General features: G+C 39.6%; 1 protein-coding gene and 1 non-coding gene across 3 annotated transcripts; one reads left to right on the top strand and one right to left on the bottom strand.

The window, feature by feature from the left end:
• Window positions 1-8,592: 8,592 nt before the first annotated feature.
• Tgfb2 (transforming growth factor beta 2) lies at window positions 8,593-91,571 on the top strand. 2 transcript variants are annotated; one of them, XM_026387990.2, is made up of 8 exons: window positions 8,593-8,938; window positions 23,087-23,170; window positions 59,350-59,513; window positions 82,374-82,506; window positions 82,628-82,738; window positions 84,243-84,420; window positions 85,476-85,629; window positions 89,037-91,571. In XM_026387990.2, exons 1-8 carry the CDS (start codon window positions 8,593-8,595, stop codon window positions 89,193-89,195), a joined length of 1,329 nt encoding a protein of 442 aa, XP_026243775.1. In that variant the 3' UTR covers window positions 89,196-91,571. The 2 variants fall into 2 exon arrangements, with proteins under 2 accessions (XP_026243775.1, XP_026243776.1); XM_026387991.2 differs by lacking the exon at window positions 23,087-23,170.
• Window positions 70,684-70,785, bottom strand: LOC113182204 (U6 spliceosomal RNA). The gene has a single exon (XR_003300694.1). It is a non-coding gene; the product is annotated as a U6 spliceosomal RNA (small nuclear RNA).
• Window positions 91,572-121,372: the final 29,801 nt, after the last annotated feature.

Raw genomic sequence — 121,372 nt, 5'->3', positions numbered from 1 at the left:
CTGTATATACTACCCATCCACTAGTAGCCATCTTGGTTATCAGATTTGACTGTTGTGGTATTGCAGTACTTATATTCAAAACTCTTATTTAATAATGCTCTAACGTGCAGGAGTAGAGATGTTGACAATTTGGATATTGCCAAAAAGAAGCTGTAAAGTGTTTTCTTTAAATAAAAAGGTGAATGTTCTCAAGTTAATAAGAGGAAAAAAAATACTGAGTTGCTAAGATCTGCATAAAATATTTATACTCTCAAAGCATTTTGAGAGCAATCACATTCATATAACATTCCAGTATATTGTTATTCTGTATTTTTATCATTAATGTCTGCCTGATTTATAACAATGAAACTTTATCATAAGTGTATATGGACAGGAATAAACATACTATACAGGGTTGGGTACTGTCCACAGTTTTAGGGGCCTACTCTATTTTTTAAATGTTGCCATAAAAATTTATATCTTAATTATCTAGATATGGCAGAAATGGACCTACTGGTATGACTAGAGTGCTGTCCAATCTTTTGTCTATTGGGAATTTACTGTGTATTGATATTGTTCTTTGTAGTACTAAGATAACAATAAATTGTCCGTGCCCTGTGTTTGTTAGTGGAATTAAATGACTTAAGATGCAAGCGACTGATTTTTTTTTTGCTATTATGAATTTAAATATTCACATTATGCTTTATACATGAGAACTAGATTTTAGCTTAGAAGGTTATTTTCTTGGAGATAATAGATAACCAAAACTTTGTAATTAAGGATGACCTATTGCTTCGGATTTACAATGTTTTCTAAAAATACCTGTTTTACGATATTTATGAAAAATTATAATTTTTATGTGCACTAACAGTAAATCAATAGAATATATTCTTGAGGTGGAGGTGTTATATATGTGACAATTTTTTAAAGGATTTTATAGCAGACAAGTAGTAGGTGATTGTTTAATAAGCTGTGATGAAAATACTAAGTAAATAAGCATGTTGGTTTTCTTGAAATGTAAAATTAAAAAGACATACCACTGTTCTCCTCTAGGTGGCATGGTCTAGACTGTCACTGAAACAACTGATAATTTTTTTTTTCCCCACTATAAACTAGTGGCCAGTTTTTAAACAATTGGTATAATTGTGGTGTTGATCAATTGTTACAACTGGTCAGATAACCATATTGATGTTAGGACAGTCTCTTCTTTAATGATCTTAATTGACTTAAAATTATAAAACAAATACCTTAAAGAAATAAATATTAAACCCAAATCATTTTTCTATGATGCTGGAGTCATTTGGGGTCACAGTGACACTCCCATTTTTTAATTTATTCCTTTAGTTTGTGTAAATATCATGCCATTTGCTAGAAACTATAGGTGCTTTTATACCCAAAAGAACATATAACGATATAACTGAAATAATCTAAAGAGAAACCACAAATGTTAGGAATCTTGATCCCCCCAAATTTTCAGGTTAATAGGAAACAGCCTTTTCAATTACAAGATTGACTTTCCAGGCATCTCTGATTTTGTGAAGGCCGTTACTGTTTATTAATGGAAAAAATCAACATGTAAAAAGTCAGTATTATGTTATCCATCAGCACATAATACTTCTTGTATTTTGTATTGGAACTAAAATAAAAAGGGGCAAAACACCTTCTACTTGTGAGATTCCTTAGTCTCTTATTTGCTTTCCAAAATTTAAAAATTCATTTCTCAGGCTCCACACAGAATACGTGAAACAGCTGTTAATCTGGAATCATCATTTTATTTATCCTCTTCTTCCTTTCTGCATGGCAGATTGGCTTTTATGGGTCTCAAAGAATCTTGACCAAGCACCTGTTGGAGACTTCATTTTTGTGATGGTGCAAGTTATATATCAGTGTTAAATTTGTACAAGTAAGCAATTTCAAAGTGTAGCTGTAGTAAAATTTTAGAATTTGCTGCAGGGGCAAAGCAGAAAGACTTGGAAATATGTAAAATACGGTATCACCATTGTATTAAAAAGAGTGAGAGTCTGACCAGTTTATTCTTACAGGTTCAGATTTTAAAGTGGCTTCATATTATAGTGATTACCTGGGACAGTCTTGTTTTACCCCTGTTGTCTTAATGTATTTATGAAAGGCATCTTCTTCATGCCTACAAGTTCTTATGTTTGTATTATTGCTCTAGTTCTACGGACTTTGTTTCAAACTTTCTTTTATAAGACTTGAAATAATTATCAGCATGTGTGATCAAGAGTGTCAAATTTTACAAAACTGTCCATTTAGCTGTGCTTTTAAATTATTAACAAACTTTTGCTGTTTAGAAATACTTATTTACTAGTTTTTTCTTCTATTATAAAAATTTTATTAAGGTTTTCTTTTCTGTCATCTGGTATTTTTTGCTTTGTTTTCATTTTTAATTTCAGACCAAAGAAGCTGAAAGGCAAAGTTGATTGATACATGGATTTGCTAGTGGAAATTGACACATTTTGGAATTGTGCATAATCTATGAAGCCCACTGAGATGATGACAAAAAAAATTCATCTAAAGATCATACACCTTTAAAAAACATTTCTATTTTATATTAGTCATACTCAATTATGAAAATGCATCTTTTTTTCTCTTTCATATACCTTCTTGTTTCCTTCCTTTTATTTTTATTTTTACTTTTTTGAAATACTTCTCTCCCTGACCCTGCCCTCCACAACCTAGTTCTGGGTTCTTGCTTTTTAAGTGATCCATGAACTGTGAGGTGGTGGGTAAGTGAGGCAGAAGTAGAGATTATGAAAGGGCATGTGTCAAACACTGCCCTAATCTGAAAGAAATTCTGTTGCTGGCTTCCTTTGTCAGCATTAGCATTTATTAAGCATATGTCTGTATTCGTATGCTATCTCCCAACTGTCCCCATTGTTTGATTGCTTTTTCTTAGTCACTAAATGCTGTTTTAGTGGATGGATTTTACCAGGGGCAGAAATTAAAGGCTGCATTCATTTCAGAATATCCTGGAGATGACATAGGCCAGACTGCTGACAATTCGCCTCCTAATGTAAAACTTTCCTCTGGAATTCTCACAGACAACTGAAAATGCAGAGATATGAGTGACCGAAAAGCCACAAGTAGTAATCAATCAGTTAATCATAATCCTAGAGGGTGAGATGATGTTTCCACAGTGGATCATTGAAGTGTGATGCATTTATCTCTTTTAAAGTCTTGCAGCCTACTGGCATCCTCTGCTTTTCTCTCTCCCTGTCTCTTGAATGTATCATTTATCTTTTTACCACCTCTGATCTCTTTAAGCCCTTCTCTTTCCATTTAGCCCTCTGGCTATTGTTGCCTCCTATTTCTTTTTCACCTCTCACTTAGATTAACCCATAGATAAAAAATAGAAATGTACTGGATTACTTTTCATGGGGAAATCACTAATCTTTTAATTTCATTATTCCAAGGTAAAAATGACCCAGAAGAATAATTTATTATTCTGTAGATAATAGTTATTATTCCATAAACTTGTTTGTAAAAAAATGTATGCAGGGCATGAAAAAAATGGACTCCAAACATTGATTTTGGATTTTGGAATCAGATAAAATTACAAGTAAGACTGTAAAAACGTTCAGTGTATTTTTCATATTAAATGATTATTTTGCATTTATCAAGTGTTACTATTTGATGAAAAATGTGATTCATTATGGGGCTAGGGTTATGGCTCAGTGGTAGAGCGCTTGCCTCGCATGTGTGGGGCACCAAGCTCTATCCTCAGTACCACATAAATAAATTTAAGAAAAAAGGTATTATGTCCATCTACAACTAAAAAAAATTTTTTTAAAATATGATTCATTATAGTAGTTTCCTATATTTGTCCTCTGTACCTCCTGGTTTTAATGCCAGAAACTTTTGAGGAAAGCTTTTAAAACTTAGAAATGAAGTTACCCTTTGATGAGAATTAGGACTTATTAGATCAGATGCTCTTGCATGGCCCATAGGGGTGAAACTGCAGGTCAGGGATGAGTTTTGTTCAATCTCTTGTAGGAATTGCACATGACTGAAATGAGTAGACCCATTAATGAACAGAGAAGAGCTACTAGCTGAATAGCTGCACCCTGTCCTCTGTTCTGGAAACAAACAAAAAAACCATTTTAGGGCATTAATTAATAAGAGAACTTAATGTTGAATGCTTAACCACTCTTTGGTAGTCATTTAGCCTTCTATTTGCCAAGTGTGTTTTCTTGTCCTTTTACAGTAACTGGGTAAAAAATACTTTAATGTACATATGATATTTATGATAATTAAATAATGATCATGTGCCCCCAAGAAACTGCTAGGAGGAACAACCATGAAGTAAATTCTTATTGAGTTATTTCCTGCCCTTTTCATTCTATTTATGTTTGCTAAAGAGTGGAGGCCAGATGTATTTTACTACAAATTCCCTGACAATTGAAGAAGGAATAGGATAAGGTAATTGTAAGTAACCTTTAATGAGCACATACTAAGTCCCAGATATTTTCATAAGTACTTTCTCTACCTTGTGTAATTTAATCCTCACAGTAATGTTATGTGGTGCATACTCTGTAAATACTCACATAGCTAACAGTATCCAAGTAATTGGTCAAAATTACAAAGCCAAAAAGGGACAGGAATTTGAACCCAAGAAATTTTGTCTCTGGAGCCTACCCTTTTGAACATTGTGCTCCTCTGCCTCCTTGAGGTAATCAAGACAGTGTATATAGTTTACTCTTTTAGAGTCCCTAGCACACAGAATCATAGAAAAATTAGTGAATGATTTGCTTTTTGAATACAGAGATGAAAAGGCCTTGAGTTATTTAATAGATGAAGGATTCCTTTATGATAACCAGAGAGAAAGCTCTTGCAGTCATGCCTGTTCCACCCTGAATAAACTGCTCACCTAAGAGATAGAAAGGGGGGTCTCTTCCTCTCCTACACGGGGGACACTCTGCCCATTCCCCTCACCAGAAGAATTTACCACTCCCTTTCTGTCTCACCCTCCTGGACTTTGGGGAAATTAAACCAGCCTCTTATAAATAGGTCAGAGGTCTTAGGTCTAAGGGGCATTAAGTAAGCAATATGTGTTCAACAAACTAAGCATTATGAACCAAGTGTGGATGTTTATGTTGGGAAGGGGGTGGTTATCAGAAGAACTTATGGCTTATGTTGTTTTCCAGAAGTATGGATGGGCTTTTGCTGCTCTACCCACACTCTGATCACAGTCCATGAAAACACAGGTGCATCTGTGTAAATACCACAAAGGTAGTCTCTAAATACAGTGAGAGTGCTCACTGACTTGACGGGAAGCTGAACCCACATCCTCGACGGAATATGCTGACAGCTAACTCAGGAAGCCAACCATATTCCAAAGTGACATCGTACTCCGCAGCTCTTTTGTAGTTCCTGCTGTTTGTTCTATAATTGCTCCAGCCATAAGAATCTTCACTTTTTGTCTTCTGTATAGCTTGATTACTGCAGCTCTCAGACTGAAAGGAATGACTTCACTTAAAGTGAAGGAATGGCTTCACTATGAACCTCCATCTTCAAGTTAAGTTTTCTGCACAATTTTCAGAGTTTCTTATTGTAATAATGAGAATTATGATTCTCTAAAAGGGCAAGAGAGTATCCTATATCTCCCCAACTTTTTGACCATAGAATTCTTGTTTGTCAGAAAGTATTCTGGGATTGGGGTTTCTTAAAAGTACACAATGCATAAGGATGTAGTGGATTCTGATGCAAAATCCAGCTCTACTACTTACTGTGGTTTTTTTTTTTTTTTAATTTGTTTTGTTTTTTGGTTGGTACTGGGGATTGAATCCAGGAGCAATTTGCCACTGAGCTACATCCCCAACCCTTTTATTATTTATTTTGAGACAGGGCCTTGGTATGTTGCCAAGGCTGGTCTTGAACTTGCTATCTTTCCTGCCTCAACCTCCTGAGTCTCTGGGATTACTGGTGTACATCACATGCCTGACTTAATGTGATATCAAACAACATATTTAACTTCTCTGTGCCTCAGTCTCTTCATCTACAAAATGTGGATAATAATATCCTACATTACTATGTGTGATGTATGTTAGCTGTTATTGTTATTATTCAGTCCTCTACTGATATAGACCCCATACACATCTAAAGTTTAAATCCCAAAAGCTTTAAATCACAAGGAATTTTCTGAAACGTTTGAACTAGGGAATATCTGGACTAGGGAGTAATCTAGAGGTCTTGAATTTGGGGGAAAACTCAACAGAGTTTCCAGTTTAAATCATCTGTCTAGTCAGTATGGCCACAGAGTCATGCTAAAATTAAAATGTTGACTTTGAGCAACTAAAGGTAAAATAAAAAGGGAAAATTGAACAGTGGCAAGAATTATGCTTGTATTCATTAATTTGGACAAGGTCGAAGTAGAAAATGTCAAGTTATGAGTAGTGTAAAACAGTAGACATCAAACGCTTAAAATTCCAGTTTCCTGGATATAAACCGTGGAAAGAATGAAGTTGGTTGATAATGTCTAGTCTAGGAAGAAGAAGAGAAAGCCATACAAGAAATGGTCTAGGCAGCAAATTAAGAAGATGATATCCATGCCTTCAAAACAGTGAAACAAACATAACATCCTTTAGGTTAAAAAAAAAAAAAAGATGGATCTCTGTTTTCCAACCATCTCACAATCAAACGGAGGATTAGGTTGTAAACAACAATCTAATAATTTTTTAAAAGGCTTCAGAATAACAGCCAGTTATGGAATCCATAAAATTAAGGATAGGTCAAGAATCAGACTGGAAGGCATGTTTTCAGGGCTAGCCTAGCCCTCAGTGCACTGTTGCTTCCTCCTGTGTGTGTGTGTGTGTGTGTGTGTGTGTGTACACGCGTGCACAAAATACAGAAGAGAAAACTTAATTCCAGAGTCAGCTATTCAATCTAGGAGGCTGCGAATGAACCACACTAAATAAAAACGGAATGCTTGATAGACGTCCTTCAATAGACACAGCCAAAATGCCTATGGACAGTAAATAACCGTAAATCACTGTTGTCAAGGCGCACGCTCCACTCTCTCCCTCCCTTCGCAACAACCGTCCTCATTTCCACACCCCCCTCACAGTTCGGGAGAGCTCGTGGTCTAAGTAACGAGAGGACTTCTGACTGTAATCCTAGCACGTCACTTTGTTGAAGGCAAACACGTGGTTCGGAGAGAACTTATAAATCTCTCCTCCCGGCAAGATCCTGATGTTATCTGCTGGCAGCAGAAGGTTCGCCCCGAGCGGAGCTCCAGAAGCTCCCGACCAGAGAGAGAGAGAGAGGACTGGAGGCGAGAGAGCGAGCCAGGGAGCAGAGCAAGGGCTCAAATGAAAGAAGCATGAGAGAGGGATGGAGAACATTAGTATAACGGTCTAGGGAGCCATTCTGGGATAAAGTGAGGTGCTGGCCGGCTGAAGAAAGGAGGAAAAAGAAAGAAAGTGTATTTCAGGGCGGCAAGTGCCTATCTAACCTTAGAAAGTCCAAGCGGGATAGAAGCCAGGAGCAGTTGGGGAAGGGTGGGAGTCCAAGGGAACCCCTACGCAACTCCCTTAGGAATAAAGCTCCGCAGCCAGCGCGTCCCTGGGGCTGCTGTTGCAGTCCGTAGCGGGTGAAAGCGACCGGGGCGGTTGATCGTCAGTTGCCGGGTTGGCCTTTGGAGCGAGAGGAGAAGGAGGAGCAGAAGGAGGGAGCTGGAGGCTGGACGCGTTTGCAGGAGGCGGCGGCGGCGCGGCAGCAGCAGCAGCAGCAGCAACGTGGAGTAACCGAGCGGGTCGGCGCGCGAGGGCCCGGGTGTAGGCCACAGCGCGCCGCTCCGGGAGCACTAATTTGCGGCCTCGGCAGCCTCTGCTGGCCCTGCGGCACCGGAGCAAGTCCCCAACGCGCAGTGCTAAGCGCATCTGCCTCCCCACGGCGCTCCAGGCTCGCCTGCAGCGCGTGCACGCACACGCGCCCGCGCGGACACACACACACACACACACACACACGTGCGCTCCTCTGCTCCGGAGCTGCTGCTGCTCTTGCTCTCAGCGCTGCAGTGGAAGGCACGGCCGAATCTCTCCTTCTTTAAATATATTAATTACAGCCCGGGTCAGCATCGGCGGCCCGCTCACAACGCTCCCGACGCCCCTCCCGACAGTTCGCCAGCTGCCAGCCCCGGGAACTTTTCATCTCTTCCCTTTTGGCTGGAGGAGCCGAGTTCAGATCCGCCACTCGGCACCCGAGACTGACACACTGAACTCCATTTCCTCCTCTTAAATTTATTTCTGCTTAATAGCCACTAGACTCTTTTTTTCCCTCATCTCGTCGCTCCAAGAAAACTTTTTCTTACTCCGTAAAGTCAGGGTTCCATTGCCCACCCCATATTAATATTTCCACTTTTGGAACAACTTGCATTTTCTTTTTTTAAAGGAATTCAGGCAAGATACATTTTTCTACTCAGCATTGACTCGATTGTTTGCAAAAGTTTCGTATTAAAAACAAACAATTCTACCCAATCTATGCTTTGAGAATTATTGGCTTCTATTTCTTTTTTTTTCCTTCTTTTTTTAATCTAAAAAACAAAACAAAACACTTTTTTTCCACCTTTTTTTTTTTTTTTACAAAAAAAAAAAAATGCACTACTGTCTGCTGAGCGCTTTTCTGATCCTGCATCTGGTCACGGTCGCGCTCAGCCTGTCTACCTGCAGCACACTCGATATGGACCAGTTCATGCGCAAGAGGATCGAGGCGATCCGCGGGCAGATCCTGAGCAAGCTGAAGCTCACCAGCCCTCCTGAAGACTACCCTGAGCCCGAGGAGGTCCCCCCGGAGGTGATTTCCATCTACAACAGCACTAGGGACTTGCTCCAGGAGAAAGCGAGCCGAAGGGCGGCCGCCTGCGAGCGCGAGAGAAGCGACGAGGAGTACTACGCCAAGGAGGTTTACAAAATAGACATGCCGTCCTTCTTCCCCTCCGAAAGTAAGTACTGTTTTTCGCTTCCCCAAGGCTTAACGCTGGCCCGGAGCTCTCAGAACCGCAGCAGCTCTGGGAATCGCCCTTCCCTCTCTGGGTCCCGGTTTGCTCTTTTCCGGTTCTGTCCTTCGTCCCATTCACCTCCCATCCAGTCGTGTGCTGGAGACCCTCAGGCTTTAAAACGTTCACTGTCTGCCGTGTTTTTTCTCCACCTCTCCCTTCCCCCAACGCCTCGGTCCTTTTTAAGGAGTTATTCTCCTTTGCTCTTCCCTGACATCCTCAACTCGGCCACCAGTTAGGAAGCAACCTTCTTCTGTCAAACTGTTGGCGTTCCCCGGAGTAGGAGTTAAACTCAGAGGATCTTAGTCGCTTGTTTTCTTTGCCCCATTGGCGTGGGGCGCGCCAAACTGGAGCACGAAGGGTTAAAAAAAGTGGCTCCAAACTATCCTCTCCGGAAGGCGCCCCCTTTCCGAGCCGACCTATCAGCTGGTTCCCCGGAGCCACCTCTATTGTCTCTCACTCCCTTAAAAATGTCAGCATCGCCAAAACAAAACCCGATTTGGAGACTCCTCGAAAAACCCTTCAGTGCTTGAGGTATCTATTGCAAGCTCTAGGTGTTTATATTCCCCCTAGGCAAACCCTTGTAATCACGTCCCCTTTTGACTTCACCTGGAGCGGTAGAAAGAACACCTTCGTTTCTGAGGTTTTTTAAGAAGGTTTTACTTCACTTTGTTTTTTCAGAATTCACCAACCATGCCTTCTTAAAATCGCTGGGTAGCAGGTCATTTTTCTTAGGGGTCTATCGTTGATCATTTTAAACCTTGAGCTCTGTACTCCTGCCCTTTCATAAGTTTTCTGCAGTGCCTTTGGTGCATTCCTAAATCTAAGAAAAGACAGCTAATTTTAAAATAATAATAATGTTTATTATTATTATTATTATTATTATTATTATTATTATGCTTCCCTGAAAGCAGTGTCCTCAAAACTGGCTGGCACACAGTAGCACTGAGAGTGAAATGATTTATTGTGGAGTTCTTTGGGGAGGAGAGTAGTATAGAATTATCTCAGATTTCTTTAAAGAAAGAGCAACAACAGCAGCAGCAGCAGCAGCCAGTGATACCTGAAAGGGTTAAATACCAGGAAGAACTAGAAGAAAAAAGTGAAATACACTTCAGCATTTGAGTATTCCAAATCCTAAGTCATAAACTTTTCATTGGTTGCCCATTTCTCTCCTCCCCTTTCCATGCCCTATATACTTGCTGGCTGCCTTTGGGAAGTCTCCGCGTCTTGCCTAAATAGATAATACAGCCATCTTGGTAATTTTATCACCGAAATTCTAATTACTGGGTGGTGCTTTTCTTTTTTAATATTTATATTTTTATTTTGACAAGTCTCAACGATGTGACTTGCCATGTCTTGTATTAATGGCCTTGGAATGTCTGCCCATATGTCTAACCCCAGTCTTTCTGGACACCTTTCTTTTGCTGCAGTTGTCTTCTCTTGTTATTCAATGGCAGAAAGAGATACAGGGAATCCTGGCAAGCAGGATAATTTTATTATCGTAATTATGGCACTGTCCACAACATCAATGACAAAATACACTCCACCCTGGTTATTCCCCTTGGGAAGCAAAACTCTCTATCTGGGATGGAGCCAAGGAGATATTAGGAAAGAAAGTTCATTGTACTTAGTCCAAAACCATTGAGACTGAACAAAGAGTTGAGTCAGTTTGCTCTCTCTAGCACATGCACTGGTTCTACTGGTATTTGGGGAGACAAGCAAATGTTATGTAGGACCTGGATAACTCATCCTTCAGTGTGTACATGCAAAAGCTCAAATGAACTGCCATGTGTTACAACACTGAGAGGTCTGATCTCACCATTCTATGGATGTGGAAAGAGCAAGTTATCCAAGAAGGCATTCATTCTGAGTTCTCTCAAGCATTCTTAAGTCTGAGAGATGAAGATGAGCTGAGACAGTCCAATCCAGGATCATGGTCATCAACAGATTGGAAAAATTCCTGGATTATTAGGAGGATTTCAGAATATGGCATCTAAGACCAGTGTGTGGGTTCTCCTTTCCATTCTGCCCTCAGCTTCCAGACAAATTAAAACCTCTGATGAGATCAGGATAAGAAATAGACTATCGGTGTTCAATAAACAAATACAGGCTGTAAGAAGCCTGTGGACTGTATGGAAGTTTAGGAGCAGAAAACCATATTAATAGCAGAGTTGATACTACTGTGCAAGAACTGTGGATCATTTTATAGAAAGTAGGTTAACTGATTTTCCAGCACTTTCTAGTTATTCTGGAATACAGTGAACTCTTCCAAAAAAAAAAAAAAAAAGGAAGAAAAGAAAAAAAATTACTCCACCATATTTTTAAAAGCAAGTTAAAACAACAGCGTTGGCTTTTATACCAACTTTCCCTCTTGAAGACTTTTCTGCCTAGCTTTTAACTGAATTGCTGCAGGGAGGGTGTGCGCCTGTCATTTCTTGCAGTGGATCCGGTGAGGGTCACAAGTCTCAGAGATGAAGGCATGGGAAAGATCACTGGTTCATTTTTTTACCACCGACTTATTAGTGTTCAGGGAGTGACTTCAGCTCAAGTATTACAAATATGCTCTAATTATACTCAATGAGCTATATATCACTACAGATTGCTGATAGCCCTTTGTGGGACATTTTATGAAGTTCAGACTAAATATTTTTAGCAATGTGGAGATTTAAAAGTAAAAATATAAGAGATATTGTATATGCCCTCAGGCATATTTTGTCTTAAATATTATCCTTGGCTAAGTGTACTATATAAATACAGTAAATATGAATAGAACTGGTCAGGTGCCAAGCTCCTAGTATGAATTTTAGTCAAGAATGTATTTATGGGATATAAATAATACTGTGTCAACATTTAAAGAAGGGGTCTGATTAGTTTTGAATTTATTCATATTGATCTTTTCACATGCTGTTAGTTTAAGACTCAAAGTGGAGTTAGGCTAAGGTTTACCGATGGTTTGCCCAGTGGGAATTAAGTGAACTTTGAATAGTTTGACAATCCATTTGAAGTCAATTCAAAAGACACTGCACAAGATTTTAGAAATTTAGAGAGTGACTGTTGAATCAAAGTAGCATCTGTAGAGGCTTGGACATTCAGAAAGAAAAAAAGAAAGGAAGAGACAGGTTTTCAGTTTCTTTCTCTCTTCTATTTTCATTGTAACAAATCAGGTAATGTTCCAACTATGGAAACCCTCACCTTCCCACCCCCACCATCTCTGCAGGGACAGTTGGCAATGTCTGAAGACATTTTTTGGTTGTCATGACTAGGGGTGGAGTAGTACTACTGGTATTCATTGGGTAGAAGCCAAGGATGTTTCTAACCTTCCTATAAAGCACAGGACTGCTCCTCCTTCCTCCATATATCAAGAATTATCTGGCCCCAAATTTCAGTATTGCCCATGGTTAGGAGTTCTGGAACCCTGGTATTTATCTTGGCCCACTGAATTCTGTTAGTAGTACCATTTTAGAAGTAATAACAAAAGTAAAAGATCTTTGTGACTAAATAATATTAAAATCAAAGCATTGAATATGACAATCAGAAAGTTATCTAATTAAATAGAATATTAATTAGACCATTTTGTATGGTGTATACTTGAATATTGTGATCTTAACATCACCTACATTAGGGACATCGACATTTTCCTTTTATTTAGTTAAGAAATGGTGTTGACCCTTCCATGAGTAGCCTCACTCAGCAACAGTATGATGTTAGTCAGAACACAACAAAAAAAGAAGTGAGGAATTACCTTGGATTTTCCTTTCAAGTAAAATAAGCTGTTTTGTGTTAATGAAGAGTGGAATCGCCAACCTAGGGAACTGGAGAAAATAATCATTTTTGTTTATTCTGTCATACTAATTTAGATAAACTAAAATATTCAGCTTAAAAAAATCACAATGAGGTTACCTTTGTAATTGTTTCACACAAATGCTAAACATTTAATACCAAGCAATCTGTTTTTCTATTTTCCTGTAATTTTCCTAGTGAAATTTTGGAATATAAAATGAATACCAATGACACTGGTTTTGGGGAATGTGACTTAGTCTTCTCTTCATGAATATGTCTCTCTCTATACAAATGGCTGGTCTGTTGGCCAACTGCCCAATGAAGGAAAATGTTTGCAATTGCTGGAATACAGTAGCATATTTGGTTTATGTAGTATTTTTATTTTATTTTTTTAAGGTTTTCTCATTGTGTTTGTGTGTGTGTGTGTGTATGTGTGTGTGTGTGTGAGAGAGAGAGAGAGAGAGAGAAATATGAGATCAAAGAACAGACATGAACTCTTTGACTTCCAGAAAGATTTATTTATGTGCAACAGACCAAACTTTAATTCCTTCTCTTTTATTGCATCATTGCTTGTACTAACTCTGGTACCTAATTGTGGTTACATTTAAGTTAGGCCACATTCTCCTCTTTCAGGATTTCCTCTTTTTTACTTTTCAGACTAGAAAGAAAAAAGTCCTCAGTTTTTAACCGAAACAGTTAGATAGTCTTTGTTGCCGACGTAGGCCAGCCGGCCTTATGCTTCTCCTGAGGAGACCCTGCTGGATAGAGGCTGGCCTTCAGAGAAGCTTGAGGGGTGTCCCAGGACTACTTGACCTCTTAGAAGGAACCCTGGGGTCCTCTCTGTCTCCACAGCGACCCCTGTGGACTACCCAAGGAGCTGCACTTTTTGAATTACAGTTTCTCCCTGGTGAAAAGATGATGATGTAACCTAGTCACAGCATCTTCCATATAAAGATATGAAAGAATGACAGATCATTTTTCCTAGAGGAAACGGGAATGTGAGAAAAAGGCTAATGACTCACTGTTGAACCCACATCAAATCTGGGTTAGAACTGAGGAGTTCATTGACTCCTAGGCCTTTGCCCAGAGATTACAACACACTTCAGGCTGCAATTTTATAAGGTTCCGGAAGATAGACTGGAGGAGCCTACCTCTGGAAGAGGTGTGCAGGTCACCACTTGGGTGCGACTCCGGCCTGACTTCTACCCCACTGCCACCCCTACCCTTCTTTGGAGGTTCAGGAGTAAGGTGAACTGCAACCAGGAGAATGTGCTGAAGATAGCCCTTGCTGCTCTCTTGATGGAGAATTTCCGGTCCTGAGGGGATCCTGCAGAGATCCCTTGGATCTGCCAGATGTGCTTTCCCTGCTTCGGCAGCCCTTCTGCTTTAGGGTGTATTCCATTTTGCAGATTCTGAACAGCTTGATGAAACATGGCCCTGGCTGAGATAAACAAATATTTCCATTGTCATTTTGAAAGCACATGGTGTGCTTTTGGTTTTTCGAGTGTCCTTTAAACAAAAATAGTTTTTAACCTAGGAATTCGATGTTCTCCAAGTATTTTACCTTAAGTTTGATAATACATTAGGGATTCTTTGATGGGCTTGTTTAGACTGAAAGGCTTGCTTCTGTCATTTGTTTACATGAAATCTGCATCAGGCTCCAACCACTAGCTACTTCTGTTCCTCATTCATTTTGTTTCTTTTCTGATGTCTGATCTCCAGAAATGGGTGTTTGACTGCGCTTCTCCAGCACCTTGCTGCCTGGATTGGCTGGGTGGCCTTAACTCAGCACAGGGCTTGCTCCTAACCTCTTCCTCCCAACCTGTGATTTGTCTTCTTGCTCTTTTCTATGATGTGCATGAAAGTCTACTGCTTATACATCATGTCCCTGTTCCACACTCGGCTGAGTCTCTGGGAGACAGAAGCCACTTCACTTTAGTGGGCCATAGTTTCTTCACTGGGCCACCTGCTTCCTGGAGGTGCAGAGGATTGAGATGATGTTTACCAGGAAACACCTGGCACAGCTGTGTTGGACATGCAGCAGGGCTGTGCAGGGCAGCTCTTATTCACTGAATGGCAAACACCATTGACTTTAAGATACACTGTTGTTTTATGTGCCACTGAGAAAGAAGTATCACTCCAGTTAATGCTAAGATGGCATTGATGATAAAAGAAAATCTGGACTTTAGAGATACTAAAATGTGATTTAAAAAAAAACGACGCCTGGAAACTGCTTCCACTTCAGACTTCCATTCCCTTTTTTTCTTTGTAAGTTCCAATCGGTGAATCTAGTTTCCTGGTTCACTCTAGTTTCCTGGTTCTTTAGGTGACCTTTGCTATTTATGGTCAGGGCACATAGAATGGCAGGGCTGGTAATCTACTATATGAGAAGGCCTTGAGAGTTTAGGCTTCTTCGGTTCTGCTTTCTTAGATGACATCCAAGACCTTTCAAGGTCTGGCCCCACCTTTGCTCAGCCCCTTCTCTTACTAAAGTCTGACATGAAAATTACATTCCCACTATATCACCTTCTTTGGTTTACACAAACGAGCCATTTATTTTTATGCTCCTGAGCCATTGTTGTTGCTGTTTCTTCCACTGGGAGTATTTCTTCTTTTTTTGCATCACTGGGAATTGAACTCAGGGGTGCTCTACCACTGATGACATCCCAGCCCTTATGTATGCATGTATGTATGTATTTAAAGTCAGGGTCTCACAAAGTTGCCCAGGCTGACCTTGCACTTGGGATCCTCCTGCCTTGACTTCCCAAGTAACTGGGATTATAGGTGAGTGCCACTGTGCCCAGGTGAGACCTGTCTTTTATCACTTATTTAGTAAGATGTCACCTCCTTAAGAGGCCTTCTTTGATTTCCTAGTCTTGCTGAATTGGCTCTCATACCGCACCATCACCATCTTAAGTTTTATCTCCATCTCTGCCTCTTTTGTTCTTCGTAATTTCTCACCGTGCTCTGGGCTGTCTTCTTTATTGGTTTGTAAATGTTCTCGGAATAGGAACTGAGCAGTCTAACTTCTCTGCACTCTTACAGAACCTCGCCTAGTGTCTTTGTTCAATAAATATTTAACAGATGAATGAGCACTAAGATTGAACCACCAGAGGATCTGAGTTCAAAGAGTCTGGACCAGGTGACACGGAACTGAAATCTGCTCACCTTCAATTTCAGGGAAGACATACTTAATGGGTATCACGGGCTAAGAGGCAGCCTAGGGCTTCATGTGACCTTACATTTCCTGTTGCCCATTTTTCAGACCATAATGAAAATGATGGTGATGATAATGGTGAAAGCTAACCTTTATTGATACGTCCTCTGCAGAGATTTAAATACTTTATGTGTATGTTCTAGTTTCTTCATCTTCACAAGCACCCCTTTGAGGTTAGCACTGATTTTTTTTTCCCTTTAATATCTGAGGACATGGATATTTCTATTTCTAGCAGTGATGTGTTATAGAAGTAAGGCTTTCGGTCACCACAGATAGAAGAAACCATAATGCAGAATAGAAGCCCTAATACAGAACCCAGAAAATGGAGAACATGACTTTTCTTGACCTCTTGAAAAATAATGCAGTGCATCTGGGAGAGCATGGTGACTCTCCTAGCAAGAATTAAATTTACATGAGTTTGGCTCTATTTTCCCTACCTCTAACATATTCAGCTTTTATCTCTGTATTTGATTGATCCCCAAATTGGAGATTTATCAATTGATAAATTTTTGATCTTTCCCTGTAACTTTTTTTCCCCCATAAATTTTTGACAGATTTGATTGATAGGACATTCCTCTAGTCTCTTTCAGAGAGTTGTGTTTGGGAAAGCAGGATGGTGCCATACATGAGCATGGGCTTCAAAGCTGGACAGATCCAATAAGTAAAGAAGGAAGAAGAACAAACAAGGGAATTGCACCAAAGGAATCTCAGAGGTTAAAAGGGAAACATCAAAGCCGAGAAGTCCTACTCTAGAATGGGTGTGAGGGTGCACACCTGTGATCTTAGCTACTCAGGAGGCTGAGGCAGAACGATCACAGATTGGAGGTCAGCCTGGACAATTTAGTGAGACCCTGTCTCAAATAAAAGTTTTAAAAAGGCTGGAGATATAGTTCCATGTTAGAGTGCCTGCTTAGCATGTGCATGGCCCTGAGTTCAATCTTCAGTACAAAAAAAAAAAAAAAAAAGTCCTACCATAGTCACAATGGTTGAAAAGTGGTCCTGTTTTGGTTACAGATGGGCTCTCTCCTTGAGAGTTATCAGAACTGTCTCATTGACATTCAAGTTGCTTCCTGCGGAGTTCAGATCTGGGCTCTGCCTTTGTTGGCCTAGTAGCTGGGGTTGGAGCCCCTTCACTTGACCTGGCTCAGTTTCTTCACTGGGTGAAGATGGCGGTTATAAAGTCTTGGTGAGGAGGCGTGTGAGGAAGCACCTAATGCAGCTGCTCCTGGCCCTTCCAGTCCCACCCCTCCTCACAGGTTCCTTTTCTTCCTTCTTCCTTTGGCGAGAGTCTCTGTGGAGGAAGAAGCCAGGACATTTGGAGCCAAGACTGAGCCTGGTTTGGCAGCTGTGGCTAGACTTGGATAGACCTCATTTCACCTTCATTACCTAGCATTAGCCACAGCAGTTTCTGAGCTATCAGGTGAAAAGGGCCTTAGCAATGGAGTGACATTAGGAGAAGAGGCATGAAGGAAAGTGGAGGGACTGTTCAGGAGAAATGAAAACCTGGGTGCTGGTATCAGAGAGCAAAGCCACCCTAAAACCTCAGAGTGTTGTTGGCAGGGCAAGGTGTTCACTGAGAACTGAGTTAGCTTCTGGCTTTGCTGGGGCTACCCAGGAACACCACTTCACTGATGTGAGAAAGCATTGCTGTCTGACAGGAATTGAATTGCTTGGATTTTGTGTCTCTTACAAGAAGGGAAAGCCTTGTGGTGCTGAGAAAGAGATCTCTGTGGACTGGGACCATCCCTTCCTCTGTTCTCTCAAAAATGAGCACTTGGATTTGTTATGCCTGATAAGTAAGAAATGTTTGGCTTAGATGTTCCTTTAACCACAGCAACTGAGAAACAGAAGGCAAACGGAAAATGCTTTTTGGATGTTGTGAAGCCCAAATTTTCTGAAAATAGTTTGAACACATTTCCAAGCCTCCACAGGCAGCTGTTTTCTTTCACACTAGCATGTTCCACACATCTCTGTTCCCTGGGAGAGGGTCCTTGTTGCCTCAGGACTTCCTGGGTCCTTGTGTGTTGGTAATGGGGGAGCAAGTTGTTCCCAAAGAAGTGACGCTGTGTTCTTGAAAGAAAAATCATGGAGCAGCTATTTGAGAAAAGGAGTTGCTTTTTTGGAGTTGTTGTTTGTTTCAGGAAATACTACAGCATCTTTCTGGTTTCATGAAAGCAAACGAAAGATGCTGGGACTTCAACCTTGGCTTTGGCCACCTGGTTTTCCCTGTTACCACCCTGACGAATACCACATCTGTCTTGACAAATTAGTTCACAGATAATCACTCATTCCTGACTTTAGGCTATTCTAGCCATCTTTGTTACCTCATCTTGTGAACAAGAATGCAGAGTTTGGTTGTGAGAAGGACACTGAAATGACCACAGGGTCCACTGACCTTTGCAAAAATTTATCTGAAATAAAAAGATCATTGTAATTTTGTAGTGTATTTTATGAGTACTGAAATATTTCCTGTTGCCAGAATATAAATGGGAATATTCTGGAAAGTATAATTTAATTTTTAAATTTCGGATTCGTTTCAGTATTGGTTATTTCAGTCCTTCTTAGAACAAGTGTATCAGAGATGATTCTGTCTACACCATTGTAGCTGTAACTTGGCATTCCTTCCATTGGGGGGATTCTTTCTCATAGGGTCATTAGTTTCTTTCTGTTGACTTAGTCACATTTTCACTTCTGCTTTGACATCTTCATGGCAATCTCACTGGAGTCATTTTTATTTGTTTTATAATGAACTCTTATAATTAAGCTGCTGGCTCATACAGCCCATAAGAAAGAAAGGTCAATGACTTATTCTGATTTTATATTATTATTATTATTATTCCAGAGGCATTTCACCACTGAGCCACATCCCAGCCCTTTCTTTTATTTTTTATTTTGAGACTTGGTCTTGCTAAGTTGCTTAGGACCTAGCTAAGTTGCTAAGGCTGGCATTAAACTTGTGATCCTCCTGCTGCAGCCTCCTGAGCCACTGGGATTACAGGCATGCCCACTGCATCCAGCTTGATTCTGCTTTAGGAGGAGGAAAAAACAATCATAGACAGAGGACATTTCATTTCTTTGCAGAGGATGGATGATTTAGTGAAGGAACTGTCTCCTTGGATGTCTCTCTTTCAGGACTTTTTGGGCAAATCTTTCCACATCCAGGTGAATCATCCCTTGGTACTTTTGGCTCTGAAATTTGGGAAGGATGAAGAAAGGAGTGCTTCTGAGCTCCCAACTTCTACCTGCAAGTGGCAAGGCAGAACCAGAGCTGAATTATAGCCATCCTTTTAGGCTGCCTGTCCATCAAACTCCATCACCATAGGTTGCTGGCACTGTCTACACCCTGTTTTATATCTGAGACACCTTGAGGCATTTTTTTAAAAAAAAACTTACCTATTTGAAAAGTAATTTTGTCACTCATTTGGTCCTCTGTAGTATTAAACCTTCAGTTGTTAAATGTGTGGGCCATAGCCATGAACTAAGGTCTGACTTACCACTGTTTTACCAACTAGACTTGAGTTTCTTTCTCCATGGAATGAGGTGACTGGTGCTCATTTGTCTTGGAGAGTGGTACGTTTCAGAATTCCACTGTCAGAAAATATCACCACCAATAATGAAACTATGCATGTAGAGTCATGTCAAATGTCATTAGTTCTTATTCTAAAATAGGGTCTCAAACCAAGTTGACCCCAAATCATTGTATATTTGGAACAGTTTTCCCTTTCTCAGTAATACTTGCTGGAAATTCTCTAAAAAAAAAAAAGAGTTTAGTGTCAGGAGGAAAGATAGCATCCATGTTTAGAATTGTTAAAATTACAAGAGATGCATTGTGTTGCTGGAGGGGTTGGGAGGACTAGAGCAGGAGCTAATTTGACATAAAATTTATTGAAGCAATTTTAATGGGATTGAAGCATTTTAAGGAAGTTTTTAATTCTGAGACAGGATCTCACTAAATTGCTGAGGCTGGCCTTGAACTTGTGATACTCCTGCCTCAGCCTCTTGAGTAGCTGGGATTACAGGATTGCACCACCACCACTGACTGCATTGAAGCATTTTTAATTCTGCTTAAGATATTATAGCAAGAATGGCTTTATTTCTAGCTAATAGACATTTTCACATTATATAAAACTGTTGCTTACTCAGACATATATAAACCTTATGAGGAGATACTTTTTCCTTGACCCACCTAGATGGATTGCTTTGAGGTCAAATGATGTTTTATAAATGGCCTTTCTAACCTATAAGTCACAAAGACCTGGACGAATGGTTCTCAAATTTACCATGCGAAAAATCAAGCATGGTGCTTATTAGTAAATGTAAACTCCTAAGCCCTTGTCTCCCACCCCATCTCCAAATTATTATTCAGTGGTTTGAAGTTAAGCTTCAGCAACCTGCATCTTGACAAGCAGGCCAGGTGATTCTCAAATGATTCAGAAACACACTCTGGAAACATTGTTGCTTTGTTGTTTTATTTCTGAGCTGTGTTGTCACAGGCAAAACTGAACCCCAACACTTACAATTCATATCAGAATCATTTAGTTATTTTGTAAATCACCTATACCAAATTTTAATTCTGGGACTCCTATTTTATAACTTGTATAACCCATAGTTGCCCATTTATTAATTATGAGTGCCCAGAGTCTTCTGAAAAGCACTGTCTCTAAGACTATAAATGTCTCAGATGTTTATAGTGTTTCACGTTTTACAAACCATTTCGCATATATCTAGAGCTTCACTGATCTTAAAAAATATATATCCATACCCCAATACTGCTTCAGTCATGTAGATGACTGAAAATTGATAGCTTAAAAACTAAGGACTGCTTTCTGAGGCCTGAGTAGTCACTATTCGCATCTTTATGTCTTCATCCAATTCATGACCTTTTTTTAAAATATTTTTTTTAGTTGTGGATGGACATCGTATCTTTATTTTATTTATTTTTATGCAGTGCTGAGGCTTGAACCCAGTGCCTCACATGCAAGGCAAGCACTCTACCACTGAGCACAACCCAGCCCCAATTCATGATCTTAATTGCTAAGGCTCTGCTTGAAAATAAAACAGAAAAAAAGTAAGGAAAGAAATAATTTTAAGACTGCAACTTCATAGCAGAATGAAAGTAAACCAAAGGGGCATGTTTAAGTCGGGCATGCTGGAAATTGTAAATGACAATAGTCACGTCACCTTGTTCCTACCTGTGACCTGGGTGACCTAGGGCAGTGTCAGGGATCTGAATCCCATGGATAGAACTGTCCCTCTTCTGTACCACGACATCCAGTGGCCTGAAGAAGGTGCTGTTTCCCAGGAAAAGGATTGAAATCCCCCCAAGAAATGCATAGGGCCATAGTTTGGAGAAAAAGTATTACTAACCAAGCGACTCACTTTGCATCTTCTACCTTCCTTTGGTTATTTTCTTGTGGATTTTTATTTAGGATAACTTTCAGCATCTCTTTTTAAAGACCAACTTTGAATGAGAAATCTTTGATTGCTAATCTTGTGACAAACAGTTTATACCCAGTGTAGCTTCCTGTCTTTGCTGACTGGTTATTTGAGGGAATATTCTCCCTATCAGGCTGTGCAGAAAGCTCTTAAAATAAACAGCATGGTTGCTTCTTGGTAGGAACATATGGGAACAGATGTCAGCTGGAAGCAGCATATGGTGGCATCAGGGTAGCAGAATGTGTTTCTAACAGCCCAGATGCTAGGCCTTCATTTCCATGCCACACTGGCCACAGAGAACCCCCATCTCAATGAAAGAGTGTGTTGGCTAGACCGCATAATCCATGTATGTGTGAAAAAGTGTCACTGGGGTCTTTGTAGGAGGCTGAATGTTGAAGATGGTAAGTTGCAGAGTATGGGAAAGGCTGACACTATCCATGTTAAAATTGAGTGATAAAAGGCACAGATCTGGCAAAAAAAAAAAAAAAAAAGAGAGAGAGAGAGGATTCCATGAAGCCTTTGTTTTTTTATCCAAAGAAGGGTTCAGTTCAGGGAAGGATTCAATTCAGGTCTGAATAGTGACAGTATTACTTGCAGAAGATATGCCCTGCATATATAAAAGATGAATAGTTTCTATCTATGCAAGGAGCCAGGACAGAATTATATCATGCCAGGCCTAGGAGGGCTCAGTTATATAGCTAATATGATTGCATTCCTTAATCACTTTTATTTGCCAGTCTTTTTTAAAATATAACATCTCATTCCCATCTTATAAAAACTCTTGGAGATAGCAGTATGTCTGCCTCAACTTGTAGGCACTGAAGTTCAGGTAAACTCCAGGGCTTATCCAAAGATTCATGGGAAATCAATGATAGAATGGGGATTTTTAGCCCATATCTTCTCATCCAAAGCTCCTACTATAGGCAGGAAAGCCTTTGAACACTCAAGAATGTTTTTTTTTTTCTTCATTTGAGACATTTTTTTTTTTTTGGTGTAGTTTTGTCTCTAAGAATCAGGTGGGAAATATCCAAATTGCTTTTATTTTAAGGAAAGTGAAGCTCAGAATTTCTGGATTTCATACTCTGAGGGGAGAAATGTTTAATCCATTTCAAAGAGCTCCAGTTTTCGAAACTGTAGCTAAGCAGCTACAACCAATATGCCCTTATACTTTTGACTCATTTCAAGTCAGAGTTTTCATATGCCAGTTAAAAATAATGACAGGTGGTTTTAAGAACTCTAAAAATCTAGGCCAGCCAAAGAAACACCAGGTATTATTCTTAATGAGTAGGCTGTTTTTTGTCAAAGAGGGTCAAGACCCTTCTTATTCATCTTTAGTATAACTCAAGGTATTTATTTTACTATTTTAGTTTATAAATTGTACATTGTCATTTCAATGTTAGAGTGTGTTAAGGGGAAAACAGAATCCAGGAGTCTGATAGCTGGTTAAGGGAGTCCAGGAGATCTGCGACACCAGAATCCAGAATCCTCTATAGATCTTTGTGTGTGATCTCCTGACCCTGGGTTGCAGGGACCTTATACATCTGGGTGGGGGCAATAAGAACATTCAGTGAGTCCCTCTTCTACTTTGAGTCTTTGTATAGTTCTGTGTCGGGCCTCTCTTCAGTAAAATAGCTAATGACTGTGCTTTTTAAAACTCCTAGCTGTCTGCCCAGTTGTTACAACACCCTCTGGCTCAGTGGGCAGCTTGTGCGCCAGACAGTCCCAGGTGCTCTGTGGGTACCTTGGTGAGTACACTCGTCTGCTTTATTCCTCGTTTGACGTGGTGATATCAAGTCCGTCTTTGGTTTCTGTCTCCTGTGGGGTGTACATTAGAGGCTATATAGGATTCTGAAATGCAGCCTCGTAGCTGAGTTTATCACAAAGGTGCCTGACATTTTCTAGTCAGAGTTTACATGAGAAGAGCTGATGAACAGCTTGGTAGATGTGCCGTGACTTGACTGTAGCTTGTGAAAGTATTACTTGGGGGTAATGAAATATGTGTTCCAAGGGACACAGAGGGATTGGAAATATTGATCTCCTGATCCCCAGGGAGGCTTCTCTGGAGAGTTGAACAGTATAGCCTGAATGTCAAAGGAAGGTTGTTTTTTTCATATCTTGTTTATGTGTGTGTTGCTATTCCCGACACATAGTAGTTGCTTAATTACTGTTTTTGTTCTGAACTAAAGGGGGAAAAGGAGATTTTTCTCTCCTTTGAGGTTTTTGCAGGAGGCCTAAGGGAGAGTTATGCTGATGCCATTATTTGTGACTTTCATATTGACATGTCTGAGTTGCATGAGAAAATGGACTGACAGGGGTCCATCCTCAGCTAATTGGACTTGAGCTTGCTGCTTGCTTGAACTATTTATCCCTGACCCTCACACAAAGTGCAGGCTTCTCAGAGCCAGTGCAATGGGTTAGGAAAAGGAGCACCAAAGCCAGAGGTCTCTACCTCTTTCTGATTTGGGACATTATTGTATTGCCACCAGCATTTATTGAATGCCTTCTGTATGCTGGGCAATGAGTCTGGACCTAAGAATAGAGCTTGAGTGATCCTAGCATTCAATAAATTCAGTGGCTTGAGTTGTCCCCAAATCCTGCTTAGGAAAACAAGAAATAGACTCACAATCCTGGCATTAGTTAACCACCTGTATTTGAGGCCCTGAGAAGGTTTTGATTATGTTGATTGTAAATGTGGGAGGGCGGTGACCTGGATAGAGACAAAGGAAATGTTTCTATTTTTCTGATAGAAGCCTGGTTCCCTGGATATCCTATTCTGTAACTTACCGTGCTTTATGTTTCTTCTTAGGAATCAATATAGTTTATTCACAGTGGCCTATGCTGGGATTTCCTCAAAGGGGGAAAAATGAAAGAAAAAAACCCAACAAAACCCTGATTCTGTTGAGAGTACATATTTATTTTACTACAGAAAGCCTAAGAGTGGCTAGAAGCTGCTATATGAATGAAGAGTGAAAGATTTAATGCATGCTTTTAAAGCCCCCTTTTACCAGTTTGGTGGTTCATGTCTATAGTCCCTGCAATGGGTTGGAAAGAGGTAGGGAGGCTGAGGCAGGAGGTTTGCAAGTCAGAAGCCCCAGTAATTTAAAGAGGCCCTAAGCAACCTATTGAGAACTTGCTTCAAATTAAAAAAATAAAAATAAAAAGTTTTGAAAGGCTGGGAATATAAAAGGAAGGAGGGAGGGAGAGAGAAAATTTGAAAGAAAGAAAGAAAATTCAAACTCAATAAAGAAAGATAATTAAAAATCCCTTTTGTGAGAAAAACTATATTTGAATTTGAATTTTATTTCACTCCTTAAACCCAAAAGTGGAATGTCCAGTTTTTTCCCTACCCACTGACTGGCTTGTTGGAAGGAAGAGAAGGGGAAAGAAGGAAGGAAAAATTTGTTGGAGAACCCCATGTTGCTAGTCCTCATCCTGATTCTTCTCATGTTGGTTGGGCAGGGAAGGCCAGGAGGGCAATCCCCAATCTTCAGGAAGTTGGGGTTTGGAGAGCTAAATGCCTCGTCCTTGGTCACAGATCTAGATGCTGTCACCCATTCATTAGGTCCCTTTCTTCCCTCCTGCTTTGGACTGATTTCCTTTTCATCCCTCCCTCTGGTAGTAAAGAGGTCTTCCTTGGTTCTTCCGTTGGTTTTTCTTCTTAGAGTCTCCTTCTTATTTGGGGTGATTTTTTTTAACACCTTTATTTACTTGTTTATTTTTATGTGGTGCTGAGGATCGAACCCAGGGTCTCGCACTTGCGAGGGGAGCGCTCTACCGCTGAGCCACAACCCCAGTCCTTGGTGTTAATTTTTTATCACTTGTTTGTTTCAAACTTCCCTTTTCCTTTGGGGAAAAACACGGGAAGCCCACCTGCCCTGAAAAGACCCATCATTTCTCCAAGGGTGTGGCCAGGTAGGTGAGGCACGGCTCCACGTGGATTCCCATGAGTGGGAGGCTCTTCTACTTTCCCAGCCCCCAGCTGACCCTTCTCAGACCTTTATGCAAGATAGTGGGGCTCTGCATATCTTGTCTTGTCTTTCTTTCTTCCTTTCTTTCTTTTTCTTTCTTTTTTTTTTTTTTTGTCTCTGTTCTTAGAAATAGTAATTGAGTAAAAATGTAAGTGAGTGTATGCCAGGGGGCAAGCATCCAGGGTCAGGTTGAATTTCTCCATGCTGAGTGTGATTCTGAACACTCGTTAAGTGGAGTGGGCCCATGCCAAGCAGCTCGAGGGCCATCCCTGTCACCTTGTGTGACCGCCTCTCGGTTCCAAGGAGATGCTGGGCGTGGCTGGAGGCATTGTGGAGCCTGTGGCGCCTCTTTCTTTCCTCCCTCTGTAACCTAAGTGTGGTTGATCACTGCATGTCAGACACTGATGCTGATGGTGGGGGCTCTGGGGCTCCATTGCCTTGAAATAAGAACAACAGGGAAGATGAAATGGACCACATCCTCACAGACCATGTGGTTGCACAATCACTTTTCTCTTTCTAAATTCATTACCCCCAATAATATTGGTGGAGGTTAGGATGACCTGCCTAAAGTTTCCTAATAAGATAGAGGAATCCAGGGCTGGGGTTGTGGCTCAGCCATAGAGTGCTTGCCTCACATGTGCAATGCCCTGGGTTCGATCCTCAGCACCACCTAAACATAAAAAGCAAATAAAATAAAAAAGATATTGTGCTCAACTGCAACTAATAAATAAATAAATAAATGTTTTTTTTAAAAAAGATAGAAGAATCCAGAGGACAAGCAATAGAGACAGTGTCTCTACATGAATGAATGGATGTACAATCATGAAGGTGCATTCCACTTTTTAAGTACTTACTGAGTAAGAGGCTTTTAAGTAACTCAGTTAAGATGTAAAGATGTTGTTGTTCAAAGCGTGGCTTGTATTTGTATCTCCTGAGGCATCTTAAAAGGAGATTCCTTGGCCCTGTCTCAGAGTCAGAACGGCTGGCTGGGTGGGCGGAGCTGGGGACTTTGCATAGTCCAAACAGGCAGTGCAGGTGCTTCTGGCCTTGAGGATGTTTGCAGCTGTGTGAGGCAGCAGATGCAGGCCTGTTTACTTGTAGACATCCTGCTGGGAGGATGCAGATCAGTGAGGCCTCTGTTTGATCAGCTGGCCCTGCAAGCATGGGACCCTGAATCTACAGCCCTAGTGGAGTTTTTGCTAGGTGCTTTTCCTTTTCCTAAGTTCATCCAAGAACTGAGGTAGTCCTGTTGCTAATAGTATCACATAAATCCCTGGCTCACTGTTCATCACAGAGGGGGGACACTGACTGTGCAAGGAAGTAAAAAGGGTCATGTAGAGAGGGTGGCAGATGCCCAGTTTGGAGATTATGCAGGGGAGTGAATTCTTTCACCCAAGAGCCTTTCACTCCAGGCAATCATGGAGTGGGAAGGGGATTTTTGAAGTGAATATTTAATGCATATGTGACACATACTCTATAATGTATAAGTTAATGTATAATTCCCTGGGGTAGTGTTTGGTCAAAGCACTGCCATCCTCTTTACGGCCAGAATCCCGTTCTGACACATTCCATGGGGTTAGGATCTAGCCAACAATGGAATGTAAACTCTATTATCTCAGCCAAACTCAGTTTCAGTGAACTACAGTTTTCTCAATCCAAATGGTGTTTTCTTCAAGCAGAAGTATTAGAGCAGGTGGGAATCTGACCAAGCTATTAATAAGTAAAGTTAATGATAAATGACTTGGTATTTGATTTGTGCAACCCTGGGCCTCCTGGTATTCTGCTGTGATTTTTGAACCACCCAGTATTTTGAATTCAACCATGCAGTATGAATATTATGATTTTGGTAGTATGTGTGTGTGTGTGTGTGTGTGTGTGTGTGTGTGTGTTTTGTCATCCTACCATTTAATGAAATATCTCGTTCTCCTAGGTGGTCTGCATCATTTAAAGCCTATGTGGCTATTAAAATAGGAGAAAAAATAACTTTCCAACACGTCTTCAACCAAAAGATCTCTCTATATTATTTAAAAATAGAGATAGGGTTCTAAAATAAATGTCCAGTGCATGCAGAGATCTTTGGCAGGTAAAAGAGGACATCCTTTTGATATACTAATTTATTCAGTGGTATTTATTGTGTGTCTACTTGTATCAGGCACTCATGGATGATAGGCATGGATGATACCACCAGTGAGTAAAACAATAAAAATCCTTGCCTCTGTTGAGCTTATGTTCTGTAGAAGAGGGAAGAAAATTAATAATAGAGGTTAAATAAGAGTGATAGCATTTGATGAATGTTATGGGGGAACGAGTAGAACAAGTTTAGGATAGAGAAGTGAATTACGATTTTAAATAAGCAGGCCGTAGAAGAGTTAAGGCAGCATTTAAACAGACTTGAAGGAGATCAGAAAGTTATGTGGGGAAGAGCGTTTTTGGCAGAGGGAACTGCTAGGCTATTTCTGGCCTGTTCTAGGATTATCAGAAGTGTCCTCAAAGATGAGATTAGAAAGATCATGAGTGACAATTCATGTGGGACCTCGTAGGCCATTCTAAGGTCTGTGACTTTTTTTTTCTCTGAATAAGATGGGGAGAACGGTGGTTTTCGCCAAGGGCCCACTATGGCTACTAGATTGGGAGTGGAACTTAGGGTGGCTAGGGTAGAAGTGGTAAGTACATGAGCGGCCTTGGTAATGCACTGGCTGGAACTTGGTGACTGCAATTCTAGGTAAAACCACACAGGAATCTCAGACATTCCTTGTGCCGAGTTCTTTCTTCAGCAGATAGTTTGAGAGGTTCTTTATGTAGATTCTGTTTTTTTGTCTGTTTGGTGGTTTTTAATAGTCCTGAGTTATTGGCAACTCACCTCCTTCCTTTCTGGCAAGGAGTTGGCGCTGTGTGAAAATAGTCCTGTAGGTCTCCCATCTTGTGCTGACCAGCGGGCTGTGGCAGCTGTTGGAGTTTATACTTGCTGTAATGCCTGGTAATAGGCCCCCTGGACTCCGTAGCCAGGGACACCTGGCACTAAACTCATAGGTGACCATGCTTTAGCCTTCAAGAATGACAAACTACCTTTCCAAGTCAGACTTGGAAGGATTTTTGGATCTGTCCAGCTGTGCCTAGTGCAGGAAATGGAAGTGCCCTTGCCTAAATGTTGAAATGGGGTCATAAGCCAGGGAATTTGTAAAACTATGTCTCTTATCAGTCAAAAAGCATTTCTTTTGGAGCAGAATTTGCTTTCTAATTCTTAAGTGTTGCATGGCAAGAATTACACTGGGATTCATCCATCTGTATAAGAAATATCGATTGAATCTCCTGGGTGCCACATGAAGCGTAGATCCTGTCCTTGGGGAGCCTACAACTTAGTGAGGAAGTCAGGCAGCCCAAACCAACCAAACCAAAATGCCAACTCTGTGTGGTTGATCACAAGTGAGACATCTGAGAAGCCAGAAGAAGAATTGTTTAACTTGGCCCAGAAAGGTGAAGGAAGTCTTCTTGTGGGAGATGATATTTGCCTCCTGAAAGATGACCTTTCAGATTGTAGTTTGGCCATCAAGCAGCAATAGGAAGCTGTTTTATGTTTTCTGGAAGGAGAATGTGTTAGTCAGCTTTTCATCTCTGTGACAAAATACCTGAGAAAAACAACTTAAAGAAGGAAAGATTTATTTTGGCTTATGGTTTCAGAGTTTTTAGTCCAAGGTCAGCTGGCTCCATTGCTTTGGGCTTGAGGTGAGGCAGAACATCATGGTGGAAGGGTGTTGTGGAAGAAAGCATTGGCTCCTGAGGGCCAGGAAGCAGAGAGAGAAAGAACAAGGAAGATGTCAGGGACAAGATGTATACTTTTAGGGCACATTTCTAGTGGTCCCAGCTCCTACAGTTCCCACCTCCTTCTGAAAATGTTATCAAATTATAAATCTATCTATAGATTCATTTACTAATGAGGGTAGAGCCCTTATGATCCATTCGCCTTCCCTAGAGTCCCACTGCTGAAAACTGTTTCACTGGGGACTAAACCTTCATTCAACACGTGAGCCTTTGGGCAACATTCAAGATCCAAACCATAACAAAGAAGGTTTGTCCTTGCATATCGCTTCTTCCTATGTGAGCTTGCATAACCCCTATCTTGATGAATCATGAAACTGCAAGAAAGCTTAGTGTGGTCTTTGGAAAAATTGATTTATTTTTTTAAGGGAATCTTGAAATGCTGGGTCTGGAGAATAGTCCAATATGTTTATGTCAAGTATTTATTATTCAAAGCGAATATGTTCAGAAGACATACTTGGCCTGTTGTATATGAGCATCCATGTAACGATGTGCTGTGGTATAGTGGGACTCTGGGGAATAAAGCACTGTTTTACAACTTCAAGGTCACTTTCTAGGGCTTTCCGCTCAGTCTCAGTTGTATACAATAAAAAAAATTCTCTCTTAGGCATAGATTTTTCATTCATTCAACTTTGTGCGTTGGCTAAGCTTTGCTTATGAAATCTCCATTCTGGGACCCAGGCCAAGGGAACAGGCCCCCTAACCTGAGCATGCTTATCCCATGGCAGAGCCATAAGATATGGTTGTTGCCCCAAATCATGTTCACTGGCTAAAGCAAGTCAAGTGTTCATGCCTGATTGTTGTTGTTGTTGTTGTTGTTGTTGTTCATGCACAAGGGAGAGGTAACATGGGGATTGACCTAGAGAAAAGGGATAGCCAAAATTTTGAACAAATGATAGTTTACTATAGATAGTAGAGGAGATGGGAAAGAAGATTTCACCCCTGTTAAAAACTTGATATTGTGAGAAGGACATGATCAGAGCCACACTGTTGCTGTACTGGTGAAATTATGGGAAGCTTAATAATAGATATTTACTAAATACTTAGTAGGTTGATTTTATAAGGTCAATATAAATGTTAATTCCCTCCATTTTTATAAATGACTGGCCCCTCCAATATAGAGCAAGTTTATCTACATAAAAAGCACAGTTGGAAGGACCAGGTTTCTGAAGCAAGTCCTGATGTGTTATGTGAAGTTTATGTATGTCAGGGAAAGTGAAACTCAGGCTCACCTCCAAAACATGTAGTGACATCCCTTAGCCTTAGGGTCTTAGATTGCCACCCTGGTTCTGACATGCCCAGCAGTATCTGGAAGATGTTGTCCACGGTAAGGATTCAGGCTAAGTTTCCATGAGAGTATAAGTCTGGAGATGTTTAACTGTTTGCTAGAGGGAGCATGATTTTCCTGCCTCTTATCTCTCTTGTGTGAGTCCCATGCCAACTTACACATCATGTACCGTGTCAGTCCCTAGAATGCTGTCTAGCCTGAATCTTGGTCCCCTGAAAGGGACCCAACAGGTAGATTGTTTGTCACACTCCTACCTGTTGTATCCAGTGAGCAAACTGAAAAGTAACCTTGTCTAGCATGAGGCATTTACTGTGTGGACCCCAACACAGTTACAGCTCTCTTCTCTGACAGCCCCTGACTGTGCAAGGTAGCTTGATGCTTGCAAGTTCGTAAATAATTATCTCCACAGCCTATTCTTAGTAGCAACAGATGCTAAGCTTTTCCAGCCTGCTCTCAGGGTCAGTGGTGGGAAAGAGGAGAAAAAAAAAATGAAAGCATTGTTTTGCACATGGCTGGACATCTGTATTTCTGAATTGCCCTGTAGTGGGTATGATGCAACTGCTGGAGCTGTTTTGCTGAATGTGAACTTTGTCCACCAACTGGAGTCTAAATTGGTTTTGGATCCTTCTGAAATCTAAATGGCCAGACCATATTTTTCTAATATTCAGTTGGATTGTATCTTTGCTCTGAAGTGGAGCTGACTTCTAATGTGTTCACATGAGCAGCAGGGGTTGCTTCTCTGTTTTCCTGGTCTGTGTACTTGTTTTCTCAAGACTGCTACTTACTTCTTCCATTATCCATATTTGGGAGACCAGGAAAGTAGTTCCCTGTGGAACCCAGGCCACTGGGACTTCGAGGATGGTTAATTCTAGTGCTATTGTTAGCCAGAAAACAGATTGCTTTTCAGAAGTTAAACAGGTGAATCACCTAGGACAGCTAATCTATCAGGTATCAGGTATGCTGGTAGCATGGCAGACTTGGACTTGGGCTTTATATTTCAAAGTGTTTGGGTTCTAGGTTGGAAACTCCCAACTGTCAAGGCTGTGGTTTGTCTTTAGTGACTCTAGTGAAGAAGTAGTTGACTTCACTATGCACCAAAATCACCTGGTGAGCATTGAATGTATTACATATCTTATTTACCTCCAGAAATTCTGTCTCAGTTGGTTCACCTTTTTAGCTTTAAAAACCTCTCCAGGTGATTCTAATGCACAACCAGATCTGGAAACTTCTCTTTTGGGGATGTACATAGCTTTTCATAAAACTGTGTGGCTCTGTCTAGCTATCCATGTTTTATTTTGCATGAATTTCTGCATCAAACCAGCATCTATTTAAGTAGGGCTATTGATGGATGGGGAGCATGGATTCTGTCTTCAATAATAATATTACCGGTAACAATGCTAAACATCAGTTACTGCATAGTCATATTAGACACTGGGTTAATCTCTGTATTAGCACTCTACATAAACTCCACTATCACTGTCAATTTTATGGATAAGGAAGTTGAAGCTTACAGACATTGTATTTAATTTCCCCAAGTTATACAACTGATAAATGATAGAGTCAGACCTTGAACTTGATCTGTCTGAATCTACAGCACATCCTATTAATCACTCACTTAGGAGGATAAACTAAATTTAAATATTTTTTTGAAAGAATGAAATATCAAAAGAGGAGTATCCACCAAGTGAAAACCATAGTCATATCTGCATGTGTTAAGGAATCATTCTTTTCTAACAAATAAAAAGAGATGTGTTTGGATGTGTTTCTTTCCTTCTTATTATTTTTTTTTTCTTTTGCAAACAATATTTTTCTCCTAAAAACATGTGGAACTTAAAGGCAGGCAGCAGATCCCGTGGGTTCGAATGCTGGTATTAGAATTAAGCAGTGGCCTCTGAGCTTAACTCAGGCACATTCTTCGTATTCCCCATTTGAAGAATGGAAATAGTTTCTTCTGATATGAATTTATATGGAGGATAAGTGCATCCCTGCAGTTATTCTCTTGCCCAGGCTGGGTAATAATTAGAGTATGCAATATAAAATCCTGGTGTTTTTCATTTGGTTCCCTGGATAGAACAACTGTTTTTTGTTTTGTTTTGTTTGTAAATCTGAGGAATTACTTTTGACTTAGATGACTGCATTGATTCTCTGATGCCTATTAAAAGATTAGAATAGTACCAGCACCTATCATTGGGCAGGACTCTAGAAATTCCATAACCAGTTCCTGGAAGACCTGTCAGTCCCCATACATAGGAAGGAATGTTGCAGATTGAGCCATCCAATAAATATTTGTTAAGCAAAGGACTGAACAGATTTTGCAAATATGGGTCACAATAAAAGTAGCATCCTGCACGTTGCTAAGGACTTCTTGGGAGATGAGGGAGGTCTTAGTGGATTGTCATGCTCCCGCTTTCTTCATGGGGGTCCCATGGCCAACTCTTAATTGCCTACCTGGAGGGACTCTGTATAAACCAAGCATAGCAATATTAATAGGCTTTAAAAAGAATCTCGTCATCACTAGCCTCTGTTTATATCTTTCAGCCTTGATGAAAGAATACTGACTTTTTCTTCCCCTAAGTAGTATTTTTCATATTAGAAGTTAGAAAAAGTTCAGTGTCCCCAGGGCACAGAAGGAGCAGGAGAAAAACAGCTTGCCAGCTCATGTGAAAGATGAGAAGTCCGACTTCAGTGCCTTTGTATCCCCTGCTATGGGGACACCTGGATGAGCCCCTGCTCCCTCTGTGAGTTCAAACTTCTGTCACTGGTGCTATAAAGGGACATTTAGGCCTGTGTTTGTGGGTCTGTAGCCAGACAGCACAAGTATTTTTAGGGCTCTTTTTGTCTCAATTTGATTTCTGCTTGAAACTTTAACACATACAGGCTGCACCAAATGACTTTTAAAGTACTCTCCGGGTAGTGTAGGAGGTTTGGATTAATACTACAGCCTTTAAACAGTTTCTTTCTTTCTTTTTTCCTTTCTTTCCTTCTTTTTATTGCTAAATATCCAACAGGCTGAACGGAGGAAATTCAAGTCTAACCCTGGAGGGACCCCTGTTTAGTCATCTGTCTAGACAGACGGAGTTCATATAATAGGCCTCTCTGTTTCTTTTGCTTTGTATGACAGACGGTGGTCCCTTTCTTTCAACTTAGTGAAGATGTCAACCTTTGTTTTGTTGATCCCAACCTGCTGTTGATAAGCCAAGAAAGTGACTCAGCCATGAGCCAACAATGACTCTTGAGTGTGACACGCTGTGATCTCATAGAAGACAAATACAGGTTTTGCATTAAAGGCGACTTGGGCAAAATCCTGACTGTGTTACAGGAGGACAGTCAGTTACCCTTTGTGTACTTCATTTTTCTTTTCTTCAAAATGAGGATTAATTTATAAAAAGAAAACCCTGCTCTTCATCGTTCTTTAAAGATAGAAGTGATCTGATATATAAAGATAGCTTGCACATAGTAGGGGCTGAATAAATTTTCATTCATTCATTTGTCACTCATCATTTCAAGCCTTTAGCTTTCTTGCTTTCCTATTCTGAGAACCTATTGAAAAAATAGGAATTCTAGCTCATGTTTTTAATATCAAGATGACATACTTTGAGGACAGCAAGTGATATTTTTTCAAAGTTTAAAAATATTAAAAAGTCATACCAGTTTCCGTGACAGGAAAATAATACTGGGGATATTGTTTAAAAATGTGAGGCATCTAAAAAATAGTACAGTTCATAAAACCAAAGAGAGGAATGGAAGTTGGCAGAGGCTGGGGTAGGGAACAGGGAATTACTAATCAATAGGTATAAAGTATCAATTAAGCTAGATGAATAAGTGCTACAGCTCTGTTATACAGTGTATCTCTAGTAGACAATAATATATTGCACATTTAAAATTTTGTTGAAAAAGTAGATATCATATTGTTTTTAACAAAAACAATAAAAATGGCTAGAGTAAGGCAGAATTGAATTCTTTGTCATCTTAGGAGGGATGGAAACTCTCGAACTTGCCTAGAAGGACTGTACATATTAGTAACTTTTTTTTATACCTAAGTGGCATGTTAGTCATCTCACTTTCTAGTCATTTCACTTTTAAGTTCCATGTGCATTGACCCTAAAAACAAGGATCTAAAAAATGTTTAATTTTGTTTAAATCACTAACATTCACTGAGCAAATACTGTGGCAAGAACTCGGTGCCTCAACTAAAAAGATGAATTAAAAAAAAAAAAAAGAAGCTGGGGTTGTGGCTCAGTGGTAGAGTACTTGCCTAGCACATATGAGGCTCTGGGTTCAAGCCTTAGCACCACAATAAGAGTAAATAAATAAAGGTACTATGTCCATCTACAACTAAAAGAAATAAAAATAAAAACAACAAAAAAATTAAAAATGAGATAAGAAGGATTGAAGCTCTCCTAAAACAAGGATTTCAGACTTCCCAATGGGAAGATGCTAAGATCGCAGGATCAAGGTTTAAGTGGAGGTACTGCTGCTTCTAGAGACATAACTTTGGGCAAGTTCCCTTTTTAAGCCTCAGTTTCTTTTCTCCTATTCAAATGGGGTAATTTGGGTGAGTATAAGATAAAGGACATACTCCCAATAACTAGTAGCCTTGCTTTTGGTATTGCTGTTCCTTGTTATTCTATTATCCCTGTCTTCCCATAGATTAGAGCCTATTTGTGGAGACAAATTTGTAAACCAACAATCCTACAAAAAGAAAAAAAAAATTAAATGCCAAATGGTGTTTACAATCAAAATGCAATGGGAACACACAGGAAGGGGAGGGGGGTGGTTAATGAAACCAGCTTGTAAGGGAAGCTACCCCTGATGTCCACAGAACCACATGTCTGTTTGAGCCATGAATAGCCCCAGTCTTTACATGAAAAAGGATATAGAAAATGCAGCCTGTTTGTCAGCTGTTGGAGGGCAGAAGCAAATGTGGATGGTAAAACTTCTCACATTAATGTATGGTTCAGGACATCTTCCTACACTGAAATTCCAATAGGATCCAGGGCTTTACGTGGCTTGTGGCTTTGGATATGGTACGTCTGAGTCATGTCTCTTTCAATACAACTGTAATCAATAAAAATCCCTTTGTGGTTAACCACAGGGCATCCCTCCGCACCAACCCCACCCCCACATCAGCGCTATGATTCAATTTAGTGCTCCTCCCCCTAATAGACTTCACATCGGGAGGCACTTGGCGCCTCTCCAAGTACAAAGAACAGACGTCCTACTCTTGCTGACCCCTGTTACTCTGATGTCAGACTTCACTCAACCTGGACCCTGGGAAGATCAGTCCAGCCCGATACCCCGGGTGGGGAGAAGCCCCCCAATTTCATGGGAACACAGGAGAGACACTTCCCAAGGATGTAGTCTGAGGTCCCAGGGAGGCATCCCCAAGTCCAAAAGTCTTTTCTTCTAACTCATGTAACTCTGGCCTCTTCTTATATCCTCTTTAAAGTGAAGGATGAGACGAGGGTCCTCATCGGCCACCACCTCCTTAGCTGTGATTCGTTCTGTATGTCGTCCTGTGTTTTGTTTCTTTTTCTTACCTGGAAGTGACCTGAGGCACAACATGAGTGGTTGGTGCACAGGGAGAATGGGAGGAGAGGAGGCATGGAAAGGCCTAGAAGGGAGCCTCCAGCTCCCAGGGTCTGTGGCCAGCACCCATCTGGCACAGCACTTCCTGAGCCAACTGAGCTGAGAAGGGTGCCTGCCAGCAGAGTCCAGTTGTCACCCAGCAGTCCTTGAAGCATGACTTCTGCCACCTACAGAGGACAGCTGGCTTCTCTGTTAACCTTTCATAGCAAAAGCCCACTGAAAGAATGTGGTGTGTTTAACCTTATGAAAACGCTGCTTCTCTCTCTGTTCCTCCCTAAAGCACAAAGTTAGCATTCCCATGTTTTTTTCAAGGTTGTCGCTTGGGAGGAGATTTCATTTAAAAGTTCTGAGGTTAAATATCTGGAAGGGAAAAGGAAGCTGATTGAAATGGTCTCCTTTTTCTGTTCACACATCTGAGAGAGATGTTCTCTGAGTTTTGACATCGGAAGAGGGAGGCTGAAGCTCTAATCTCCTTTTACCATTGACCTTCACTTGCTTTGGTTGTTGACAAGAGATGGATCTAGAAATGTCCAGTTGTGATCCACTTCTAGAATTTACTTAATGAGTCAGTTTACTCTTTGTTAAGTACCTATTTCCTGCCTCTTTTCTCCATACCTGTATTTGGTCAATAACAACAACAGTAATAATAACAAGCATACTGCTTCTTGTCTGCAAAGTACTCTTCTGTGCATATTAGAGACTGATTCATTGGATCCCGGCAGGATTATCATTTTCTACATTTCACATATTAGGAAACCAGAGGGGAGAGAGATTAATAACTTGATGGAAGCATTAAATGGCAGACCAGTGACACCCCACCTACCACTGTCATCATTACCCACTTCTAATCATGTGACCTAAAGCAGCAGTGTGGTGCATTGGTTAAGGCACAGACTCTGCACTGAAAATGGCCCAGGTCTAAAAGTTTGCAGAAAGACATTCTACTCTAGAAATAGATTCCACCTGATCTAGATCAGTGTACTCTCACACCAACTTAAAAACCTTCATGGTGCACACATATGCCGAACTCCTTAGGGTCTGAAACTGGAAGAGTAACCAGCCTGCCAAGTTCTCTTTAGATGACTTTTTTTCTTTTTAAAGCTAACCCCTTTGATTAGCAAACAGTACAAATGTTTATAGAGTTGGAAGATTTTTAATATCATTATTTGAATTGCACAGAGCGGCCAAATGTAATTTGGCCCCAGGCTGCAGAGTGTATGTGTCTGAGTGCCAAGAAGCAACTGCACTCCGCCTGGAGTGCCACGCATTCCAGACCTGTTACCTTGTAAGTGTAATATTTACCAGATTTTTGCTTCATCTGGAGATGAAGAGCAGAGCTGAATAGAGAGAGTGGGGGGTGGGTCAGGCTGCTGGGAAGGAAGCTCAGCGTTCAGAGGAATCCTTCAATGAGTAGGTAGCTGGGAAGGTGAACGAAGATTTGCCAGAAACAGCCTTTTGGTTGGCAACTCTGGTGTCTGGGAAGAAATCATAGAGGCTGATGTATTAGGGTGCTTGACATGTGTCAGGCACAGTGCTAAATGCACCATCCTTTTTTATCCTCAATTCTATGAAGTAGACACTGCTCTTACCCTTTTTATAGACAGGGCAGGTGCTGCTGTGAGGGGTAAGTGGAGAATACCCAGCATCAATTCTGTGCTGCCTCAAGGTCTCTCTTTACTGTAGTAAAAGGGGTATAGAGCAAGAGTGAATGCATCACCCTGAGCCAGAATGAGCCAGGGCCCTCCCTGCGTCTTCTACCATGTTTCATTCCTTCACCTCCCCAATGGCCCTGAAGGTTAGGTGTTACTGATACCTTCAATATGAGAAAACTGAGGCCTAAAAGGTTAAGACATCTGCCAAGGGCTACACCGTTATGTGGAAGGGACAGAGTATGGTTTCGGGTCTGCTGAATCCTTAAATCGCTTCATGTTAATACCCGGCATCTTTCTTTGGCACCACTGACAAGATCAAGCAAAATAAAACCCTAAAACTCTGGACAAGCTCCTCTCTCTATGATGTTCCTAAAAGAACAGGGGCTTGAGGCAGAGTTCCAGATGGTCTGTTCTGATCCCTGTACATCAGTAAACAGCGCCAGTAAATGAGATCATGTTGGTAGGAGTGGTGTGTGTGTGTGTGTGTGTGTGTGTGTGTGTGTGTGTGTAATGCCCAGGATCAATTCTGTCCTGCCCCAAGGAGTGACTGTATCACACAGGGCACGTGCACACACACACATGCAGAGGGGCATTGAGGGCTAGAGCAGAGAATTATTTTCAAATGGAAGAAATTAGCAGTTGCCAGAGGAGCACATGTGCAGTGTCCTATGTTTTTTTCCCATCATCACTTCCTCTGATGAGTAAAGATTTAAGAAGTGCCTGTGGGTCCGCAAAGGAGGGAGAGTGAATGCTGATTTCTAGTTCTTTCCTGCCTTTACCAGATGGGGGCCTCCATTAGTACCCTTAATGTGCCTGAAAAAAAATTTTTTTTTACGTGTTTGTGTGAAATGAACTGCTGTGTTGAAAAGGACCCCTCCACCCACCCTGGATCCTCCCCCTCTTGCAGTGCCCAAGTCTGTCTTCCAAGGAGGCCAGAATTACAAACACAAGAGACTTCTTGCTCCAAGGCCCCTTGCGAGGGCCCTTATTCAGCTACTGCTCCCTTGGCTTTTGGAGATTATGCTTTGGTTGAATCTCACCCAAGAACCAATATTTTTAGTTGAAGCTGGAAAATTATAAAAGCAAAGGTGTGAAGTGAAGCTGTTTGTGGAAAGACAGTCACCCCCAGTGAGGAGGACATGTGCTCAAGACACAGGCTCAGATTCCAGCAGGACCCCCTCCATCAAGGTGCTCCGTGATGGGAGGCAGATGAAGTGGTAGTCGTAAGCCATGGGTGGTACCTCCACATTAAAGTAGACAAGTTATTTTTTCTGTAGAAAATGGGATTTTCCTCTACTGGCTTTCATGCCACTGTGTCAGGTTTGGACATTAGGACAATGGAAATTATCCAAAGGATAATTTTCCATCATTTGAAATATTAAAGTAGAAGAGAAATGGATTGACATGCTTGTAATGAACAAGCCAGTCTTTGGGTAGAGGAGTTGGGTTTTGGAAGACAACTTGAACTCATCAACTCCTGCTCCCAACCTAATGCATGATCATCTTCAAATGCCACCTCTGGTTTTCTTAAACACTTGAATCTTCAATGGGCATTCATTTATAAGCACTGGTGATATGTGGAGGTATGACATGCTTTTCCTTTTTTGGCTACTTATCTTTGTTTTTGAAAATAAATGTCCATGGGGATGAGGAGGTTGTTATATGACATATGCCTACTGCAAGTTGTTCTGGGAATCTTCTTGAACAAATTAGTTTTGCACATGCCTATATTCCCAGTGGCTCAGGAGGCTAAGGCAGGAGGATTGTGAGTTCAAAGTCAGCTTCAGCAACTTAGTGAGGCCATAAGCAACTCAGGAAGACCCTATCTATAAATAAGGTACAAAAAAGGGCTGGGGATGTAGCTCAGTGATTAAGTTCCCCTGGGTTCAATCCTCAGTACCAAAAAAAAAAAAAAAAAATTCTTAATTGAACACCAGATGAGAAAGAAAATGAGAATAAAAGGAAAAAAGAAAGGCAATTCCCAACTAGGAAGCAAGAAAACTGTATTAGAAGCTCAAATTGTTGGATTCTGTCCCTAGATATTACAGGAAAGCACTAGGATCAGATTTGTGATGAATCAGGGGTTTAATCCGAAGTCTATGAGCATGAATGGACCTACATTGAGGCAGGATCAGGAACTTCTGTTTTGTCAACGTATAATCCTACAGGGATTTGCTAGTGACCTTTAAGAAGATCCAAAAAAACAAAACAGGAAAACATGTCTTTTTTTTTTAATGCATTGACTATTGCAAATATAAACCTTCATTCAGAAAAATACAGCATTTAGAAATACAATAGCAGGTTTGCTAATTTGCCTTTCAGAGGTCCCTTTTCATTTTCTCTTTTGATGGGGAAGTAGTTATAGGAGAAGTAAGAGTATGAGTGGCAGGAGGGTGAGGTGTCACAGGCAATATCACACAGGCCCCTATTGGCTTCAGAGGCAAATAAAAATTCTTACCAAGAACTGGCAGCCCTTGCATAAGTCCTTCATCCTTTATGCTTGGGATGTTTGGGAGTTTTTTTACTGGAGGATTTAATCAACATGTCAGAGGACTCACAAGATTCAGTGACATGTTCCATGAGTCAGAGATTAGAAGCTGCAACAAAATCAACTGCTGGCTTCTGAAGAACTTTCCATGAAAGGCATTTTTCAAGAAAGAAACATCACCTTTGGATTTCCCCATCCCCAAAGGTAGAGAGTAAACACATCCTGACAGAAAGCACCACATTCCCAGAATCATTGTGAAATGACACAAGCATGTTTTCTCTGTCCTTTTCCTTCCTTTTGACATCACAGTTTCTCACTTAGGAAGATTTTCTGGTTGTTGTAGCAGTTCCGTAAAAATGAGATATAGAGAAAGTTGACTGGGTTTGATTAGATTATGTAAAGTAATTCATGGTTTTCCCCTTCTCTTCTACAATATCTTGATTCATTAAAAAGAAAAAAATGGAATTAAATAAATAGCATATCTATTTTGAATATACTGGATGTGTGTCTTATTTTTAGTGTCTGTATCTTGCCACTCATTATTTTATAGGGTTGGAAGTTACAATCTTTTTCCGGTAGATAATTAAAATAGCTATCTATATTGGAATAGAAGTAGAACAACATGAGAATATCGTGACTGAAAAGCATTAGCAGGCACGTGGGATATTGGAAATTCTTAGAAAAACAAATATGTAAAATGCAGTCTATGCTATTAAGTGTTGTAAAACAAGATTTTGTACAATACGCATCTTACTTTTGAAGTGAAGTACTAAAAGTAGTCCATCATAAGTCACTTCTACTCTGGCTCTGCCACTTATTAGCTCTGTGACCTTGGATAATGGTTTAATTCAAGCAGGATGGTGTCCTACAATGAGAATGGACTTTGGAGACAGACAAACCCAATAAGTAAAGGAAGGAAAATAAATAAAAGGGAATTGCACCAAAAGAATCTCAGAGGTTGAAAGAGAAGTGATAGCATCAAAGACAAGAAGTTCTACTCCAGGTCTCTGGCAGTTGTTAAAAAGTGGTCCTGTTTTGGTTAGCAGTTTGGCCCTCTGAGTACAAGTTATCAGAACTGTCTTGCTCTCCTTAGCCTTGGTCTCCTCACCTGTAAATGGAAATAAAAATAAAATCTACCTTAGAGTCCTGATGAAGCATAAACATGAAAATCCAAGTAAGACTCAGCTGTTGTATCGGCTCCTTACATATCGAAAGGTTGGCTTTCCAGGTAGTAGATTTAACAACATTCCTTTGCATCGTATCATCCTTCCTTAGGTTCAGTAATAGTCCACTTACATTCGTAGGGTCTGCTCAGAATAGAACAGAAGGTAAAACTAAAATCCGTTAAGAATGGATGGTCACCATGAACTTGGAACATGACCTGTAGGGAGGATAGGTGAAGCCACAATGTTTCTGACAGATGAAATGAATTGGCTGCAGGTGCTTCAGAGGCTTCCTGAGAGCACATTGCATCCCTATGCAGTAATCATTCATGGGGCTGATGATACGGTGATCTCACATCACCCCCTTGAGAGTGGCCTGGGTCTTATGCATTGAAATCTGAAGGAACCTTTCCCAGTTTGAGCTGAATATGGTGAGTAGGAAACGTGCACATTAGAAGTTAGGACCTGGGTTTGATTCATTTTTCCTCTTGCTTACTCATACTTTTGGTTATTAGCTCTGAACTTCAGTTTCTTTATCTGCAAAATGAGAGATCTCTCTCAAAAGTTGCATGGAATTGGATAAGATCATGCAAGCAAATGCTTGTTACTTTGAATGACCTCTAGGGGAAGTATGGGTTGCAGATTCTTATTCAGTAAGAGTAAGTTTGAGTGCAGTGATGACACTTTGAACTTATTTATCATTACACATTTAGCAATAGTGCTTTCACGTGCATGATTGTATTTGAGTCTGGCCAGCGCCTGTAAAGTGATCCCCAGTTCACAAGGCACCGTGAGGTTATGGACCTTCCCTGAAGTAGCACAACTTGAGAAGCTAGTGGGAAATTCTTCCTAAGAAATGGCAGTCTTTGGTAGAATGCCTTCTTTCCTTTGACAATGTGATTCGGGAGATTTTTACCAAAGGTTTTAATATGACTGCAGGTCAGAACTAAAGCCACAGTCTCTTCACTTAGCTGAAACAGACAACCTTGAATTGGGAGCTAGAAAATGACACACGAAGTATGGCCTGAGCTGGTGACAGGCTGGTGAAAACGTGCAGTCACGTGGACCTTGTAGCATCTCCTTCAGAATCTGAACTATGCTTTTTATAAGCTTGGTCTTTGGACTTTGATTGCTGCTTGGCTCCTTCTCATATTTTTCCTTTAAGGAAAATTGAACATTCAAACTGTTAAACTGGTGGATTTGTTTAATAAACCTCAGTATCACAAGTCATCTAGTTCTGTCACAAGAAGCCAGCTACTCCCAGGGATGTCCTTAGCTCCTTTGTAGCTGGTTGTATGAAAAGGATGACCTGATGGGAAGCTGTTCTGGGGTTTTTCTAATCCTTGGTCTTTGAGTACTATAGAATAAACCTTTATCTGGAGGGGAGGGGCCATGGAACAGTGGAAAGTATGAGTTGGGGTCAGATAGGCTTGGTTTACAATTTTCAGCCACTTTTCTGATTTAGCTGCATGCTATTGTACAAGTAAGTAGAATCTTAGTCTCTCCATTTATACAATAGGAGTGGAAGGGATTGGAAATTCTCTCAATAAGTAGCATTGATGTGAGATAGCCAGATGTCACTAAGGTTGAAAATGAGATTTTGTCCAAGAAAGCACTCTGTAGGTTGTTTTCCAGTATGGGTCCTGCTAATAACAATATTGTTGCAAGTCTCCTTACAGATACCTGGTGTATTAGATAACCCAATGGGTCAGTCTCTCTCATTACTCTATCAGTGCTTTTCTAAGACATGTCCTACTGAATAAGGCTCATGTCTGCCCACAGGTTCCTGATACTAATAGTTATAGGCTGAGGAGCAGAAGCAGAACCAATAGCCATCTTGGTTTGTTGGATCCTATAAGGCAGAGAAGGGATGGTTCTCATCTACAAGGTTTCCAATACCCCTGCTGCCTTGAGTTTTGTGATCTTCTCTGTATTCCTGCTTAAAAGTTTTATGGCATTGAACTCTGAAAGTCGATGTGGTCTTTCCCCTTTTGTTCCCAGCATCCTGCTAATAATGTAAGTTTACAATTATTGAGCATTTCTATTTTATAGTTATTGTCTCATTTAATCTTTAATAGCCATCCCTAGAGGCAACTGCCAACACTATGATTATTGTTTAAAGATACAGAAGTGCACTGTAAGTGCCTCTTCTTCAACTACTCACATCTCTTGGCATAAACACCTAAAGAGGTACCGATGATATACCATATGAAAAAGTGTTGTCAAGACAAAAGGGAGAAATCGATTCTGGCAGTACTTTCAGAAAGAACAACACTTTGCTGGACTTTCAAGGATAAACATAATATGGCAAATAGAGAAGGTTTCTGGGTAAATAACTAACCTAACATGGGTGTGGTGGCCTGTCAGCACTTGGCTTCTAGGATGTCTTTATCTTTAGAAAAGTCATGCCTTACACAATTCACAATAGACAAATTATAAAAACAGCCTAGGTGTTCATGAACAGATGCATGGTAAAGAAAAAGTGATACACACACACACACACACACACACACACAACAGAGTTTTATTCAGCCATAAAGAAAAATGAAACTATGTTATTTGCAGAAAAATAGATGGAACTTGAGACCATTATGCTAAGTGAAGTAAGCCAAACTCAGAAAGACAAGGGTCATATATTTTCTGTTGTATGTAGAAGATAGAATGGGGGGACAAAGGAATGAGAGTAGTGGAGGGAGGGAGAAGTGCTGGAGAGGGATTTTGGTCAAATTATATTATTATCTTGTGTGCACACACTGATATGTAACAATAAATCCCACCATTATGTATAACTAAATACACCAATAAAAATGTGGAGGCTGCATCAGGGTAGAGCTTTTGAATGTGGGACTCCAGGAACCTCAGGGCAGGCAGCGTCTCTCCCAGCCTGAGATGAAAGAGTTTTTTCCAAGTGGATCATTATTTTAGACAGGAGGGGACTGAGGTGGGTGGGGTTGATGATGCCCTTGGTGGGATCTCCAGAGAAATCATACCACCCTATCTTAATACTCGCTTCTGAAAAGCACCTCACATAAAGCATACTTCAAATTCCTTCATGGCCCAGTGGTCACTGTACAAGACCCCTTTGCACCTGACCTTGTAACTTCCTTTTACCTACACTGGACTGGTGGGGAGGGTATTCTGATTGAAGGTTGGCAAATGCAATTGACTCTTTGTTGACTGTCTTTATATATTGAGCTTGTAAAATGCCTTTAGGATTCTAGGATCTTTCTCTGAGATATTTAAAAGGCTTGAACATCTCTGTCTGTATCTCCTCTTCCCTCTTCTCTAGTCTCCACCCTCCAGTATTATACTACATGGAAATCAATGCAAACTGGAAAGTTTATAGAAAGCAACACCACATGTTGGTGTCCTCTGCAGGAATAGAAGCTATAGTTAGTGGACCTGTGCACCCGCAGAGAAATGGGTGTGGAATTAGACATAGTGTATTATTATAGTAGAGCTATGGAATATGCAATAAAAAGAGTAATGTACAGTCAGTTGGCTCCAAAAGAAAAAAGAAGGCAGCGAGGGGATCCGTTGGAATTTTTAAGTCTGTGTTTGGGCCACACCAGTTGCCTCTGTGAGGCATGAGGGAGAAAGGTATGAAGCTTGTCTCTTCACACATAAGGACAATTTTATTTTATTTTTAAAATTTTAACAATAAGGTTTTTAAAATTAATGCATTATAATTATACATAATCATAACATGCAATCAATAATATGTTGTGTATAATCAATAATTATATGTAATTACTATTACATATTCATACGTGCACACAATGTAGCGATATAATTTTAAAAGTACAGTATGATTTTGTCACTGAAACTGATGATCAGATATCATCTCTATTATTAGCACCACTACTGTAGCTGCTTGTTGTCCAGTCTCACCCTCACCCACCATGAAAGAAAGAGCAGACATCTGTAGACATCTCTATTCCCTGCTGAAGTATGGAGACCCTGGCACTCTTTCTCTTTCTCTCTGATTCTCACCTCTAGGTCGTTCCCAAAGTACCAGTTACAGAACAGGTCCATTGTGAGCTTCTGCCTGAACATAAATCACTTTCTCCATCTTGGTCCCTTTCAAGCACTGTCACCCCCACCCCCCAAGCTCCTGTGCATTTAGACACAGATGCTTCTGTACTTGACACTAAAATAGCTATTCACAGTAACAATGAAGAGAAGAGTGCTCTCACCAGAGGATCAGAGCCAGATGAAAAGGCAGCTTGATTTTGAATGTTGTTCTCTTTCTTCAAGTTAGAATATGATGAAGGTCCTTCTCAGCCTACTCCATTTAGATGGCATGTTGTAATGGGCTGTTTTGTTCCCTTGGTTACTTTATTCCTTACAGGGGAGTCTATTCCCAAACTTGATGTCAAAAGACCATCATTGAATTAGCACTTAGAAGTCTAGGGAATGGAGCCTGTGAAGGCACTCACTGTGATCCCAGGGACTTGGGAGGCTGAAACAGGAGGATCACCAATTTGAGGCCAGCCTTAGCAACTTAACCAGATCCTGTCTCAAAATGAAAAAAATAGAAAAAAAAAAAAGACTGAGGATGTAGTTCAGTGGTAGAGCATACTCTAGAGTTGATCTTAGTATTGCAATCAATCATCACTCAATTAATAAAATGTCTAGGGAATCATTTAAATCAAATCATTTTGGGGCATGGTAGCACATACCTGTAATCCCAGCATCTTGGGAGACTAAAGCAGGGGCATCACGAGTTCAAAGACAGCCTTAGCGAAAGTAAGGCGCTAAGCAACTCAATGAGATCCTGTCTTTAAAATAAAATATAAAATAGGGCTGGGGATGTGGCTTAGTGGTCAAGCGCCCCTGAGTTCAATCCCTGATACCAAAAAAAAAAAAAAAAAAAAATCAAGTTATTTAGCCTTTGCATTATGGTTTTCCCAAGGGAAAACTGAGTCTGATACTATGTGATTTGCAGAGTTTTCAGGCTCAAGTAAAATGAAGTTTGTGGAAATGCTTTGTGCAATGTAGATCCTATGATGATCTGAGGGACTGTGATTAATATTCATTGTCATTGCCTAGCTCAACTGTTGGAAAAGGGGTTTAATTGTCTTTGACCTTGTGATATGTATTGAGTACCCATTGGGTATTAAGAGACAATTTTCTGGGCTGGGAATTAGGACACAGCATTGAGAAGATGGTAGATTCAGCCCTTGTGTTGAAGAAACTCACAAAATGTGTTCTCACCTAATATAGAGTTGGCACTCCCAGTACTGCCCCATGAGTGTCCTGGTTTGGAGATCTAAAAAGGAATTCCTGAATGTAGTAAAATAGATATGTGCAGACCTCCTCCTAGCCCTCTATGCCAGAGCTCCAACCAAGCAGTCACACAGCTCACTCACTGTTGAAGAGAATCCTTCATGGAAGAAAAACACTGAAGAGAAGTGGGCGGGGATTTTCAAGGTTCCCTGGTCCAAACTCCTCTGACCAGTCAGTGTACCCAGGCAGTGTAACACAAGTGTTGTGTTGTACAACACAATATGTGATGTGTTGTACAACACACAACACATACAATATGAGTGCAAATCAACTGTATGACAAATATATTTTCTTTATTGGTAGCCTTTCAGCACTTTTACATACAAATACAGAATTAATTTATTCAGATGAGATTATTGACCTGGCTTTATTTCTTTCTTTCTTTCCTTCCTTCTTTCTTTCTGTTATATTAGGAATTAACTTCACTGAGCTATATCCTCAACCCTTTTTCTTCTTTTTTGTCTTGAGGCAGAGTTTCATTACATTGCCAAGGCCAACCTCGAACTCACGATTTTCCTGCCTCAGCTTCCTGAGTTGCTGCAATTACAAGCATGCACCACTGTACCATGCCTAATTTTTTTTCTTTAATTTTTCTGACACAAGGAAATCTTCCAGACAAATTGCCAAGTCTTTAAAAGTAGTATAATGAAACCAGTGCTATATGGCAAGAAATGAACATCATTAGTGATATAACTCATAGGCCCTGCCACAGTAAAATTTATTCCACTGACTTTAGGGTGTACTTATAGCCCTGTGCTGACTTTGTGTGGAATTTTCAGAAATATATCTTTGTTTTATATTTGCTTTATTCTGGTTATATGTGTATGTATGCTCCACTCTGGAACTCTGTGAATTCTATTTGCTTTCACCCTAACACATTTATAAAGCACTGGCCTCATTGAAAGAACTCTTCTTTAAAGAGGACTTAGTAAATGTTATTAAGGTGCATAGGAAGAACATGGGCCTGGGTCTCAATGAAGGCATTTGTGTTTTCTCATCTACCCAGCTGCCTGTCAGAAGAGAGAACAGGGGAAACTTCAGAAACCAGCTGAGTTTTTGACCCCTGATGCAAAGCCATCTTTAAGGCTTCTCAAGAAAACAGAGAGTGCTGTATGACCCATCTAAGTGTCCCCAAATAGAATTACCCTTCCATTCTCAAAATTACAATGCCTCCCAACTTTGCTGAGGTATAAAATAAATCCAGACTAGTTGGAATAACTCTTTGAATGACTCTTTTCAGTCAGCTTCCGCTCACAGTGTCCCTCAGAGCAGATTAAAATTTGGACATTTTATAGCCTCTGTGCTCAAAAATAATGAGATTGAAGCACAACTGTAGGGCTTTCTCTCAACTAGTTCAATTAAGTGAGAATAACACATACTCACACACTTTAAAGGACTTAGCCATAGTCTGGGTTTGCAATGGAGATCCTTAAAGACTGTTTTCCTTCCTCACACAAATGGTGACCCAATGTTGCAGAACAGAAAATTGCCTAGCACCCAAATGAACACGATTTCTTAAAACAAGCATAACACCCCTGGCCCCATTCCAGAACCCATTCATGCCACAGTTCATCTGGATTCCTATAATTCCTGTACGTTCCCATATCTTAATTGCCCATACCTGTGTTGCCAGTACAAACAGGATGAGAGAAGAGTGCACACCCTTAATGAATCCATCTACCAACCCTAAGAAAGCTCCATTACTTGAAATTCTAATATTCTTTGTAAGGCCCTGAATGGCAGTCTACTGAAATGCTATGCTGAATAGTAGATAGTTAAAAATTTCTTCTGAGCAATTCTTAGTTTCTACCATCTTTATATTCCACATAGAGAGCTACCATTTAGCATGAAGGAAAAATCAGATCTTCCATTCAGCTGTTTTTTGAAGGAAGCATATTTGGAAACTCTGATATCACTCTGAGAGTGCTGATTAGGGGAGGATGGGCATTCATGGGTGAGGTGGGTTCCAGAACCTTCCTCAGTCCTGTCTCATGAGCCATTTTCCATGGACACAGCTGACCTGCAATCCACTGTGAAGATGTGCCACTGGGAGAGCCAGAAGCCTCATCATGGTGATAGGATGTGACCACAGATCCTCCAGGGTCACCCTTCTTATAGTCTTAGCTATTCCCCCTGGAGCTGAGCCACACTGTGTCCAGTGCAGGTACAGAGAAAGTGCTCAGAGAAAAGGATCTGGTGTGGATTTAGTTTGTATTCACTCATAAAAGTCCTAGAAACTTTGTGGCCTATGTGTGAATTTGAGGGATTGAAAGAAATAGATACTAAAGATCTTCTTGATCTTACAACTCTGTCTCCTGTAATATCATTTAACAAGTAAATGCATAGATTTACCATATCAGACCTCAGACTCAGCACATTTGGAATGGGGAATCAAATCAAATAAATATACATAAAATAGTGGTATATTGTGAATTTTGCACACACACAAAAAAAGCCTCAGATGATGAAATCTGTAAAAGAGTGAAAAAGATTTGAAATGAATAGAAAAGTTGATATGAACACAAAGGCAAAAGAGGGGGTGCCGGGAGGGGAATAATTGATTGTTAGGGTACATTAATCAAAGTACAAGTTCTACAATGTGGTAGTTGATAGTTCTACTCTATTCTTCCTTAAGAATTATATTCATATTTAAGTGGCCAGTTTTAAGATTAGAGTCAAGAGAAGAACAACCAGAGAAGGTGAATCACTTTCATGAAAACAACGAAAGGAAATAAGGCTTGTTTGCTTAGAAAAGTAAAGAGAAGTGGAAGAGAAGACATGAAAACTGGTTTCAAAATTTCTAAGTAGGATCAAATGGAAAGGGAGTAGATCATCTTGTGTGGGAGTACTAGAACCGTTGTGTGGCCCTTGTAAATAAGCAGCTCAGCTCAGGTGAGGGAAGAACTGTTGTGCAGATGGAACTGTCAGAGGCTGGAGAGGACTGGCTGAGCTCTCAATTCACTGCCCCTAAAAGCCTTCTGGGAAAGACTGTCTTTTATTATTGAGAGAAAATTATTGTAGGAGTTAGGTACCAGTAACAAGGAGAATGCACCTAAATAGGTGCCAGGCAATTCCTCTGGGTGCTCTCATTTCCACTACATTGAAGAGTTGCATGAGAATGAATTTCACTTTATTTGCTTTACTCTCTTAGGCTGGATAATCTAGATCATCTATTCCCCTTTATGTTTGCTCACTCCCAAACCATGAATTTAATATGTTAGTAATAACAGCCCATGCCACTTGGTTAAGTTGGTAAACAGCTTACAATCCTAGCAGGGTGTGCCCTGCCACTTATTAACTTAAGCTTTAGGGCAAAGCAACAAATCAACACAGTGCCTCAAAGTAATTAGACGATTGCATTACAAAAGAGAGAGAAAGAAAAGAAAAGGCCACAAGCAAGAAGCTTACAAAAAATACAAAGAAATGCTCCCAGTAGAAGTCACTTATTGATCATTATGCATCACAGCTATAATTTTGTAAAGATTAGAGAAAGATTTTCAGGCTAATAAGGAGCCACTGTACCCATTAAGTATGCCAAAAATCCACACCAATCGTTGTAGAGCTGCAGGGGAAATGCATTGGATTCTGGACAAGGGAACAACAGAGTTTGTTTGGGATAAGAATACTTTTGGTGCAAGGATGAGCAAGAATGTCCAATGTTGAGCAAGAATGTCAGGGTTTGTGCATTTTAATCCATGGATTGCCGGTGTTTGGTGTAATCCTGGAAAGTTTTGATTCCTGAGTTTCTCAGTCTGTAAAAAGGAAGAAAAATAAAGTATTTCCCAAGTTTAACTCATTCAAGATATCAATGCATGTGGCTTTCCTTTTATTGACCTTGCTTAGAGCCATTGACAAATTCTGGAAAAGTTGTCTGGATAAATGTGTGGTAGGGTGCTTGGCTCTTCAAACACCATTAGTGGAACAAAAACATGACTGTTTTGCCCCCAGGATATCAAAGCACAAGAACATAGATGGAAAGGAAGTAAGAAAATGAGGAGAGAAAGAATATAGAAAGGAAGGAAAGACTTTGAGAAAAATGGAGGGAAATCACTTTATGTGCTTTAAAGAATATGGCAGAGACAAGCTGCTTCAGTCTCTGGTTCCAACTGTGAGGACAGCCTGCCACTGTGAGGCCATTGGGAAGGGATGTTTCACATTCATGGTCCACCTACCCACAAAATGAATCCAGTCATATTCCTTTTATTCTTATTGTCTTTTGAGTCTCCTCTGGCCTCTCAGTAGAAAGAATCAGCCTGCCCTTGAAGCACCCAAAGCTTCACTTGCAAAACCCGGCACACTAACCAGACTGCCTCCACGGCCCTGAGCTTGCTGAGAAATGGGGAGGAGCTAAAATCAAAATAGGTGTCTCCCTGTTAGGTGGGAGTTTATGGGGGTGATGGAAACTTTGGAATAGAAACTAGAAACCCCATGTCTGTCACAGTTCAAGAAAACCAAACACCATGGGCCAGAACCACTGTTATTTTACTTTTTTTGCACCGTGTTAAGAAGGGGCCCAAACACTCATGCTGACAGTGCGCACAGTCTCAAATAGCAGCTCGATGAAGGCCAAGTCACAAAAGTTGATGCTGACACAATTAGGCTCACGATTGCCAGAAGCATGTCAAGTTTGACACCAACCCCCTCTTGGAGACTCCCACTTTAAATCGCAGATGCTCTGGTGCCTTGTTACATTTAATAGGTGGGATGGCCGGAGAGAAAATCAGAAACCACTGCCGATGCGCTGTTTATTTCTCAGTCATTTTGTGTTAAATTGCTGTGACTTGAATGTCAGCAGTGTTTGGGATGTGGTAGTGAAATAAAATCCATATCCAGTGTGCCAAGACAAATTTCAGAAAACCCCAAAACACAATTGTCTTGGTTTCTTACTGGCTGTGTCTGTGCACACACAAATAGTAGCTCGTTTACTGCCCTCCAACCATTTGGTGGGTTGCTGGTCTTGCTGCACTCTGGGGGATGTCTAATGAACCCCAAACTACTCCCCTCAAAGCTGGGGATGTCAGGAATGAGGGGCCAACACACTCATTAAGCGTGTCAAAAGTCCGCGCCAGTCACTGCCGAGCTGCTTGGAAAGCCGTCATTTCTGGAAAGAGAAATGGGGAGTTTGTTCTGTTCATTCGAGGGGCTTGGGCAAGACAGCCAGGGGATGCTAAGGGGACACAAATGTGTGAAGGTCTGAATACGGGGCAATTGTGGTCTTAGCAAAATATGTCTTGTGGGGGAGCACTCACAGAGTGGAGCACTTCTAGCTTTCAAACCAGGGCTGTGTGTTAAGGAGTATCAGTGACAATAGCAAGAGAGTCTTGTGTGGCATTGAAAGGTCAAGATGATCTCAAGTTGAAAAACAGCAGCTTTGTGTCCCTTTTTTTGTAACCATGCATCAGTGCGTGCGTTGGTGTTTCTGCCTAGAATCCATTCATGCCTTCCACTCAGGGGGTTCCTCCTTAGAAAAGGCAGGAGATTCCAGTGAAAAACCACGGGCGATTGATGGTGAAAGCCCAACTCATCTTGACCTTAGCCAAAATGATTTCATTTTCCTCATTCTTAATTTCTGTATCTTTGAAATGGAATTTCAAACATCTTTGCCGAGATGAAAGATATAAAGCTATTATATAATGGGAAGAAGGTCTTGAAGTAGGATTCCAAGTCTGCCCTGAGATCAGGCCAATACAATTGATGATGGGAATGGTGGAATGGACATACTTTATGAGTTCATGATACTGGATAACTGGATGTGAAGCCTAGCCAAGTTCATTGGGGTCAGACTATCGTTGTCTAGGGCAGAAGTTCTCAAACTTAACTGTGAAAAAGAATCACATGGTATTCACCTAGTAGGTCTTGGATATTAATACGTTTCCCAGGTGATTCTGATGCAGATGGTGAGATTTAGAGGACAAAAACCAATTTTTGGAGAGCTTCAAAATGAGAATGATGTGATGGTAGAGCTGAAACTGAGGTGGAAGGCCCTCTGGCTCAAAATCCCAATAGATTTAAGAAATGCAATTGTAACTTTAGGGAAAGGTACATCTTGCGAGTATGTGAATTACTCCAGTGAGGTGACGCTCACTCCCTTGAAAGACAGTCCCATTATTTTTAACACTGCTAAATTATTAGCTATTTCTTTCAACACTGAGACTAAATATGATTCCTTGAACCTACAAAAAGTTAGACTTTTCCATGTGCAAGCCAAGATTTTTGAAATCCCTAATGGATTCGATGCCCCTAAACCCTCTCTTCTCCAGGCCAAGCATTACCATCTCTTTTCAGTGAGGGATGTTCTCAGTCCTGGCTGGATGTTAGAATCACTTGAGGAACTTAGAAAAGTCCACCCTCGTTCAATTAACCAGACCTTTGTGGATTCCAATCCAGGCATCAATCTTTTCAAAGTCCCCCTTCTGCGGAAGTGTGCAGGCAAGGGAGACTGCTATGCAAATCCTAAGGAATCCTGCTTTTCTATTTTGTGAGCTTCAGGGCTCTTGGATGTCAAAGCTTCCTCTTTTCTCTTTCTTATGTTTTATTTTCTTTTGTGTAACACCTGATCAAAAGTTTAGATGCCTTTGTCCTTCTTTCTTCTATTCATTTTTTAGGGTACCTAAGAACCTCCCAAGGAGTTTGCTAAACTGCAGAACACCATCCCCACTCTTTGTGAAATACTGTTACATAAGATTCCTATGTCCACTCTAATCCACAGGAACCTGCACTGTGTTGTAAGACTCTTGCAGCTTTTCTCCTAAGGGGTGAGACTTGCTTAGATTTGAAGATCACATGGACAGTGAATGCACCAGGCAGGAAGGTACACAAAACCTCTACGCCAATAACAATCCCTTTCATACGCACATCTTCTGAACTATTGACCTATCTGGCTTAGCTCAGAAACTCCCCAGGTACACCAAGATCAGTGCCAAATTTCCCTTGGAGATTCTGACTTTGAGAAAGCTGTTGTTAGACATTAAGGTCACTTTCTTCTTATCTCTTGGACTCTTCTAATCTGCTTTTGATTTTTACCTAGCACTAGTTTCACCAGTCAGGAGTCAACCAGTATCTTTTATCACAGTGGTTCTCAGTGAGATGTTGCATCCCCCTCTCCTGGATGATTTGCATTTATCAAACTTCCTGGGTGAGGCCAATGCTGTGGGTGAGGAACCTCACTCTGAGAACCACTGCCTTAGCGAAGACAGCAAATGCTCACAGATCATTGACCTAAGCATTTCAATGTGTCCCGCCCTTTTATTTTCCTGCCAATTGATGGTATAACCAACCAGAGAGGGAATAAAGGATAGGCGTATGATTGAAGCATTGCCCTGCCTAAGGACTGAGCTCTGAACAGTCTTGGGATAGTTCTTGAAGGCACCACATCTACATTCTCTGACCGAGCCCATCTCATATGGGTGATGTTAAAAGACCTTTCTTCACTTTATTGTTTTTTTTTTTTTTAAAGTAGTCCTATATGAGCATTGCAGTGAAGGTGGAATTGCATCCCAGCAGAGATGTTCGCTGGGAAGATGGGAACCTCTTGTTGCCCCTTATGGATGGATAAGGCTTTCATAAAACAGGTGGGATACTAAAGGAGAGTGTGGAGCTGGGGAGGTGTGATACTTTTGGTGACTCATTCCTCTCCATGCAGGCGAGAGGAATTAAGAGTACCCCAAGTCATTTATGTACCGCCCAGGACACTCAGTTGCTTCTGCTCATTCTTTGCTCTTCTAATTAAGTCTATGAGGCAGTAAGAGAGCTGTCTCTCCTGGGGGCATTCACAGAAGCTCCAGTGTGACCACTTGGCAGCTTTGCTGCAGAGTGGGACAGGAAAGGTCCTAGTGGAAACTTTGGCTAGACTCAGCACTCCACATTTCAACCTCTTTGCCTGTATAATCCTAACAGTATGATTCAATACCTACTACTCAAAATATAGATGAACAAACAGGTTGAGAAAAGCCAGGTGATGTCCCTGTCGTCACGTAATTATCAAGCACTGGTTGATTTGGGGTCAGAATTGAGATAGTCTTAAAGATCCTTTGCTGTATTAAGATCTTCTAACTCTGTGTGGCTGCAGCAGGCTTGGGTTCAAAATTTACAGGACCTTTCTTCAACATGAGAATGTGAGGCCTCTTGTTCAAAAAGTGAGAAAAATGCTATTGGAGATTCTAGAATATGTATATACTTTTGCTTTGTTTCATGGTCTCTCTCGCAACCTGTTGTTGTTTTTCTTCCCTCCCTCTCTTCTTTCCTTCCTTCCTTCCTTCCTTCCTTCCTTCCTTCCTTCCTTCCTTTCATTAATTTTTTTTAAATGGGCTATTTGCTATTGTACTCCCTTGGGCATGAAAATACTACTCACAAGAACTTGGGGCCTGTCCCCAAAATTGGAGTGTCCAGCCCACCAGCAGTTGGATCTCTCCTGACACCAGTTATCAGCCTGATGCTTCATGAAGACAGACATCTCCCTTTCCAATGAGAATGCAGCTCCTGCTCATGGGATTTGCAAACTGTGCACTGGGATGTGCTTGGTGCTTAGATTAAGAGTCAGGGAGCAGCATGCTCCTACTGAGAGGCCCATCGAATGCCCTGAGGCTCTGCCCGCTTCATGGGAACAACTACCAACATGCCCTTCCATGAAGTGGCATGGATTTTGTGCCTAACCCTGATCTCCCTGGGGGGCAGAGGATGGCAGTGGTCACTGGGTGGCCAGGAAAGGTCGGAGACAACAGCACTAAAGACTAGGATATAGAATGCCTGGAGGTGGATCAGCATGAAAACTGAGTCTCTAAGCCACTGTAGTGCTCCTTAGTCCCATAAAAACTTCAGTTGCAAAGCATTAATTCAGAAATAAAATTAAGGATTTCAAGATGGTGACCACAGACCATTGAACTTATATGTGGAACTGAGCATGGGAATCCTATGTCCCTTCTCCCGTCAAGTGCCCATGAAGCCAGCCCTGAGCTATAGAGAACCAAAAAAACTATAAGTGAAAATTCTGGAGCCAAAGGTGCTTCTATAGGGAAAACAAATAAGTTGGTAAATTATTTGAAATAGACACAAGTCAGTATATATATCATGTCTATAAAGTTTGTGATTAAGTTGTATATTTAGGTTTTCTGTATATTACTACTTTGGAAATTAATGACTGGTTAGATTTCCTTGTTATTATTATGATGTATTTTATTCTTTTTACATTTCTCATTGTCTCAAATTTGATTTATCAGGCATTGAATGTGGCCAGGTTTGAGGTGAGGGGGACACTACTCACTTGATGTCATTCTAGAATCTTCTATGTGCAAGATTTTCCCTGAGAGGAAGGCACATGGCAAAGCATGAGAGGAGGACCAGAATTGGCCTGCTGGAATGAAACCAAAGGGTTGAAGGAAAATCAGTTTGATTGAACTAAAAAAGTGGGTCAAAATTTGGGAGGAAGAGGCGGGCCAGGATGTGAGTGTGGGTAAGTTGGCAAAGGTCAGGCACAAGTACCTGACCACCTGGCAGTGGAATCAGAACCGGGATTGGAATTACAGAGGACATTAGAGAGAACTCCCATTCCAGAGGGGGAAATGAGTTCTTGGAGGAGGCAGAGGAAAAAGCTCCATCCCTCCAAGACAAAGTGGGCCGGTCGGGGCTGCACTAGCCATTAAACACCTACCCTGCTGCTCTGGCACCCTAAAGGCATGCGCCTGCTCCTCCTGACTGGTTGTAGAGGGGCCTCTTTCGGTTCGCCTGCATCCTGCATCCAAAAGCATTTTTGAAGTTAGGCAGGGTCACAGATAAGGACAGAGTAATTCATAGCAAAAAAATAAAAATATAAAAAAACAATTTTTTTTTAATCCAAATGAGACTTTTGGCAAGTTGGTCAAGTCCATCAGCCAAGCAGGGACCTGTGGCCTAGAGAAAGCGACAGCAGGGGACAGCTGGGACTGTCCCTTGCGAATGGGAGTTCTTTGGTCAGCAGTTTTTATTGTGGTCTTGTGTGCTGGCGCAGGGAATGGATAAGGCGGCTGCTTCCTCCTGGCTTGGTTGCTTTCATGTGGGGTTGCTAGTGGGGGATGCTCAGCTGTCCTTTCACTTTGTGCATTAACTGCTTCCATTTATAAAAGCACCCCAGATGCAGGTTTGTATTGTTCGGCAGTTGAAATATAAACTGCTTAAATGGTTCTGAGAAGCCGAGAGGTGGAGGGCTGTTTGCCCATGTGGAGGGAGCAGAACAGAACAACCATACTCAACCATCAAGCTACTCCTGTAAATATTTGCAGACGCCCCTTCAGAGCTTCAAAAGCTTAGGAAAGGATCATTGGATGATTTGCTTAGAAGAAGAAGAAACAAAATTGACCTCATGCTCTAAGGCAGCCATAAAAAGGAAGAGTTGTATATGGACAGAAGACCACAAAGGGGAAAAAATTGCTCAAAGTTTAATAAACACAAAAGAGAATAAAAATAAATCTCAAGAGCACTTATTTACAAACTTGATAGAAGGATAAGATTGAGGCAGGCGGGCGTGAAAGATGGGTGTTTGGGGGAAGTAGAACAGGCCTGTGGGGGATCCACAGAAAGAGAAGAAAATGAACGAGATGTTTACTCTTGCTAACAACAGGAAGCACGCTAAATTAGCCTTGCTCTTCCAGGATGCTCTTTCAAAGGATGTTTGAAACTTCTGCTGTCTAATGCTGAGGATAAGTGAAGATGAATGCAGCCACTCTGGCCTGCAGAAGGTTCTGGCCAAGAGGGTGTGCAAAGCCAGAGGGCCTGGCCCCAGCTCTGCCCAGCCTTCTCTGTCTAGGCGTCCAGCCTGTTTTGGGTTGAGCTGGTTAGGATAGGACCAGCCTCTCCCGTCATTGGGGTGGGCATATTCTAGGAGAGAAGCAGATTTCTTTCTTTTCTACAGTACCTTTTCAGACTGCTATGCTAGGGGGCTCCAAAAACCTTCTGTTAATACCAATTTCTGCCCTCCTGCAACTGCCCACCACCTATTCCGCAGTGGCAATGGCTGCAGTGGCTCATCGCTGTGTCTGCATGAATACTTTCTTTTCTCTGAAATCTGGATGCTTTGGATTTTTGGGGTTTTTTTGTTTGTTTGTTTGTTTCTGCAACTTCTGGTTCACTAGCTACAAAGCCTCAATTCACACAGTGGCTTTACGAACCAGCATCGAGCACGGCATGGTTTGAAATTCATTTCTTCTCTGTGAACTTGAATCCAGAGATTATCAAGTATATGGGGAAAAGGATGAGGGGAAACTGCCACAAGGGGGAAAATCTAGAGCTCTTAAGATGAGGAAATGTTCGTGTGTTCTTGGATTTTTTTTAAAAAAAGCATAATTGTCAGGGCATGGATTTCTCAAGAAATCATGAAAGGTGTTCATTTCTATTTTAAGCTCCACAAGAAGGCTTGTTTATTTAATAAGCTAGCATTGCCAATAGCCAGATGCCTGTGTCCTTCAAGACTCTCATTGATGACCAGCTATGCAAACTGGAGCTCTTTGGTGAACTTCATGTTTGCAGAGCACTGTCCTGAATATGTGGGAAAAAAAGAAAGATCTGGCAAATAAAGTCTATGCCCTTAAGATTCTTAAAATTTCTCAGGGGAAAGCAAGATAAACAAACATGATGCAGAAGTAATAAAAATTTTGCTTGTAAAGAAACAAACAACTGTGAATGATCATTTTGTCATGAAGCTACCTAATAGAAGAAAGGGTAGAAAGAAATGGAGCTACCAGATTGGATGGAGTCCTCTGGCATAGGGAAGCTAGATTTGCCCATTTGGGAAGAAGATGGTAGAAACATTTGTCAAGTGGTAGGTCCAGTGTTGGTATTCAATAAATGAATGCTGTATATGAAAGCTTAGGGATAGAGTTGACCTGCTTTTTTGGTCCTGGTATAGCCTCACTTGTACATTTAAAGGCAATGGCAGATTATTAAAAAATAATAATAATAACAGCAAAACTCTAAGCAACCCATGAGCTTGAAATAATTGTGCACTCTCTGCAACTCTTTTGCATGGTTCAGATGGAGGGAATTTGTGCTAATTCTTATTATTAACTAGGATTACCTTTCATCAACAGAATTATAAATAATGAAGAATTTTAAGACTGGATTTGGTATAGCCAGCTTGCTAATATGGTTCTGTTTATTTATATTTCCTCACCATAACTTGGTCATACGTGTGTGAAAAACCAAACTATTGTAGCCAAAAAAGATGAAATACATGGGCCTGGATAAAAGTAGACTATTTGGATGCCAAACTTTCAAGGAAAAAAAATACATGGGCGAACTGCTTGCTATTTTCTTGGCACATCTGATTAAAGTGTATGCGAGGCCGACAGCTCTCTCCAGGCATCAACTGTCATGAACTTGGTCCAGTTCATAGCCATCTAGGATTTTCCACCACTCCGTGAACCTTCAAAGGACAGGGTTAGCTGCACACCCTCCAATGTAGTTGGAAGTAGTTTGTTAATCTCTATTAATCTGCTACTCCTGTAACCAAGTGCACATGTTTATTTTACTTTTTGTTCTGGTTTCATTGTTAGTGGTAGTAAATTGACCACTAGAAACGAAATCATTCTGTAGATTTTTCCCTTATGGTTTGCGGGGGGGGGGGGGGGGACTGTCTTACACCACTGTCTTTTTCGAGAGCAGAGTGGGTTTTATCATTTAATGATTGCCCTAACTCTTTACAGATGCCATCCCGCCCACTTTCTACAGACCCTACTTCAGAATTGTCCGGTTTGATGTATCAACCTTGGAGAAGAATGCTTCCAATTTGGTGAAAGCAGAGTTCAGAGTCTTTCGTATGCAGAACCCCAAAGCCAGAGTGCCTGAACAACGGATTGAACTCTATCAGGTAAACTTCTGTTTGGATCATTTTCAAGGGTAATTAGTTTGAGATTTGCAGATAAAAGACTTTCTACTCTCTTAGATTTTCTTAGCTGGCATAAACTCTACTATACATGGCGGTTGTGATAGAGAGCCTTCTTTATTATTACTGTGAGAATGATAGCTTGGTCCTAATCGCTCAGGAAGGGCCCCAGAGTGCAGTATCAATCTCTGTGCACACTAGTTTAGTGGCATTCACACTACTTCAGTCCCACCTTTGGGATGCTTTAGTCCAAGAGCCAAACCCCTCATCTGGGCCGTCAGAGACTAAGGCTAGATTCCATCCCGAGGAAGAAGTCAGCCGACCTTCTGCTTCTCATGCTGTGTCTCTCTCTTATTTTCCTCTTTCCTTCCATCCTATTGTAGTTTTCGCTCCTTTTCTTCTTTACTTCCTCATCTGTTTACTAATATCATTCAGTTTCCTTTTTTTCCCTCTAATTCTACCCACACTCTTCAATCCTCCCTCCTCCCCCAAGCCCCTCTGTTCTCCATAATTTCATCTCCTCTCATCTTCCTAGTAGAGTTGGCGGGGCAGCTGTGTCAAAAGATGATGACCACGGGTCTAGAACCTGAGGTCGCAGGCCTGTTCTTCAAAGCCCGTTATGTAGATGATGTCTACGTAAAGACAGTAGCTTCAGCATCACCTTGGAGCTGTGAGAAGTGTAGAATCCCACACCCACCCCGGACTTATTGAATCAGAATCTACTTTTTAAGGAGAATCCCCAGATGATTCTTATGCACAATGAAGCCCAACTCAACAGACAGTTAAACTACAGCATGATATCACATACATAGTATATGCCCTGGGAGCTGATGTTTGTGTGAGACCTCCAGAAGAATCTTCAGATATATCTTAAAACAGGATGAGGGGTGGTCATTCTTGGCAGGAAAGGCTTGTACTAGGGACCAAATCCAGGGCCTCCTATATACTAGGCAAGTGCTCTACTACTGAGCTAGATATTCAGTACCCAAATGACACAGGTTTATTTAGGGTACCTGGCACATGGTGCTCAGGACCTGGAGATGAGGAGAGAAAGATACTGCCCTCCAGGCAGAATATGAGAGGGAGACTAAAGAGAATTAAGAGCCCAAATCTGGAATCCCCAAGGTCAAGGAGCAGGTATGTGTGACAGTCTGGTTAAAAAGTAGGCTTATTTGAGGAAGGTGAAGGAATTGACAGTCGTGTGTGCATTCAACTATTTGGAAATTTGGATAATGAAGCTAAGAATTCCCCTTATATTTATTATGAAAATGGGAATTACCCTACATCAATGTTGTAAATGAGATCTCAGGAACCAGCTGAATGTTTTAAAACAGTTTTCAAGTACTAGTTGATATGCGTGCTCATGAAAAGTAATTCTTACTTTATTAAAACGGGTCTTCAAGAACTTCTGCTCAGGGATCTTTAAATCTTGATGTGTCTTCTGAGAGAGCACTATGAGGTGTGACAGATGGCCAGGCCCTGGGCTTCTATTACCAGTGCAGTGTCATGGTGTACTTGTGTGTGTTTAGAAGTGTGTCAGACGACACTGACAACTGTCTTGTGGAGTTAGTGCTACCAGGGGTTCTTTCTACAACTCTATCCTTTCTCTACTTGACAGAGACACTGAGTCACAGAGAAATGAAGTAACTGGGCCAGGGTCACATGGCTAGGGAGTGGCAGGTCTGGGATCCCATTCCATCTCTGGCTTCCAAAGCCCTCCTGTTCCTCACCACGTAACTATGCTGTTCATAGACAATCTTTCCCTTCCTCTTTCCCTCAATAAGAGCCAGAAGAGAAGAAAAATAAGGAAAACTAGGCCAGAGGGTGGAGTGATGTTTGGAAGAGGAAGCAAAGATGGTTCCTGTGAAAAGAAGCCAGATTAAGGGTAGCCAGATAAATTGCAAGGTGATTCAAACAAACAAACAAACATGAGAACATCTCCTGTGTCTCCTTTTTTCCCCTTCTTTTTTCAATTAAAACACTCAGTTTCTGTCTGGACTGATGACTGTATTATGGATTATTCTCTTTGATGCTGTTTCAGTTATGTGGCTTCAGTAAATTGAAGGCAGGGTCTCTTAGTTCTTGTTGCCTGCAACATAAACTGCTAAATCACTGTTATTCTTTGATATCCTGGCCTTTGCTCTGATGAGTGGTCTCTGCCAGAAGGCTTGCTGATGACTTCCCTTCCTCCCAGAGGCTATCCTGGCTCTAAGAAGGGATGCATCCAATGAGGCTGGTAAAATTAGAGGAATTTGGCGAGTTCTAAGTAGATGTGTCCCCTTCTGAGAGATTTTTTGCAATATTAACTACTCCATGACACAGGCAACCAGACACACGTGGATTTGAGTCTCTCAGTTGGAAAGGGTATAGTCCAAGATGGAAGTTTTTAGTTCTTGGAAAGGGTACAGCCCAATATGGAAGTTTTTAGTTCTAAGAGGCAAGGACATGATGGTCACTGTCACAGAACACCTGTAGGAGACAGCTCCAGCAGAAAATTAAGAAAGAATTGAACCTTCTAATCTGTCTGGAACTCACCTTGCAGCAATATCACCTCCTGAAAATAGCTGATGTCCAGGAAATGAGTTAGAGAGGTTCTTGACCACAACAAAGCCCTCATACAGCTGAGTTATCAAGAAGGCAGCTGAGCCCTTTATCCACTTCTGACCAGGTGGATGGTCTCTAGGACCACAAGAAGTTAGAAGTACGGAAGGAGGGAAAGCAGAGGAAGATACCCTGACAGCCACAGAGATGATCCTTTAGAGCTGAGATTTTGCCAGTTGCAAACTAACTCAGGAAATCAAGTCATGGAAGCAATGCCTGTTGTGGACAATTTTGCTAAACCTTCCACTGTTGATAGTTAACCTCTATTTTATCTCCTTGGCTCCCTACCTAGTTTCTGACTTCTGCTTCTGGCTTGTTTATTTGGAGTCTCACTTTTGGATTGTTGTTTACCAACTTTCCACTTGCCTCCAGCTCTTATCTAGAGGTCTTTGCAACCTTCAGTAATAAACTAACTCCCTTTTGTAGTCCCAGGACAGAAATTGATGCCTGTGATTACAGCCTTGAATTTTGAAGGTGAGGCTAAATTATATTCAGGAAAATTGAACACAGGCAATAAATTTTAGAAAGGTTTATATCCAGAATTGCTGAAATATTGCTTTGGAAAAAAAAATGACTTGGTGCTTAAATGGGCAGATCTCCAACTATTTGGAAAGCTTGACTGTTCTGAAGAACAAAGTCTCTAAGGTTTCTAGATGTCCTTTGATTACTATATTACCTGACATAGAGTTGACATTCTACTCCCTAGAGGAAGTTAGGGAGACTGTGAATCAATTCTTAGGGTGCTGAGATAGTTGTATGAGTGATTTATTAGGATTTCTTAGATGACTGATTTCACAGTTTCCCATGTATGCAACTGTGTGTGAGCATCCATGTGGGCACAGGTACTTCCTCATCAAGTGTGTCTTTTATGAGGACTACCCACAGTTCTTTCTGGGAAGAAAAAGGACAATTGCTTCTGGACAGATGCAGTCTCAACAAGCTCTCTTGGTGATTTGGATGTGATCCTTCTCTCCTTTAGAACTGCAAAATTCCATTCTCATTTGGAGAGCATTGGGAGATTGAAGACCTATCCCAAATTTGGGGGGGGGGTGTCATTCTGTCCCATACAGTATTTCCTGGTACTCTTATTAGAGTCATAATATTAGCTTGATATCCTAAAGTAGCACCTCTGAGAGTGAGCTCAGGGTTTGTCTGTCTGGTCCCAGGCCATGGAGGTCTATTGGTTCTTCCTATCTGGGAGATGTGGGGACCTGAGCTTTGGATGAAGTTACACTGAGCTTGGATAAAACTAAAAACTTGGGAATTCAAGGTTTTCACAACCTTCTCCTCTTTATAAAACAGTCTGTCAGAAAGGTAGTAAAATAGAATCTTACTGTCCTACTTGGTGTAACCTCTGTCGTGTTAATGAATCCTAACTAGCATATATTTCTATGATCCGGATATGGCCTCAAATGTATGCCAATCATGTAGGAACTATGAGAGGGATAATGCCCTTTCATAGATGCAGGCAAAGAGGAGAGAAAACACAACTTTTTCCAGATAGAAAGTATCCTTGCTGGGTTTTTTTTTTTTTTTTTTTAGTTTTTTTTTTTCTTTTTTTTTCTTGTATTGGGGGATTAAATCCAGGGGCACTTAACCACTGAGCCACATCCCCAGCCCTTTTTGTTATTTTTATTTTGAGACAGGGTCTTGCTAAGTTGCTTAGGGCTTCACTAAGTGGCTGAGACTGGCTTTGAACTTACAATCCCTGTGCCTCAGCCTCCTGAGTCACTGGGATTACAGATGTGCACCGCTGAGCCTGGCTTCTTGCTGTGTTTTTAAAGCTTTATAACAAAGGCAGCCTTTATTGAAATATGCTCAGATAAATCTCCAATTCTCTGGGAGTGGTTTCAAACCCACAAGTCAGTACTGCTTTGCCCATCTGGAAATTCGAACACATCTTTCTTTGATTAAGTTGCCTCTATATTTATGATTAAAATCATGACTGGAGTTATAAGATAGAGGGAAAATACAAAGGCAAATCTTTTTCAAGTTGAATATCACTTGTATGATGAGCAAGGACACCTGCTACCTTGGAGTGTGATGAATTCTCCACTGTACAGTGAAGAAATGAGGCCTGGAGAAATGACTGGCTTGTCTAAGCCAGTAATTGGTGTCCCTAAAGAATTGTGTCCCTAAAGAATTCCTTGGGGCCATCTAATAATACCTGTGCTTAGATCTGCTGCTCTGAGAGGACTTAGAACTCTGAGGCATTTCTAGTTTCCTCTCACCAACCAATACCCTTTCCACACCTATTTTCAATTACCTTACCACCTCCAGGATAGTAGGATTCATATCACTGTTTGGTTATGTATTTGCCAAATTTAAAAAAAAAAAACTATCCAAAAATTGTATGGTCTCAAATAATGCCCATTTTATTTCATCTCATAATTTGTTTATGAGTCAAAAAATTTGGTCAGGGCTTGGCTGATATATTCTTTAGTTCCGTGTGACTTTAACTGGGGCTACTTGGTGGCATCCAGATGGCTGGTTTGAAGGATCATTGATGACTTTTCTCATATGCTTGGAGCTTCTCCTGGATGGCAGGAAGGCTGGACTCTGCAGGGACCCTCATTCTCTCTTCTGTCTCAGGGTGTTTCTATGTGGCTTCCGTGGAGGCTCAGGAGTCTGCTTTATAAGGTGGAAGCGGCGAATCCTCTTAAAAACTAGGCCCAGAATTGATATTACTTGCACTCTACTGATCAAATGAGCTACAGGGCATCCCAGATTCCAAGGGAAAGGAAACAGACCCCATCTATCAATGGGGATTATATTAAAGAAGTTGCAACCATGTTTAATGCCATCCCGACCCACTGTGTAACGTGGAGTAACAGTTGGAAAACCCAAAGTGAGCATCTCCTTGTTCTGTCACCATACCTGCTTCCAGTCATCTAGAGATAAATCAGATTGAGCCTCTGCCTTTTTGTTCAGGAGCTGGTGGAAGAACAGATCAGTAAGCTATGACTCAACAGTGTAGTCTTTTCACCAATAAGACATGCCCACAGTACTCTAAGCAAACTCTGGAGAACCCAGAGAAATGCCTGAGATCCCATTCCGGTAAGTTATATTCATCTGGGTTGGTTTTGTTTTGTTCTGAAGTATAATGAAACAACTGAGGTTAAGTACTTACAGAGAAAAGAGGTTTATTTAGCTCAGTTTTAGAGGCTGAAAATCCAAATAGCATGGCACTGGCTCTGGTGAGGATTCCCTTGGCTACATTGCCTTGTGGCACCATGATAGCAGGAGCTTATGCAAGGGGAAAAGATGGATCACATGGTGAGTTAGGAAGCTAGAATAAGGGGGCTAGGTCAGTCTGGCCATCTCCCTCTTAAAGTTTGCCTCATAAAAATTCCATTACCTCTCAGCACTGCCATAGTGGGGTCCAAGCTCCCAATACATGAATCCCTGGGGGACATACTCAAACCGTATCCAAATCATAGGGGAGTTATGAGACTTGGGGTTAATTTGCCATTTTGGTTAGGTTCCTTGAGTGGACAGACATAATTCAAAGAGGCTGAGCCATTGATCTGAATCAAGATTCTTTTGAGCCCAACAATATGTATTGCAGGGCTATTTGAATAGATTAGATAGAAAAGTGGGTTTGGTTAATTAGAGTGCATAGTATTATGTTAGGACTATCTTCATTGTGCTTCAGTGTGTTTGCTACCTTTGGGATTTGGTGGCTACCTCTGTATTCCCTACTCACCCTTTATGAAGCAGGCTGGTGTGGTGTTCAATGTCATAGGAAATATGACCTATGTTTTCCTGAGGAATTCCTGATTCACTTTCCATTTATTGTGAGAGTGAGATGAAACAAGGTGTATGTTTGCCAGGTGCAAAATGGGCACCCAACATATGTTTTCCTTCCATGTCACCATCTTAGATTTGACTTCTGTACCTGCCATTCCTCCAGGGGAAAGTCTTTGATTGACATATCAGTGAAAATCAGTTACCAGGTCATTTTTAAGATTAGCTTATGAATTCCAGACGGCTGAATAAAATTATGCAAAAATAACTCCCTGAGGAAGCACAGTGGTGTACTGAGTTCATATGTCATACTGCATCAAGAGAAAGAGCTAGCAAAATGTCACCTTCTCATGTGAGGCTGTTATGTGGCCACAAATGTTGGCACCAGACAGCTTAATAGAAGACACTCTGCTGGTGGGTGGCTGTTCTTCAGTGGAAGACAAATGTGCTGAGATGAAACAATCTCAGTGGATTTACAAAAAAAAACCTGGATTTCTTGTCTGTGGCCTTCAAAGACTCTGGCACTATTCATTTTTATAGAGAAGTAGGTCACCCAGCTTCAGCACCACCATATGCTTAGGAAGGGAACTCCCTTCTCTACTGATCACTCGATCAGAACTTTGACAAATGAGAGTAAAACAAAAATCTCCTCCTGCTTTCTCTGACCTCTTTCTTTCAAATGTGGCATTTAAATCCTTGTTTAAGTTACATTAGAAAAATAACCAGCTTTTCCAACGCACGGAAATCTCAGTTCTAGAGGAGGCTGGTTGCAAGGATCTAAAACAGTGGCTAAATCCTAAGTCATTTATATCTATTTATTTTTTTGGCCTCAAACTGTATACTAAATGGATTTTCAGATTTGAGGATGAAAGGGTGAATTGAAGTTTATGGAGAAAATAAGTAAACAACAATTTCAGTAGGGAAGAGTGAATTGCCTTTAAGGACATTCTGTGTAAACCACCTCTGCAAAAGACTTTAAAATGTGCATCCCTAAGGCTTTAGGGTGAAAGTTCAAGGTAGATGGCTTTTTAAGAGACTTCAGAACTAAAAGGTGAGGTTCCTATCATGTCAAGGATCACAGTACTACTGGGTTAATGACACTCTCCCCCACTACACATGCGAGCGCACACACGAACAGTGATACAGAGTTCAGCTTTCATTCTCATATTGCCCAAAGGGGTGTAAAATAAAAAGAGGTCAGCCAAAAAAATTGACTATCTGTTAAATTAGACTTGCAAAAAGTGCTACCCACCCCCCCCAAAAAAAAGAATTATACTGTGCTCCTGTTTTATGGAATTTTACGGCATACAATCCCCTTAATACTGAATCCTAACCTGGCGCCACATTGGAGACATACACAGCATAGAAACCACTTTAAAAAACCACAAGGTATAATAAACACTTTGTTTGTACAAGGCTATTAATATCTCGGGGGTTTTTTGAACTGATCAGATGGCATGCTTGCCTCTTAAGGAGATTGGGTTGTTACCATTTGCAGTAGATTATGATGTTACTTAGAGTCTCTGTTAACTCTGTGAACAGATGAGACCCCACGAGTAGTGTGAATAGAGAGTCCTTCTCCCACTTTATTCAAAGAAAAGTAGCAATCATGCAATAGTAGCTGACACTCTTATTCTTTTTTTAATAGTGTGACCCAGTAACTATTGATGATTATTGATAACATATATGGTGTTTACCATGTGCTAGGCATTATATTGTAAGTGCTCTCTCTCTCTCTATAAATACACACACATCCCCAAGGTGGTTTATTTAATTTTTAGAATAACCCCATGGGGTAGGTACTGTTATTACCCTTATTTTATAAATGAGGATACTGGGGTAGAGTGATGATAAGTAACTTTCCTAAGCCATGCAGCTAGGAAAAGTCAGAGCCAGAACTCCAACCCAGACAGAGCGCCCAGGGGCCATGTTCTAGACCACTTCACCATACTGGCAGAAGGAAGCCTGCAGAGTTGATTCCTTGTGGGTGTAAGGCATGGCTTTGCCCCTTTGGGGAATCTGAGGAAGCCCTTATTACTGAGGCAATTCAAAAAATCAAATGAAATGCAGTCCAAAGCATCTACTTGACAAAGATTTTGAAAGGTCTAGGGATGATGCATGGAATCTGCTAGCTCAGTGTCTGCCTCCTCAACACTTACTGTTGTTATTATTATTATTATCCTTACAGTTTCCAAAGCATCCAGTTTGAATTTCTATACAAAACAATATCTTAAATTTACAGTCTGTTTAATATCTCTTAAAGAAAGCTCACCTTGTCCCCTATTGCTTTAGGTCTGAGTTCTTGGTTGCTTTCTCGAGAGTTTGCTTTAGGGTCACCTTAAAGAATATTTTTCACTCACTCCACTCATGGTGGTCTCATTCAGTTGCTGATGAGCAACTCGGGGTGAGAAGAGAGGAGAACTTGCAACCAATAAGTCCTGGTTTAGCTTTCTACCTTTGTGTGTGTGTGTGTGTGTGTGTTGGGTGGGGGGGGGGGTTACTGGGGTTTGAACTCAGGGACACTCAATCACTGAGCCACATCTCCAGCCCTCTTTTGTATTTTATTTAGAGACAGGGTCTCACTGAGTTGCTTAGTGCCTCATTTGTGCTGAGGCTGGCTTTGAACTCCCAATCCTCCTGCCTCAGCCTCCCAAGCTGCTGGAATTACAGGTGTGCACCACCACACCTGGCCTCTACCTTTTTTACTTACTAGCTTTGTAGTCCTACAAATCACTCATCTCTCCGAGCCTCCGTTTTTCTTCATAAAATAGAGATAGCAGTTTTGTCTAGTGAGTTACCATGAGGATAAACCATATATAAAGTGTGGCACATTAAATACAGAAGCAGTGGATTATTATCAGAATCTGTCTTGTCCACTAGAACATGGTTTCTATCTCCCCTAGAGTTGGCTCATGCTTATGGAGCTACTCCACGACAGTGTCAATCATCTCCGATTGGAGGAGGTCTGATTCATTTCCTGTTATCAGTGGAAAAGAGCAGACTTACGGGAGCAGACGTCATTTTATTATTCTGTTTGCTTTTTCAGGTCTCTAAGGGGAGCCACATGAGCTGGGGGTTGTGATGTATCTTGCTTTTCTTTTTGAAAACTGACTATAGAGCGATTGACCCCAATGGTGATGCTTTTTACCTCATTCCCTTGTCCCATAACTACTTTTTTCTACTCCGCCATCCCACAAATGGACTGGATTCTTTGCCTCTTGAATCGATTTTCAGTAAGTCCCCACCCACCACCCATCCTGTTGTAAACGTTCGGTGTGCCGTCTTTCTTTTTGGTAATTTCCACTAGGGCAAAATCTGTTCCAAGGCAGGATGTGTGCTTCTTCTTTTTTTTTTTTTTTTTTAATGCCACCGATGATCAGAATATTTTTTGCCACTCCTGTGTTCAGAAGATCTAACACATTCTCGAGAATTCTTTCAGCAGGGATGAATATCAATGCTTGAAAGGTAATGTTGATTTTTTTTTTTTTTTTTTTTTAGAAAATTGCCAAGGTTCTAAGCAAATAGTTCAAGCAAATAATTAAATTGATCTCCCTAGGATTTTGTTAGCTATATTTGAAATCCAGCCACTTCCTGCGTCTCTGTTGCTTCCTCCCTCTCACTTGGGTTATTCCAATGGCGTCTTAGTCCGTCTCTTGTTTCCTTCAGAAAGCAGTCAGCAATCCCTGAGGAGATGTGGGTCATGTCAAAATCCCCTGTTCACTGTAGTCACCCTACCGTGCAGTGGAACACTGGCCCCTGTTCCTTCTATCTGGTATAAATTTACCAGCCTCCCTCCCTCCCCAGCTTCTGCTAACCACTGTTCTACTCTATTACTATGAGATCAACTACTGTATATTTCAAAGCAACTAGAAGAGAGGATTTTCAATGTTCTCATCACAAATCAATGACAAGTGTTAGAAGTGATGGATATATATGCATTGCTCTGAATTTATCATGACACAATGCACATGCATCAAAACACTGTACCCCATAAGCATTAAGAACTAAAATAAAACTTCTTTTAAAAGCCCCCTGTTCTAATCCCTACAGTGACTTCATATACCACAGACTGTGCCTTATGCAGCTGCCTCCACCTGTCCCTTCTTGGCCTGCTCTTTGACTGTAACCTCTCTGACTCATGTGGCTTCCACTTGCTGACCTCTTTGCAGTTTTTCAAACACCCCGAGCTCATTTCTTCCTGAGGCTTGTGGCCACTGTTCCCTCCATCCACGGTGCTTGTCCCCAGCTCCCCGCCTGGCTCACTCCCTTCATTCCTTTTGGTCTCTCCTCACATGTCTCTGACTCAGGGGGGCCTTTCCTGGCTCCCCTGTATGACATCTCAGTGTCTCTCTGCCCAGCATGTCCAACCCCATTCTCCACTGTACTCTTCTCCTTGATACTTTTCTTCATAATTTGTACTTGCTCTATCCTTAGGCGGTTTATGGTGTTATCTCCACTACTAGAGATAAACTCCTGAAATGGTTCTTGTGTCGTGGGTGATTAATAAATGTTTTTGAATGAATTTATGGAAAATTTCAAAAGATTCAAGTACAAGGAATCTTGTGAAAATAAACATGCAACTTCATGCAAAGGGTTTTTTTAAAGAATTTTTTCTTTGTTCTTTTCAGTTGTACACGACAGTAGAATGTATTTTGACATAGTATACATACATGGAGTATTTCATGTACATGGTGTGGAGTTTCACTGGTCGTGGATCATATTTGAACATAGGAAAGTGATGTCAGATTCATTCTATGGTCTTTCGCATTCCCATCCCCTCTCCTTTTCCTTCATTCCTCTTTGTCTAAAAACTATGGAGTACTTCATGGATTTTTGTTTGTCCTTGCACAGTGGCTATGCTAATCTTCTTGGTATTGTTCCAATTTACATGTGCTGCCAAAGTGAGCACCATGAAGAAATTCTTTTAAGAAATGTTACTCGTTTATTATGATTTGGAAATTCTACATTTTAAAAAAGATATGGGTCAATATTTATGAAGAAAGGAACATATATATCTACCCATTTTGTATTATTGATTCATGGCCAATTCTGGTGAAATAGATAATAACAGCATAGGTTAAAAAAAATAAAGTTACAAATTAATGAAACGGATATTCTTGAATAACTACTATGGTTTAAATATAGTTTATTCCCTAAAGGTTCATGCGCTGGATGCTTAGTCTCAGTGTCACAGTGTCAAGAGGTGATGGAACCTTTAAGATGTGGGGCTTAGTGGGAGGTAATTAGGTTATTAAGGTGCTGCCTCAAAAAAATGTGGTTTATTTCTGTCTTGTGGGTGAGGGTTGTATAGTGCATACTGGATTAGTTACCTGAGAGCAGGTTGTTATAAAGTGGCAGCACCCACGTTTGTCCTCTTCTGCTCATGCCACTCACCACTATTGCCACCAGCCATGTTGTGAAGTAGTAGAAGCTCCTCAACCAGAGATCAATCAAATGTGACTGCCTAAGCTTCGACTGTGAAACCATGAGTCAAATAAACCTCTTTTCTTTTAAAGTATCCATCCTTAGGTATCTTATTATGATAATACAAAATGAACTAATATAGTAACTCATAAGCTCTGTATATTTGTAGAAAAACTATACAGTTTCATTATTGTATAGTCAACTCTCCCTAAACTAAAGTGTTTGGCTGAATATTAATAGGGATTTAAATTTAGTACAGGTCCTATATGTCTTAAGAGCTAGGAGAATGGAAAAGGGTGTTTGAATGGTGTTTCCCAAGAATGTGTATATTGAAGTCAGAGTGGAATTGGAAGGTGAGGTCAAATAAAGAGATCAGAAGACATGGCCTCAGAGAACTCTCAGACTTGTTGTAGAGACTCCTCCCATGACAGGAAACAGCTGGGTAATTGTCAGAATCCATAGTGTGTGATGGAGCTGCAGGGATTGAGAGAGTTCAGCCAGGAGAAGAGTGTTATCATGTTGGCTTAGTTTTCCTTCAAATTTTGCCGTTACACATTGTGCAACACAATCTCTTTCTTTGCCTGCACTGAGGGACTTCTTCCTGTTAAGTCTTTTTCTCTGCTGTGTTGTTTCTGCATGATGGTCTCATGAACGCGATTGAGCTGCCACATCTGAGAGACTGTCCATTCACACAAAGGACTCCTTCATCCTGTAGACCTGTGAAATGAATTCCCTTATTTATGCACACATGAATGAAAGCCCATCTGTAGAGAATGGGAAAAAAAAGAAGGAAACAATATAGAATTATAAGGTGTTTCATCACAGAAGACAGACTTTCTTGTATATGTGTGTGTGTGTGTGTGTGTGTGTGTGTGTGTTTAGCTTGAAGAGGTATCTAATGACATTCCCATAAAGATCATTAAAGATCTACATATGCTCTACTTTATCATGACTGCACATTGGAATGTATAATATAGGTACTTATCAATGTGCATAACTAGGTACCGCGAAGAGACTTAATACGGTGACCCAATAATGTATCTATCAGAGTTCCAAAGAGGCTATATTTTTCACTTGCTTCCTTCTTCTGAAGCTCATGTGTATTTCATGAGGGCCGACTGTGCAAGCTCTCATGAAGTTCTTGCCAAGTATATTTAGGACACCTTAGGTGCATTTCTGAAGGAGCCATGGCAACTGCAGGACATGATGATGGCTGAAGTAAGGTAAGTACTGGGTCTGCTAAACTGCTTCTGAAGAACGATAGTGCATTATGTTGGTTTGTTAGGCAGCTCTGAAGTGGCCCATGTGGTCAAGCAGGCTACACTAAACAGGAAGAGTGAACTACATTAGTGCCAATGCAAAATAAGCAGTCTTCCCCAGTTCTGGTTCTCCATAAGGCCCCACTTTCTACTACCAAAATTTCTCTTTCTTGCTTTTTCTCCCCCATTTTCATTGGCTTCCTAAGGTGGGATAAGTAGAAAGGATAAAATACAGTATAAAATTGCCTATGCCGACTGGTGATCCTGCCTCCTTGACATACCTCACCTCTGTGGGGCTACATGGATGCGTATAAAATGCCAAGAAGTTTTTGTCTATCGCAGTAAAAGACTGTCCATGGGCTTGTCACTTTGTAATGAAGTCTGTTAGTTGATGAGAATTTACCAAGCAGGGGCTGTGTATGGAGCTGTGGAGAAGACTGTGGGGTAACAAGAAAGAGAAAGAACATTCCTTTCCCTGAAGGACTTCACAGTGAGACTGAGCATTTAGAACACACTCAACATAGCATAATTTGTGAATACCCACTCTTACGGGGTAGCCAGACCAAAAAAAAAAAAAAAAAAAAAGATTAAAAGGTATGTTGATGTTCTGATTCTCAGAATGTGACCTTATTTGGAGATAGGGCCATTGCGGATGTAATTCGTTAAGATGAGAGTCATATTGGAGGAGGGTGGGTCTTGAATAATCATATGACTGGTGTTCCTATAAGAAGAAGATCATGTGGCCAGGTATGGTGGTGCTCACCTGTAAATCCCAGCCACTCTGGAGGTTGAGGCAGGAGTATTGTAAGTTCAAAACCAGCTTCAGCAACTTGAGCAAGGCCCTTAGCAACTTAGTGACACTCTATCTCAAAATTAAAAATAAAAGGTGGGGGGAGGGGTTTTTCTGAGGATGTGGCTCAGTGATTAAGTGCCCCTGGGTTCAATCCCCAGTACCAAATAAATAAAGAAAGAAGGCCATGTGAAGATGGAGGCTATACAAAGATGAAAGCAGGGACCGGAGTCGTGTGGCAGAAGCCAAGGAGTGCCAAAGATGGCCAGCAAACAACCAGGAACTGGAAGGAGCAGGAGGGAAGGGCCCTTTCCTAGGGACCTCAAAGAGAGCATGATCCAGCCAACACCTTGATTTCCAGCCCCTAGATCCGGGAGAGAGAGAGCATTCTCTCATTTTAAGCCACCTAGCTCGTGGTACTTTGTTATTCCAGTGCCAGGAATCAGATTCATCAATAGCTTGGCCTTGCCTGACTCCTATCAAGCAAACTCTTCAGAACCCCAAGTAAGCAAGTTCAGAAAGGGCAAAAGGCCACTGAATAGAAAGTGAGCACCTTTATGTGCCCCTCTGTCTAATGAGCCAGCATATCTCTATTACCTGGACTGGGTCTCTCGGTGCTCAGGATCCCTGCCAGTCTTAACAGATGTTGATATGAATTTTTCTATCATATTCTTGCTCCAGGAAACTCCCTGACTTCCCTGAACTGGAGTACATGTTCTGCTTCTATCCGCTCATTGTGCCCTGTGAACACATGGCTTTAAATTCTTAGGGAGATGTTTGTATTCCCTTACTATTCAGTGTATTCTTTTAAGAACAGGGACCATTTCATTGTCCTGTAAGTTAGGTGTCATGCTTTGCTTACATCTGGTCTTTAATATTTGTTGAACCACATCAGAGAAACTAAGCTATCAAATAAATTCAAACAAGTGAAGAAAGGAAAACTCAGTGCATACTAGATGCTCAACTGTTATGCTGAGGATGAATGAATGACTAAACAAATTAACTAAGCATGTTAAGTAGTTCAGCACCTCTAGCTATCATCATTTACTATTTTTCTGTCATTATTTTTTTTTACTCCTCCACAATCAATGAAAGCCTTCTGGAATAGGAATATTGGTGTGGTATGTTAAAGTATCACTTGTTCCTCCCATAGATAAGCCCAAGAGTGTATTCAGGGGTGCGCTTTGTGTGTCTGTCTCTGTGAGTTAGGATTTCAGTAGTATTAGGATTTCAACTCACAGAGTCAGTTTCTTCTAAGATCAAATCAGTGAATATATATTCCTTATGTGCTAGTGCCAGCAAACTAGAATATAAGAGTGTGTGGAGATTTAATTAAGTTTTTGTTTCTGCCCATCTTTGAGGAGCTTAGTATTCCATTGGAGGAAATAGACATTTATATACATACATAGTTCCCCTCACAGTATGTGCAAGGGGTCAGATATCCGGCATCCAGGAATTACATGGGGAGGTAGGAAAAGAAGTCTGACTTTAGTTTATACCGAAAGTAAGCATTTCATTGAAAAGCTGGAGTTGAAGTTTGAATTTGAAGAATGGAAAGTTTTCTCTCTTTTTTTTTTTTCTAATTTGGTCAAAAATTTTTAAGGTAAATATCAGAGGTAGGAGAAAAGCATTCTGATAGGGTTACTAGTCTAAAGACAGATTTTAGAATACATAATATATGTTTTAGGGATATTATTTAGCTTAGGCCTTCCAGAATGAAAAGTGAGTCTAGAATGAGAGGTTGGTAGCCAGTTGTATATTATATCAATTATACTATATGCACTAAGCATTAAAAGCTTCTGGAAGTTTCCGAAAAGGAAAGGAACATAATTATAGCAAACATTATAAACAGCAAACACTATGATTGGTACGTTGCCTATTCTGGGACATTCAATGATCTCAACAATGTAAAAGGTGAGTTTGAAAATCAGATTCATCAATATCTTGGCCTTGCCCAACTCCTAAGCTTCTGAACCCTTCCACTATGCTAACAATCTTCAAGGGCAGTTGGCACAGCCCTACGGATTCTTCAGAGAACCTAAGGGGCCACTGAGGAAATGGAATGAATAGTCAATTGGCCCAGGTGGGTGGACTCCTGGTCTAATTAGTCCTCACAATACAAGTCAACTGGTGAAATTCAGCTTTTCCTTTGCTGTATAAAACCTGCCACAGAGTGTTAATAAAAGAAACAGCCAACCAGGAAGGAAGTAACTGAGGATCTGGGAACAGGTTCCAGTTTTGGTCTTATGATATTAAACGTTGTCATCACCAACCTGATGAAGACATTGGATACACAGTCACTAGTACTATGTGGCTGCAAAGGCTAGTTTACCTTTGCAAACTTAAAATTCAGAGATCATGTAATAAAGTACAAAATTAATACAGACACACATATTGTTTGCATTTGCTTCCGAGAGAGAGAGAGAGAGAGAGAGAGAGAGAGAGAGAAAAGAGAATTACATAAGTATGGACTACAGTAGTGGCATTCAGAGTGGTCTCTGAACCAGCAGCTTCTGCCACATGTGGGAACATGTTAGAAATGCAAATTTTGGGTCCCAACCTCATTCTATCAAACCAGAAGTTCCAGGGCTGGGCTCAGCAACCTGTGTTAATGAGCTACTCAGATGGTTTGGAAACAGGCTAAACTTGGAGGCCAATCTTCCTTTCCTGCTTGCCTTCCTTTATTTCTTCCTCTTTATTACCTCATTACAGAAGGGATTTGTAAAATCAGACATAATGACAGTCTGTGTATAAGAACAAAAAAAAAAATTGCTATGTCTCAATGGTGTGATGCAGATACTGCCAAAAGTAAATCATTTTCATTAAAAGTATTGTTCAGAACAAGGGAAACAGCAGTTACTCCGAGGTTATCCTCCATATACTGCTAGACTTTATCTGGAGTATGTTGAGAAACTAATTTTAAGAAGGATATGGAGAGGGGGCTTGGCAAAGATAGTAAAGCACCTTGAACTTGTCCTGAAGGAAGCAGTTGAAGGACACCACTGTTGTGATTGGGACCAGCCATGGAGAGGAAAGAGAAAATGCACTATTGGAAAACCCCCTGGCTGGCATTAAAAGGGCCAGATGTTCATCCAGGTTCTTCTTGCTGGGTTTTGCACCCAAGTGATTCAGGCTTCTTTTCCTTTAGCTATAGAATGTAGAGACTAAAAGCCATCATATTTAACCCGTGGGGTTTTTGTGAAGACTGAAAGACATGTGAAGATGTCTGAAGAACTACAGTGAATTGTGCAAGCATGAGGCGATGGTGCTACTATTAACTGAGACCACTTGATGGGAATTTCAAGTCCAAGATCTAGAAGAATATGATCAATTTGAATTGTCCAAAGTGGGATGACCTTTCTCATAAAGTAGAGAGTTCATTGTGCTTAGACAAAGACATATTAGAGAGTGAGTTGTGTTGGGTTGGAGCAGATGGTCTCTAAGTGCCTTTCTAATGCTGGTGATTCATGTCACTGAAGTTAATAACTCTGGGTCAAGCAGATCTAAGGGAATCGTGCTCATAGCCAGCAGAGTGAATGTTTAATTCAACATGTGTTAGTCACTCTGTACAAGTCACTGCAAACACTTAAAATATTTAAGTACATTTAAGGATTAAATACTGTTGAAGTACTAAAAACATTAAGTGCATTTAACACCAAGATGGACTAATACTAATTACCTTGATGCCAGTTTTTTTTCTACAGAGCTATTGTTATAGTCCCTTTCCATTAGAAGTCTGATAGAAATACATCCTTGGTCTCCTATAGGACTGTTAGTATCTGATTATGAAAAGTTAACATTGAATCCCAATATTTTCATGTAACTCTGTGATGACTCATAGGAGTGTAAGTGATGTCGCTGTTAGTGTCTCAGCCAAATCCTGGCTTGACTTATACCATTATTTCTTTAAGTCCAAGGTTTTCTCTGGCTATAATTTTGCATCCAGATTTTTACTTCTTTTTTTTTCACCCCCAAACTATTGGGTAATATGAGTGACTTTCACCTCTATTCAGTCTCTGGCTGGCTGCTTGCCAGTGGTGGAGAAATGAATGAATCCTTTTGTGTAAGGGTTTTGTAACTCAGTGAAGAGTTTAGAGCCTTTGCCAAAGGAGATATGTGAGTATTTTGCACAAGTTATATATAATATTTATATACTAGTAATGTAAGTTCACCAGTGTTGAAACACCTCTGTGGGTGGCGGCTAAGCGAGAGAAAGCTAAATCTCATTTGCCATACTTTAGAAGCCCTCCTTTCTAGTTCAGTCAGGAACTGTTGTTGGTCAGCTGTTTAATTAAAAAAGAAGTTAAAGTAGCTGAGTATATAAACATAAGAGGAGAGAGACAGAGAGATGCAAACCTTAAAGTTTTGAACTTAGAACAAATGTATGTGAATATATGTCTATATGCACATATGTATACACACACACACACATACACACACACACACAAACTTACATACTGAGGTTGAGTTTTTTATAAAAGGCCAAGAAATTTTCTTTGACACAGCGGTGCCAATTGCTAATCTGTGCTATATTTTTTTGCATGAGCACATTCATAATGCATCATCTATGATTTCTGGTTTTTAATTAACTTGAAGTACATAGAAGCTTAAGAATAATTGCTGAAGAGCCTGAGTACAGGATTCTTCTAGATTTTTATCGTATTATTTCTTTTTTGTTATGTATTTTATAGCTATCTCCCTCACACCTAAAATTAGGGAAAAAAATGATTGTGGTAAAACATAGAATAAAAGCTACATTTTAACCATTCTTTATATAAGTCAAGAACATTAACTGTGTTCACAATGATGTGCAGTAATCATCACTATCCATTTCCAGAATTTTTTTAATCTTCCCAAATAGAAACTATGAACTCTTTAAACAATAAAGATCCATTACCCTGTACTCCCGGTCCTTGGTAACCTCTATTCCTCTTTCTATTTCTATAAATTTTGCCTGTTGTAGATACTTATGTAAGTGAAATCATGCAGTATATATCCTCTGTATCTGGCTTATTTCAATTAGTTTAATATCCTCAAGTTCTTCTTTGTTGGAGTCTGTGTCAGAAATTTTCTTTCTTTTCATGACTGACAAATACACTACTATATGGTATACTACATTTTGTTTATCCATCATCTGTCAGTGTTATATTTTCCCCCAGGTTTTGGCTATTGTAAACAGTGTTTCCATGAATATTGGTGTAGAAGTATCTGTTTGAGTCTCTGTTTTTAATTCTTTTGGATTATGCCCAGGAGCAGAATTGCTGGATCATATGATAATTTTATGTTTACTCTTTTGAGGAACTGCCAAATTGTTTCCAAAAAAAAAAAAAAAACCCACTTTCTCTTACATCAGTTTGTCTTTGTGAAGAATTTCCATGACTTTCAACCTGGTTTTCACAGAAGCAACAATTGTCTTTTCTTCCAGTCCTGTATTAATCAATTTGAGCCATTTAATTAACTTTTATCATCACAATAACAAGTCCAAGTGTTTAGAAATGCATACAATTAATATTCACTAAGTGTACAACTCAGCTGGCAAGACCAGCAGTGCTTAGAGAATAAGTTTTCAGCCTTGACCCCAGTGTGCTGTGGGTACCAGCCAATACAAAGAACAGAACATGGAATGGATAGAGTCAACTGGTTAATCAGGCCAGTTCAGTGCTGGTAGGTGAAGAAAGCTTCTGCTACTCACCTAAATTGACCTTGTCATGATAAAATGTGTAAGAAATTATTATGGAAGATCTAGAAAAAAAATCAGCTGCCCTGGAGAATGGCAGACTGTGAAGGCTAAAATAGAGTGAGAAGTTGGCTGATCTGGTCAATTTTGTATAAATTATTGAATGTAAGAAAAGACTAATGAGCAAGAGCAGCAGGTTGATTTCCCAGGCCACTTCCCACTTCGGGTGATAAATGAAAGAGAAACAGGGGAAAGGGAGTTGTACCTATTCTTAGGAAAAAAGATAGCTTTCAAATTAAGATTCCATGCTAAGATGTGATTAGAATGTGTCCTCGACCATTCCAAAGTGAAATCATGAAGCTATAGAAGGAATATTTTTTTTTGGATCTTCCATCCTTGTTAGCTACCCAAATGATTAAAGGCTTGAGAATTGCCCCTCTAAATATGGCCTGAAGGAACTGGGTTTATTTAGCTTAGAGAGAGAAAGCAAGCATGCTGAGGGGGACTTAATAATAGTCTCTGAGAATATGAGGGATATTCTCTGAGTGATGGAAAGCAGCTGTTTCCTGTTTCCACTAAGGACTGCATAAGAAGAGTGGAGTTAAATTGCAACAAGTGGATGTAAGGACTCCTTGTCCATAAAGTTCAAGACAATAAGCCCACAAGACTAAAGTCACTTCTCTGCTTCAGAACTATAATAGCTAACTCTTTTTTGGGGGGGGGTGATTTACATGTAGCCTGTTCCTGAATCTTGAACTAGTAAAACATCTAGACGACCTTTCACCCTTTCAGAGTATGAAGTTGTTCATTGTCTGAGCTGGCTAATGCCCTGATTGTGGAGGAAGCCATTATCCTCAGTCTTTCATGATATTTAAACCAGAAAGAACTCCAGTCTCTGCTCCCCTTTGTTGTGTTTTCAGAGCAAGATAATCCAGATTTATTCCTTCTCTATGAGGTAAAGAATTTTCATAGACTTGCCAATATGTATTTTTATTGTCCATTTGGTCAGTATGGTCATGATTTATTTATTTAAAAGAAATGCAGTGTCTTCAGTGATATTGAATATTATATATATGTGTGCGTACATATATGTCACATATGTCCTGGGCATTTAATATGTGATACACTTATTTTGATACATAATTAAACTATTAAATCATTATGTCATATATATATATATATCACATAATAATGAAAGCAATGTTTTAGGACCATAGAAAATATGCAAAACATTATGTAATAGTGTATCACTATAGGAGATCAGCTAGGAGAAAAATCTAAAGACAGAAAAAGGAGTTCTGGGTATGTTATTAACTTTTAGCCAGTAAGACAGATGGAAATGCCTGAGAATTTCTTCGCAAGCATTATTTTTATCCTTCCTATCCTATGTTAGTTTAATTATGCCATTTATTCTGAAGTGGATAAGTAGTGTCTTACTTGCCCAACTGGGAGTTATTTCCAAGGAAAGCTTTGATTCCCAGAGGACTGACTGATGTTAAGCAAAGTTACAGCTTTATGTCAGCATTAACTGTGTGTACATTCCACCATGGTATATTTTCATCCTGTACTGACATCTATTATAATCTTATTTAAAGATCTCTGCCTTTATTATTAAATGTGTTCTGCCATCTGGAAAGGGGTCAGGGTGAATCATGATCTGACTTTGACTTCCCTAACATTTTTTTTTTTTTTTGGCTTTCCAAATTCCAGCACTGAAGTAGAAAAATGACTTAGAGTTGCTTTGTATCCTCTTTCTGTGCTTGTTCACTGTGAGGGACTAAGGGACTTACTTCACCCCCCTGAGTTTCTGTTTCTTTAATCTACCTTACAGCAATATTTTGAGGATTACATTAAGTGAAACAATGTGTGCCAAACCCAGAGCCTGTTGTGCCCAGCCCTCCAGTCATGTTTATTTGCTTCTTTAATTCACAAAAACAATCATTTGCCTATTGAAGGATCATGATTGCTTCTGGATTCTCTTTATTTATAGGGGTTCTTTGGACCATTGGGGCAGGCCTGTAGAATATGATTTGTGAAAAATTCATGAGGACACCCAAGAGTCCAATCATAAAATCTCTTTCCTCTTTTATACTTTCTTAATCCAGAAAAAAAAATGACTACTATAATGCCAAATATTCTTGTGTTGTCAAATCACCTGGAATAAATTGTGTCTACACACTGACAGGGAAAATGCATTTTAAAATCAATAGGAAATCACACTTTTTTTTTTGCTTTGCAAGGCTAACAGAGAGTTAATCAATTATTTAGATCTTCAGAGAGTCACTTAATAGACAATGATTCAACTGAGTCCTATGCTTTGAAATGCTATCAAGTTGAAAGCATGATCCTTGACTTGGAGAAGCTTGTGAACTTGTAGAAGAGACCAAACCCATAAGTATGGTATGAAGAATTAGACTGAATGTAAGAAAGGACAGGGAAAACAGGTCCTAAGCACCTAAGTACTGAGGAAGCAGAGGCTGTAGATTAAGGAGAGGATTTACTGTAGCTCTAGGAGACTTAGGATGGTGGATTGGATCATAAAACATTACTGTTTCAAGATAGAATTGTTGAAAACCACCACAACTATTCACTTCCCATAGAAACCCAAGAACATGCTGTAGTTGTTCTTTACTTATTTGAAATCAACATTTCTTTCTAAAGTCTCGGTTTTGAGCTGATTTGCTTTCAGCCTCTCAGAGGCACACTGTGCCAGATTGCTCCTGCCCAGATTCATTCTTAGGCTGTGGGATATGGAATATCTTTATAAATCATCACAAGTCGTACTGAGAGTAAAAATCCCAGCTAGAGGCTTACCTCAAAAGCTGAGGCAGGACACATATTTTAATGCCAATGGATTTAGGAACCAAGGTTAGGACCTTGCTGTCTTTGGCAGAAGATTTATAATTCAGGGACTTTGGAGGGTGAGCGTTGGGTTTTCTGAACGGGACGTCTCCCCCCCCCCCAGTCCCTCTCTGTACCCCAGCTCAAGAAATAAGGAAGCAGAACAACAAAACCATTAACTTAATAGCATAGAATTTATGTCCAAAATCTCACAAAGCTTATGTCAGCAAAGCAAAATAATTACTGCCACTTTCTTTTAGACACTTGGCTTTATGGTTCCCGTCACCTTTATCATAACATGCAGCTGATTTAGTAGCTCTATTTTTCATGGCAAATGGCCTGGTGTTATGTTTTTATGTATGTGGCCATGCTTGAGATGACAATACGTGGACACACTGGTGTGCAGCTAAATTTAGATAATGAATCAGGATAATGTTAATGGTTGGGGTTTCGTCAGGCTGTCGGTATGCCAACTGAGCTTTAGCTCTTGCCTTGTCTCCCTCTAGATCCTCAAATCCAAAGATTTAACATCTCCAACCCAGCGCTACATTGACAGCAAAGTCGTGAAAACAAGAGCAGAAGGTGAATGGCTGTCCTTCGATGTGACTGATGCAGTTCATGAGTGGCTTCACCATAAAGGTTATAACCACCTTCTAGTTTTCTCCCTAGATGTGTCCCTAAGTTATTGTAAATCGAATTGCAGATTTAAAAGTGCAGATAATATACTTACAAATGACCTCCTTGACTTAATGTTTTCCAGATAGGAACCTGGGATTTAAAATAAGTTTACATTGTCCCTGCTGTACCTTTGTACCATCCAACAATTACATCATACCAAATAAAAGTGAAGAGCTAGAAGCAAGATTTGCAGGTAACTGAAACTGCGTGGTGGGGGAGGGCTTGTGTTGATAATCTCATGAGGATAAAGTCACTTTGCATTGTTGGATGAAGTGTGCTGGCAAAAATATGACTGGAAAAAAGTATAAGGAGGCAGAAAAGACTAGAAGAAAGGGATTGTTTCCCGGTTTTCATACTCGGCAGTACCCCACCATGACTTGGTCAATACTAACTGATTGGCTCATTGACCCTGAAAAATATTGACTAGTCAGTTAAACTCTTTATTCTTCATTTAAGCAAAGCTCATTTTCCATCTATTATGATATTATAGAACTATATGACATACACTCAGTGAAATCCATTGATAAGTCCCTAAACCAAATATCAGAAACCGACAACTGTTTTTCATCAGAGAAAAGAGTCCTCTTAAGCCTCAGTTTCTAAGCCTTAACTTCCCTGTGTTGGAACAGTCGCCCTTTTCTAGCCTGTACCCAATATTTCAAGTTTCTTCCTTATCAGACTTTTATAATAGCTGATAAACACAAAGCAAGGCTTTAGATTTCCCATGCCTACCTTTAAGTGAACTAACCAAAAACCAGAGAGAATAAGAAGATGCCAAGGGCTTGGGTCACTTGGTACATTGGATAATGAGTCACTGGGGAAAGAGACCAGAGGGAAGCCTGTGCCCACGTGCCAGTGCCACATCGGCCTACACTGCCAGGTCAGGGAGCTGATTTCTCTTCCCTCCTAACATCACCTGGGACCTCCATCCACTTTTAAAAGGCTACAGTGGCCCCCACTCATAGAAAAATGCTCCCAGAAGTTTCAAGATTTATTTCAGTCTCTAACCTAGTCATGATTCTCTTGAGTGTGGAGATTAAATGCTTAAACTGGCAGTCTCCTGAGCATGCTTTGGGGAGCTCAAGTTTCTAAATCTCAGATGGAATCAGGAAAGTGTTGAGGATGCCATAAAATAAATGAAAAAGCCCTTTCTTTGCAGCTTCCCAAAATAGCATTAGGTAAGGGTGACTTCTGTTTCACTTGAACTTATTTCACTGCCATGGAGCTAAGTCTCAGTTTAGGCTCATTAGGAAAAGTCTTCTGAGTTTAGCAGTCTTAGGAAGAATGTGAGCCTGCGGGTGACAGGGCATGTTCTATGGCTGCACGTTCATTCGTGGAGGGTTTGAACACAGCCTACACTGAGGATAGACTAAATTAAACTGCCTAGGTTGCCTGTGACCATGGGTCAAAGTCTTCTTCTGCTGTGACTTCCTAAGCAACAGCTCTGCCTTTAATGCTGTGCTGCCTTCTGATAAGAGACCCACATACAAGTGTAGTCACCTGTGGTAGTCCTATTATATGCCACATCTGTTTCCATGGGGAATGACTATAGCCAGCCAATGCTGTCATGGTGGTCATCACTGCTATTTGTGACTATATACAAAAGAAAAAAATATATATATATATATATATATATAGCTGATAATATATGATGAAGGTAAAGCTAAATGTTTATTACCTAAATGCATTTTTTCAAGGTATTGATGGCACCTCCACATATACCAGTGGTGATCAGAAAACTATAAAGTCCACTAGGAAAAAAAACAGTGGGAAGACCCCACATCTCCTGCTAATGTTATTGCCCTCCTACAGACTTGAGTCACAACAGTCCAACCGGCGGAAGAAGCGTGCTTTGGATGCGGCCTATTGTTTTAGGTAAGAAAATGGAGATAAAACCGAGCACCTGTGTCTGTTATACCTTCTTCTGCCTTTACTTTTTCCTACAAATTGACTTGAGTTGAACTCATAGACTGAGGACAGTACAGCCCTGGTATCTTGTAATCCTGTTCCTCTCGGAGGCTTTGAGCAGTTGTTTCTCTGTTGTATTCAGCAGCCCGTGACCAAAGAACAAAGGGTGAAGGGGGAAAACTAGCCCCCCATGATGATCGCCCAAATCCCTCTGAAGGGCTTTGATGCTGAAAAAGAAAATGAGCTCTCTACCCTTCTTCCCAGAGAAAATAAATTCATTCTAGATGTGTGACGTTGACTCTATAATTCAGGAAGACCTGCCATCTGGGTGACCTTACCCTTCTCTTCAGAATGCCTGTGGTCACATTTTTTTTTTTTTTTGACAGAAACAGAGATGAGATAGTAGAGAGTGCCATTAGCTACAGAATCTTACAGAAGTAGGGGAACAGGATGAGAACTTATTTCTCATCCTGTGGTTTCCTATCCAGTTTGGTAAAAGGAGAGTTGTGGGACGATGCCGGGTCCTCCATGATAGCAGTGTCGTGTCAGAGGTCACCAGGCATTTTTCACTTTCAGAGCCTGTGATTGCATGCAACTTTTCCCTTGATTTCTAGTGTATTGTGATCAAGTAATGGGTGGTAAAATGCAGGATATATTCTCAAAGATAAATGCCTTAGATGGTTCTCTGAAAGTAACTCTTGTAATTTGGTTTTAATGTAAAAGGGCAATAGAGGCTAGCTAGCACAACTGCCACTTCCCTACATAAGCATTTGAGAGTAAAGGTTTGACTTTCTAGGTCACAGACAAGGGAGTCAGGGGATAGGACTCATGAGGTCATCCAGCGGGTTATCACAGCATCCTATCATGAAAGTCACTTAAGATTACAATAAGACCACTAACACCTAGCCCAGGCTATGTGGTCATTAGCTTCTTGTTGAATAAATGAATGGATCATTTTCTGGTTTGGGATAAGGCAGGTGGGAAATCAGCTTTAAAATCTCCACTGATGTTTCTTTCAACAGAAATGTGCAGGATAATTGCTGCCTACGTCCACTTTACATTGATTTCAAGAGGGATCTTGGGTGGAAATGGATACATGAACCTAAAGGGTACAATGCCAACTTCTGTGCTGGAGCGTGCCCATATTTATGGAGTTCAGATACTCAGCACAGCAGGGTAAGTGTTTGGCTAACTCATCTCCTCTGTTCTAGGCTGTCTGCTATTGTATTTTTAAATGAACTGTAATTGTTTTTATGCCCTTTTGCCATCATGTGTGCCTAGGTGCTGGATAAATCTTTTTAGATGAGGAGAAATGTAGGCTGTAGGTAAAATAAAAAAGTAACACTGATCCCTTTCAAAAGCAGATCACACCTTCTCATCAAGATCATAAATGACTTGAAGAGAGTTTTGTTTCTTGTTGTATATTTTTAACAGCTATACACATAATTAGGTTCCCCACTCCACACACACAAAAACAGTTTGAATCAATATACACATAGTGTCATATATAGCTAAGGTGTGAAGGGACCCAGAGGTCCATCTAAAAAAGTATCTGTTATCACCTCCATTGGGGATTGGCATATTAGAAATAACACTGAAGACTGCAGTTGGTGCTTTGGTGTATGATTTACTGTAGTAGGAGAATTAGAAAGTCCTTTAACCTCTCTGAACCTTAAATTTCTAATCAGTAAGAAGGAACGTCTATATTAAAAGTTATCTTTTTTTTTTTTTTTTGGTTCCAGGGACTGAACCCAGTGGGCCTTACCCATGAGCCACATCCCCATCCTTTTTTATATTTTAGTTTGAAATAGGGTCTTACTGAGTTGCTTAAGTCCTCGCTAAGTTGCTGAGGCTGGCTTTGAACTTATCATCCTCCTACCTCAGCCTCCAAGCTGTTGGGATTATAGGTGTGTGCCACCAAAAGTTATCTTTAAATTGATAATGCTGAACTGGAGAGTTGTTGTGAAATACAAAAATGATACATGTGAAATTATTGGAAAATTAACATAAGTCTTTCTGAATACAGCCCAAAGTTATCAAGAATCTGCATATATTTAGTCAAGTTATTTCCATCTAGATAGAGGGCTAACTTAGAAGGCAGGTCCAAGTTTGGATGCTGTGGATTCCCAAATCCAGATCAGCAAAGTCTTTTTCTTTATAATAATGCTATTTTTCCATATGCTTCTTCTTTCCTACATCCTTCATGATATAGGATTATAGAGATGGAAAGGACTTCATCAATAATCTCGTTCAAACCTTAACATTTAAAAAAAAAATCAGAATGTCGACTGTGTACATGACTTGCCCAAGATCAAACAGAAAATGAAGGACAAACCAGGGCTTGGAAGGCAGCCGTCCTTTTTTATATAACCAGGCCTCTATTTGCTCTGTCTTACTGAGTATAATTCCTAAAATGTGGCTTCACATGGGGGTTTCTATTCTGCTCTTTATGCGTCTGTAAATCTCCCTATTAAAGCGGCATTAGAAAAATTGCCTTCACTGCAGGGTAGGAAAATGAACCTGCTGCCAAAAAGAGCACAGAATGCATTCAGCTGAATTCAAGAGTTTGGGGGGTTATCAATTATTTTAGACAATCTGTGTTATAAAAATTCCTCCTCGGTTCTCATGAAAAATCATGTGTTAGTGGAATACGAAGTATATTTATTTATAAATGCCTGCATAGGCTGGAAATGAAATTGACAGATACGGTTCCCCTTCCTTCAGCTGTTTTCCCAACTCCCCTGAAGGCTTTGGCACTCTCGGGTGACCACGTGCTTGCCCATGTGAGGGAAGCTTGCTCATGCCTGTCCCTTTGTCTGAGCTCTCTGGCCAGGCTGCTTCATCTGGGCTGCGGCAGCAGTAGCTGTAATGTGGGCACGGCCCAGCTGCCAAGTAGAAACATAATTCTCCTCCCCGATACACAGAGGGAGTGTGTGAAGGCTCAGACCAGGCTTGTTTTTCAAGGAGAGAGGAAGAATAACTGTCATGGTCACAAATATGTGGTTTGGACCGTTACCCAAGACACCAGGGGTAGCTTAATAAAGTAGTCAGTGTTGCTGCACTGAACAGATCTTGTGTCTTAGGATGAAAAAATTGCAGTGAATCTCGAGGAAAAGGTCACTTACTGTTTGACTAACACATTAATGGCATCCTTGGAAATGTCTCTGTGTCATCAGTGTGGATCCTACATACTTCCATTAGTAAAAGTCATAGACTCTTTGATACAGAATGGGGACAAAAGTACAGGGCTAACTACACAACTTTGTCTTCATTCCGTTTTAGAACTGGCTGTCCACTCCTCCCTCTCAGCCACTACCATTTATCATATGAAAGGTTAATGGAAGGTTCATTATTATTTTTTAATGTACTTTCTGGTTGTACATGGACACAATACCTTTATTTTATTTATTTTATTTTATGCAGTGCTGAGGATCGAACCCAGTGCCTCACTTGTGCCAGGCAAGCGCTCTACTGCCGAGCCACAACCCCAGCCCCATGGCGGGTTCACTATTAATACTGCTTTTAAGAAAAATCTAAGAAAGTGAATAATGAAGAATGTAGATTGCGTTTGATGCCATTCTTAACATCATTGCAGTTATGAAGCAACAGTAAATGAAAAGACTTTTAAAAATGACAATTTAGGCCAGGTGGCATGGCACATGCCAGTAATCCCAGTGATTTGGGAGGCTAAGGCAAGAGGATCGAAAGTTGGTGGCCAGCCTCTGTAATTTAGGGAGGTCCTAAGCAACTTAGTAAGATGGTCTCAAAATAAAAAATAAATAAAAGAGCTGGGGATGTAACTCAATTGTGAAGTAGTGCCCCTGGATTCAATCCCCAGTGCAAAAAACGAAAGAAAGAAAAACGACAATTTGGTGGCATTAAATTGTCCTGCAAAGATAATTAACATAGAAAGATTTTACATTATATAAAGGTGTCCTTTTCTATGCCCAAGGGTAAGTTGAAGCTCTAATGACAATTTTAAACATTTTATTATTTTTTTCTTTTTTATCCATGTATCTATGATCTCTTCACCTAGCATAAATGTATTATTTTGTCCAGTCAAGACTTACTAGGGCTAAATGATACAAAGTCTACAGAGTCCTCAACCTCAAAAGATCTCTTAATTTTCTTGGGAATTTAAAACATACACTCACAAAACAATTTCAGTTAAAAAGTGGTTTAGAAACAAGACCGAATACTACAAGATATGGCAAATGTATGTGGCCTCGATCAGAGTAGGCAAGTTGGGAAATTAGGAAAATCTGCAGAATGAGTAATTTTGTCCAATCTGACTTTTATAGATCACTTGTTTAAAATGCATGAAAAAAAAAGCATCTAGTGCAGAAAGGGTGAGTTTGGTGATTGCTAAGGACACATACCAATCTGACCAAAATTTAAAGTAAAAAAAAAAAACAGTAATATACCCCAAATAATTAAAATTGCCTACTAAGTGCTTTGGCTGATAACAATGTAAAATGGTTGTTGAAAAGATAATATGGCTTTTCTTCTCTCTCTTTTTTTTTTGTTTTTGCTTTTATTTTGGTCTTGCCCTGTGGTATCACTCCTTTCCTGTGTCTATTCAGGTTCTCAGTTTATATAACACCATAAATCCAGAAGCATCTGCTTCTCCTTGCTGTGTGTCCCAAGATTTGGAACCGCTAACCATTCTCTACTACATCGGCAAGACACCCAAGATCGAACAGCTTTCCAATATGATTGTAAAGTCTTGCAAATGCAGCTAAACTTCTTGGAAAAACGACAAGGCAGAAATCATGATAACAACAGCAACGACCATGATGATGCTTGTAACAAGAAAACATAGAGAGCCTTGTTTCATCAGTGTTAACAGATTTTGAAAAAGCGGTACTAGTTCAAATACTTTGGAAGTTTGCGTTCTGTTTGTTAAAACTGGCATCTGAAACGAAAAAAGTGGAAGGCCTTATTCTACATTTCACCTACTTTGTAAGTGAGAGAGAAGAAGCAAAATCTTCTTTTTTTTTTTAAGAAAAAAAATAAACACTGGAAGAATTTGTTAGTGTTAATTATGTGAAAGAAAAAAAAAAAACAGGAAAATCCCATTAAGTGGAGTTGCTGTACGTACCGTTCCTATCCCACGCCTCACTTGATTTTTCTGTATTGCTATGCAATAGGCACCCCTCCCGTTCTTACTCTTAGAGTTAACAGTGAGTTATTTATTGTGTGTTACTATATAATGAATGTTTCATTGCCCTTGGAAAATAAAACAGGTGTATAAAGTGGAGACCAAATACTTTGCCAGAAACTCATGGATGGCTTAAAGAACTTGAATTCAAACGAGCCAGAAAAAAATAAGAGGTCATATTAACAGGATGAAAACCCAAGTGAGTTATTACATGACCAAGCGAGTCTGCATTAAGATAAAGACCCTGAGAACACATGCCGTGTACCAACTGCCTAAGGAAGCTTCGTGTAAGGTTCAAACACTAAAAAGCCTGTTAATAAGAACAGAATGAGTCTGTAAGATTTTTTTTTTAATTTTCCTTTTAATTGTAAATGGTTCTTTGTCAGTTTGGCATACCAGTGAAATGTTGAAATGTTTTGACATGTACTGATCAAACTTAGGACCTTCGAGTATTGCTGTATAGCTATGCTACAGTTTTTATTTTTTCTTTGTTTTGGTATATGTAACCAGTCCTGTATTATTAAAATAGATGGGCATAGAAGCCAGCATAATTGAAAACACATCTGCGGATCTCGTTTGCAAACTATTAAATCAAAACATTAACTACTTTACGTGTAATGTGTAAATTCTTACCATATTTTTTATATTCTGTAATAATGTCAACTATGATTTAGATTGGACTTAATTTGGGCTCTTTTTAATGATCATTCACAATTGTATGTTTCCTTTAGCCGGCCAGTACTTTTGAGTAAAACCCCTAGATTTTGACTTGCACTATAAATACATTTTTAAAATAGTATTTGCTCTACTTGTGCTTTGTGTATTGTTCATTTTTATGACATAAGCTACCTGGGTCTACTTGTCCTTTTTTTTTTCTTTTATGAAAAGAATAGATTTGAGTTCAAGTGGTCTTCCTGCATCTTCTAAGCATAATTCATAACCAAGTCAGTTAGGAAGCTTCTACTTTAGGAAAATGGGGATATTGTGAACACATAGATAAGTGAGGGAAATGTTTTAGTTTTAATGAGGGTTTAAAGATCTGAACTCAGAATCTTGGACTGAGTTAAGAAAGGGTTCTCTAATTTGACTTAATTAGTGTTTTCACAGAATTTCATTATTACTTTAAAGAGGGCAGTTCGAAGAGAACATCTTTTCCTTTAAAGTGAGATTTTTTAGTGTTAACGGGAAATTGAAAAAATAGACATTTTATTTGGTTTTTCAAAAGAGGGAAGAGTCCAGGTCAGCATTAGTCATTTCATTCATTTCACTGAAGTTAAGACTTTTATAGATGTTCTTTGAAGGTTAGAAAGGCACAAGCCAGAGCCTCCCCTGATCAAAACATTCTTTCCTTCCTCTGAATAAGAGTCACCTAGAGCTGAGGCTAACACTTACTTTGCTTTAATAACTGAGTTGCATCATTGCAGAGGAGGTACCTCGTGTTAGGTTTGTAGGATATATTTGTCACTTATTCAGGTTTAAGATAAAAATGTACAGGTAAAACAATGGAATACTTTCAGTTTCACCTAAAGGGCAGCAGAGTGAGGCATGAATCCAAAGAGAAGTTGATTGGTATGGTGTGCTTCTTTTTTGGAATTTCTCACCATGAATTCAAATGAAGAATTGGATTTTGCAAGTTTGAAAACTGGAAAAGCAAGAGATGGGATGCCGCAAATAGTGAACAATCCTTGTGTTGGGTGGAACCCAATCCCAGATTTGACTGTGTGTTATTTTCTTTCCTCTTCCACTTTTCTATTAATTCTGTGTAAATCACTTTTATTTCTGCAGGTATTTTCCTCTCATATAAAACGACATTTTGTTTTGTATTATTTTGTCTTTCCTTATGAATGCACTGATAATATTTTAAATGCTCTATTTTAAGATCTCTTGAATCTTTTTTTTTTTTTTAATTTGGGGGTTCTATAAGGTCTTTATTTCCCATAAGTAAATATTGCCGTGGGAGGGGAGGGTGGTGGGAGGGAGTTGGGGAAGTGTTAGTACGTGGGTGGGGACAGCAGTTTGTATGTGTTAAGCAGCAGTACAATTTTATGGTTGGCATGGTTGAAAAGATGGAATATAAGAATAGCTGTTTTGTATTTTGATGACCAATTATGCTGTATTTTAACACAATGTATGTCTGTTTTTTTGTGGTGCTCTAGTGGTAAATAAATTATTTCAATTATATGTTGCTGTGTTTTTCTATTCTTAGTAACATCCTTGAGACCAGCAAACACCCGTGATGCATGATGCACTGAGAATATTCTCAAGCTGGAAAAGTCAGGTCACCCCTAAAGTTGTCCTTTGTACTTTTTTCTTCTTCTTCTTCTTCTTAAGAATATTTGCTTCAGAAATGACATGCTATAGCTCAAGAGCCAGGACATATCTATCAAGGACTGAAGAAAGCCCTGTGCAGTCTTTTTATTCTCTTATTTATTGCTATTTGGTAATTGTTTGAGATTTAGTTTCCATCCAGCTTGACCGTCTACCAGAAAAAATGCAGAGAGATATTTCCACCATGATTTGGCTTTCTGGTTCTATGTTCTGCCAACACCAGGGCCAAAAGAACTGGTCTAGACAGTATCCCCCGTAGCCCCATAACTTGGATAGTTGCTGAGCCAGCCAGATGTAACTAGAGCCACGTGCTCTTTAGAGTTGGTTGTTGGGAGCAGCTTACTCCTCTCTCAGTTTCATCCGTACCACTGTGCGCTCACATGTGTGTGTGCAACACACACACACACACACACACACAACACCTTCCCTCAAATTTCCCTGGCTGTTACTTACAAGACCAGACTTCTCAAGTGAGTTGCAAGTCTCAATAAATAGAACTAATAAAAAAGTAGTTGTGACTCAATCTGGTTTTCTTGCTTTAGCTAATGAAAGAACTAGTTTGTGCCTGTTGTGTCCTCTGAGCATCACACAGAAACAAACCACCTAATTGAGTATTGAAGCATATAGAAAATGTTCCCTTTTCTGCAATCTTTCTTGTGTTTGATCATTTAAGTGCAACTCGTAGGCAGAAGAAGTGTTCCACTCTCAACGTAGTTCAACTTCTGTATAGAGTAAGTCGCTGGTGCCAGGCCTATCGCTCCAGCTCACCACACATTTAATTGCTGAGTGAGGGTGGAAGGGTATTTTAGGATCACAGTGATGCAAAGAGCCACCTAACAGTTGACCCTGTGGTGCATTTCTTGGCCACTCTATGTCTTTGTCAGTTTTGTTGTTGATGGTGGTTGTGCTGGGGGTTGAACCCAAGGCCTGATACATGTTAAGCATGCAGGGCTGCACTTGGCCCCACCATTTCTTTATCTTTAAATGAGGATGAGAACATCTGCCTTGCTGAATTTTGTCTGTTTCTTTCTATGCCCTTGTGGTTAAGTGAATGAACCTCTGAAAAGTACTTGTCTTGGTGTTTGGTCTGTAGCTGATGATCCCTAAATGGTAATCTCAATGATATTTTTCAGCCTGTTCTGGTTTTAGTTTCTTTCAACCCTGTTGTAATGAGCATTTAATTGCCAGTGTATGGCCTAGGTCTACACTTCTACACTTCTGCATCTTGATACTGTAACCTTCAGATCCTTAGCTCATGAATTGATCAAGCCATCAGTCATTCCTGAAGATGTTGCCTAACGCTGTATGTTAATCTTCTGGTTACATCATGGGCAAAAAAAAAAGTTTTAAGTTAGAGTGGGAATGCTCATTTTAAGCTTTGCTTAAATCTGAAAAAAAAAAAAAGAATCAAAAAAGGGATAAGGTGTCCAGTTGCATGACTCTGTCCCTAACATGTAACAATCTTAGTGTCCCAAGCACATAACAGACACTGCTGTCTGCTAACTGATTAAATCTCACATTTAACCCTAAGATGTAGGTCTTTGTAATATAAATCCATTTTCAGAGAGGTAAACAGATGAAGCATGGTTACGTTAATTGGTTCAATAACATAGTTTGTAAGTAGAGGGTCTAGGACTCAATTGTACAATACACTAACTACATGTGGCTACTTGAGCAATTTCAATATGGATAATATGACTTGAGATATGCTAGAAGTATAAAATACACACCAGATTTTGAAGACTTAGTACAAAAATGTAAAATGTAAAATGCCTCATTTATAATACTTTTTATATTGGTTATGTGTCTAAATAATATAATTTTAGATATATATGGGATTAAATAAAGTATATTATGAAAATTGATTTCACCTGTTTCTTTCTCATTTATTTCATGTGGTTATTAGAAAATTGAAAATTACATCTGTGGCTCATGATTATGCCTTCGATTTATTGCTATTTAGATGGTTCTGGGGTAGCATTTAAAAGCAGCTGTGTTTAGAAACAAAAGCTCAGCCATTCCTTGAAGCTATATTTCCAGCCTTTGTTTCTGTCGTTGAACCATTTCAGGTCATACTCTATGAAGCTGCTATTTTTGTAGGTCAACACGTGTTGAATAGTGGCAGTTCTCTAGGGTGCTGATTGACAAAGTCGTAATGAAAATTCAAATCTCACGTAAACCTCAAGGGTTTACATAAACCCGAACTGCTATGTCCTGCTAAGTGACAGTACAACCTACTCCTAGGCAAGCTGGGCCATTGTACCAAAAATCTTCACTAATGTGCTTGTGACAACTTTTCCAATCATGTTTAAGGGAGAAGTCACTGGTGTTGAGATGACATTGATTTTCTGGAAATAAGCTGGGCTCCTTCCTCACGCTAACAGCCCTAGAGGTATGGATCCAGGCTTTTATTCCTGAAACTAATATCTATAGGTATGGATCCAGGCTTTTATTCCTGAAACTAATATAAGTGGAGATAGTTTCTAAAAAAAAAAAAATCAAAATTTAAAGTACAAAATTTGATTTGGAGCCTTCAGGAAGAGCCCACAATGAATCTCTGGGCTTTAATTAACAAATTCCTTTGTTTCTATGAAAGCTATACCTGTGATTTTAGCAAAAGTTAAATCCTGAAGCTTCTGCTTCTTTTTTTGTACTAGAGATGGAACCCAGAGGTGCTTAACCACTGAGCCACCTTCCCAGCCCTTTTTATTTTTTATTTTGAGACAGGGTCTTGCAAAGTTGCTTGGAGCTTCACCAAGTTTCTGAGGCTGGTCTCGAACTTGCCATCCTCCTGCCACAGGCTCCAGAGTTACTGGGATTACAGGTGTGTAACACCATGCCCAGCCCCACACTTTTTTACTTACCTACTAAACTGATCACTCTGTTCTCTGGCCCTTTTCTTGTCTCTGTCAATATATTCTATGTGCTAAACAAAGAAAAAAAAAAACAAACCTGATTTTACTACCATTCCAGGTCAGAGGCAATAGAGGAAATATTTTTCTACCTCTTTTGGAACATAAGAACTAGATCCTTTGAGGTTGGAGAAATCATTAATACAAATATTATCCTGGGATCAACATATATGAATACTTGAGATTGCAAAGGGAAGGATTTTCAGTTGCCTTTTTTCAAATGAAAATATTGCTTTAGGTTTTTCCCTAATTGAATCTTTATTTCCCTGAAATACTGTGTCCTTTGGTTTCTTTATTTCAGCAAGTAATGGCTGTTTGGAGAAGGGATGAGTGTGTTCCTGTAATTGGGCAGAGACCTAGTAAAAGGAACAGAATGTACTGAGGGAGACTTTGTGCTGTGTGATCAAAACTAGGAAAATCATTCAGCCTTAGAGAACAGACATAATTAAACAGAAAGAAAAAAAAAGCGGTAAAGAAAATGGCCCAGAATAATCTCTTAGGCTTCCCCCACAAAGCAGAATTTTTCTCTCCTGCAGGTGCCAACCCCACTGAAAGAACACAGATGTATTCTTCAGGTGACATCACCAAACTCTGGCCAGCCCTAGAGATGGAAACCCTCTCCTTAGGTCCAAATCTCCATTCTGAATCATATAGAAAGTCCCAAATCTCAGGATGTTGGGAGCAAACAAACTAAGAAGTTATGTAATCTGATACTGCTCTAAAGGCAATGTGAAGTCATGCAGTTTGGCTTGTCCTCAAGCATGGGTGTAACACTAATTTCTTCATTTGAGACAAAATTAAATTAAACAGTACAGAAAATGGAACAGAACTTTAAATCAAGTGGTAGTGGTTCATTTAGCAAAGGATCAGATTTCATATCATGTGGGCACATCTTCCTTTTTTGCTCATGGTTCTGCATAGCGGCATTCAGATTCCTATAAAGGTGAAACATAAAAGATGGCCTGAGATTCCTAAAGAAGTCCCAGGGAGATCCAGCAACCTTTGGAAAATTGTCTCCTTGTTACAGACTCTAATAGTCAACCATGAGGAAGGACTCCTATAGAGTTTGTTACCCAAGGACATAGAAATGTAAATTGTAAATAGATATGATGGAATCAAATAATACATAATATATTTTTCAATTTATACCTGGGTGTATATATAATTTTTAAAGTTATATATACATGGTGTAATGTGGGAAGTAATTTCAACCCAAACATGGTGGCAATGATCATGATTTATTTACTTTTTATCAGGGACCTGGAATAGTGAGATTCATGTGGGCAGGATGGAAGTGGAGGAGAGAAAGGACAAAGAGAGGTGGGTGAGGAAAGGAGGGGGAGACACTGAGCACCCACTCTATGCATTCTACAGCTTTAGTCAAGACTGGTGTCTGTAGACTAGACCAAAACACCTAAGTGAGTGAGGAGAGAGAAACAAATTGTTCAACCAGGTTGAACTTCAAGCAAAAGGATTCAGACCAGGAATCCTGCCGTGTCATTGTCTTTCAGCAGTAGTCTGCAAAAGCTGAAGTGCTAGATGCATCAATGATGTTACCTGGTAAAGGTGCTCCTGGTCCTGACCCTGCCCTGCTGTGCTAGGTTTCAGGAATAGCCACACCCTCCTCCCCCAGGAGGCTCCCTCAACACAGTGAGTGATCCCAATCCCAGGCTTCCTACTCCGGATGATCGCTCATTTAACTTGTGGTTCCAGCAACTTAGTACACAGCTTAATTCATGTAAATTTTTTTTAAAAAAATGTGTGTTAAGTGGAGGAAAGGCACAGATGTGTTTGTAGCTTCAACTCCACCACTGGCCATATATGGGACTCAGTGAAATCCTTTTTTCATTGCCTTCTTCAATAAAGCAAAAGCACTGGATTAGGTAGCCTATAAAGTCCTTTGCCTTTTTCTTTTTTTTTTTTTTTTTTTTTGTCTTGTTTGGTTTTCCTTGATTCTTAGGTTGCCCTCCTGTGTTTTTCTCCAATTGCATCAATGAGCAGGAAGCATCTATTCTTAAATTCACTCATTCAACACATTACTGGGCATATCCTGAGAAAGTGGGGAAATAAAAGCTGTTCAGACCTCACGAAGGTTATGATTCCTTGGTCCCCTTCTTATTAACAAAACCCTAATCCAGTTGCCTCCAGTCCCCTCTTTGCTATTTCCTTGTGGAACTCATACCTGATTTCCAAGAAGAATACGTATTCTTCCTGTCTCAGGTTGGGCATGAAGTGAAAGAGAGGTAAAAATTTCATTTTCTGGTCTTCGAACCCAAAGCAGTACACAGGGAGCTGTAGCTAAGGATTTCAAATGTGCCTCATCTACACCTGTATCTTATCCATATGGCAGAATCATGGTCTTCAAGTCTATGGTGTGCAATGTGGAAGTCTTGAAGGAGGTGCTGAGTATTTGTGGCATGTGGGAATGGTACAGGATACTAACCTGAAATGAAACTTTGAGGCAGCTGCAGAGGCCCCCTCTTCTTGTGATCATGCAAGAGAGATTTCAGACACGTGGCTTAGAGTAACAGGCGTAAGTTTATTAGAAGGGACAGAAAAAAGAAAAGGGGACACTGTTGGGTAAGAGGAGAAGGATGGTGCACTTCTCGTGCTCTCTGGATTTATTGGGAACCATAAGAAAGTTTCTAGGGAGTCCAACCCAGGTCCACTTCTTGACTTTTGACTGAGTATAGGAACTGCACAGGCGACCTCTTGAAAAAGGTTGTGGTACTCACAGAAGTGGAATCAAGTAAAGAGAGTCCCCCTGTTTTTGCCTCAATTTCCTGTCCCATTACTTGTTTTATTAACCTTTGAATAGGCCTCAGCAATCGTTTTTTTTGTGAGTGTCTTAATGTGTTGGTTGCAAGTGTATTGGGGGTTGTGACATAGCTTCTGTGATAAGAGAGGGTCCAGACCACCTCTTAGGGTGTGACCTGATTTTGAAATAAACTTTTCTTAAAGGCATGTAATTTATGGCTGGGGGAGGTTTTGACACTCCAGGTTCACATCTTCCAGATGCTTATCTGTCAGATAGAGCTCCCTAGAGTTTTCAATTCATTGTCCTTTCCCTGCTCATACACTCATGGCTGACTAGCTACCTAACAGGAAGATCATGAATTACATAGTCAGAGAAAAGTCACTGGCAGATCATATTTTTCAAAGATGCCATAATATACCCCATCCCATATGCCCATCTTATATCATAAAATGGACACTCCTTCTACACATATGCAATCTCTCTGTTTCCCTTGGATCTGGCTGGATTTGAAACTACAGTGGATGTGATGCTACAGGATATCTAAACTCAGGTCATAAAAGATAATATAGCTTTTGCTTGGGTCTCTTGGGATGCTCATTCTTGGAAATCAGCTGCTCTGTTGTGAGGAAGCCCAAGCCACATGAAGAAACCATGTTGAAGTTTCCAACTAACATCCCCAGTTGAGATCCCAGATGACAATCAGCATCAACTGCCAAACAAGTAAATGAGGAAGCCTTCAGATGGTTCCAGTCACAGCCACTGACTTCCTGAAACTGCTCAAAGGACTTCAAGCCAGAATTGCTTAGCTGAACCTAGTCAATTCCCAGAACCCCAAAATGTAACAATAAAATAATTATTGTCGTTTTTAAGCCACATTTGATGTGATAGCTTACACAGCCATGGGTGAAATAATCACTTTATTTACCTTTGCAAAAATTGATTAAACCAAATCAATGAGTAAATAAGAAAATGTCAACAGATAGTTTATATGGTACCACTTAACTTAAAAATAAATTTCTTTTTGAGTGAAATTGGTCATTCAGGAACTTCTTATATTATCAGGAACTGTACTGTAACAGTGGTCCACTTTATGCTTTGTATATAGCCCTTGCTACTCTGCCACTGCAATTTATTTTTAAACAGACATATTTCTTTTTCTCTTCCTTTTTCCCTGCTCCTCCCTAATCTCTCTCCTTTTCTAATCTCAGGGGAAACAGAATTACCTTTCTTCCCCATTTTAGGCAGATTTATCTGTACATGAGTAAACACCCAACATAGGAAACATAATAATCCAGACTTTGGAGATGGTACCAGAAGATATCAGACATGATTATCTCCAAATTAACAAGTGAATTACAACTCCAAAGAGAACACATGAAATGTAGCCTTTGAATTACCTCTTTAAAAGCCCCCTGAACCTGCTAATGGGCGGAATCAAGAGTTTCTGGGACTGGAGACTCATGTGTTTCCCTTTTGCTAGCAAAACAATAAAATTTCTTTTCTCCTTTTTCAAAACTGTGTCCTCATTTATTGGCTTGGCATCAGAGACAAGGATTAAGCTTTTGTTAACAGTATGAGTGTTGAAAATTCAGAAATCTACAGTCTCTGTTCAGGAGAATCTCATTATCTTGTAAGAGATAATCATATAAATAACTAACATACAATATGGAAGTCAAAAGCAATAAATTTATCAAATATTTATTAAGCACCAACTATGTGATAGGTGCTCTATGGGTATTGAAAATGCAATGTGGTTTGAGGGACAGGAAGGAGATCTTGTAACAAAAGTAAAAGGCTGGTCTAGGTAAATCTGATGCAGTCCTGTGCCAGAATTTATCAACTATATTTAACCAAATAAAATATAAATTTATGAGAAAGTATTCACCACAACGGGGCCATTTCAGTGAGACGTGAAACTGAAAATATTTAAAAGACTGTCAATCAGAAGATGAGCATCTATAATGTTATATGATAACAAACTTCTCCAGAAATCTCCATCTTCTTGGCTTCATTCTCTGGTACATGATGCTTATTTACCCATCTAGCTCTCCAAAAGCAATGCCCAGCTCTCTAAAAAGAAACATCTTTATTTCCATTTCATGCACGGTGAGGGCACTGTTGGGTCTCTTGGGAAAATGTCAAATATCGACCATGAAATGTTTAGAAGATCACAGTTTGTTATTTTCCAAAAAGATGTACCCTGGGACAAAAAGGAGAATTATTTCTTCACATGATGGTGCCTGAACTTCGTAATGGAAGTTTGGCAAATGGGGTGGTCTGTGATCCATCATCTCAACTAGACATTTCCTGTGGGCCTGAGTTTTTTCTATGGGAACTTTCATGAAAATTTCTCTCCAAAAGAGTCCTTCCCTGAGGGCAGTTCTTGCTTGTCTCTCCCCAACTGATGGAGACGTCTGGCTTTGAGATAAGTCCCAATCAACTCAACTTCATTGAAAAAGTAGCAATTCAATTTTGCCCTCCCCCCCACACACAAATTAAACCAACTAGTTGGTTAGTCTTAGGATGCCAAAAGAATGTTTATTTTTTTCAACAACTCTTTTTGTGTTGGCATGTGCACCTTTAATGAGGAATGTTCCTGATAAAAGAGGAATATTACCTGAGTTTATGATTATGAAATGAACATATCCTCCACTACATTTTACACTTTGGCTCAAACATGTTTTCCTCTCAGCACCTATCTGCCTGGTGCAGAGGGTGGCAAAGTGAATGAGCAAAGAGTTAGTTTGTCTGCATGGCCCAGGATTTTGTGCTCAGTTGGTTTAGGGAAACCAGGTTACCACATTTATTTCTCAAGAAAACAGACCCCAAAGAATGTGAATGCTTGACCTATACAGTCCCAAGATAAAATGTGTGAAAATGTGAATTCATAATGCTTGGCACATAATAGGTACTCAACAAATGTCAGGGTCTTCCCCTTCTCCCTAATCACGTTATAACCCTTGCCTCATGGTTTTTTAGTGGCAAATCTCCCCTTAAGACAGCTTCCAGACTTTCTTCAACCCTATTCCAAGGAAACTTGTTTGACAGCTATTACCTGGCCATCAGGCAACACTTGTAGAAGTTGCTCATCAATTAGGAGGTGCACACCAATGTGAACCTGGGTCTACAGATCCCTCATCCAGCCTCACAGCTTTCCAATTACCCACTTCTTTTGGAAAGCTGCCCTAGCTACAACGGTGCCAAAGTCCCCCAGAGGGTGATTGGTCATTATCTGATGTCCTTGGAAGGAGGAAGCAACCTGCTTTTTTTAAGGGGAAAGGGAGGCAGCAATTTCTGACAGCTGTTGAGACTTAGGCCTTCTGGGAATTTGCTCAGTGAGTTTTATAAAGGTTGTCTGCCCCTTACCACGGTGGATCACAATTGCTTTTAAGGAATGTTTGGATAAAATATTTTCCAGGCACACTTATCCCTCTGAAAGCCTATGTTATAGGTGACAGCATTCCAATTTTGAGGCATGACTTGTGCCAATCCACACAGGCAATGAGTGCTGACACATTCCATGGGCCATTGGTCAAGTCCTCAATAGACCAGAGAGAAAAAACCCACAAAGGAAAACTTGACCAATAATGAGGACTAACTGGAATCATGTATGGAGACTTAGAGTGAAAATTTCTTCCCCAACTTGTCTTGCCGGGCTCTTCTACTATCTTAAACCATTTCTCTTGCCTGAACCTCTACAAGTCGTGGTGTTTTGGATGCTACTCAGCGTGACAGAACGTGACTGCCTGTTTTGGGGCTATCCTTGGTCATGGCCTGCTGAAGCTAAACCTGAAAAGTACATTGACTATTTCTAAATAATAGTTTTTTTAAAAAAAACCCTATATATTATATATAACAGTAAAAGAAAATACTGCATTAAAAAAAACAGACTTATGATAAGACAAGTAGAAATTACTAACCCAAGGACAAGCTGTTGTATGTGGGTGATTTAAGTTTTTAATTTGAAATATCATTCAATCTTAAAAGCAAATGATTAGGTACTTGATTATGCAAATGATTAGCTTGAAGAGAAGATGAGAAACGGTTGTCACGGAAATATCTATATTTTTATGCTAACAATTTAAAATATAACCACTACTATGTTCTTAATGATCTCATATATTAAAGGCCATATAATAATTCCTCTTATGGCCAACTACTAAGTAAAATATTAATCTTTCCTGATGTAATAGGAAGCTCTCTTTAATGAGATTATGAGAATACGAAAGCCTAGATTATCGAGGTTCACTGTGGCTGTCAGTGAGCTCCAAGCTGAATTTTATAGTCGATTACAGGTCTCCTTTTAGTTTTCTAGGTTGCCAGGTAGAATTTCTTCTCCATTATCTGCTGTCCCCAAACCCCTGCTCTGTTTTTTCTCTTTTTGCTGCAATTCATCCTTTCTGGATTTAGACAAGGCATAAAAAATCAATAAAAGGAAAGATTAACATCGATGAAGAGACAGGTAGCACAAAGCTTAGTCCTCGAATAAGTTGTTACAATTTCCAAATTAGAGTGTTTTTATTAAAAGAGTTTTCCATTGTTTTTTAATCTATTCCTATTTCTTTTCTTCTATTTTATCTGTATTTCCTACCTCCATTTAACTCTCCCTATTCTCCCGTATGATCATAGTCTAGTGAGTAACACAATCATAAAAGTTAGTAATTCTAGGGCCATGAGATGTGGGATACCTTCTGGAGGCAGGAAGGCAACACTGAACTTTTCTTTTTCTTCAAATGTAAAATAAGTAAAAGTATGCATATCTTTTAGGATTAAAGATTATCTTATAAAATAACTAGCATAGTTCCTGGCACATTGAGAAAAAAAAGTCTCAACAAACATCAGTATTGTTACTTATAGCATTTATAGATCTGTAAATTAGATGATCCTTTGTTTCAAGTGATGTTGTCAGAAAAGTCCTGAACTGCAAACCATGAGACATCATTTGTTTTGGCTTTAGCTGTGCTTCTTACCAGATATGTGAGCAAAATAGATAAATCACTGAATCTTCATTTGGTGGAGTGGATAACGAGGCACTCAGCACAAGTGTATATACCTCATATTTAGTTTAATATGAGAAAGTAGAATGAAACATAGTTGAGAAAATAGAATGAAACAAGTAAAAATATTTTTACATTATAGTCTAATACAGTGTATCTAAAATATTATCACTTCAAAATGTAACCAATATGAGCCTTTATTATTGAGAAATTTTACGTTATTTTGATTTTTCATCTTGTCTTCAGAGTCTGAATGAAGTTGTGTATACATTGTGAGTCAGACCAGCCACACAGCAGTTGCTGGTGGCTACCATATTGAATAGCACAGACTCAAAGCCTATGTTTCTACACTAGGAAATAGAAACAATAATTAACACTCAATACCGATGAAGATGTGTGAAACAAACATCTTTCTGAAATGGGAGTGAACACATAAACATGTTTAGCTTTTAAAAAGAATTTTGACTGGAAAAGATTCTTATAAATATTATATACCTTCAATGATGCTACTATAGGAAATTATCCTAATAAAATAATCCAAATCACTCCAAGCACAAAAATATTAAATACAATATTCCTTGTAATTATAGAAAACAAAAATAATTGAAAGGCCCAACAATATGGAATTGGTTGAATAAATAACTTGTATAGCATGCATCACACAGTATAACCATATAGGATAATATTACATAGTGGTTAAAATCACTCCTTATTAAAAAGAGATGGAAGTATTTTAAAGCTGAGTTTTGGTGATATTTGCATGACAGATTAGATATGCTAAAACTCACCAAATTGTATATTATGAGAATGAACTCGCGATATACAATTTGGTGAGTTTTAGCATATTTGTATGCAGTATAACATGCATAAATTATGTCCCTCAATGAAGTCTAGAATGTTATGAAGAAATATTTAATGAAATTTAAGTGCTTGAAATCATTGGTTCAAATTTTTCCAAAAATTCTACATTTAAAAATACAAAGACATATGAAAAATTTTACAGTAGGCAATAAGATTTGGTGACAAAATTATTTTCTTTTTTTTGTGTGTGTTTTCCTGTATTTTCTATAAAAATATTTATTAGTTTTTCATTAGAAAATGGAACTGTCACAAAATTATGTTTATAAAGAATGTCTCGTGTCATGTAAAAAAATACACCTAGTTTAACTTTGAGTGACAGGAAACAAAAGTGTATGTATGAATGACTAAACCTTGACAAGAGTAAACACTTCTACCCTGAGTTGTGGTGATGCTTGCATGATGGAATAAATATACTAACACATACCAAATTGTATATTGTGAAAATGTTATAGTGCATAAATTGTGTGTCTCCAATAACTGTATCCGTTGCTGTTAGTCAGTGCTTTGCATTCATGCATACAATAATTCTAGAAGATAGATCATATTATATACTCATTTTCCAGATGAGGAACATGGGCTAAGGAGAGGTTAGGTAAATTGACCAAAGTCACTCAGGTCTTAAGAGGAAGAGCAAAGAATATAAAATCAGGCAATGGTTTCCAGAATCTATTCTCCTATCTACTAATTCAATTCAGCACAGAATAGTTTTTACTTAAAGTTCCTGCCTCCATGTGATGGACGAATAGTTCTTTCTGTGTTATTTTTATAATTTTCACATAGTAAACATGTATTACTATTATATTACAACAATTTTTATTAAAAGATAAAACAAGAAATATCAACAGCCTAAGCCAGATAAACACAGCTTATTCTACAGGGTTTGGTAAGGATTAAATATAAATATAAGACCTTTGTCTTCACTCTGTAAAGTAATATAAGAGTTTCACTAGGACTGTTAGCACAGTGTGGGTCCTTGATTGCTGCGGCTGACTTTCTGAAGAGCCATGAGGCAGAGGGAGGGGATGCGGCCCAAAAGGGAAGTACGTGGAGCTTACTTAGGCAGGTAGCCAAAATGGCGGCTTGGCAACTGCTATAGCAATGACACCAGATGAAAGTGCATCTAGGATATTTAGGGATAAGATCCAGTAGTTCCAAGTCCTGTTGCATTGAGACCAGGGTCTACTTCCCTTTTGTCTGTTATTTGTCATCTGAAAAGGGTCTTGTTCTGGAAGCATTTTATCCATTAAATTTAGTCCCTGTCTTCTCTTCCTAAAAGTGGAATCTGTATCATTCAGATTGTTGATTCTCTATATTCTCTCTTGGAAGTCTCCTGAGCAGGACAGGAGTAAGTGCAATATGTGAGATCATGGCAGCAAAGGTGACCTTGTCTGCAAATTGCAAGTGTCCTTCCTTGCCACAGAAATGGGATTCCAAAACAGATCCAGCCAGAGCCAGCTGAGGAGCTTCACAGAGTCACAGCAGGGTGTTCAGCTTTATACATAGTTGTGGGATGACTCACTACCAAATGCTTCCTAAAAGAGACTCCTTAAGTTACGGTAACATTTTAGAATGGTATTTATAGTGCCAATAGAAAATAGGAGGGGCAAGTTATTTGGAGCATTGCCTCTTTCTGCACACCCCTGCCTCCCTGCCAGCTATTTCTCTCTCTCTCTCTCTCTCTCTCTCTCTCTCTTTTTTTTCAGTTTCCAAGTCTTCTTTGTCCCCTGACTGAAGGCAGAGCCTGCAAGAGACAGGCTTCTAATGCCCAAGGGGGCTCTGCAATTGACCCCCTCACTGGCAGTAAACAAGCTCTCAAGGGTTCTCATTATATCACCCTCTCACCCAAACCCCCCCCCCCCCCCCCCGCCTTAGCCTCTCAAACTGGACCCTCCAATCTGTTATGCTCCTTCCAACAGCTCTGTTCTCTGTTTAGTAACAATTCAGATGTACTGTCCTGAAATGAGTGGAAATGCCAGAGGTTATTTGTTCTGGTTTCCTTCCACTGTGTATGCTCAGTTTCCGTGGCTGTCCGTTGGTTACCTAGGATATGGCCAGGGGAGGCAATGGATTGGCCGGGAGGTTGGATGGATTCCCTGGGAGGCTGCAGAGCAGGGCTTAGTGGTCAGTAGGATGCCCTAATTGAGTGCCTGATTATCCATTCACTGACCCCTTCTGGACTTGCTCACAGTGTCCTTCTCCAGGACTCTGGAAGTTTTGCATACATAGCCTTATTTTGTTTTTTTCTTTAACTGGTTGTCTAAATGTATGTATCTGTCTACCACTAGTCTATGGAATCCTTTAAATCAGTGATAATATGTTAGTCTAAATTGCATCAGCACAGTTCAAAGCACACAAGCGGTGCTTAATATACATAGGTCTAAATGAGCTCTTTCTCTGTGTATTGTTGTTGTTTTGTGGGAGTGAAGTTTGAAATAAGATTTAGCCTTTTATTAGTCTGTCAATAGTTTTTATGATAAATAAACCTAATGTTTATTTATTATCCACCTATTTGTCAGGACCCTTAGATATTTCAATTTGTTTAATTTTCTCTACAATTCATTGATTAAGTGAAAATTATTGTTATCAGCTTACATATGAAAACACCTAGTTCAGGGACATTAAGTAATTTTGCCTACAGTCTCTGCTATTAAGTGGTAAAGCTAAGATTTAAGACTCTAGGTGTTTTATTGTTTACACTTCTCCTTAATGCCCCCCAAACTAGGTTGTTAGCTACCATATGTATGCTTTAATTGTGAGAATTAAACTGGGAAAATGTGGTTTTGTGAAAGAGCATACTCAAAGAGTTTATACTGAAAATAAATGCATAGCTAGACAAATTTTTTGAAGCTTATTACTATGGAAAATTCCAAACATACACAAAATTAGAAAGAATGGTACAGATTCCCCATGTATCCTTTATCTAACTGACTATTTCATCCACATTTCTACTCATTTTCCTCTTCTTTCCACTGGATTATTTTGAAAGAAATTCCAGATATTGTATCAATTGACTAAGATATTTTAAAATCATTAACATGATGTGCCTACTCCTGGAACAGGAACATGTCCAGACCATTCTGATAAAGCTTACTAGAGAAATTGATTCCCTCTGGAATTGGCATCCACCGGGCTGCTGATTTTTCCAAAAGAATAGGGCCAATAGTTTACATTATCTTCAGATCCCATTAGTTTGTTAGAGGATAACATGTGTCCTGGATTAGTTGGAAGCAAGAGATCCATTAAATGTACTCCATATTTAGATTGATTCACAGTTTGGGAATAGGCATGCAATTTTGCATGTCCCGAGAGGAACCTCAACAGAGTGCTCTAGATCAGCACAAATGAGTTAAACTTTCAAGTGTTATTACTTTATTTTCCATTGCAGATTTTATATGTAATATCACGTAAGGGAACATTTTCCATTCTTTTCAATGGACTCTCTGTCCATTTCTCAGAGGCTGGTTGTTGGTAGTAACAGCAGGAAGGATAACATCCACAGTATTTTCCCATTACACCCTCAAGAGTGCAAGACTGGGTTGGAGAAAGAGCAAACATTTAAATGCTTATAGGCAAACTTGCAATTACACTAGCATTTTTTTTAGAAAGGTTTTATGAGGAAGCCTTATCAAGAATGGCCTTTTATCTGAGGGACATTGTTTTTTAATTATATTCTTCATTAGGTTTTGGGTTAGGATTGAAACTAGAGGTTCTGACAGTGGGATTTCAGGAAGAGGTCTGAGAGACATGTGTGTGCACACTAGCCTAAGAAGGTGGAGAGTGGTGTGTGGAGGAGATAGGAAGGGCACATCCACCAGGATGAGAACCATTTTGGAGTCTGTAGCTTTATATACTTTGGAAGCTCAGGTCTAAAAATAACTCTCATTTGGAATGGTTGTTGTTTGTCTGTATCCTGGGTTTTCCCATTCTTAAAAATACCCTGACATGCACATGAAGACTGTGTTCCAAAGGCTAATGCTCTTTAATCCTGAAGGGAGTGGTGAGTAAATTCCTTATGTATCAATCTCAGAATAGGTCTTGGAGCTATTCAAGGGTATGCCATAATATGAGTGATTTCTCCTTTTTTTTTTAAAAAAAAAAAAAAAAGAAGTAAATGGTCATGGGTGGAGGAAAAGAGGAGTAAAAGGAAAAGATGAATAAAAGCATTTGGACAAAATAAATATTATCCTTAACATTTGTGGAGAGCTTAAAAGAATTATTGCATAGAAATGGTTTTATCTGAGAGTGGGGGTAGGGGAAGAAATTGTGTGAGAATATTTTCCCCTTGTGGCATTTCCAACTGGAGTCAAACCGGAAATTCTGAAAATCAGGGGAAAATGAGTCTTATTTCTTTTTCTTTTTTTTTTCTTTTCTTTCTTTCTTTCTTTTTTTTTTTTAAGGCTGCTTTGCACTCTGCATTTTTTGACTCAAGGGATTCTGATTCTTTCCTCTGCATTCGAGAGTAACAGGCCTAGGTCATGTCCAGTGTGCCCCCTCAACAGAATCCCTTTCGTGTATCTGTTTCCAACAGAATGTCTGGCAACCAGACTCTCTGAATCAGCGTTGTTTCTGCACGGCTGCTCCCACTGCGGTGGAGTCCAGGCGAAGAGCAAAATAAAAAGAATTGAAACTAACTCAACAGGACTGGTGAAGGTTTCAGAGAGATCCCAACTTCCTCTCTGAATTGACTGCCCTCCTCCATGCTCCTCCATGTGCCTGGGCACCACCCTTTAGGTTGAAGGATTTGAGCGTTATTTCTTCACAGTACCTATTTGAATGGTGAATTAAAACAAACAAAAATTTAAAACAGTGTACATCTGAACAAGCTGGAAAGGTCAACTAGGGCTTGCAGTGTCTTTGCTTTTTGGGTTTTTTTTTTTTTTTTCATTTTGTTTTGTTTTGAAAGGATGTATTTCTGCATGACTCACTGAGTTTCTCACTTCCGGCTAGAATTATTACAAAATCAATCTGGGAGACAATGAGCCTGCAAAAGACTTCTCTTCATGGACTATGGATGGACCCACTGTACCTTCAGGCACCCCTTTGCTAGTGGGCCATTTCTTAGTCCCCTCCAGGATCACCAGCAAAGTAAAAACCTGTCCATATCTAACAATTTCTTCCTCCACTGAGCCTCGGTGCATTTTGGGAGAATCAGTGGCTACTGGGACTTTTCTCTTATGCAACCTTACTGGGAGAAAATAATCACTCTGGAAAGGAATTATATAATGGTTGGTGATCACATTGCTTATGGTGATTGTTATTTTGAAATGTTCTTTTTTATAATGTATTTCAGGCATTCAGTTTAGATTTCAAGTTTTCAAGAAAAAATCATATATATTAAGAGAAAAATATCCCTGCCCTCAAGAACCTATTGTTCTGGTAGCATTTCTATAGTCATCTTTGTTCCTATAGGACAAATTTAGATGTCTTCTCAAACATCTAAGAAGGCATGTCAGATATTATTTAACTGCCTCCTGAGAGAATTAGTTGTTTGTGGCCATTCCCTCTTTATATTTGGTGCCATTTCAAAGAATAATTTAACTAATTTTTAAAAAAATTCACAAATATAGACTAAAGATGGGACCACTTTAATCATTTTTCAAGACATTAGTTTAATTGCAAAAAAAAAAAGCCTTAACTATAATTATATATTATGGTATATGTAGTCCCAGGCTCACCTTTTCTCTTAATGCCTCCCCTCCCCCCACTGTCCTGGATGCTCTCTACTCACATGCTTGTGTTGGTACCTCAACACTCTGAGTGCTTAGCCCAACTTCTTTCCTGAGCACTGATGACTCCTCTCAAAGGATTACTTGAATAATTCACTCAGGGGATTGGTCATTTTAACCCAATGGTTAAAATCTGGAGAATTTTTTGTTTGTCACAGCTTGGTTTAAAAGGTGCTCCTCACATGTTGGGCAGAGGCTAGAGATGCTGTGAGACATCCTACAATGCATGGGGAAGGCTCCTACCACAATGACTTACCTGGTCCTCAATGTCAATAGTGCCTCCGTTGAGAAATCCTGCCTTAACCCAAGATGAAACTGAAGTAGTTTTCTTCCTAAACCACACTTTTCCCATTAAGTTTCCATTGAATCCTATGTATGCCTTCCTTTGAACTTTACTACATATAGTCATGTATTACATGGTACTGCTCTTTTGAATTGTGAATATTGAACCTAGTGTTTTTTTGGTGGTGCCGGGGGGATCCAACCCAGGGCCTTGTGCATTCGAGGCAAGCACTTTACCAACTGAGCTATATCCCCAGCCACAGATAAATGACTGTGTCTTCAGCAAATGATTGAATCCTGAAGTTTGAAGATGATACACTGGGGTGATGACAAGGCTTTCCTAAGGAATCCAGATAAAATTTGGGCAAAAAAGGATGCTCTTAGAGACTTAAACAAATTAAGCACACATATAAGGGGAGAGGACAGCATGTCTTTATTTAAATGGGCTAAGATTAATGATAATCTTAACCCATTCAAATAAAGCCTTGCAATACAGAAAACAAGAAATAACAGAATGGATGACTTAGGTTTAGGCTTAGAGGGCTCACGTTGCTTAATTTGGGGGATATAAATAGCTATAGAGTGTTGTTTCCTGGTAGATGTTGGGAATTTCATTGAACCCCATTTTCACTCAGATGACACAATCCTTAAAACCTTTCCCTTCCATTTGCTTTAGTTCCAAGAAACATCCAGATTAATAAGCAAGCTTCTCATGTGGGCAAATGGAAATGTTTCCATCAGTTCATAGAAAGGGATATTGGATAAGAGAGGCCAGCATTGAGGATGCTGGACATAGTTATCCCACATAATAAACTAGTAAACTCTCCTTTTTGTTCACATGTAAAATTCCATGAACTTAGAGTATGTCTCTTCAAACTTTTATCCATGCCCTGGGTGATTGATAAGATCCATTTGCTGGACCGAAAAGTGTGAAGGACAGACCCTGGTTTTGGATCATTCACCAAAGCAATACCACGATGGGCACTACTTGACCAAGAGTGTCCTCTGTGATATCCCTATTTCTCCCCAAGCCGTTTGTTCCATCTTCAAATATCTTAATATAAGATTTCCATTTCCATCCCAGATCCTTTTATTTTCACTTTTTTTTAACTTCCAAAGTACTTTGAAATTTCCCTTCATACTTTATTTAAAAATATTCTTATGGAGGGAAAAATAAAACTTCACACAAAACTTCTTTCTAATAAAGGAAACAAAACGGGAAGGTCAAATTGCTTTTAGAACTTTTTTATAGATCTGGAAGCACTGAAGACATTTCATCATTAAGAAAATGTGACAAGTAACGAGTACCATTGACTTAGGGTTTCTCAGGGACAAACCAAGAATAGCAAGAGATCTTTCTTAAGAGACTCCTTATTTGACTCCATTTTCCTGAGAACAGCTAGGACTAATTAGAAATAACTTACAGCTTGTATTAGTTACATTCAAGCATTTGTTAACAAGCTCTCATATGCAAAACAAAGATTGATTTCAACTTGATTCGTCACTCTGGTTCTTTTCCCATGTTCTGCTTACATCTTTCCATTTAACTGCAAGTGTCTTGTTTAATGTCATTAATTAGCAGAGGAAATATCTCGAGTGCTCCACCTAATTATAATCCCAGTCATGAATGCTGGAGGAAATGTGGCTTTTTACTAAAAAGAAAACAGTCTAGAACAATGTTATGCAGTTTATAAATTCCACCGAACCACTGTACAAATAAACAATGCTACTGAATCACACAACAAATCATCTCACAATTAGGCCACACAAAACCAGCTGGTTTACAAAGGAGCCCGTGAGCCAAGGAGGAAAACTTTGAAGATAAATATTGCCATATGTGAAAAAGAAAAAAATAAAAATCCCAACAAACCTTAATTGCATGGAGCTTCATTTTCAAATGTTATTTGCCGTGGGAATAAAGGATTTCGTGTTGTGACCCATGACTGTTGTAAGCATCCTCTACAGTGTGGGGGATAGAATTACAGATCTGATTGGAGGCAATGTAGGCCTACATACATATGAAATGTGCCTCCTCCTTGCTTCATCTCTTCCTTCTCCCTTCATTCCATTGGCATTTCTTAATACCCAACATGCATGATCAATTTTCCATTAATCTGCATGAATTCTCCACTTTGTACCTCAATTGAAAAAAACAGAATGTTAAATGCCAGTTGGCCCCTCAGAACTGAGTTAGTGGATATCCCCAGAGCATAGACCCATTTTAGTATTTGTTAGAGTTCAACAAAAGGCTCCCTAAATTTGACAATCTATCCCAAAGCCAAGCATTAATGCTCTTTGGCTTAACTACAATTCTTAGATTATTTTGCCTTTGACAGTAATGGCAGTTCTTAGATTATACTCGTCACTGACAGTGACTGCATTTTTTGAAACTTATCTCTAATTTATGTCAACTAGTAGTCATAGTGGGACATTCACTATAGGAAAAATAAGAGAAATCCCAGGGTGTTAGAAGCCTAGCTAGTAGTTCCAAAATATGCAGGCCATAGTCACCATTTATGAAGCCCAGACACTGAAAGACTTAAAGAAAGATTCTAGGAAAATCTGACTCTACTTTTAATATTTATGAATTCAATACTTCACTTTATGAAGGAAACCGCTCATTAGTATTATGTGTAAAATGTTGATAAGCATAGTTTCTCTTTATTCATAAATGCACAACTTCATAGGAAACTTTCTTTGGTCCATGATGGATGAAGTGACATTAATATCAAAACTGTATCAATGCCATATTTGCATTGTTTCCCACGATAAGTTCTTTTTTTCTCATGCTTTATAAAAGAAATGTTTCTTTCTCCTTTTACTTTCTCTCTCTTCATAAATTCAGCAATCAAATATGCCTGAATCACATTAGAACCTCCCAAAGGAGCAGCCAAGCTTCTTGGATAGTTATGTTTCGTAACATCTATCAAAATAGGATGCAGAATGTTTCAAGGTTGATGGTGGGATAAATGCTGTATTTTTTGAGCAATTACCATAATAAATTAACACATTTTATTTTAGGAGTTCTGAGAATACAATTCAAGTAGCAAGAAGAGACTGAGTATTTTGTTGGGTTTTACAGTGAGAACGCATCATGAATAGAAAAAGTTGGAAAGCACCTATTTACTTAAAGAGGTATTTAGAATTTAAATTATGTATAATTTGGGAGATCTTTTCTCCTGTAGTTACTAGCCATAGGTCATTATCTCCAAGAGTGTTCATCAGGCATCCTCCATTGTCATCTTCTCAAGAATTGCTTGGATCATTGCTCTTCCATTAAATCTAACTTATACTTGAAATCAGGAGTGTTGATTAACACCATAAATATCTGTTGTGATGGTGAAGAGAATGATAGTCATTTGATGTTTCCTTCTATATCAACTATGATGGCTCCTGTTTGTTATGAACTCCAATAGCAGTGATTAAGACCATGAGTTTAATTAAGATCATGGGCGCTATCGGGACACACATATTTAGCTCCTAAAGTTGTACATGTGTACAACTTACTCCATTATTAAGCAAAAGTGATATAAATGAGATCGGTTTTAAAGTAAATTGTATATACAAGGGCACAAATTCTCATGGTCCATCCTCTTGTTGTATTGGTTCTTCCCCCTCAACACAAACATATGGTCTCATAGTTGGGTGGGGGGGGGCATTCCCTACTATTGGTTGACTGAAGAAGGAATCCATTTGGACCTGGTTTATAGATAATTTTTCATGATGTGCCGTCCTTACTTAAAGGTAGAAAGATATAGTGTTACAGTCCTATTCTGGGGTGGTCCTAAAATCAGTAATAAGGAAGATATGTACCCGTGGGTAGAACTCCAGGCAATATATCTGATTTCCCATCTTGCTTGGGAAGATAGATGAAAGTTTTTTTGATCTATTCATCTATTTGACAGGCATCTGGGTTTATTCCATAATTTGGCTATTGTAAATTGTGCTTCTATATTCATTGAAGTGGCTGTATTGCTATAGTATTCTGATTTTAGTTCTTTTGGATAAATATCAAGGAGGGGGATAGCTGGGTTTTATGGGGGTTCTAATCCTAGTTTTATGAGAAATCTCCATACTATTTTCCAGAGTGGTTGTACTAGTGTACCTCCCCCCCACACATCCTTGCCTGCATTTATTATCATTTGTATTCTTGATCATTGTCATTCTGACTAGAGTGAAACAGAATCAGTGTAGTTTTGATTTACATTTCCCTGATTGATAAAGATGTTAAACGTTTTTTTCATGCATTTTTTGACCATTTGTGTTTCTTCTTTTGAGAAATGTATGTTTACTTTCTTTGCCCAGTTATTTATTGGATTGTTTGTTTTTATATTGTTAAGTTTTTTGAGTTTTTATATATTCTGGGTATTAATTCCCTATCAAAGGAGCAGCTGGCAATGATTTTCTTTCATTTTATAGGCTCTCTTTTCACGTTTTCAATTACTTTCTTTGCTGTGCAGAAAATTTTTAATTTGATGGCATCCTACTTATTGATTCCTGATTTTATTTCTTGAGCTTTAGGGGCCTTGTTGAAGAAATTGGTGCCTGCGCCTATATGATAAAGTGTTAATCCTATGTTTTCTTCTAACAGTTTGCAAGGTTTCTGTTCCAGTTCCTAAGTCTTTGATCCATTTTGATTTGACTTTTGTGCAAGGTGAGAGAGATCTAGTTTCATTTTTCTACATAAACCTCTGTAGTTTTCCCAGCACAATTTGTTAAAAGTCTATCTTTTCTCCAAAATAAGTCTTAGGCAACTTTGTCAAGTACAGTTGACTGGAATTATGTGAGTTTGTCTCTGTGTCTTCTAGTCTGTTCTATGGGTCTCCATATGCCTGTTTTGATGCCAATATTGTGCTGTTTTTGTTACTATGGCACTGTAGTATAATTTTAGATTAGGAATTGTGATGCTTCCTGCATTACTTTTCTTGTTTATATTGCTTTAGCTATTCGGGGTATCTCATTCTTCCAAATGAATTTAAGAATTGTTTTTTTTCTAATTCTATGAAGAATGTCATTGGTATTTTGATAGGGATTGCATTGAATCTGTATACTACATTTGATAGTATGGCCATTTTGACAATATTGATCATGCCTATCCAAGAACATGGGAACTCTTTTATGTTTGAAGGTCTTTTTCAATTTCTTTCTTCAGTTCCATAACTTTCATTGTTGAGCTTTTTTTATCTCCTTGGTTAGATTTATTCCCAAGTATTTTTTTGAGAGGTTATTGTTGAAGAAATAGTATGTTTTTTCCTGATTTCTTCCTCAGTTGAACTGTTGGAGTATAGGAAAGCTATTGATTTATGGATGTTGATCTTGTATCCTGCTATTTAAAAAGCTCCAGAAGTCTCCTACTGGAGTTTTTTGGGTCTTCTAGATATAGGATCATGACATCAGGAAACAGAGATAGGTTGACTTCTTTTTCTATTTGTACCCCTTTGGTTGCCTTTTCTTGCCAGATCACTCTGGCTGTTTCAAGGAATAGGAATGGTGAGAGTGGATAGCTTTGTCTTGCTCCTGATTTCAGAGGAAATGTTTTTAGATTTTCTCCATTCAGTATGATATTGGCTTTGTGTTTGTTATAAATAGCCTTTATGATGTTGAGTTCAGTTCCTTTCATTCCTAGCTTCTCCAGTATTTTTAACACGAATGGGTGCTGGATTTTGTCAAATATCTTTTCTGCATCTATTGAGATGATTATGTAATTCTTGTTCTTAATTCTTTCTAAGTGGTGAATTACATTTATTAATTTGCATATGTTGAATCAACCTTGCATCCCTGGAATGAAACCCACTTGATCATGAGTACCACAGCTTTTCTATATGCTCTGTGCATCCTTGAAGTTGGAGGATTAGAGATGGTGAGAGGCTAACAAGAGTTTGGGCTCATCCTCATATAGAATGTCTTCATGGATTTAATTTGTCCTTTTCTTCCCTATTTTGTGTCCTTCTTTCTTCCTGACTCCCTGTCTTTCTGACTTCAGGGTTGGTATCCGATACAAAAGCAATAGCAGTACATAAACAGTTTGGCTGATTCCCAATTGTGTAAAGTCAAGTAAATATTATACTTGGTGATTTTCTCCAATTGAACCGTAACTAACTGACCAAGTTGGAATCCAATATTTGCCTCTAGCCCTAAATATGATCTTAGGCAAACATCACTAAGTTTAGGTTTTTTCATTTATAAGTTGGGAGTAATATTAACTACCATATAGAATTGTTGAAAGGATTATATTACCTAAGATCTGATCACTCTGCAAGACATATAGGAAACACTCACCAAGTAAGTACTACTATGTACAAAACCGACTTTGATTCCAAATGGTTTTACATGGTATCAAGGAGTTTGGGCACTGGAAGAAATTTTAAGAAATCATTGGAACCAGTAACTTGCTCTAAAAAAGGCCAAATTTCTCAATCTTTTTGGAGGATAGATCTTATACTTTTTAGTTTAATGTTGCTATACTCAATGTAATTTATAATATATATGCTAGAGAGAAATTCATTTAGTGTTTGTATCTTTAAAGAAAAGGGTTTTAAAAATATTAGATTTTATAGTTCAAATGATTATTATTCTTCAAAGTAATTTCTCTGAGTCTTTTTTTTATAAATGAGGAAAATTGTAAAAACTTATTTCCAAAGTCTCTAGATTCTAAATTCTAAAATTTCATAAAGATTAGTCAACTGGGTGGCTATTCATTTATCCAATGAGGATTCCTTTGCTTTAAAGATTATTTTGGGAAATGTTTTTGTTTGGACATTGTCTTCAGAATTATTTTTTGAAGCCCATCCAGAATAAAGGTTGCATTACAGTATAACCAAATTTAGTTTATGACTCAGATTAAATTTGAGCTTTGGCATTAAAGAATTTTAGACTGTTTCTAAAGGCTAAATTTGTCAAAGGATAAAGATGTACCATCACTGAAGATTTTCCAATAGACATTACAGAAAATATGATTCTGAAAATCTTTTGGGTTAAAATGTTATATTGGCATATCATTTGTGTTTACTTCAATATTTACCTTTACAAATCCAAGGAAGTGAAGACTTAGTATATGCTCTAAATCAATGTATGTTAAAGAATTAAGAAGTTCAAACTCAAATCCTGGTTCTAGCATTTAATAGCTGTGTTCCCTCAGGAAGTCACTTCATTTGAGGAAGTTTTAAAAACTTGATTCACAAGATGGGAATAATGTACCTAATCAGTCCCCTCACAGAATTTGTGTGAAGCAAAAATGAGATAGTAGATGTGGGAATGTTTTGCTCATTCAAAAGCATCCAAGGCTATGAAACAGGGGTTGGCAAACTATGACCTATAGGCCTGTAGGTCAAGTTCAACCACTATTTTTGTAGATAGTGGTTGAGTGAGCTAAGAATACTGTAGATAAACATTTGTACTAGTTTACTAGTAAGAAATAATAACTTTTTAATCTTAACAATGAAAAATGTTACCACTTTCCTATATCCCCCCCACAAATTCCTTTCTCCTTATTATTAGGTCTGTATGACAAAAAAATTGTACATTATTATTATATACTGAATTGTTGATTTTTAAATTAAAATATTGTTACATTTTCTATTTTGTTAATTTTTAAAGTTCTAGGAAAATTTGTCTTTTCCTATGCAACCTCTTTTGACTCAGCCTATGAGGCCTGAAATATCTATTTTCTGACTTTTCACATAAAAAAATTGTTGATCCCTTCTGTAAAGAATTGTGCAAAGAGATTTAAAATAATGTAGCCATTGTTCATAAGTAAAGTTTACTGAAAACAATTTGCTTTTCTTCCTATATTTGCTAAATCCTCTATGTTTACACTTTAAATTTGTGTAACACAATATTCTTTCTTACAAATGGCAAAAATAGATTCTTTTTTTCTTACAAGTGAGATATCTGTTACTTGGCTAAACTGTAATATTGATTTTATTTTTTATGATTTGAATTACAAAATTCCAAGTTGGTAAAAATTTGAAAGAAAATAACAAGAGAATTAAAAAAAATCAAAAAGATTCTGAAGAAACAAACCAAGAACAGAGATGGTGCCTTGCCCGTGCTCTAAAAGAACATCTGAGAACCTCTGGGACTCATGGACTTTGGGGAACCCTCAGAGTTTAGAGAGATGGAGGTTTCGGTTAAGACACCAGGGAGCTTCATGCAGACAGGTGTGAAAGTAGGAAGTCCCTCACTTGCCACTGATGAAAAAACAAAAAACAAAAAACCATGGCAGTTCTAACTTCCGGCAGTAAAATACCTTTATGACTAGAAAAGTTTTAAACTACAGAATTAGTTTTGTATGGGAATGAGTTCGGATATGGTGTCCTTCTTATTGGACACATAAAATGCCACTGTAATCTTTAGGGGACAGAACTTCCCTTGTGTGGCTTTCATGACACATGTTGCTGTCTTTATGTAAGAAACAGAAAATAAAAAGATTAGGGAGAGAAATGGAGGGCAAGGACCAGGAAGGAAAAGGTTTCAAATGTAGACCACTTGTTTTTGCATGTTGTTCCAAGTTTTCTTAGGACATGCCTGAAGTACCTTTGTTAGAGATTAATTAGGTAAATTTGGTTTTATAAATGATATGAGCCAGAATTGCAAAGGTGGTGTTTCTCTTCTCCTGTGAAGAGGAAATGAAGGGGAGATGAAAGAGAGAATAACCTTTACCTCACAATTTCCCTTCCCCTCCTCTCTGGGTAAGCCACATTAGTCTCTCAGTAAAGGTACTTGGAGAAACTTGCTAAAATTTTCCCTCATGCTTGAAATTTACTTACCCTGGGTAACAGGAAACGTGGAGTCTTGTGATGTAGATTGTTATACCAGATGGTAATCTTAGCACATGCTATTTATGTAGATCAGCCGTGTGTGTGAGTCATCCATTTAAGGCTGACCTCAGCCACTGTGGAACTAAGTTTCATACCACTTACTAATAATTGATAATAACAGTGCTGATTAGGCATCATTTTAATGCATACCTAATGAAGCCATTGCCTTTACACAGTATTAAATCTGGAATTATTTCCTCTTCCTAAATAGTACTGTATTCACACCCAGTCTTATTGTTAGATTGCTATTCCTTACCAGCAAGGGCAGGCACAAAATTTAACTCAGTTAAATTATTATTATTTCTTTTTTCTTTTTCTTTTCTCTTTCTTTCTTTCTTTTTCCTTCTCCCTCCCCCAGTACTGGGGATTGAACCCTGAGTTACCATTGAGTTACATCCCCAACACTTTTTGGTTTTTATTTTGAGACAAATATTTGCTTAAGTTGCTGATGTGCTTGATAAGTCTCCGAGGCTGGCCTGGAACCTGCAATCTTTCTACCTCAGCCTCACAAGTTGTTGGGATTACCATCATGTGCCACTGCACTGGCAACTCAGTTAAAATTAGATAATTAAACTATCTGCCATTTGCTTTATACTAATTATTCCATGCTGTCACTACTTTGACTTTCTTTTAAGGTAAGTGCTTATTCTTATTCAAGTGGTTCTCTTCTGTGATTTGAGTTATTACTTTACAGATTAAAGTGAATTTGAGGGAAATGATAACCTATAGTAGGGTTAGTCAGGGTTCTCCAGAAAAACAGAATCAATAGAAAATATATATAAAATTATTAGAGGGGATTTAATAGGTTGGAGCTCATGACAATTGCCTGAAGAATCCACAATGATCATCTGCAGGCTGGAGAACTCGGGAAACCGGGTAACTGCTTGGCCCAAGAAGTTAGAAGCCTTAGAATGAGAGAGGCCAATGGAGCAGCTCCAGTCTTGGGATGAACATCTGAAAGTCCCCTGGAGAACCACTGGTGCAAATCCAAGTTCAAGAGCTGAGAAGCCTAGAGTCTAATGCCCCTGAGGGACAGCAGCATAAAAACTCACCACTGATAAGGATATCCTAAGCTGGAGTAGCCTCCACTTCTGCTTTTGTTTGATTTTTTGGTCCCATCCAGGTCCCCACCATATTGGATGGAGCCTCTTTTATTCAGGGTAGGTCTTCCCCACTTAGTTCACTAACCTATACACCAGTCTCCTCTGGAAACACCCCCACAGACATGCCCAGAAGTGTGCTTACCAAATCTCCAGGCATCCCTCCGTCCAGTCAAGCTGGCAACCAAAGGTAACTATTTTAATATTCTTTCTCCTTATCTCCCACTTAATCAGTGGTCAGTTGAGCCCTGGGTAACAATTCCATATTTATTGCAACTTTATCTGGTAGTTTCTGATATGCCAGGTAGTAAAGGCTGTGTAAAGAAAAACTCTTCAAAGTCGGGAAGTATGTCTTCTTTGCTTCCAACTATCCATTCAGCATTCCTGCCTTTGATCTCTCCCTCCTTTTCTCCTGACTTCTTTTCTTGCCCCTTTCCCTTCATAGTGCCTAGCACGGAAATGTTCTCACAGAGTCGGTCAGTATCTTTTTGGCTTTGCAACAGTCTGCCGACATTTTTCTAAGGTGACACGTGTCTGTCCTTTTGCTTTCACGGGTTCTCTCATTGACCTAGGATGACACTCTCTTGGACATCCAACTTCCCCTCATCATTCACAGAGAACAATGTGTCTCTTCTTGGCTTTCCTTTCCTTTGCCAGCTGTGGTTGACTTCTAAAGGTGGTGCTATGTGAGGCCTTGGGATAGTGTGGAGATTGAGTGTCACTGCTCTCTGACATGTTTTCAGCCAGGCTTTTGTGGTTCCTTGACTCCTTTAGTCATATCATCACATTCTTTCTCCAACTTTTCAGAGTGGGTGTCAGTAAAAGCATGGTTGCCCCAGACAAACCTGGAAGGTCAGCCCACCTTTCCCGAGCTCTCCTGCTTGACTCTAAGGGAGACAGGCCAACATCATTTTTTTTTTCTTGGTTTTTCTTTTGTAGATGTAACATTTCAGATCCCAACATCATCATGATAAGAACTCTAAGGTTAATGGTGATGATGTACATGAATTTGTTTTCTCTGGGCCTCTGTGTCTAACTGCTGCATTTTGTGACTGAATTAGGATCAGAAAAACAAAGTTCATAAGGGGTTTTTTCACTGTGAAACTTTCCATTGTGGTGACATAATGGTTAAAGATGAAAAAGAGGCAAGTCCCAATGAGAAATAAGCAGCATTGTTTTTCCTATTTCAGATGACATTTAAGGAATGAATTATTACCAAGATTGTGTTGTCAATAATACTTAGTCCTAATGTAAAGATTTAAAGTGTCCCCCCATTTTTTTTTTTTTTTGGTACCAGGGATTGAACCCAGGGACACTTAACCACTGAGCCACATCACCATCCCTTTTAATATTTTATTTAGAGACAGGGTCTCACTAAGTTGCTTAGGAGCCTTGCTAAGTTGCTGAGGCTGGCTTTGAACTCAAGATCCTTCTGCCTCTGCCTCCCGATCTACTGAGATTACAGACATGAGCCACTGCACCCTCCTTTTTTTTTTTTAATGCTAAGTGAAGCATACAGCTATGACATACTTGGGATTTTCTAGAGCATAGTCTTTTATCATTAGGGACTTGTTAGACACAAATTTCCCTAAGGGCCACTGCATAACCTAGGAGAAACCTCAAGCTCTATCCAGGCATTTCACACTCTCTCTCTGGCTTTGTGGGAAGCACTCACTTTCCCCTCAGAGGAAACAACTATTTGACAGTTTACTAAGGTCTAAGCAAGCCTTATCTGATGCAGTCTCAGCTCCTCTGGGAGGGGCAGCCTCCCCAAGGTCAGCACCACACATTGGTTAAGAAATGAGACTTTGGAATCAGACCAGCATGGGACTGAGTTCCAGCCCCAATGACTGTGGCCTTTGACAAGTGAGCAAAACCTCTTCTTGCCTTGGATTCCTCATGTATTAAGTGGGAATAATGTAGCACCCATCTCATAAGTTGGCTGTGAGCATTCAATGAGAGAATCATGAAAAGT

This window comes from Urocitellus parryii, chromosome 9 (assembly GCF_045843805.1).
Source record: "Urocitellus parryii isolate mUroPar1 chromosome 9, mUroPar1.hap1, whole genome shotgun sequence".
In the NCBI taxonomy this organism is placed as follows: Eukaryota; Metazoa; Chordata; class Mammalia; order Rodentia; family Sciuridae; genus Urocitellus; species Urocitellus parryii.
The sequence above is the reverse complement of the archived record's forward strand: the minus strand, read 5'-3'. Positions and strand labels throughout refer to the sequence as shown.

What these genes read in the sequence shown, in the direction of transcription:
- Tgfb2 (XM_026387990.2), top strand. Translation starts at nt 8,593, where the DNA reads ATGCACTACTGTCTGCTGAGCGCTTTTCTGATCCTGCATCTGGTCACG. An exon ending in GTCCTTCTTCCCCTCCGAAA is followed by an intron (nt 8,939 to 23,086) that starts GTAAGTACTGTT and finishes TAAAACTCCTAG; the next exon opens with CTGTCTGCCCAGTTGTTACA. An exon ending in TGAGTGGCTTCACCATAAAG is followed by an intron (nt 82,507 to 82,627) that starts GTTATAACCACC and finishes AATGTTTTCCAG; the next exon opens with ATAGGAACCTGGGATTTAAA.